This window comes from Hemibagrus wyckioides, linkage group LG12 (genome assembly GCF_019097595.1).
Source record: "Hemibagrus wyckioides isolate EC202008001 linkage group LG12, SWU_Hwy_1.0, whole genome shotgun sequence".
NCBI lineage: Eukaryota > Metazoa > Chordata > Actinopteri > Siluriformes > Bagridae > Hemibagrus > Hemibagrus wyckioides.
The window spans coordinates 9,771,426-9,913,279 of NC_080721.1; the positions used below are offsets into that span (position 1 = coordinate 9,771,426).

A 141,854-nucleotide genomic window follows, 5' to 3' on the forward strand; every position below is an offset into this window, starting at 1 on the left:
TAGCTAGCTACCTTTCTCAGAGCTTGTCCTGCTGTTTATAAGGTACTTTGTTACTGCAGTCCGACGGATCACATTCATCCTATATGAAACATCATGATGGGCGCAGTGTCTTACCGACGACTCCGCCCCCATCCGCAGGGCGCCAGGACTCGCTGAATGGTTTGTTGAGGATGAAAATGATGTAAATCTTCTGCTACAGCTGTCACACTCACTAGATCTCAACCTAATTGAACATCTGTTGGGGAATTTGGAGCAATGGGTTAGGCAGCGCGCTCCAGCACATTCATCAAAACCCCAACTGAGGAGCTAGTTTGGGGAAGAGCGGTGTTTATCGCTTCAGTACAGATCCAGAGATGTTTAGCATCATTAAAGCTGTTCTAGCGGCATGTGGAACCTAGCGAAGACACTTTGGGTTGGTTTTTAGATTTATTTTTCACCTGTGTGTATATTATATTATGATCTAATTTGTTTTTTTTTCTTTAGAAAGAAAGAAAGAAAGAAAGAAAGAAAGAAAGAAAGAAAGAAAGAAAGAAAGAAAGATGGACGGGAGGAAGGAAGGAAGGAAGGAAGGAAGGAAAGAAAGAAAGAAAGAAAGAAAGAAAGAAAGAAAGAAAGAAAGAAAGAAAGAAAGAAAGAAAGAAAGAAAGAAAGAAAGAAAGAAAGAAAGAAAGAAAGAAAGAAAGATGGACGGAAGGAAGGAACGAAGGAAGGAAGGAAGGAAGGAAGGAAGGAAGGAAGGAAGGAAAGAAAGAAAGAAAGAAAGAAAGAAAGAAAGAAAGAAAGAAAGAAAGAAAGAAAGAAAGAAAGAAAGAAAGATGGACGGAAGGAAGGAAGGAAGGAAAGAAAGAAAGAAAGAAAGAAAGATGGACGGAAAGAAAGAAAGAAAGAAAGAAAGAAAGAAAGAAAGAAAGAAAGAAAGAAAGAAAGAAAGCTAATGTAATCACCCCTACAGTTTATTTAAAGCTACACCATTGTAACCATTTTGAGACAATGCTCTTTGTTAAAAGTGCTATACAAATAAAATTGAATTGAATTGAATTGAATTTCCATTTTGGAAAGAAATAAATCTTCAGCATGTAGAAATCCACAGCTTTTCCTCAGACACATGTTGCTCAGAGTAACTCATCTCTCTGTTGTTATTTCTCATGAAACTCCGCTTCCATTTTTGTCCCATAAACAGAATTATAGCATTAATTACCCCATAAATGACACATGCAGCACTCCTCCAAACAGATGTTTAGAACACAGCTGTCCTTTAAAATAGATAGTCCGGATTTCATCTGGGAGTGACATCATCTGTGAAATACCCATTAGTGCAATATTATGTGTGTTGAATATTGCTATATACAGTATTACATAACTGATAATCCCTCAGGGCTCAGTAATGGGTCCTCTGGTGTGTCTAATCTTAGGGAAAAAAATAGTGATTAGTGCTCACAACTCCTCTCTCTGGTCTCTTCAGGGATAATCGCCATCTTTGCATCTGCCTTTTAGAAATTAATTAACTCCTACACCTTTGCATGTCCCAACAACATCCATCATTTTCAGATGATGAAATAGTGCCTTTTAGTTTAAGTGTAACTGCAGGGATTCATTTATCTGTCAATCAAACGCTCACCACCATGAAGCCTCCCATGCTAACTCTTTAGCTCTGGATTATGTATTTAATCATATTTATTTAGAATTAATCTCCGTCTTACTTCAAATGAGAAATAATTCCGTTTGAACGGTTCCAACATCTGTCCAAAAGTATGTGGACATTCGTCATCGTACCCATGATTTATTTCCTTTCACTCTTATAATAAGCCCCACTCTTCTCTTCTTAGAAGGCTGTGGGAGGGCTGTGTGATCATTCAGGTACAAGAGCATTAGTGAGTCAGACGCTGATGTAAGAGTGTGGAGGTCTGGGGTGGTATCGGTGTCATGCCAAAGGTGTTGAGGTCAATTGAGGTCAGGGGTCTGTACAGGACACTCGAGTTCTACTCCAACATTAATACACCATGTCTTTATGGAGGTTATGCTGTGATCCGGGACATTGCCTTTTAGGTCCAGTGAAGGGACAATGTAAAGATACAGCATAACATAACAAAGTCATTCTATACCTGTGGGCATAGTGGTCAGGAGTCCACATCATTTTGGCCATAGTGTTTCTCAAAGTATTAAGCAGACAGAAACCGTCCAAACAGTAGGAATAACATTACATAAATATGCACTACACAATATACTGTGACTAATTTCTAAGTCATTCATAGAGTTATGTCACTCCTACAATGTTGCTACAACAATTTTAATAGTAGTACATTAGCATACAACATCACTTTCTGTCTAACTGGGAAATTTTAAAGTCTCACTTTTTTTTTACAGTCACTATATTCTTTGACACTGCAGAGGAGTCACTTCAGCCAGTACAGGGGATTTTGTCAGATTACAGCTAGTCGCCTACAAGCTCAATAACTCACTGGTTCTTTGATGCATTTTCCCGTGTGGGTTTCCACCAGTATTTTAAAAACATGTATGTGGACTGGCTAAACTAAACCGCCCCCGTATGTGTGTGTGTGTGTGGGGGTGTGTGTGTGAGTGAGCAGAATGGCATCCCATCTAGGGTGTATTCTGGTTTTACCTCAGAAAAGACTTTTCATTCAAGATGACTGATGCAGTCTGGGCAGCATGGTGGCTTAGTGGTTAGCCTCACAGCAAGAAGGTCCTGGTTTCAAATCACAGGTTTTCTGTGTGGAGTTTGCATGTTCTCCCCGTGCCTGCGTGGGTTTCCTCCCCCAGTACAAAAACATGTACATTTGGTTGATTGGTAATTCTAAACTGCCCATAGGAGTGAGTGTGTGTGGTTGTCTGTCTATATGTGTGGCCCTGTGATGGACTGGTGACCTGTCCAGGGTGTACCCCTCCCTTTCGCCCAATGTGTGCTGGGATAGGCTCCAGCAGATCCCCATGACCCTAATTAGGAATAAAGTGGGTATAGATAATGGATGGATGGATGAATATCTAAAAGAATAAAATGTGTGTATTAAACACGCTCATTTTAACATCCTATAATTCAATCATACTAATATTTTAGACACTGAATCTTTCTAGAGAGCAGACGTGTGTGTGTGTGTGTGTGAACAGTACGGCATACCATCCAGGGTTTATTCTGAGTTTACACTAATATTTCAGACACTTAATCATCAGAAGTGTGTGTGTGTTTGTGTGTGTGTGTGTGTGTGTGTGTGTGTGAACAGAACGGCATCCCATCCAGGGTGTATTCTGGTTTAACCTCAGGAAAGTCTTTTTTATTTAGGATTTTTTATTCACTTAATCATTCTAGAGAGCAGAAGGTGTGTGTGTGTGTGTGTGTGTGTGTGTGGAAACAGGGAGGGGAAAATAAGGACAAACACAACGCTCCCGTGTGACGTCACGCCGCGCGTCACGGGAAGTCAGTGTAAACCCAGGAAGTAAAGATGGCGACTGCCTACGAGAGGTTTAACCTGTAAGTTGCGATGTATTTATTACTTCTAAAGTCCGATCGTCTGTCTAAATTGTCTGCAGTCATTCATTTCCTACTTGTTCGGTGTTATATTTCTCTACCAGAACTGTTTCGGTGTGTTTATTCCGCTTTAAAGCAGGCGCTGTGTTCCAGGTCCCTGAGCTACAGCTGAGCCATTCAAAGTCACTGGCTGTTTCTTTAACACCTCTAATATCAGGGAAATGCAGCAGTTAGAGCTTTGTGAGCCTTAATAACCACTTCATTACTCTCTGGTGATTGTTTGCGTGGCTTTTTGTTGTTCTGTAGATGAGGATCTGAATGCTGAGCTCAGATGAAATGCTGTAGTGCCTGAATGTGGATTAAAAGCTCCAGCAATCCAGTGTGAATGAGCTTTAAAAGCCTCTTCCATTTATTTCAATTATTTCTAAAACATACTTTACGTCTGTTTTTGTTATGAGAGACCGGGCGATAAGCGTCTAAATGTGCTGCAGTGTTATACATTTTAAATGAAGGGACTTGGGTGTGTCCTGTTATGATAATAAACTACAGCAGGTTCATGTGACAAACCCTGAAGTTCTTTATTTTCCAAATGTTTATTCATCTTATATGAAGATCCTGTTTGGTAAAAATGTCTGTTTTATTCTAATATAATTCAACGACGGAGCACAGGATTCACAGATGCTGTTGATAAAGATAAGATAAACCTTTATTCGTCCAACAGCTGGGAAATTTCCATGTTACAGCAGCAAGAAAAGAAGAATAATGTGCAAATATGAAGCAGAAATCTATATCAATAAGCAGGGGTGGGTTAGTGGTTAGCACTGTTGCTTCACAGCAAGAAGGTCCTGGGTTCGAACAGGCAGGGGCCTTTCTGTGTGGAGTTTGCATGCTCTCTCCATGTACATTAGGTTGATTGGTGATGTCTGTCTATATGTGTGGCCCTGTGATGGACTGGTGACCTGTACAGGGTGTACGCCCAGTGTGTGCTGGGATAGGCTCCAGCAGATCCTAATTAGGAATAAAGCGGGTATAGACAATGGATGGATATAAATACAGAAGAAAAATAAAAAAACAATAATAATAATTGCACATCTTAGTTGAAGAACATCACAAATAGTGTGTATTATGATGACAGGTTATAACACAATATAAAAATCACTATAGAAAACTATCAGTACTAACAAAGTGTATAATGGCAAATAGATATGTCTTTAGGCGTGTTTTTGTTTCACTCTGCAACAGGTTTATCAAAACTTGACATTCAGTGCATGTGTAAAAGCGTAAAGCACATGCAACTAGCAAACATCCCTGAAGGATATAAGGTTTATGCGTTTCAAAACATTTCTAGAACGTTCTGGAGACGTTTACGCAAAATTGGTTCACGTCTGTTGTCACTGCAACAGAACACAAACATTTTGCAAAAACTGTAGTGTGCCAGAAATGACTGTTACTGTCTGATACTGGAGACTCCTTCCAGAAAACAAAACATTTATACAGACTTTGTTGTGTGAGTAGTTGCTATAGAAGAACTGAGGGCATGAAGCCTATATTATCTCCACACATACATTGCAGTACAGTGGAATTCTTTTCTTCGCATATCCCAGCTGAGGAAGTTGGGGTCAGAGTGCAGGGGCAGCTATGATCCAGCACCCCTGGAGCAGAGAGGGTTAAGGGCCTTGTTCAATTGCCCAACAGTGGAGCTTGGTGGTGTTGATCCTCCGATCAACAACCCAGACCCTTAACCACTTGCACAACCTCTGCCCCATATAGAAACAATAACGTGTTGTTTTAGAATAAATGCACTGATCTAAACCAGACAGAATTCCTATCAGTTCTGCTATTCTAGAAAATAAATCAACACCTCCTGACCTGATAGGGTTCGAGAATTCGTCAGTGCTGTGAGAGAAATCACTTTATTGTTCACCTTGAGACAATGCGAGCTTCTTATTACTTCTAATCTTTATTTAGACTCAATATGGAATGCGATATTGATCTCATATCCTGTCCTTATCAGGATCTTAAATTGCGTCAGAAAATGATTTTGAGCTCTTGAACAAGACAAACAGATCAACGCGGTCAGCTGAGCGTTTTAGTCCAGATAAAGTCGTTTTTTGTGATTTAGTATACCCTATACTCGCTTTAAACCTGTTGTTATTTGCAATTTATTTGCAATGCTGAAAACAGACTAGCTCCATGTCTGAGTGGCTCAGCATGTGGCTCGAGTCCAGGCCATGAACTGAATTTCCAAAAAGCAGCAAATGATTGGCTAGGTTTTTATGTTTGTGGGCTGATGTTCCATGCTTACTCTGCTGTTTGTGCTTCGCAGCATTTTTAAGTGCACTTCAAGTGTAATGCTCAGCAGTCTTACGAGGAGGGAAGCCTTCTTTACACACTGCACCAGAAACTGCAGTAAGCTTGAAGCTGCTGAATCAGTCGACATTTATATGTAAAAGTAAATACAGAAGCTATTTTGGTATTTCGAAGAGTTAAAAAAAAAAAAAAGGTCTAAGCTCTGAGCCTCTCAGCTTCCTGCCCTCTTAAAAACTTACAATTAGCGGAAGTTGATTCTGCAAGCTGCTTCTTTTTGAGCAAAGACTGAAATTTGACTCATGCAGATATCTAGATGCAAGGAAAATGAAAAGAAATTTCAGTTCTGCAAGCGCCGAGATGAACCTCCCTGATAGAAATTAGATTTGCACTGACGTTCTGCAGAAGCACGATCCCCCAAAAAACATAACCGGCTTCTAATACAAAGGAGAAATGCTTTGCTTATTAGGTTAGAGATTTATTTTACACCTGATCCTATTCCCATTTACACTTCACAAGCCAATATCTCCTCTCCCTCTCCGTTTCTGTACAGGCACGCCACCCCGGACAAGTTCTACATCGAGGCCTGTGATGACGGCGCTAACGACGTGCTGGTCATCGACAGAGCCTCCATGGAGATGACACTCACGGGTAAGAGCTGCTGACCGCTTCACAGGAAACGAGAAGAGGGAACTGAGGAAGTGAAAAGGATCTTGCTGATCTGTTCATGCACAGAAACCTGTACTGTGTACTAAGTACAAAAACAAACAATGAGAGAGAGAGAGAGAAAAAAAGAAAAGGGAGAGAGAAGGGGAGGGAGAAAGGACTGAAAAAAGAGAGAGAGAGAGAGAGAGAAAGGGAGAGAAAGAGACATAAAGGAAAGAAGAGAGAGATAGAGTGAGAGAAAAGAAGAGAAAGAGAGAGAAAGGGAGTAAGATAGAGTGTGAGAGAGGGAGGGAGAGAAAGGGAGAGAGAGAGAGAGAGAGAGAGAAGTGTGCAGGTTTTGGTAATAAAATGCTCTGATGCTTTTCCTGTGGTAAATGAAAATCTGTCACCTTTTAAATTATAGATTTTATATTAATTAAATTAAAATGAATTAATAGTAAATGAATGTAATTGTAGAATAATGTAAATGAATTTGAATTGTCTGTAGTGCCACCATGATGAATTCTCGATTCTGATTGGTTAGAAGGTGATGATGAATTTTCTAGAGCAAATCTCAGTCGTTCGAAATTAATTCATCCAAGAAAGTTGACATTTTACTTTAAATTTAAATATTTATAAATGGATTAAATTGAACAACGTATCATTTTCTCATTCGATAAATATTGTCTTTGTTGATAACTTGCTGTGGCGTTAGAGGAATAAAACACTGTCCTGGGAAAACTAATCACCTTTCCTGCTCTAGCAGTCCTGTAACTCTGCCTGTTGTTGATTGTTTTTCTATAACAGCACAACCCCCAAATGTCTCATGTTTACTTTGTCATGTTTTTACTCCAGCAAGGACTCATGATAGACGTTATTTTAATAAAGACGTCATTTTTCTATTGTTAAAGGTGTGATGAACATCCCGCCATCAGGAGTCACCAGACCCATCTGCGGCATCATGGGAACTGTTCGCCTCGTGGCTGGTAGGTTCAGTTTTTATTAAAACAGTGGAGTTTGCGAGCGTCTCAGAGGATCTGATGCTTTGCTTGTGATGGCTAGACCAGTGGATCAGAGCATCTCCAAAACTGCAGCTCTTGTGGGGTGTTCCCACAGTTGCTTTGCATTGCTGCAGTGGTCAGAATCTATTAAAAGTGGTCCAAGGAAGGAACAGTGGTGAACCGGCGACAGGGTCATGGGCGGCCAAGGCTCATTGAGGCTGCCTTGATGACTGAGGCTGCATGATGGGTCAGGGCTGTTTTGACAGCAAAAGGGGGACCAACATAATATTAGATTAGGCAGGTGGTCATAATGTTATGCCTGGTCACTATATATATATATATATATATATATATATATATATATATATATATATATATATATATATATATATATATATATATATGTGTGTGTGTGTTACAAATACTATTTATAATATTTACTTATTAGCATTTATTAAGTGATTTAAGAGCATCTTAAGAGGTTCTATAATATTTGGAGCCTATTTGTCTGAAAGAGAGATGTAGGGTTCCACTTGTACACAAACAAAAGAACTTTTAAAGCACTGTATGAAACATATGTTCTTATTCTCAATAAAAAATAATATTAACACCTTAACACTAAGCAGTTCACATGAAATGACACCATTGTCAACCACACTGGTGACTCATAGTATCTTGTCACACACACACACACACAAACATACGTGTCTTACTCTCTGTTAAACTGTAAAGTTAAATTGTTTGTCATTTTTTTGTTCAGATAAGGATCTTTGAAATATAATAGAACACACACACACACACACTCACACACACACACTTGAATTCCTCAACAGCTGATTACATAATAGATGGTGGTGTAACTAAACCTCTCAGGGGGTGGGGGAAGTTCTACTGTGTCTCCCCTGTCAATCACGGCGACATTAGCCAATCACAGGTGTCTCTGAGCTGGTGTATGTGGAAAAGGTCTTCCTCCAGACTGGCCAAGATGCATATGTCTGTCTTCATGTGTCTGAGAGATAAAACAAGCTTTAAGCTAGATTCACACACAGAGATTACTGGGCGTTTCCACTACTGGTTGCCATAGTGATAACATTTATCAGTGGATGGTGCAACTAGTGTTCCACTTTTGACAGCAAACTAGTTTAACTGCTGCTAAAATGAAACACTCTGGAGGGAGGTCTGGGGTTTGTGTGTAAAATCCAGCAGTGTTGATCTGCATCATATCATAAGAGATGGATACATTTACGGCATTTGGCAAAACCTCTTATCTAGAGCGACTTACATTTGTCTCATTTATTATACTTCTCAGCAATTGAAGGTTAAGGGCCTTGCTCTTGCTCTTGGGGGATGTGGTAGCTTAGTGGTTAAGGTGTTGGACTGCTGGTCAGCAAGGGTCCTTAACCCTCAATTGCTCAGCTATATAAAATGAGATAGAAATATAAACGGATAAGGGCAGACAGAAATCGAAAAAGAGAATTTATGGGGGATGTGGTAGCTTAGTGGTTAAGGTTAATTGGACCACTGATTGGAAGATTGTGAGCTCAAATCCCAATTTAGTGGTTAAAGTATTAAACCACAGATTGGAAGGTTGTGAGCTCAGGAAGCTTGTGAACCCAGGTCCACCACACGTCTATGAGCAAGGCCCTTAACTCTCAATTATATGGAATGAGATCAAAAATGTAAGTCACTCTGGATATGGGCGTCTGCCAAATGCTGTAAGTGTAATGCTCAGGGGCCAAACTTTTGGTGGTCCTGGGATTCAAACCCACATCCTTCAAATCATTAGACCAACACCTCAACCACTGAGCTACTACTTGCACACACAGAAGTCTCTGCTGTCATTAAATATCTTTGTTGCTGCGTGTAGCTGTATGTGTGAATGTAGCGTTAGACTTTACTTTTAGCTTGATGGTTAAATCTGAGTTTGTGTTTGCAGGCATGTACCTCATCGTCATCACCAGGAAGAAGAAAGTAGGTGACCTGTTTGGCCATGTGGTGTGGAAGGCCATGGAGTTCGACCTCATACCCTACAAGAAGACCATTTTACACCTTACAGAAACCCAGGTGAGCAGCACTGACACCTTCACTACTGAATAATTCACATACATGACTGAGTGTCTGACTGCTTCATAATCAGTCCTACACCGTGACCCAGCTGAAAGGGCCTCCTGCACTGGTTTCTGCAGCTCGTGAGGATGAAGATGATTCTGATATCTCATTATAGCCGGTGCATTACTTATTAATCGGAATTAATTCGGGGCTTTAGAGGAGCCATATTTTCTCCATCCAAACATGTAACAGACACAAATCTCCCTGTTATCCCAGATCAGTTCAGTATTCACTCAACCCCAGACACGCTTAATAATTTAGATCAGCTCCGAGCCAGGCGCTGGGAGCCGGGTGTAGCTAAAAGGTCATGGATTTTTATACAGCCTCCAGTTTAGTTTTATGATAACTTGATGTTTAAATCATCACACGCTGGCCTTGAAGTATTTTTAGTAGCTTCGTCCTGAAGCGTGCTCTTGTAAACGTGCAACAAAAAAAAGGCGAACTCCTGTGTGTGTGTGTGTGACAAACAGATGCAGGACAACAAGACGTTCCTGTCCATGATCAACAATGTCCTGAACACCGACGGCTTCTACTTCTGCACCGACTATGACCTGACCCACACACAGCAGCGCCTCGCCAACACCAGCCCCGACTTCCAGGAGATGAGCCTGCTCGAGAGAGTAAGACACACACACAAACACACACACACACACTGATACTGAGATAATGACAGCATTTTTTCCAGTTTAATGCTCTCATTAGTCTAATATCAGGGTTTACAGTGGCGACCTCATGCTAGATGATAATCTAATAATTCCGTAGATCTGAAAAGGTTCACAGCAGCATCTCCGAGGCGTCTTGTCATTACTGTAACTCTGACATGACCTGAAAACAGTGAGAATGAGGATTAGCTTGTCTCTCATTCATAATCAAAGAGTGTCACAGGAGAAGAGGTGTAGAAACACACACACACACACACACACTTTCTGTAACCCAGGTTGATGTATCTGAAGCATCTTAATGACATCATTGATCTGGACACATTTTTCTCTTCTATTAAAATGTGTGTGCATATCTCATTATCTTAATACACACACACACACGTAGATGTATCAAATTTTTTAATCTATTCATTAATTCTGGTTTTACTGTGGAATATCAGTGCCAATGGATTTATTAGAAAACGTTTTATAATATATTATAAAAAACAGCACAGTCCTCGTAATATTTACATGGCTGGTGTGTGTTATTTGGTTGGTGTGTGTGCTGAGGTGCAGCCTGCTCTGTGGTTGATGTTATCCAGCAGAAATCTTTATGCAGCCTTGCACAAAACCTCAAACACTTCTGTCTCAACACTATCTGATTAACTTTTTTTTCCCCTCAAACACTCCGGTTTTTCTCACCATCACACAGTGTTTATTTTTTTGTTTTCAGTGTAAAAAATTAATTTTGCAATATTGACACTATTTTAAATAGATGGACGTTGTTTTTTTATATATATATATATATATATATATATATATATATATATATATATATACATATATATATATATATATATATATATATATATATACACACACACACAGTATATATACGATATACTACATATGCTACATTTATGTATTTAGAAATGCATTATTTATTATTTTTGTCATTATTGTTTTTGTACATTTTTCATTTTCTCATTATAATTTACTACAATTAAAAAATAATTAATAATATAAAAAAATATATATTATATTAATTTATTGCTCTTATTATTTAGCAAGATTTAGCTCGTATTAATAAATAAATAAACAAAAAAAACATTATTTATGAAATTATATTTCTAATTATAATTATTTTTCATTCATTTATGATGAAATAATAATTATATTAGTTATATTTGGACGCTGGGTCTCTGATGAGATCCCTGAGCTCGATTTACTCCCTGTGCAGAGTTTCACGGAGTTTTCCTGTCTTCACATGGGTCTCCCACTTAGATTAGAGTCAGATCAGCGGCACATGCTGACTCAGATGCAGATGCCGGAAAAAAACCTTTTGCATCCTCCATCCTCCATTCACCATGAAGCTATAACGGAGCTTCCATGCTGCACGCTCTCAGTTTCAGATTCAGTGACTTCATCTCAGCCGCAGGAGGTTTATACTGCTCTGAGTTTGTTGCACTGAATTATTAAAGCTGTTGTGTAGCTTTATAACACACTGATGCTGGAAATGTCATCTGTGTGTAACTGTTAAAAAATAATCTCTGGATTTTTAACAATGCAGCAGAAAAGTATTTGCCGTATGTCGAGTTCGAACCCCAACAATACTGCAGCCAGCTGTGTCCAGGGACTCTCTCTCTCTCTCGCTCTCTCTCTCAGTCTCTTTCTCTCTCTCTCTGTCTGTCTGTCTGTCTTTCTCTGTCTCTCTCGCTCACACTGTCTATCTATCTGTCTCTCTGTCTGTCTTTTTCTCTCTTTTCTTTTTTTCTCTGTCTGTCTAACCTACTCCCTTTGTCTCTCTCACTCTCACTCTGTCTGTCTCTCTATCTCTGCCTCTCTCTGTCTTTTCTCTCTCTGTCTCTCTCTCTCACACTCTGTCTGTCTCTCTCTCTCTCTCTCTCTCTCTCTCTCTCTCTCTCGCTCCCTGTGTCTCTTTCTCTCTTTTCTTTCTCTGTATGTTTATCTGTCTCTCTGTCTGTCTGTCTGTCTGTGTCTGTAGGTCTGTCTCTCTCTCTCTCTCGCTCCCTGTGTCTCTTTCTCTCTTTTCTTTCTCTGTATGTTTATCTGTCTCTCTGTCTGTCTGTCCTGCTCCCTTTGTCCCTCTTGCACTCTCTCTCTGTGTCTCTTTCTCTCTTTTCTTTCTCTGTATATTTATCTCTCTCTCTCTCTCTCTCTGTCTGTCTGTCTGTCTGTCTGTGTCTGTAGGTCTGTCTCTCTCTCTCTCTCTCTCTGTGTCTGTCTCTCTATCTCTGCCTCTCTCTGTCTTGTCTCTCTCTGTCTCTCTCTCTCACACTCTCTGTCTGTCTCTCTCTCTCTCTCTCTCTCTCGCTCCCTGTGTCTCTTTCTCTCTTTTCTTTCTCTGTATGTTTATCTGTCTCTCTCTGTCTGTCTGTCCTGCTCCCTTTGTCCCTCTCGCTCTCTCTCTCTCTGTCTCTTTCTCTCTTTTCTTTCTCTGTATATTTATCTGTCTGTCTCTGTCTGTCTGTCTGTGTCTGTAGGTCTGTCTGTCTGTCTGTGTCTGTAGGTCTGTCTGTCTGCCTCTCTCTCTCTCTCTCTCTCTCTCTCTCTTGCTATACATTGCTATAACAAAACTGTTACCCTCAGAGGGCAATAAAGTCTCTCTCTCTCTCTCTCTCTCTCTCTCTCTCTCTGCTCATGTATGAGGAAGAGGGCTGATAGCTCTTTCCTTCTGAGTATGTTATGCTGCCCAACAGACTTTTTTAAAAAAAATAATATGCATTTTTTTGGTTTCACATTCCTCACGCGAATCATGTCTTAACCTTCACCCTCATAGACTGGTAGCTGTGCTGGTGCTGGGAACCGGCTGGTTACTGAATTGTGGAGAAAGTGGAGGAAAATGAACAAATGATTAGTATCTGCATCCCATAATCCACACCTCAGTCTCAGCTTCCGCAGGATCGGCGCCGGAAAGGATGAATCTTTATTAAAAATTAGACACCAGATAATAGATACAGCTGTTAATGAATAAATAAACAAATTAGAAATAAATGGAACGATGAGTCAACGATATTATCTCTTGGTAAAAGCGAGTGAGTTTGTTTATTTTTGGATGCTACATTAGAATCTGTAGCTCTTGTCATTATACGCTGTATGACAGTGGTTCATTAGCAGGAAGAGGATGGAAGTGTGTGCGGTTATCAGGTGGTGTATTGTCTCATCGAAGTGTAGGGGTGCGTGTGTGTGTGTGTGGTTAGTTAACATTATTAGTCTTGGCACAACATCTACATAACTTTCACAATCTCTTATTCTTCCTCACTATCTACCACTATCTAGCTCTCTTTTTTTCCCCCCTTTCTCTTTCACTCTACTTCTCATTTTTATTTTACACATCCTGAGATCACACCCCAGACTTTTTCAGAGTTTCGGAGCGTTATCGGGAGTGATCCGTTACCTCTCTGTTATTACACCATGCCCAGGAAATGTCTTCACTCTTCTGTTTGTTCTTTACGCAGGCTGATCAGAGGTTTGTGTGGAACGGAAATCTGTTGAGAGACTTCGCTGCACAGCCTGAGGTACCGGGTCACAGCTCACACATTACCCAACTCTTACTGGATAATTAGGCAGGTGCTGATAGATGTAATGGATGGGTGATAGGTGTGGATGAAACATCCGGCATGTTTCTTGCGCAATGAAAATTCTAGCAAAATAATATGGGAATCCATTTAAAAAAAATCGGAAAAGGTGTGTATAATTAGTTCAAGACTCAATGATGTAATGTTTTAAATTTGTTGTCATTAAATTTATCCAAAGTTTCTGTACCAGGAATGAAGCTCTAAAAATAGTTAAATAATTCCCTTTTCATGAAATGTCCTTAACATTTGACCAGAAAACTACTGAAAACTGAAAAATCAGAGCTTGAGTAGTACTAATATTTGATGTCTATAAAAGAACAAACAATTAAACATGGAAAAAGAGGAAAAATAAACCGTTTTTTTTTTTACAAACTGTTGAAAAGTATAGTTTTATGTATGTAGTTACTAAGAGAGAAAAGTTCACAACTTTTGATTTCTGCAATATTTTCTTTTTAATTTTTATATTTAATTGTTTTGTGTAATTAACATTTTAATATCGATCGCCTGATATAATTAAACATTTTGCTTCTGTTTGTATATACACGGCTCAAAAAACTAAAAGGAACACTTTGAAAACACACCAGATCTCAATGGGGGGAAAAAATATCATGCTGGATATCTATACTGGTATGGACTGGGTAATGTGTTAGGAACGAAAGGATGCCACATGGTTTGAAGGAAATGAAAATGATTGACCTGCAGAGGGCTGAATTCAAAAGTGAAAAAGGCTAGTCCATTTTGCTGAAATTTCATTGCAGCAACTCTAAATGGTACTCAGTAATGTGTATGGCCCCCACGTGCTTGTATGCATGCCTGCATGGTGTCCAGGATTATTTCCTCCCAGACCTGGACCAGGGCATCACTGAGCTCGTGGACAGTCTGAGGTGCAACCTGGCAGCGTCGGATGGACCAAAACATAATGTCCTAGAGGTGTTCTGTTGGATTTAAGTCAGGTGAGCGTAGGGGCCATTTAATGGTATCAGTTCCTGCATCCTCCAGGAACTGCCTGTTTTCTCTCACCACATGAGGCCGGGCATTGTCGTGCACCAGGAGGAACCCAGAACCCACTGCACCAGCGTAGGGTCTGATAATGGGTCCAAAGATTTCATCCCGATGCCTAATGCCAGTCAGGGTGCCATTGTCTAGCCTGTAGAGGTCTGTGCATCCCTCCATGGATATGTCTCCCTCGACTATCACTGACCCACCACCAAACCGGTCATGCTGAATGATGTTACAGGCAACATTATGTTCTCCACGGCTTCTCCAGACCCTTTCACATCTGTCATACGTGCTCAGGGTGAACCTGCTCTCTGTGAAAAGCACAGGGCGCCAGTGGCAATTCTGGTGTTCAGTGGCAAATGCCAATCAAGCTCCACGGTGCCAGGCAGTGAGCACAGGGCCCACTAGAGGACATTGGGCCCTCAGGCCACCCTCATGAAGTCTCTTTCTGATTGTTTGGTCAGAGACATTCACACCAGTGGCCTGCTGGAGGTCATTTTGTAGGGCTCTGGCAGTGTTCCTCCTTGCACAAAGTAGCAGATACCAGTCCTGCTGATGGGTTAAGGACCTTCTACAGCCCTGTCCGGCTCTCCTAGAGTAACTGCCTGTCTCCTGGAATCTCCTCCATGCTCTTGAGACTGTGCTGGGAGACACAGCAAACCTTCTGGCAGTGGCACATATTGATGCATCCTGGAGGAGTTAGACCGCCTGAGCAACCTCTGTAGGGTCCAGGTATCGCCTCATGTTACCAGTAGTGACCCTGACCCTAGCCAAATGCAAAACTAGTGAAAAACCAACACCAAAGCAGCTTAAACTGATTAACGACCCCCTCTGCTACTTAACTGACCAGATCAATATCCCAGGAGTTTAACTGACTTGATGCTATACTCTGATTAAAAAGTGTTCCTTTAATTTTTTTGAGCAGTATATATATTTATATATATATATATACTGTATATATTGGCCAGGAGGTGTTGATCGTATTTAGACCTTTATATTACCACATTATTGTTTCTATAGCAACAACTAATTCCTGGACTTGTAAAGTAAATGCTATACAGAAACAAATCAAGTCTCGAGTATCAGCGCTTCATAACAAGGAGAGAGTTAAAGCTGTAAATTTCCATTTTCACACAGAACGGTTTCAGAAAGTACAGAGAGCTTTGCGGTTTCTCAGTCAGGTGAATTGCTGAAGGAGAGAAAAGAGATGTGGTGAGAGTTGACAGGAACTAACTTGTTTCATGGACATTCCACAACACTGATTTTAAATGTAAATGGATAAAGTGTCATGCTGCTTCACGTCCTCGATTATTTCTGTGTGATGGCACCATTCCTTCACGAAGCTTTAGTTCTACAGACCAGCATCCTTATGCTGCGTTCCATGTACATTACATTTACACTGATTCAATTAGCATCGATGCTTTTAGCCAAAAGCAGGTTACAAATGAGGAAGAGGAAGCAAAAGCGGTATATCGAGCAGAGGACAATACGAGAAGTGCTAAGATATAAAGATTTTTAATTGAATAGAGGTGTGTGGGGGTTTTTTGGGACGATTTAGGGGTTAGTTAAGTGTTCAGAGAAGAGCTGGAGCATCAGAGGTTTTTCTGAAGATAGTGACAGATTCTGCTCTCTGGTTTGAGGTCAGTCAGATTGAAGGATCTGGAAAAGGGACCTCATGCCCTCTGAGTCTGATCACATGATGAGGGAGAGAACATATTCCTCATGGAGAATACGAGCTCTTATACCTGAGCCTCAAGGCCTTGAGTTTGAGGTGCAGCTCCAAAGCCGGGGAAAGCATAGGAGCTTGGTTTGGATTATACGCGCATTCTCACCTCCTTCATACGTGGTTAAAAATAATTTAATTGACGGCTTGCAGAAGCAAAGACGAACGAGAAGTTGTTGTAAATGAACCATAAAACGTAAGCTAAACCAAAAAAACTTGTTCAAAACACAGTAGAAGGCGAGTGTGGTCAAAAAAGTGTGTTTCACTTCACTCACCATTTCCTATCAACCGCCATACGTCATATAGCCTTTACCCCCTGACCACATGCCTAACATGGTGCACATCGGGCATACAAAGACAAAAATATAATAATAATAATAATAATAATAATAATAATAATAATAATAATAATAATAATAATAAATAAAACTTCTTATAATAAAATTAATTATTATATAATTTTTTTACAAAATAAAATGTAAATATAATAATTACAATATAAATAATAACAATATAAAATGTTCATCCAAATCCATCTATCCATCACCTCTAAATACCAATTATATCTATAATTATTAATTTAATACATAATAGTAGAAATGGCTGTAACAGACAGATGTGACCATTTTTAAGAAACCACGACATGTTTACATTTAATACACAAGATTGTCAGCTTTCTAACCACTGTGATGTTGATCTGTGTTCATTTCTGTGTTTTTCTCAGCTCCACAAGTTCACCTTTCCCGTCATCCACGGCTGTATCCTTTCTTTGCCGAAACCATCATTTTTCATATCTCTAAGACTCCCGTGTGTGTGATCGTACCATGTGTAAGTCGTGTCTAGCCTTAACGCTGCTCCCCAGTTATTGTGATGAAGCCATGCTGCATTAACGGCAAGATATTCGAATGGATCCTAATCTCCCGGAGGAGCTGCTTCCGAGCCGGCGTCCGATACTACGTCCGAGGTAAGGCGGCGTTTACGAGACACAGGTTATTGTGCGTGGCTTTGATATGTGTACATCACCGTGTACTCTTCTGTTTTAGGGATCGACTCGGAAGGACACGCCGCTAACTTTGTTGAAACGGAACAGATAGTGCAGTATAATAACAGCAGAGCCTCCTTTGTGCAGGTCAGTAAAGCGGCGGTTATTAGCAGGACGTTAAACAGAGCAACATCAGTGGGGTTTTATTCAGGAGCTGTTAGTCGGACTGACCGATGAGTAAGGCGACAGCTGAGGTCCGACACGGTCAATGGATCTTAGAAAAGGTTTTTAGAAAATGAAGGATGACTGTAGCGACACGAATTTGGCTCCTAAAGATCTGTTTTAATTATTGAAACTTTAATGAGATGCCTGAGGAAACAACCAGGAATCTCTAATGAGTTCATTTGTGCTACCAAAAACTTTAATGATTTTTAAAGGCACTTCTTGAACCCTTCTAATCATCCACATGGATCTGTTGTTACGGGGAAAATATTAATGCTTAACGTTAAACCGAACGTTCTCGAATTCTCAGATCTGATTGGTCGATTCTGAAGTTGACCAGCTGCAGGACAAATCACAGGTTTCTGTTATTATGGTGTTGTCTTTAAGAGTAACTGCGTACACAGAGACCTGCATGCTGATCAACTGCTAATAAACTGATTTAATAAGTGGAGGGAGAGAGAGACAGACAGACAGAATTAGAGAGAAAGAGAATGAGAGAGAAAGAGAGTGTGTGTAAGGGCTTGAGTGAGAGTGTGAAAGAAAGAGTGTAAGCAAGTGTGTGTGAGAGAGAGAGAGACAGAGTGACAGAGTGTGTGAGTCAGAGTGTGTGAGTGTGTGTGTGTGTGTGCTGGTGTGTGTAGTGAGTGTGTGTGTAGTGAGAGTGTGTGTGAGAGAGTGTGTATGTGTGCGTGTATGTATGTGTGTGTGAAAGAGATACTTTATTGCCCTCTGAGGGTAATAGTTTAGTTATAGCACTGTAATAAACATCAGAATTTAACAGGACACACAGCACACACACTCAAGGCCCGTACAGAGAAAATGAATTAAGAATAAAACACAACAAATGTAAGTATATTAAATGTAGTGCAGGGGATGTTATTAGAAGACGTCCATGAGAAGCAGAATGTGTGTGTGTGTGTGTGTAAATCTTTTGACATCTTTTCGTCTTTCACCATCTCATGTAACAGACTCGAGGCTCCATGCCTTTCTTCTGGTCTCAGAGACCCAACCTGAAGTACAAGCCCAAGCCGCAGATCAGCAGCACCACCAATCACGTGAGGCCTCTTATTTATTTATTCATTCATTCATTCATTCATTCATTCATTCATTCATTCATTCATTCTCATTTTCACATGCCAAGAACATCTCTGTCTGTGATTTAATTGTCACATGGGCTGTAAGAGAGAGAGAGGAGAACATGCTTCCTTCTCCTTCCATGTTCCAGTGTGTTGTAGATCAGGGTTTCCCGATTTTCTCTTTCAAAAAAAATAAATACAAATTCAGGCTTAACTAAATAATTTACAAAGGAGGAAAGTGGCTCTAAAAATATAAAAGCTTTACTCACATTGTTTATTTTCCAACTAGTTAAAATAAAAAATATAAACAGTCAGTCATTTAATGAATTTTATTCAGGCCACAAAAATTCTTTCCAATATAATAAAAAAAATTAATTACTAAATTCTTCTTTCTAATTTTATTTAAAAAAAAATAAATAAATATATATATATATATATATATATATATATATATATATATATATATATATATATATATATATATATATATATATATATTTATTTATTTATTTATATATATATATATATATATATATATAAATAAATTTATTTATTTATATATATATATATATATATATATATATATATATATATATTTATTTATATATATATATATATATATATATATATATAAATAAATAAATTTATTTATATATATATATATATATATATTTATTTATTTATTTATATATATATATATATATATATATATATATATATATATATATATATATATATATATATATATATATATATATATATATATATATATATATATATATATATTATAATTAAAAATTCTAACTAAATCTTATTTGGGCCACAAACATTATTACCAATTTTAGTTAATTCCGTATTTATTTATTTGTTTATTTAAATTGGAAAAACATATAGTGGCCTAAGTAAGCTTCTGATTTAAATAAGATCTTTGGTTGTTCCTTGATGGTGTCGAACCTTGCATCCTGCACTAAGATCATGTTAAAACTGTAATGAATTCAGAAATCATGCTGATGCTCAGACCCGGTCACACAGTTGCACTTGTACACAGGTAAAGAAAGGAAATGATTTCTAATCTCACTCTCCGGTGTCCCCCAGAGGAGGATGAGGTTCATCACAAGGTTTCTTCCTCATATCATCTCAGGAGGGTTTTTTTTTCACTACTATCATTTTAAGCTTGCTCTCGGAGCTGCACTTTTCTGTGTGTTGCACAAACCAGCACAATCTTAGTTCCGGTTCTAAGCCCAGATCAAAAAATAGGAGTCGGGAAGAGCATCTGGATTAAAACCTGTCTCATATCTAATACACTATATTGCCAAAAGTTTAGGGACACTGCTCCAAATCATTGAATTCAGGTGTTGTTTTTCAGGGGTTGAGCTTGGACCCTTAGTTCCAGTGAAATGAACTCTTAATGCTTCAGCTTCATACCAAGACATTTTGGATAATTTCATGCTCCCAACTTTGTGGGAACAGTTTGGGGATGACCCCTTCCTGTTCCAACATGACTGCACACCAGTGAAACACAAAGCAAGGTCCATAAAGACATGGATGAGTGAGTTTGGTGTGGAGGAACTTGACAGAGTCCTGACCTCAACCCGATAGAACACCTTTGGGATGAATTAGAGCGGAGACTGCGACTGTCCAACATCAGTGCCTGACCTCCCAAATGCACTTCTAGAGGAATGGTCAAAAATTCCCATAAACACACTCCTAAACCTTGTGGAAAGCCTTCCCAGAAGAATTGAAGCTGTTATAGCTGCAAAGGGCAGGACAACGCCATATTACATTCATGTGCATGTAAAGGCAGACGTCCCGAAACTTTTTTTTATGTCAATATAGTGTATGTGGTTTGCTGTAACAGGAGCAGAAGAAAGAAGAACAACAATAAATTAACACTGGAATTCGAACTCGAATGTGAATTTGAAGAATGAAGAATTGATTAATTTTTTTCTCTGTGAAATTTCCTGTGCTTAATTTTTGCTTTCTTTTTAATTAAGTCAGTGTTAATGGAGCGACTGTTAATGATTCAAGTTAACAGCCCATTTGGACTCGAATGAACTTTATTCATTACCAGTCGCTCCATTAACACTGACTGGATTTCTTTAAATCATAATTAAGCACAGGAAGTTCAAGAATAAACAGCTGAGTGTATAAATATCAGGTAAATAGCATGAAGATGAAGTGTCAGTGGTTCAGTGGCTAGGTTTCCCCTCGTTGCTCTATTTTAAGCTCAAACAGTGGCTGTTTCACTGACATAATTTATCAGGAAAACCAACAACTATTCTTTAAAATCTGTCTACGTCACCCATCTACGCCCTCAGGTTCTCATGGTGTTTTTATTTCCTGACCTAACCTTCCTCATTTCGGCTCTTATCACTTCATGACCTCATGTTGTTCCCTGAACCTCTTTATTCAGCTGCAAAATGTTTATTTATACTTTAGTTTACCGAAGTTGTGGATTTGGCTTTTAGTAGTGACTGAAAAGTTCCCAGGATGCATCCTACTAAAGATTAACTCGAGTGGAGAGGATTTACTACAGAGCAACATGACGAAAATAAACCATCGTAATGAAATATTCTATTTTATCCCTCGGCTCTCGTTCTGATTGGTCGATTAGTTGTCGGTAACGGCACAGCCTGATGTTGTGTAAATGTAAATGACAAAGGTGTGTGTGTGCCATAACTTTATTATTACATGAGTTAATGCACATCAGACTGAAACAATATAGTGATATGATGCTTGTTGTCGTAAAACTCCGTACACAGAAAAGAGGAAAATTTACTTCTGCTTTCTCAGTAACTTGACCAACTGTAGGATTTTTTTTTTTGTCTTATTAACTAAAAAAACAGGGAAAAAAAACCTGAGGGAACAACTTCTTTACTTAGAGTTGCTATAACAATTAAAAACAGGAATGAGTTTGGTTTTATGAATATCCCACAACATTAAACACGACTATAAATAAATCAAATATTAATATTCAATTATTTATTTTAAAAAAATCTTTAAATTAAAATGAACAATTTTATTTATTTATGTAAAATATTTATTTATTTATAGTTTATTTAATTAATTATTTAATTGAATATTTTTATTTTATTATTTATTTATTTATTTGCTGTGGTTTAAGAGCACTAAAACACTTCATGATGGAAAATAATCATCTTCACTGTAGTAAAAATAATTCTGCATCATCATCATCATCATCATCATCATCATCACACCAAACCCGTTGATTCAATTTTATTTTTTAAATCCTCTAAACTATTTCTCATGTCCAGATGGATGAATAAATTTCATTAAGATACCACAAACACGTCACGGAGCTCACACGTTACTAAAAGCTGACTCGTGATGTGTGTACTGGTCAGAGGAATGCTTTAAACCTGAGCTCAGATCCACAGCGCCATCTGCTGGATGTGAAGTTACTCACGCTGCTCTAGATCACGTCTTTATCTGTGAACCTGTCTCAGCTAAGAAACACTCTTTAACAGATAGTTTTATCTCCTGCAGCTCGATGGATTCCAGAGACATTTTGACTCTCAGGTTCTCATTTACGGGAAGCAAGTGATTCTGAATCTGGTAATTTTTTTTATAGCATTTATTTAACAGCAAATAGTTGTTTGTTTAAGGTTTAACAGATCTTATTATTATTATTATTATTATTATTATTATTATTATTATTATTATTCTCTAGGTCAATCAGAAGGGTTCAGAGCTGCCTCTTGAGCAGGCGTTTGCCAAATTGGCGAATAACATGGATAATGGGACCATTAAGTAAGAATACAGCTCTCTCTCTCTCTCTCTCTCTCTCTCTCTCTCTCTCTCTCTTAATCCCCCAATTCCAAGTCTGTCTGTCTGTCTGTCTGTCTGTCTCTCTCCTCTCTACCCCCCTCACTCCCTCTAACTGCCTGTCTCTTTCTCTCTTTCACTCTCTTTCGCTCAATTAACTCTCTCTCTCTCTATCCCCCCAATCCCCCCACACCCTCTCTCTCTCTATCCCCCAATCCTCTCACTCTCTCTCTTCTTCTATCCCCAATCCCCCCCTCTCACTCCCTCTATTTGTCTCTCTATCTATCTATCTATCTATCTATCTATCTATCTATCTATCTATCTATCTATCTATCTATCTATCTATCTATCTGTCTGTCTGTCTGTCTGTCTCTCTCTCTGTAATAACTCTGCTAGTGTTATTACTCTGCAGTCTGTAATAATTCTGCTAGTGTCAATCGCTCTGGATTGATTATCTTTCCCTCACTGAAGGTACATAGCCTTTGATTTCCATAAGGAGTGCAGTAAGATGAGATGGCATCGCCTGCAGATCTTGGTGGACGCCGTGGCTGAGATGCAGGATGAATTCGGGTAGATTTCTGATCTCTGTTTTATTCACATCATGTCTCGTTTTAATCTGTGCATTAAAGCAGTTTAACGGAAGCCTCGCCTCTGCAGGTACTTCATGCTGAACTCGGACGGGAAGGTGGTGGTGGAGCAGAGTGGAACATTCCGCAGTAACTGCATGGACTGCCTGGATCGTACCAACGTGATTCAGAGTCTTTTGGCCCGGCGTTCCCTGCAGAGCCAGCTTCAGGTCAGAGAAGTGCCGTGTTACAGTGCAGTTGGGCGTGACTAAAATATTCATATACACACATATCTACATATACGTACACACACACACAAAATACATTTATATTTTTAAAATTAAATAAGTGATGGTTGTAATGTAAACATGAATAATAAAATGACTGCATTAGATACTCCTGTTATTAGATTCTGATGAATTTATTTTGTTTTAGAGGATGGGAGTCCTTAATGCCGGCCAGAAGATTGAAGAGCAAGCTAACTTTGAGAAGACCTACAAGAATGGTGTTTACACATTTCTTCCTTCTTTTCCTGTTTTAATAATCCAATAATGTTGCAAGTAAATCAGTGACGTTCTTCATAATAATATAATCTGTTGTCTAATCCACACCGTGTGCCGGACAAGGCCGTATTATACCTGATTTTAATTCATCTGTGCTGTTGTTCTTTGTCTTTTAGCCTGGGCTGATAACGCTAACGCATGTGCTAAACAGTACGCTGGCACTGGAGCGCTAAAGACCGACTTCACCAGGTGTGTATAGGGGCTCTGTCAGGAAGAAACCACTTAGGGTTGTGCTTTTTTAGGAGAATAATCAGTGAGAAGGTGGTTCGATGCTGGCTGACGTGAAGTAGAGTTACTGTTGCCACCCTGAAGTTGATGATTTTCTAATAACAGCATTCCTGAGGCGTTTTATTCCTCTTATACAACACAGATGAAACGTTTGTGCTTATTAAAAGACAACATGTCATGCCAGGCAACAGAAATATGAAATATAAAGTATAAATAAATATGTAAATATTTCATATAGATAGAAATATGTTGTTGCACAATATCGGACATAGGATTTGCATATATTGAGAGGGTAAACATTTAAATGTAAACATGTCAAATAATATAGAATATAAAGTGCAGCAGATTGTAAACATACTGAGTAATACACTGATCAGGCATAACATTATGACCACTGAGAGATTTTGTCCTCAAAGTTGATGTGTTAGAAGCAGTTAAAATGGGCAAGCGTAAGGATTTCAGCGAGTTTGACAAGGGCCAAATTGTGATGGCTAGACCACTGGATCAGAACATCTCCAAAACTGCAGCTCTTGTGGGGTGTTCCCGGTCTGCAGTGGTCAGTATCTATCAAAAGTGGTCCAAGGAAGGAACAGTGGTGAACCGGCGACAGGGTCATGGACGGCCAAGGCTCATTGATGCACGTGGGGTGTGAAGGCTGGCCCGTGTGATCCGATCCAACAGACGAGCTACTGTTGCTCAGATTGCTGAAGAAGTTAATGCTGGTTCTGATAGAAAGGTGTCAGAATACACTGTGCAGGACGGGTCAGGGCTGTTTTGGCAGCAAAAGGAGGACCAACACAATATTAGGCAGGTGGTCATAATGTTATGCCTGGTCTGTGTATATGAATAGACACATACTGAGGTGTACAGAAAATGTAATTTTTTAAGTTTTGTGTATAAAAATGCTGGATCAGATTGTTACAATCCTATGCATTTAGTTCCTATATGGTGCTGCAGTAGAAGCTGTTCTTAAATCTATTCTTTCGTGAAGTGATGGACCTGAATCGTTTGCTAGACGGCAGCTGTTTAAATAAGTGATGTCCAGGGTGAGAAGGGTCCTTTAGGATGTTTGCTGGCCTTTTAATATGCACTGAAAACTAAAAATGTGCTGAAACTGGACAAAACAACATGCTAAATCCATTACTTTTAATCATCATATGTCTTTATTAGTATTGAGTGATAAAATCTTTTGAATCTGTTTACTATTATGTAGGACATCGGCTGAACAAGTCGCTGTAAATACCATAATCAGTTCTTTAGCATTATAATGTAATCAATGATGATCATGGTCGCAGTCGTAATCATGGTCACTTTCTGACCAATCAGACTGAAGAATTCAGAATAAGTGAGAGAAACGTACACTTCTTCTCTTTATTAATTTTTCACTCTATTTATTTTTTGTCTCAGGACCGGGAAAAGGACTCACTGGGGTTTGCTGATGGATGGCTGGAATTCTATGATTCGTTATTACAAGAACAACTTCTCAGACGGCTTCAGACAGGTAAAGCGCGACTGATTTGTCTTTCAGTGCCGTGTTGTTTCATGATGAGGATGAGGATGAGGAATGGGTTGAATGCATGGTGTTAATCCTGTGATGTGTTTGTGCTCCATGTTAGGACTCCATCGACCTCTTCCTCGGCAACTATTCAGTGGATGAATCGGAGAGTCTGACACCACTCCAAGTGCAGAAAGACTGGAAATTCCTCACGGTCATTATTTTTATTCCATGTTACATTGACATTATGGAAACCTCGTGCGTTTCCGAATAAAATGCCGGTGCAGATGTTGAATTTAAGTGCATTAAAGCTGTGATTATGACCGAGGGCTTATTTTTCTCGCTCCTATAGTTACCCGTCATCATGCTGGTGGCCTTCTCCATGTGCATCCTGTGCCTGTTTATGGCTGGTAAGAAAAAAATAGCGCTTAAATTTTTTATTTACTTCAGTCAAGGATGCTTGAGAATGTGGAAGGATGTCTGACATTATCACGTCTCTCGCTCTCAGGTGAAGCCTGGACAGAGACCATTGCCTACGTGGTGTTCTGGGGCACAGCCTGCGCTCTCACAGCTGCGGTCATCCTCTTTAACGGGAAGGACTTTGTCGACGCACCCAAGCTGGTCCAGAAAGAAAAGATGGACTGAACATAGCCCTGTTCACCTTTTCTCCCCCTCCGTCTTCTTCTTCTTCTTCTTCTTCTTCTTCTTCTTCTTCTTCTTCTTCTTCTTCTTCTTCTTCTTCTTCTTCTTCTTCTTCTTCTTCTTCTTCTTCTTCTTCTTCTTCTTCTTCTTCTTCTTCTTCTTCTTCTTCTCCTTCTTCTTCTTCTTCTTCTTCCTCATCATCATTCTGGAGTCTGTACTGATCTGCTCTTGTCCTGTATGTGCAGTCTGTCTCTTTTTATTACAGATGTAACCTCATGAAACACTTGGGACAGGGTCCAATGATATATTTACACTCGATGCTTCAGGTGCAGTTGCGTTAAAGGTCCAAAAAAAATCTCCCGAGTCCACTGACGTCAAATTTGTGACACCTTTTACGTGTCTGTGTTACTATTTCAACTAAATCATCAAATCATATCGAAATTAAATCAAATATGAATTTGAAAAATGCGCCAAATTGTATGTGAACCGGATTTATTTCTTTAGAACAGTATAGAACCGTAATTTCTAGTAATATACACCATGTCCCATGAGTCCAGCACCATAGAATAAAATTAAATAAATTAATAAATACTTAATATGTCCGTCATTTTCTTAGTTCACAGATTCCTATGAGTATGAATTATCTGGATGTCTGTTCTCTTGAACAGCTACGTCAAGGTCTATGTCTAAAAATATAAACCTCTATATGAACCCTATGGTGCTGAACTAATGGGAGAGCCTGTATATTGAAAAATAATATCAACACAGTCGGTATTATTCTGATATAAATCCAGTGGACTCGGATGTTTTACACAGCACAAGATCTTCGGTGGACCGTTTTGTTGTAGCTCACACATTTACTGAGCAATATCGTTGTTACCAAAGTTGCGTTGGTTCTTTCTAGACGTGTAAAGTTGTCAAACATCCATTCCAACTAGATGCACTGTGCAATCGAGGAAGGTCTAGTACATACGCTGTCTGAAACAAAGGAACTAGAGTGACGCCATCGAGGATGCACTCAACAGCCACTTTATTTAGAACAGCTGTATCCCCTGCTCATTATGTGCCAGATGTGTAGGCTCAGATTTCTGTTCATAGCTCTTCCTCATGTCACCTTCTGCTGCTGTAGCTCATCCTCCTTAATGTTTTGCCGTGCTTGAGTTGCTTTTCAGCTCACCACGGTTGTGATGATTTGAGTTGCTGTAACCTTCCAGTCAGCTCAGACCAGACTGAATATCTCTCTCTCCTTATTAAGACGTTTCTACCTGCTGCTGCTCACTGGAGTGTTTTTTTTTCCCCCCCATCATCGGGACCAAGCTGTATAAACTCTAAAGACTACTGTGTGCAGCAGATTCTGATGAACTCTGGCAAGTTATTCTAATCTTTGACATGAACCATTTTGTTTTGTTCTGCCACCTCGTGAACGAGCAGAGATAGTAGGGTTCCTAATAAAGTGGCCAGTGAGAGTATGCTTCGAGGAGACGTATAACAACGAGAGTACCTTTATTTCTGAAAGCCGATGCTAACGATGTACAATACTCCATAACGCTCATCACTTACACATCTGTCCCCTTTCACCTCCCACCCCCCCTTTTTCCCTCTCCTGACCTCTCCTTAACATCTTATTCAGTGCTTTGTTTATAGTTTATCCTTTTTGTTCAGGGCATAAGAGTACAAAAGGTAGATACAAAATGTTGAGTTAGTTAGGTTAAGTCGAGTAAGCTTGTCGGGTCCTCTCAGCACTTTACCGATGATTTCCGTTCCTGGAACACAACACTAAGAGATTTATGAAGCGTGAGCACGTTCCCTAATAACGGCTGCAGTGTTATTCTTCGATTTTATAGGCAGAGTAGCGAGGGTGATGGTGATATTTTATAACGTTCCAATTCTTTTCTGCTTTATTTCACTTCCTATTTAATGATTTGGGGAAATTTTGCGGCTCGTCTCGAATCGTTTTATTTTTTCTTTTCTTTTCGTAAGGGCACTGAAAACGAATGTATGCGTGTTCTGTGAAGTCTAGATTGTTTAGGATTATCAAATTTAACGTGGCGTAATTGATGAAAGGATTTCAGACTCACTGATTGGTTATATTGCAAAGCACACACACACACATGCACAAGTAGTACTTCGGTTTTCAGTGCATTTCAACACTCGATATTCCCGGCTAGAAAAACCTTTCAGCACAAGCTCGTGAGTAATCCTGATCGTTTCGTTTGATCTGTAATTTGTAAATTGTACATTGGTATAATGAAGACATCAGTTATAAATAGGACATTGTAATTATATGCTGTAATGTATGGTTTACAGTTATAGAATTAGCATCGAATCACTCAGAACCGATCGCACACTGTTACAAATGACTCTGTAGTTTTATCCTGGACTCCGCGACACGGATACGACATTCCCGCTCTGATGATTAGGGATGTACTGTAACACGATGTTGTTGTTTTTTTTTGTTCTGAAAATGTACTCTTGATTCATTCCGAGAGGTTACATATGCCTCACTTATTAACTTTGTAATAAAATGTCTGATTGCTGTGTGAGTGCAGAGATGCTCGTTGTCATGATTCCCACATAAACATTCCCATTTAGCGCATTACCCTGAGCTTTAGAATGATTTGCTGGCTTCAACACGTTGACAGAGTCTTTTAAACGAGGAGTGTTTTGTCATAAAATGGACACTGCATGTGTGTATATTTACTGACCACTTTATTCGGTACACCTGATCGGTCATACGGTTATCCGATCAGCCAGTCGTGTGACCGGCGACTCGGATTCCTGTTCTTCCCGACAGGAGCGAAATCCGATCTAGCTCATCCGCCTCAAGGTTTGACTTAAAGGCAGCTACTGAGAAAGTCTTTAAAATTTTGATGCTGTTACCGTGTCTCATTCCTCTCATTCCAAATGAAAACAAAAGTAGGGGTTTTGTAGGAGGGGGTGAATACTTGTGCAATTAGAACTTTTACACTTTTAATTTGGAAATAAATTTGCAAACAATAATGATTTCTTCCACTACAATATTACAAGCCATTTTGAGTAGATTTGCAATTTTGAGTGGATTTTATTTTATTATTATTTTATTTTTTTATTTATTATAAAGAAAATTGTTTTATATTATTTATATTTTTAAAAATAAAATTGGCTATTTAGAGTAGATGTTAGTTATTTATTTATTTATTTATTTATTTATTATTTTTTCTTCGTATCAAGACCAGGTGACATTTTCCCTGTCTAGTTTGGATGCCTACTGTCCCCTCAGACTACTTGCTGTAGTTTTTGAGTTGCTTTTCTGCTGACTACGGTTGTAAACAGTGATTATTTGAGTTACTATAACCTTTCTGTCAGCTCAGACCAGTTTGGTCGTTCTACTCCGATCTCTTTCACCACCAAGGTGCTTCTGTCTGCGCCTCTGCTGCTCAAAATCAGAGGAGATGAACAGTCTCTGAAATACTCAAAGCAGCCCATCAGACACCAACAAACATTTAGTGGTCAAATTCACTGAGATCAGATTTTCATCAGATCTCATTCTAATCATTTAAGTAAATCTTTACTGAAGCTCCCGAGCTGTTTCTGCATGAGTTTATTTATGGTGCTGCTGCCACCTGATTGGCTGAAGGCATAATTGCATGAGCGAATAGATATATACTTGATCCTAATAAAGTGACCAGTGAATGCATAATTTATATATAGAATAAAAGACTTAGGGTTATGTGCCTGTAGGAAAATAATGGTGTGATCGGTTATCACATTGGAATTTCCAGTGATTATAATCCAAAAACGTATTTTCCAGCACATTGTAATGTGTTTTATTCCTCTTACACCACAGCAATTGAGCTTTTGGTCATTATTTATTTAATGACCGCTGATGTATACAGTTATAATTACTATGTACTAGAGTTCACTAAGTAACTGTGAGAGATTTTCCCCAAACATTTCAAGATTGCACACACAATCTGCTGTTCCACTGAAATATAGACCCAGCTGCTGCACAGATGGTCCATCTGTAATCCATTACCATTGACGTCAGACCTAACGCAGTGTCCGTACAGTATATCGATATTAAAACACATAAACATTACTCATTTCTGACACCGAATCAATTTCTCTCCAAATGAATTTCTTAATATTGTCTGTGACCGAGTTGCATGCAGAAACCTCTGTGAAAAAGCCTGGGAAGCCCAACTGTGTGGGGGATTAGTCTTCACCCAACCAAAGCCAATATATCAGATGGAGAGACAAAATTCTGATGAAGCAAATTCCACGTAAACAACAAGCAGCAATTTTGAGCCTCATTAAGCAAATGTGCATTTAATCAAACCTGACTAAAAATCGGAGCGGGACAATTTTCCACCCAATTTCCAGATTTATCACCATAGTCACACTGAAGAGATAATTGAAAGTTGAGCAGTTTATTTGTTCCTGAGACAAGAGCTGAATGCAGAATGTGGATTTTTGTTGCCGACTAGGTTTGTGGATGCTTTAATTATCTCTTATGGAAAAAATATATGAAAATATATGAAATCTTGAGTTATATGTTCATAGAATGTATAAACAAAATCGTATGACCAACATGCAAAATATATATATATATAAATATATATATATATATATATATATATATATATATATATATATATAATTTGTACATATAAATTTTACGATATTATATATATATATATATATATATATATATATATATATATATATATATATATATATATATATGTATGTATATATATATATATAAATTCCAATATATATACACTATATTGCCAAAATAATCCAAATCATGCCCATCCAAATAATCAGAATCAGGTGTTCCAATCACTTCCATGGCCACAGGTGTATAAAATCAAGCACCTAGGCATGCAGACTGTTTTTACAAACATTTGTGAAAGAATGGGTCGCTCTCAGGAGCTCAGTGAATTCCAGCGTGGAACTGTGATAGGATGCCACCTGTGCAACAAATCCAGTCGTGAAATTTCCTCGCTCCTAAATATTCCACAGTCAACTGTCAGCTGTATTATAAGAACGTGGAAGTGTTTGGGAACGACAGCAACTCAGCCACGAAGTGGTAGGCCACGTAAACTGACGGAGCGGGGTCAGTGGATGCTGAGGCGCATAGTGCGAAGAGGTCGCCAACTTTCTGCAGAGTCAATCGCTACAGACCTCCAAACTTCATGTGGCCTTCAGATTAGCTCAAGAACAGTGCGCAGAGAGCTTCATGGAATGGGTTTCCATGGCCGAGCAGCTGCATCCAAGCCATACATCACCAAGTGCAATGCAAAGCGTCGGATGCAGTGGTGTAAAGCACGCCGCCACTGGACTCTAGAACAGTGGAGACGCGTTCTCTGGAGTGACGAATCGCGCTTCTCCATCTGGCAATCTGATGGACGAGTCTGGGTTTGGCGGTTGCCAGGAGAACGGTACTTGTCTGACTGCATTGTGCCAAGTGTAAAGTTTGGTGGAGGGGGGATTATGGTGTGGGGTTGTTTTTCAGGAGCTGGGCTTGGCCCCTTAGTTCCAGTGAAAGGAACTCTGAATGCTTCAGCATACCAAGACATTTTGGACAATTCCATGCTCCCAACTTTGTGGGAACAGTTTGGAGCTGGCCCCTTCCTCTTCCAACATGACTGTGCACCAGTGACCAAAGCAAGGTCCATAAAGACATGGATGACAGAGTCTGGTGTGGATGAACTTGACTGGCCTGCACAGAGTCCTGACCTCAACCCGATAGAACACCTTTGGGATGAATTAGAGCGGAGACTGAGAGCCAGGCCTTCTCGTCCAACATCAGTGTGTGACCTCACAAATGCGCTTCTGGAAGAATGGTCAAAAATTCCCATAAACACACTCCTAAACCTTGTGGACAGCCTTCCCAGAAGAGTTGAAGCTGTTATAGCTGCAAAGGGTGGACCGACGTCATATTGAACCCTATGGATTAGGAATGGGATGTCACTTAAGTTCATATGCGAGTCAAGGCAGGTGAGCGAATACTTTTGGCAATATAGTGTATATATATCGTAAAATTTATATGTAAAAATTTTAAAAGGTGAAATTTGTGTCATGTGAAAAGGTGCACAGAAAAACACAAAAACAATTAAAATATGAAAATATTACAAATAATATTTATTTATTTAATTACAATTAATTAATTCATTATAAATGTGAAAATAAAACCATGTAAATAAAATGTAGTTGTTTAAAGCTATCTAAAAAAAATCAGGAGAAATAATAAACAAAAAATGCTGATGGTGATATCAAAAATTGAAACCACCTGTAAAAATTAAAATCCAAATAAATAAAGCCATTTGGAAAAATATTTACAATGTTAAATAAATACAAGAAAATAAATCACATATGGAAAAAACGAAAACAAGAAGATAAAGCCTGCATGTGAGAAAATCTGGAGACATGTACTACATTACACGTCGTACTACAATAGGTCGCAAAAATTGGGTGGAATGTAATATGAGAGGGTGTAAAAATTGTGTGCTTCTTCATGTGTGATGTTTATGAGTCTTTTCCAATCTTCTGACGGGAAGGAGCTTAAGCATGTGGCGGTCAGGGCGTGAGGGTGAGAGCGATAGTTCCTGGATCTGGTGTTGAACTGGTTCTATCACAAGGCTTCCAGATGTGAGTTTCACCAGCCTGACTTGCAGCCTCAAACCAGTCAGATCTGCAATCACTGAAAACCAAGCTTAGGTTGACAAAAAGGGGCCTAGAACATTCTCAATAGGCCTTTTGGAACAATTACAGAAAGATTTATTAGAAGGTATTTAGTTTTTCATTCAAAAAGCCAGTATAGTCATTGCATATGTATCTGGGCTCTGTTATCTTAAACCTCAAAATGCTTCACAAAAAGCAGATGAAAGGCCAGAATTTGCCACATGGGATTAATTGTTGAATATGTCTTCCACAAGAACACTGTGTGCCACTATAAAAACCCTTTGCTGCTCTGAGTTCTCTGGGTAATAGTTTAATCTATTGTATCCGTGCGGGTTGCTATACATTACACCAAGCGTTCAGAACACAAAGTATTTCCTGTTTCAACATTTGATTTACTGATTACAGGAAAACCGTTATGGCTCTCTTTTGATGAATGATAGTTTCAGATATCTGTACATGTGGATCTGCAATGAAGTGATGGAACTGAAAGATAAAGTGAACAAAACACATGCTCATAAATATAGCAATTATCCAACCAGCCAATCATGTAGCAGCAGCACAATGCATACAGTCATGTACTGTAGATATGAGTCAAGAGTTTCAGTTAATGTTCATATCAAACATCAGAATGGAGGAAAAAATCAGTCTGGAAGGTTTGAGGGTGCAAGAAGGGTTGGTTTGAAGATTTCAGAAAGTGAGTTTAGACAGAATGGTGCCAAAAAAAAAACATCCAGCAAACAGCAAACAGCAGTTCTGGATTCAGAAACAGATTGTTGAGAGAATAGCCAGAATGAACTCCTGAATTCATTTAACTGAGTCAAGTTCAAAACATTTATCGAGCTAGTCCTGGTCTACAGGCTTTATCTTGGACAACCCTGTCATAAAGAAATTTTAGACAGTAGATAAACTTTATCTTTAGTCTCTAAAGATTATAGTCTCTCTCAGGATTTCAGAGACACTCTCTTTTGTATTTAAGTCTCTTTCAGGATTTCAGAGACACTCTGTTTTTATTTTAGCTTATTTCAGGATTTCAGAGACACTCTCTTTTTATTTTAGTCTCTTTCAGGATTTCAGAGACACTCTCTTTTTATTTTAGTCTCTTTCAGGATTTCAGAGACACTCTGTTTTTATTTTAGCTTATTTCAGGATTTCAGAGACACTCTCTTTTGTATTTAAGTCTCTTTCAGGATTTCAGAGACACTCTGTTTTTATTTTAGCTTATTTCAGGATTTCAGAGACACTCTCTTTTTATTTTAGTCTCTTTCAGGATTTCAGAGACACTCTCTTTTTATTTTAGTCTCTTTCAGGATTTCAGAGACACTCTCTTTTTTATTTTAGTCTCTTTCAGGATTTCAGAGACACTCTCTTTTTATTTTAGTCTCTTTCAGGATTTCAGAGACACTCTTTTTATTTTAGTCTCTTTCAGGATTTCAGAGACACTGTTTTTATTTTAGACTCTTTCAGGAAAACACAGGGTATGAAGGGTCTGAAGGATTGGTGAGGATGAAAATAATATACTAAAAGTTATATCTCAGTTCAACAGAACATGTATTGGAGATTAGTGACCATCATTACACCACTAACTGAATGAATATCTTTAGGAAGTACAGTGTTTGTCCCTGCAGTACAGCTCTGGATCACATTGACACTGTTTCAGTGGCTCAACACCTTACTGAGACACTTCATGTTGTTTTTTCCCCTCTAATTAATTTATCTGTAATTCTTGTGACCAAGATTCAAAATTAGTTGTCGCCTTTCATAGATTATTTCTTGCATTCTTGTTTCTTTTCTATAGCCTCTGCCCCCTACCGTGCCTCTTAATCCCTGTACTCAAGGCCAGTCCCTGCATAAGTAACTAAGGCAGCTGCCTGGAGCACCACTTGAGTGTGGCAGGATTTTATTCAGCTTTCGGTGGTATGTTGAATTAAAATGTAGTCAGAGCCTGAGCGGTGATATAAAGTGCCACTTTAAAGCTTCCTACACAAGAAGACATGAGAGGTGGCTTTGTCTTGGAATATGTTGTCAAAAACAATATTTTCCCTTTTATTCTACTAAGATTTAGGCATTTTCCAAATTAAATATTTATTATTATTATTATTATTATTATTATTATTATTATTATTATTATTATTATACCATCATCATTATCATCATCATCATCATGATCATCATCATTATTATTATTATCATCATCATGGTATTATTATTATTATTATTATTATTATTATTATAATACCATCATCATCATCATGGTATTATTATTATTATTATTATTATTATTATTATTATTATTATTATTATTATTATTATTTAGCACATCCTCGGAGTTTACAGATTTTTGGGGGGCGTGGCTATGGTGACTGGTGTAGAATTTAGCTTGGAATGTATTTAATATGTAATTTATTTTATTTAGATAAACAACTTATTCAAACAACCATATACAAAAACAATTTATAGTTCAAAACTTTAACTAATACTGAACTAGCAACTAACCCCCCACCCCCCCTCCTCATCCAAAACTTCGCGCGAGCCAGCGCACCTGTATTTTCACTGGCTCGGATTTTCCAAACGCGTTTTCCACTTTCACACACACAAAAAGCGGTAGACGCCGGAAGTCACTTCCCGGCCACCGTAGTATAGGTTACGCTTCTTAAAAAGTAAACACTAGCCCTAAAGACTTGAAGCCACTTGGCGACACGCCTGTTTCTGTTATGTGTGATTTCGTGCCTGCTCTCCCGGGACAGAAATACATTTAAAACGGTGAGTTTTGTCATTTATTCGCCTCAGAAAAACTGAGCGGATAAGAGGTGCATACTTGTGATTTTTTAATGCCTCGTGAACGCAGCTAACGTTAGCTGGCTAGCTGCACGAGACAAAAGGTAACTAGGCTACAGTTTAGCAGTGCGCGAGATGCCGAGTGTTTCTGTTTAAGAATAAAAAAAACATGTTTTAATAATAACTTTAGACGTGCATTAGTTTCTGGAGGGCCTTACATGTCTATAATTAGCTGTAGCTAATGTCAGCTAGCTGCGTTTGCGTTAAATCTTAGTGTTTATCTGAGTGTGTAATAGTTTGGTGCTTTAACCTTACAGCTTTATGAGTAGTTACTTATGCACTAAATGAATGAAAGTGACCGGATTGATAGTAAAACACATATTTTTCTTTCTCTAAAATGATTGTAACTGCTTAGGGAAAACAACCTGATGCATCGTGTGGTCAAATTGTTGCACAGTTTCTTACAGGTGTAATATGTTCTCATTATAGAGGTGGAAAAGAGAGTTAAAGGTGCATTAGTGGGTTATTTGTGTTTATTGCTTATAAGAATAACCTGGAAGATATGCAGAACAAGCAAAAAACAAACAAACAATGCATTTAGTATGAATTAGTTGAGAAAATCTGTTTGGAAAACTGCTCTCCTGAATGTGTGTTTGTGTTTGGATGAGCCACCTGTCAATCATTTTATAAACAGTCCAATCAGCGCTGTAGATCCTGGAGGCGGGACTTACTTAAAGGTTAGAGACTTAATCATAGAAGAGTAAAAGCTACCTTTAAAAAAAAGATATATAATGAGGAATCTTTACATTTTTATTTTTCAAAATGCATTCTTTCGCTTCACCCTCAGCCCTTTTTCAGACACAAACGTTTCACGGATACTCTTAAACTCTTCGTTCTGATTGATCAGAAAGTGTTGATTGATTTGCTTTAACTCATCCAGCACAAGTCACAGGATTATAGTCATTTGCTGATGCGCTGAAGTGTCACGTGTCTTGATATGAAGTATCTGAAGAACAAGTATGACGCTGAAGGAAGGAGTCTCCAGTGCCAGTGCTTTGTGGCAGTCAGGACAATACGTGTGTTTTGCTTCTCCAAATAATTTTCACGGAGCAACTGTTTATCGCTGCTAGGAATGATAACAGAGTAACTATAAACAGTTAAAAAGTACGATGTGGCATTTGTTAATATACAGTGCCTTGCAAAAGTGTTCAGCTTTTCCACATTTTGTCACATGACAACCACAAACATAAATGTATTTTACTGGGATTTTATGTGATAGGCCAACACAAAGTGGCACATAATTCTTAAGTGGAAGGAAGATGATAAATGCTTTGTCACTGTATAATACAGATTGATCATCTATAAATTGCTCTGATTTGAAAGGAAAGAATATGGCAGGGTTTTGACAGCGGCGGACCTTCCTGCTACTGTTTATTTTCCCATTACAGCACAACGGGTCATGTTTTTGTTCCTTGTTAATGTTCAGTTCATTAACAAGGAAATGTTCAGCAAACTCATTCCAGACAAAGATCATTCTAGACAAACCGGAATAAAATGAATTTGTACGAGCTGGTGTGTTCGACTGAAGCTGTGATTGTGATCAGGTTGTTTTTGGATGATGTATGGTACCAAATGGTGGTGTTCTTTTCTTGTTGGTTTATGTCTCATCACCATTCTTTCTCTGTCTTGTTGACTCGTAAAGGTATTGAGATATTAAGAGATTGAGAGATGCTGGTGTGAGATATCCTATATCTTTTGGTACATAGCTACCCAATCTTGCAGAACAGTTAAGGTCCAAGGAGAAGCTTTACGAGGTCTGTCAGGTTCCTCCACTTTCCTTCCTTCCTTCCACATGTAAGCCCACAGTGAGTGTTTGCTCTTGGTGTGTCGATGAACATTATAGTCTCAGGAATAACTGCAGTTTGGTCTTTTCTCTCCATGCAGATGGACATGGTGTGTTTCCGCCTGCCTGGCCACAGCGACGCTGCGCTGAGGAACATGAACTCCTTGCGGGAGCAGCGCCACTTCTGCGACATCACCATCGTGGCCGGCGGCAGGCAGATGTTCCGCGGTCACAAAGTGGTGCTGGCCGCCGGTTCGGCCTTTCTCAGGGACCAGTTTTTACTGAACCCCTCTGCAGAGCTACAGGTATGACCCTATGTTTTCAGATTTCAAAGGATTAATGATGTAGCTTCAGACTGAAGTATCAAACACTCTTAATGCTTCAGCATACCAAGACATTCTGGACAATTTCATGCTCCCAAATTTGGGGATGACCCCTTCCTTTTCCAACATGACTGCACACCAGTGCACAAAGCAAGGTCCATAAAGACATGGATGAGTGAGTTTGGTGTGGAGGAACTTGACTGGCCTGCACAGAGTCCTGACCTCAACCTGATAGAAGACCTTTGGGATGAATTAGAGCGGAGACTATGAGCCAGACCTTCTCATGCAACATCAGTGCCTGACCTCACAAATGCACTTATAGAGGAATGGTCAAAAATTCCCATAAATGCACTTCTAAACCTTGTGGACCAACAAGGGTGGGCAAACTCCATATTACATTTATGTGCATGTGAAGGCAGACGTCCCAGTTTTGGTCTGGCTCGCAGTCTCCACTCAGATCTATCCTAAAGGTGTTCTGTCAGGTTGAGATCAGTACTCTGTGCATGCCAGTCAAGTTCCTCCACACTAAACTCAGTCATCCCATGTCTTTATGGACCTTGCTTAGCCTTAACCACTTGAGCTACCACTGCCCCAATATTTATAACTATTTCATTTTAAAGCTGTTTTAGAAAGCACATGAAGGTGTTGACAGTTTCTCCAGCTCATAAATGAACTCTAACTTAACTATAGCCAGGGATTAAAGGTGTTGTGTGATTTTGTGGGATCAGCCCCCTCCTGAGGAATTTCAGTACTCCTTCAGTACTTGAGTACTCGCTCCTTCAGTGAAGTGCTTAAGCCGAACCTGTCTAGTTTGTTAATTCCATGTCTTTTCTGTTTTACTTGAAGTTTATTGTGATGTGATGTCTAAAGTAACCGACAGTAGCAAAGTTCCTTCTGTTTTATTTGTTGTTGTTGTTGTTGTTTGTGTTTTGCGCAGCAGGTGTCTGTGCTGCACAGCTCCACAGTGATCCGTGAGCTGCTGCAGTCCTGCTACACAGGCATCCTGCAGTTCAGCGCCAAAGAGATCGTTAATTACCTAACGGCAGCCAGCTACCTCCAAATGGAGCACGTGGTGGAGAAGTGCCGAGTGGCTCTGAGTCAGTACCTGCAGTCTAAGAGCAGCAGCTCAGGAGTGAGTCAGATTCCATGTCTGTGTTGTAATGCTGTTTTTTTCCTCTCTGTACGTTCGACTCATTTTGGTCGTCACTTGTTCAGTCTGTAAAAACAGAAGAGTCTCAGGCCATGGCGGCGATCGTCAGCGGGAGCACTCATTCCCTGGGCGATATGTCTCCGCCGTCCGAGCGGGCATCGTCTCTGCAGCCGCACAGTTCAGAGGAGGAGCCGCAGGTCTCAGGAGTCGATCACGCCGGTGCTCAGCACAGAGACGAGGCTGATTTGTCTATAGCACGGGTAAATATCTGTTTATAGCTTCATTTGATATATGAGGGTAGATGGAGGTCAAGCCCGGGCTGAGGAGAATTTAGACAACTTTAAAACTATAAGAGTTTACTTTCAGATCTAAAATAAAATATTTCAGCATTGAATTGAAGCAGTGAATCAGTTAAATGATTCATTTAGGGTTTTTTTGCTCAATTGCTCATCCCTTTAATAAGGTTTTTTAAATAAATTGCTGCTGTTTGATTAACGTGTCACTGTTGCAGCTTAGAGCCTCAGAGCATTCCGGGGGTGTTGAGGACGAAGAGGGCAGGAACGACTTCAGTGTGTTCGAGGTGCGCATCAGAGACGAGCATCACGACCCAGAGGAGAACGCGGGAGTCCAAGAGAACGCCGGAGATGCTGTGGATATGTTAGCCATACGGCAGGGCACACATCCGCACGCAGAGGATCTCTGCAGGGATGAAGGTGGACTGCCAGGCAGCAGCCCGAGGGGTGGAGTGCGCATCTGGAGGCGGAGATTCGGTGAGCCCAGGGGTGGTCGGGGGCGGGGCTTCAAGCACAGAAAGCGCTACACATACCGTGAACGAAGGCCTTTGGGGAACTTTCAGCAGGCGTGGCGCTTTCCCACCTCAGAGGAGATCATGGGGAGTTTCGGAGCGGGGATCGGGCAAGACTACTTGGCTCTCGGAGAGGGTCAGATGCGGGTGGATTTCCAGCCGTCGGAATGCCAAGGAGACACGGCAGGTTCGGACGGTGGCCCCGGACACTTTAGCATGGACGGAGCGAGTGCCGAGGATGACGTAGGAGTCGTATCGTTGGCCGCTAACGAAGAAGACGGTGGTGAGGACTCTGTGGCTGTCGTGGGCTCCACATCCTGTGTGACGGGCTCGGTGGCGTGCGAGCAGTGCGGCCTGGCGTTTTCTTCAGTGGAAGATCTAGCAGCCCACTCACGCTCCACCCACCTGCTGTACGTCTGCCCGTGCTGCGGCAAACACTTCAGCCAGACGAGCAACCTGAACCGCCACATGGCCGTCCACCGCTCGGCCAAGCTCCACAGCTGCCCGCTCTGCCACAAGACCTTCACGCAGAAGTCCACGCTGTCCGACCACATGAACATGCACAGCGGACAGCGGCCGCACGTCTGCGCCTTCTGCCGCATCTGCTTCGCCCACAAACCCGCACTCCGGCGCCACCTGAAGGAACAGCACGGCAAGACCACAGCACAGAATTACCTGGAGATCCAGAGAGAGTGCGAGGAGCCCGCTATAGGAGGAGGGGTTTAAGGAGACTTTTCACAATGAAATCTAAAGTAGCATTATTGATCTATATAGTACTATAGATCACTATAGAGGGAGAGGTGAAGATTAACGGTCAGAGTCTGACAACGTCTTAACAATCTACAGATCCTGACTCGAACACGAACAACTCGAGCTCAGGAAAGGAAATACATCAGGCGCTGTTCGGTGAAATTTTTCATTCACACTAATTATTCTAATCAGTCAAGACATGTCTGGTGTCTGACGTTTGCTTCTTTCAGTTATCCACTGGAGCGATCAGAACGATTTACTGAACAAGTTACAGGTTCAATAGCATTTATTTTAACAATGGAACAAGTATTGCAAGTCTGTCACTCAAAATATTTCAAAATTCATCTCCATTTTAGCAATTTTTTCACACAAAAAAGAAAAGGGGAAAAAAACGAAGTAATCACTTACTCAGTATTTTTAAGTATTGACCCATGACAAGTCAGGGAGTTTGATTGAGTCATTTTAAAGTTCCAGACTTTATAATGCCCCACACACAAGAAACATCAGAACAGATTTATCCCTAAATCAGTCATAGGATGTTTTATTGGTGGGGAAAAAAACACAACTAAAAGTTTCCTCATCAGTATAAACCAAAGCAGGTGACTGTTAGCTTTTAGCATTTTATTTTCTTATTATTTATCAGTCTTATTTTCTCTATCAGTATAAATGCTCACTACGTAGAGTATTAATATAATAGGATATAATGTAGTGCACTAAATATCCAGTAGAAACTTGTATTTGAACTTGTTTCACCTGCACAGGTTTGCATTCAGTATTCAGGCTTGCAGTTTTACAAAGGTCTAAGTATGGGCACCGTCTGCTCTGCTCACTCGCAGACAAGCGTCTGTTATGGAGTGAGGAAGAGGTTCATGTGTATTACTGGTCACATTAAACTCCTAGCTCATGCAAAACTAGAAGACCAAACATTGTCTTGGCTGATTTACTCGCATTGAGGAAAGTATAAAAACACTCCTTTGAGAGTCAGAAGACAACACAGAGACGCGAGTCAGAGTCTGACCTTTAAGTCTGAAGGTCAGCCTAGTTACCTGGACACCTCACTTGCCACCTCCTGTTTTAGTTAACCAGGGCTTGGTTCTTGAGACTTGAGAACATCCGTGCCTCATTGATTAAATTAGTATCTGAACACTGTGCTGACAGACTGCATTGTGGAGAATAAAAACAAGAACAGAATCTGTGTCGGTGTAATTGTCTGTATGTGTATTCGGTGAATAGCCTGTGACTAGTCGAATTAACCAGTTAGCAAACAAGCCAGTAACGTTGTGATGGAGTGTAACCATGTTTTGTTTCCTGTTGTGTCTTCAGCTACGATGTGTTGTCATTTACAATCAATTAAAAAAACAAAACAGGGAGCTTTAATGGATTTCTTTCCCCTTCCTTTTCTGCAAAACATTATGGACTTGATAAATGACGACTTTTACACGTCTGTGTGTGTGTGTGTGTCTGTGTCTGAGTGATTTGCGTTATCTCTTGTCACCTGTTTTTAAGAGCACGAGTTGAATTCGGTCCTAAGTGAGGAATGTTTGTGTTTATGTAAATAGAGATGGAGAAAATAAAGTAGTTAGCATTCTTGCTGCAATATAAGACTTGCTGCAGTATAAGACATGCTTCAGGATGTCGCGGTAAACAAAAGGCAGCCTCGGCTGGGTTTCTTAATTTTGTGATCTCCAGAAATAACACACAAGCTCTGTAATATTTGGAGGAGTTTGTCATTTTTCTAAATGATCACAGATTTTCTGCAGATTTTGGCCAAGATGTGCCCAAAATTTGGGGGAAAATGTTGTAGCTTAGTGGTTAAGGTGTTAGACTACTGATCATCCCGGGTCCTCCAAGCTGCCATTGCTGGGCCCCTGAGCGAGGCCCTCAGTTGTATAAAATGTGAATCGCTCTGGATAAGAGCTAAAAGCCAAAGCAGCCGTCCATTCGCGTGATGTACTCCATCGTTTGATTATTTTCCTGTACCAGCATGCCCTGTGCTCACTAAAAGCTTGTCATGTTGTTAGTAATGTTTCAGTAACGTTCAGAGAGAAAGAAAAGTCACACATCTCTATTTAGAAAGCTGCAGTGAGAGTCGTGTTCAAACTTTATTGACAGCCGAAGCGGATTACTGTATGCACTATAAATACATCCTCTACACACTGTGAAGGATTTTAAACTAATATTATAAATCTTTCGCAGGAAGGAAAACAAAACATCGGGATCAGCATTAAAAAAAAGTACTGTGTGTGTGTGAGAGAGAGATGCTCAGATGAAATCTTCACCGTAGACGACTTGATTCCTCTTGTCCCTGTACGAACCCTTGGCGCTGTTATGCACAGCTATGAAAAGAAGAAAAAAGACGCGTTTACAATAACAAAACGTGTCAAAATCATCGATGTATGTATTAAACTGTCATAGATTTAAAGCATCGCTGCAAATCAGTATCTCTATCAGTCAGTAAAACCTTTCTCTCGTGATAGGTGGAGTCTCTTGTGATCCACAAAGAATGAGGGGGGTCAGTGAATGGTCAGCATAGTTGTTTTTTTTTCCCCCCTTTCATTGGTCACTGGTGAAGGCTGAGAATCTCTCGTGTCAGTGTTACTCACCCAGAGAACCCCAGACGGATTTCCCCGTAGCTGCATCCAGCATGGGCTGCTTCCTAGCGATGCTGACTTTGATGGTGACGTCACCCACTGTGGTGTTATTCAGCTAAAATCAGAGGATCATATTAGCATTGTGTAAAAAAATGTTAATAAAGCAATGTGCAGGGGTTTGACTCGGACCTCTACTACAGCCTGATCGGCCGACTCCATCTTCTCAAAAGTGACGAAGGCGCAGCTAGGAGAGGAAAACAAGACTGAGGTCAGACACACGGAACGGCTAACATTCCTGATATTTCTTTAAGAATGTCCTGCAGTAATCAGTGCACACTCATTAACATCGGGTCGTGTTGCTAAGCGTAAGTGCCGAGTTTGGTGCCTGTAAGTGAATGTGTTGCTAAGAAATGCCTTCACTTCCTGTTTGCAAAGAGGAGGTATATGGATGGAATAAATGAGGATATGAAGCTAGTGGGTGCAAGTGTTGATGATGCAGAAGATAGGGATAGGTGGAGAGAGATGATTCGCTGTGGCCACCCCTGAAGGGAAAAGCTGAAAGAAGAAGAGTCCATAGAAGTCTGTTGATGGAGCTACAAGTGCTTAAGTCTATCACTGTGCCAAATTTCATGTCCCTAGACTCCAATATACAATAATAATAATAATAATAATAATATGTTTACAGTTCCTATCAGGTGTCTACGCCCCTTCAGTGCTTGGCGCCCTAAATCTAAGAACTCTTCCATGCTCAGGCTTAATGAAGATTAAGTCTGAATCATACTTGCGTGGTGAGTCCATGGACAGGTCGATGATGGTGCCATGCTGAGAGAAAGCTGCACGCAGGCTCTCCTCCACCATGCCTGCACCGTACACGTACACCGTGTTTCCCTTCCGCATGCCTCGCCGCTCCGGGTACGAGTCCGTACCTGCATGGGTGCAAACGTGAATTTGAGCAAATCTCTGTGTAACTCAGAAGAAAACAATTACACCATACATTAATTATATTGGAATAATATGGAGTACTAATTATCCGGTATAATTTATTGCTGATTATTATGGGATTTACGTCTGAAGGGTCCGTCTCTGTCTCGCTCTCGGTCTCGTTCACGCTCTCGGTCTCTTTCCCTGTCCCGCTCTCTGTCTCGGTCTCGTTCTCGGCTCCTGTCTCTGTTCCTCTCTCTGTCTCGCTCTCGGTCTCTGTCTCGACCACGATCTCGGTCTCTGTCCCTGTCTCGTTCACGCTCTCTTTCCAGTTCTCTGTCCCGGTCGCGCTCGAACTCCCGGCTGGATGTTCCTTCACCGTCCTCGTCCTCACGCGAGCGGTCTTGCGGGCCGACGAAGCTGCAGCAGGAAGTGTGAATTTAGTACCACAAAGTGTTCAGATAACTTTCACACAGAGAGTCATTTAAGCTCACCTCTCATACAGAGCCTTTCTGTGGGTTCTTTTGGCCGACTGTAAAAGGAAAACATCGTTTAACTTACAGAAATGCATGTGTAAAATGATCTACTACTGAATTAGACAAGCTGTGTTATTGAGTCAACTTTACCTCAGAAAGCTCCTCGTCTGTTGAGACGCTTCTCTGAAACGGCAGGAATGCTAGAACTGGACCTTTCTCAGGATCCTAAGATTTAAAAATAAATAATACTAAAAATGCTTGTAGTAAAGGAGAAATATACGCCTTAAAGAACTGCGAGACATCCAGCCATATTAAATTAGACAAGTTGAAGCGGTACAGTGACGAATATTTAACAGCACACTTTGAGTTTCTTACCTTGAGTTTTCCCTCAAGTGTTCGCGATCTCTTGAACCCTGAGTTCTTGTTTTCTGACTTGATGGCACTAATGGCTCCGGATTTGATGAGCATCTTGGCTTGCTCTGTGGCCGTCGCTGTGTCCACCACCGGCTGATCTGACAAGGCTTAAGAGAAACAGCGTACAACAGGGTATTAAACAACTTCTCTCATATCAGGGCAAGGAAATGAGAGGTGATAGAACTTCCTAAATAAAAATATATACGAACAGATCATCAACTAACAGTTGCTCACGCCAACAATGACTTGCATACTGATTCATGCTCTGATTCATTTTACAGAAAAAGTGACTCACTGCGTTTCAGTCCAGCCTGACTCGTCTGATTGCTGGAGCTCTGCTTCTTAAGCACCTGCAGGGCTTTTTTCTGCCGTGAGAAACAACAAAAGTAAACAACATGACACAAAATGATGCCAAAGGATTAAAATGACATTTATTTTTATTTATTGTTTAAATAGTTCGTCTCACATTTATCTTGGATTAAAAGTTCCTTCTTTTAAAAATCCTTTGAAAATAAGAAGATTAATAAACAAGCTGCTGATGGTAAATGTACACTGTGGTACACTGTGGTGGGATGTGGTAGCTTAGTGGTTAAGGTATTGTACTGATCAGAAGGTTATGAGTTTGAATCCCAGGTCCACCAAAGCTGTATCTGCTAGGCCCCTGAGCAAGGCTCTTAAACCCTCAATTGCTTTATTGTATAAAAAAACAAGGGATAAATTGTAAGTCGCTCTGGATAAGGGCGTCTGCCAAATGGCAGAAATGTAAATGTACGCTAGTGAAGGTTACACATTTAAAATATAAATAAATATTTATTTAAATTTTTTTTTAAAAAGTATTATTTTACAAATTTGTGGATTATTCAATGCTTATTTTTGTAATTTTAATAAAATTTAAAATATTTGAAAGAAATAAATAAAATACTGCCAGACACTGATTAGTTGACACAGAATTAAAGTAAAATAATCACACAGGTTTCTCTTTCTGTAAATGTAGGCTGATTTAAAAAAAATAAAATAATAATAATAATAATCAGGCATTATTTCACACAAATGAGATTTTACATGATTCTAATTTTCTCTTATTTAATGCACACATACCCCATAAGGCTATATAGAAATAAATAATTTAGCAGTTTCTGTGTGTCTCTACAGGAATGTTGCAGAAATCCTCCAAGAACTCGTCACATGCTGTAACTTCTGAATGCATTTCTTCTTCTTCTTCTTTCGTCTTTTCCCTTCAGGGGTCTCCACAGCGAATCATCTCTCTCCACCTATCCCTATCTTCTGCATCCTCAACACTTACACCCACTAGCTTCATATCCTCATTTATTCCATCCATATACCTCCTCTTTGGCCTTCCTCTTTGTCTCCTGCCTCTCAGCTCCATGTCCAACATTCTCCTACCAATATACTCACTCTCCCTCCTCTGAACATGTCCAAACCATCTTAATCTGTCCTCCCTAACTTCGTCCAACATGAGCTGTCCCTGTGATGTACTCGTTCCTAATCCTGTCCACTCCCAAAGAGAACCTCAACATCTTCAGCTCTGCGACCTCCAGCTCTGACTCTGTCTCTAAACCATACAGCATGGCCAGTCTCACCACTGTCCTGTACACCTTCCCTTGATATTTTTCTATCACACAGAACTCCCGACACCTTTCTCCACCCATTCCAACCTGCCTGCACTCTCCATTACTCTGGACTGTTGACCCCAAGTATTTAAAGTCCTGTACCTTCTTCACCCTGTAACCTTACTGTTCCACTTCCCTCCCTTTCATTCATTCACTCACATGTACTCAGTCTTATTACCCTTGACTCTCATTCCTCTTGAATGCATCCCTACCTTTTTCTTTAATTTGGCGTATTTCTTCTGCAGCGTTTCCTCCTCCTCGGTCAGTGAGTTCGGAAACAGCGCCATGTTCCAGTCAGACTGCAGAGGATAAACATGTAGATTTCATTAAAATGTTATTAACTTAACCACAATAACTAACTGCACTGACCTACAGTTCATCATCAGGCTAAGCTAACTGAGACTAGAGGTTGTTAGCTAGCTCGTGCTACGATTTAAAAAATAGTTCGTAAACCGTTTTTTTTATTTTTATTTTAGTTGTTGATCTATGTTGTGCTGTCGGATACAAGCATTATACTGCAAAATACTAGACTAAAGAGAAATAAATGTTTGTTTCTTTACTTAAAATCTCTCCTGGATGCAGTATTTGGAAGCGCGCACTTTTTTTTATGTCACTCGACGCACGAATATGACGCCATCTGTTGTCGTTTTTATTCTAGAGGCCACGATCGGTCAGACACTGCTTACACAAGACTGTTTTTTATTAAGACAAAACTGGAGTGCATGATAGAAATTAGTATTTTTTTATGAGCTTATTTACACAGAGAATGAAAAAGGTAAAGAAGAAGATATCGTACCATTGTTTATTTTATTAGGAAAATACCATATACATAAGAACAAGACTTTTTTTTCACATTTTATAAAATGACTTTAAATTATATGTTAATCTCTTGGAACTAACCCAAAACAAAAAAGGTCTGAAAACATGTAATGCTCTGAAAGCACTGAAATATATGTAAAAGTGTTTTTTCCCCCCCTCTCCCTTTCTTATCTGGCCAATTAATGTTACTGCGATAATGTGAATATGGAAAAAATAGTTTGACACTTCTTGGTTAATTCGATTTTATCCATTTTGTTAAATATATAAAAGACTTAAAGGGAGACACAAGTGGACTCGTTGTCCACTTGGTATGCTTCAAGACATTTTGGACAATTTCATGCTCCCAACTTTGTGGGAACAGTTTGGGGATGACCGCTTCCTGTTCCAACATGACTGCACACCGGTGCACAAAGCAAGGTCCATAAAGACATGGATGAGTGAGTTTGGTGTGGAGGAACTGCACAGAATCCTGACTCACTGAATCCTGAACACCTTTGGGATGAGTTAGAGCGGAGACTGTGAACCAGACCTTCTGGTCCAACATGTGGCCTGACCTCACAAATGTGCTTCTAGAGGAATGGTCAAAAATTCCCATAAACACACTCCTAAACCTTGTGGAAAGCCTTGATTTGGATTTTATATATTTTGTTAAATATTATAACGTTAAAAAACATGTCTAGATTCCTTTTTGAAGCATCTGCGCATTAAAATGCCTTTTAATCGAAATGAACTAATACTTTAATATAAGCGAATGACGGTGGTCAGAAGTTTGTGCACTCTGGGGCCATCAAACCCATCATGTGTGGTTCTTTCACTAACTGTTGCTACAAAGTTGGAAGCATGGAATGTCTTTGTTTGTACAGGAAAACCACACTGAACAAAACCAAAAGCAAACCAAAAAGTTTTGCTTTTGTGCATGAAATTATTAAACATTTGTATCTCATGTTTTAATTCTTTATTTTACGCTATAGTGTATAAATAACTAAGTAAAGGTTTACTCGTGTTTATAATTAGTTATAAAGTGTGTTATAATTTGTATATTTGTATTTTGTTATAAATTAGTTATTATTGTGTTGTAATTTTTAAAAAGCACTGATATTTTTTAGAGCTTTAGCCAAATAATCGTGAGGTATATTATTATTATTTTTATTATTATTATTATTATCATGGTCATTATTATTATTATTATTATTATTATTATTATTATTATTCAGTCCTAAATTGCATAATCGACTTTTAAACCGAAAAGGCCACACACTTCTGGTGCGTCATTTCCTGTTCACGCGTCGCTTGTTTTCTGCAACTTCAGGCGACTGAGATAAGAGAGCAGCAGTTCGGGATGGATAAGATAAGTGAGTTAGCAAGAGATTTATTTTATCGTACAGTAGATATATTATATATTTTTCTATTTATTCGACTGATTGTGTAGTTTGGTTTTTAACAGTGGCTGCGTTTATTTAAAATTTGCTTAAATGACAGCCAGCCGGTCGTATCCCAAATGGCTTCCGAGTCCCTATGTATGGGCACTTGGTAGGGCGCGAGTGAACGGGATAACGCGCCCTATCTAGTGCACTACGTTTGTATGAGCAAGTGATTTGGGATGCGGTACACGGTTGGCTAAGTTGGCTAGCGTGAATAATTCATTCTAAGTGGTGGAGTTTGTAGAGAGTGTGTGCTTGTTTTTGTTGTTTTGCTAACATTCTGACAGATTCAGCAAGAACTTTAATGCAGGTTTTAGTTTTATCATGGCTTCCTGATGCGATATGCTTTCATTTCCTTGTAATAGTAATTTGAGATAAGATGATGTGTGTGTGTGTGTAGATTTGCCACCCCCTGGTCCTGATGATCTGCCTCTGTCCCTGCTGGAGATGGGCTGTTCAGGGAAGTTTGAGCTTGTCACACACCCACAGCCCGATCACACACCCTTCCCACCACAGAGCACGGTGAGAACACACTCCAGACCTGATGCTTTTTACATTACCTCATTATCATGTCACCTTTAATAATGAGACAGAATGGAATATAGAGCTGTTACAGGAGCACTGATGCACGCTTTCCTCTCCAAAGCAAGTCAGAGAACCACAAGCGCACTTATAGAAACATCTACCTGAAACTGTGACTTATCCTAAGTCTGTGACCTATCAAACCAGTGTTAATGTATTCACTGATAGAGACACGAAAGCCACTCTTATACGTCTTTCTGGATGAGAGCGTCTGCCAAATGACAGAAATGTAAATGTAAATTTGAGCGGTTGAGGTTTAATGAGCATCCTACCGTGTCTGCTGGTCATGGCTGGGCTCTGTTCTCATAGCCATAAGATAAAGATAAGATAAAACATGTTATTTTTCCAAGAACAGTGATATTCCTCTCCATATATCCCAGCTGGCCGAGGTGTTATAATGTCCATAATGGCCGTATCCCAGGATGGCCGAGCGGTCTAAGGTGCTACACTTAAGGGTCAAACCTTACACCTGATGTAAGGAGGATTCTGGTCTGCAAATGAAGGCGTGCTTTCAAATCCCACTTCTGACATGAAAAGTTTAAGGAATTTCCCCCAAGGATTAATAAAGTTCTTTGAATCTTATTGGGAAAGTTAGAGTAAGAGGTCAAGGTCAGCTATGTTTCAGTGTCTCAGGGGCAGATACAATTCAGTCTTGTCTCAGGGTGCTCCAATGGCAGCTCAGGCAGCGTCAGTGTTTTGATCAGTAACCCAGTGCTTTAACCACTAACCCATCACTGCTTTGTTTATTCTTCTTTCTTTCAGCTTCCTCATGGGCTTCCTCCGTTCAGTCTGGACCTGAAGCTGGAAGTAGAGAAACGTTTCCTGCAGGATCCTGCCTGGATGCCCATACACGATACAACAGACGCTTTCCAGAAGTTTCTTAAGTATGACATAAGACATCTCAGATACAGATCCACTGAAATACCAGTTGTCAACCTGTACCTAGTCCAAGTCCATTTTAGTCATTTTGTCTTATCTTGATTCATTAGATATCATTAATGGTGAAGTCACTATTAGATATATGTTCATGAGCATTAAAGTAATCTAAATGTTTTTTTTTAATTTCTCAGATTGACTAAAAGGGAGAGACAAGTGGACTCGTTGTTGCACTGTTCTCTGTCTCCTCTGCATTCGGGTCTGTCTGTAGTGAGGGATCCCACCACCGGCATGCTGCTGGATTTCAGAGAGGTAAACTCGAACGTTTCCGCTCTAATTCATCCCAAAGGTGTTCTATCAGGTTGAGGTCAGGACTCTGTGCAGGACAGTCAAGTTCCTCTACACCAAACTCACTCATCCATGTCTTTATGGACCTATATGCACTGGTGTGCAGTCATGTTGGAACAGGAAGGGGTCATCCCCAAACTGTTCCCACAAAGTTGGGAGCATGAAATTGTCCAAAATGTCTTGGTATGAAGCTGAAGCATTAAGAGTTCATTTCACTGGAACTAAGAGGCCGAGCCCAAGCCCTGAAAAACAACACCTGAATTCAATGATTTGGAAGGGTGTCCCAAAACTTTCGGAAATATAATGTACATGTATACTCCTGATATCCCTTCCTGATTAACACAATCATTTGTTCAGTCACTGGCCAGAATCATTTTCTATCTTTCTATCTGGGGGATGTAGTAGCTTAGTGGTTAAGGTGTTATGAACTAATGATCAGAAGGTTGAGTGAGTTCCATACCCCCATCTCCACCAAGGATCCACACCCTGGATAAGGCCGTCTGCCAAATGCTGTAAATGTAAATCTATTCAAAAATCATGTGCAATCACTACGTTACTAGAATAAATAGTGGTTTAATGATAATACTGATTAGCAATAGATTTTGATATTGTAAATATAGTTGTTTTGTGAGGGTATTTTTTAACATCGCTATTCATTCTAAATCAAGTGCCATAGTTCTATTTCTTCTTAAACTAAAGAGATGGATTTGTTGCTTCAAATCCATGTTGGTATTTGTAATTAGTATTGACCTGTTTTTCTCTCTCTGGTTAAGGTGTTACTGGAGCACACCGGCTTGTCAGCAAAGAACTCTTTATCAATGCAGCGACAGCCTGGACCCCCATCTGAGAGCCTGAGAGGCAGCAACACCAACTACCCCTTCCTACCAGGTTTGTCCTTCTGTGTACATGATCTACAGTTTGGTCAGAATACAGCTTGGATAAGGGTTAATGGACCTGATTATTGTTCTGTTTTCTGTCAGTTATCACATTTCCTTGTCGACAGTGATAATGGAAGTCACTGAAGTTCCTCATTTAAGCACGTAACTTATTAAAAATTAAAATTGGGATATTTCTTTATGAATATACACAAATCAGGCATAACATTATGAGCACTGAGAGGTGACGTGAATAAGACTGATGATCTCCTCATCATGGCACCTGTTAGTGGGTGGGATATATTAGGCAGCAAGTGAACATTTTGTCCTCAAAGTTGATGTTAGAAGCAGGAAAAATGGACAAGCGTAAGGATTTGAGCGAGTTTGATGAAGGGCCAAATTGTGATGGCTAGACGACTGGATCAGAGCATCTCCAAAACTGCAGCTCTTGTGGGGTGTTCTTGGTCTGCAGTGGTCAGTATCCATCAAAAGTGGTCCAAGGAAGGAACAGTGGTGAAACGGAGACGGTCATGGGTGGTCAAGGCTCACTGATGCATGTGGTGAGCGAAGACTGGCCCGTGTGATCCGATCCAACAGACAAGCTACTGTTGCTCAAACTGCTGAAGAAGTTAATGCTGGTTCTGATAGAAAGGTGTCAGAATACACAGTGCAGGACGGGTCAGTGCTGTTTTGGCAGCAAAAGGGGGACCAGCATAAATATTAGGCAGGTGGTCATAATTTTATGCCTGATTAGTGTATTTATTTTGTTTCTTTTCTCTCTCCAGTTTTAGTTTATTTAGTGTCCTATTTTCAGTATACATTTTGTGACATCATAGTATCTTGTTTAGTTGACCACTTGGTAATCTGGTAGTTACTGGAATTAGGTACTGATTATATTATTATATATTGCATATAAACACACTCATGTTACTGTAACCAGTGAGGATGATGATGATAATGATATTGATTTTGTTGCTTGTCTGGAGCTGATGTAATGCTGAGCTTCTCTTTTATCCTCAGGTGGCATGGAAGAGCTGACGTTAGAGCAGATAAAGAAAAAATCCGAGTTGGAGGAGAACATCGACTTTGAGAATGGTGACAATTTTTCTTTTTTTATTTGTCGCTATTCATATTTAGTGCCTCGCTAGATTCTTTATAAGCATTGCTTTCCAGGTAAGTGTGTATTAAAGCATTTTTTAATTTCTTTCCTTTCTTTTCTCTTTCTCCTTTCCCCTCTTGTATAGATTTACTGGCGGTTCCTCCGGGGCTGAAATCCGGCATGAACTTCAGTAACAAAGGTTTACTTCACACCTATTTTGCCCACAGGTATTACCACACCGCTCTCCTCATAGTGATGTCTCATTACTCTGTTTCTGCTCTCAAAAATACTGCAGAAGCCAAACCGACGAAAGGAGACATGAACCTGCTGTCCCTGTTGTCTACATTTGATGATGTAATTGAACCTGTGACTGAGGGGAAAGAGAAAGGATCAGGAAGTGGAGAGGAGTCCAAACTCCACAGAACTAACAGTCTCGAGGATCTGGGCATTAAGGTAAATAATATCAGTATTAGCTCTGAGTAAGGAATAAAACGATTACAGGAAATGAATCACAGTGGGTTGATTGTTTTACTATAACAGCATGTTATAGATGTGTTTTAACACTTTTTATCCGTTTACAGTTACATTTTCTTGTTCTGGGATGTCTGTGAAAAGTTGCAAAGTCAATAAGGAGTTAATAAGGCAAAAAATATTTAGACTTCTATCCTGAAGATTTCCTCAAGTCGGAAACCCAGTAACAAAGCTCTGACACTGGAGACTCCTTCCAAAAATGTCCAGTAAAATCCCTGTCTAAGTTGTGGCAATAGGAACAGCAGCAAATTCGAAGGAGTTCATTAAAATTATTAATATAACCAGTGATATACAGGTTACACCAATCAGGCATAACATTATGACCACATGGCTAATATTGTGTTGGTCCCCCTTTTCCTGCCGAAACAGCCCTGACCCATCTAGGCATGGACTCCACTACATCCCTGAAGGTGTGCTGTGGTGTCTGGCACCAAGATGTTAGCAGCAGACCCTGTAACTTGTAAGGACATAAAGGATACTTTTGATACTGACCACTGAAGACCGGGAACACCCCACAAGAGCTGCAATTTTTGAGATGCTCTGATCCAGTCGTCTAGCCATCACAATTCGTCCCTTCATCAAACTCGCTCAAATCCTTACACTTGTCCATTTTTCCTGCTTCTAACATCAACTTTGAGGACAAAATGTTCACTTGCTGCCTCTAATATATCCCACCCACTTGAACCACTGTCTGAGTATCATGACCGTGTCCTTCTGACCAATCATATTCAAGAATTCAACTGTGTTATGATATAATACTGTATATAGCAAAATACTATACAAAGTATTTCTCAAAAAATAACCAGCGCTCCAGTGTGTAACAGATTACATTAAAGCAGTCAATGATTTTCCAGGACACACAGCCATCTCCCGCTCCCGCTGGAGCGTCGTCACCTAGTAAGACTGATGGGGGAACACAGAAAAGCAAGGAGGAGAAGAAGGAAAGGAAGTGGGCGGTGCCTGTGGACATCACCGCTCCGTGTGAGGATTTCTACAAACGAATCCCAAATCCTGCTTTTAAGGTACAGATCATACCTGTGTTTATGGCAGTAACTGACTGCATCTCTACAGTACTGATATAAACCTCGTATTAACCAATATATCGATCATATCATGACATTCTGTTTAAAGGAGTAAAATAAATTACCAGGACAGAATAGGATAATAAATTGTGTGTGTATGTGTGTGTGTTTTAGTATCCGTTTGAGCTGGACGTGTTTCAGAAGCAGGCTATCCTCAGGCTTGAGGCTCATGACTCGGTCTTTGTGGCTGCTCACACCTCTGCGGGCAAAACTGTGGTGGCTGAGTACGCCATAGCGCTCTCACAAAAACACATGACCAGGTGTGTGTGTGTGTCTGTGTGTGTATTTCTGTTTGTCTTCATGATCATTTGGCAGAATTATGATGATGATGATGATGATGGTGATGTCCTTCAAAACCTCCTCCATCTTCCCTAACAGAACCATCTACACGTCCCCAATTAAAGCTTTGTCCAATCAGAAGTTCCGTGACTTTAAGAACACATTTGGTGACGTTGGGCTTCTGACCGGAGATGTTCAGCTAAACCCTGAAGCCTCCTGCCTCATCATGACCACTGAAATACTGAGGTAATGAAGCAACCATCAGCATTCATTACCATCCACTGAGACGTAAGAGGAGAATAGAGCTTCCATATCCCCCTCAACACACACTCTGTCTCTCTCTCTCTCTCTCTCTCTTTCTCTCCCTCACCAACCCCCCCTCTATCTCTCTCTCTCTTTCTCCCCCCACCAAACACTCTCTCTCTCCCTCTCTCTCTCTACCCCCGCCAACCCCCCCTCTGTATCTCTCTCTTTCTCCCCATCAACCACTCTCTCTCTCTCTTTCTCTCTCTCTCTCTCTCTCTCTCACTCTCTCTCACTCTCTCTCTCCCCCCTGCCAACCCTTCTCTCTCTTTATCTCTCTCTCGCTCTCTCTCTCTCTCTCTCTCTCTCTCTCTCTCTCACACACTCTCACCCACTCTCTCACTCACTCACTCACTGACTCTCTCTCTCCCAACCTCCCTCTCTCTCTCTTTCTCTCTCTCTCTCAGGTCTATGCTGTATAACGGGTCAGAGGTCATTCGGGACCTGGAGTGGGTTATATTCGACGAGGTTCATTACATCAACGATGCAGAGGTGAGAAATATTTTGGGTTTTGTGTTAAACTGGTTTAATCTTTGTCCTGTTAGTGTTACCTTTTGGCCACATTTTGACCATTCTGAACCTGTGCTCATGAAACGCTGCTACTGAGTCATTTCCTGCACTGATTCTCAGTTATCAGAGTGTGTGTTTTCTTTCTGTTTCAGCGTGGTGTTGTGTGGGAGGAAGTGCTCATCATGCTGCCTGAACATGTTAGTATTATATTGCTCAGTGCTACAGTGCCCAATGCTGTGGAGTTCAGCGAATGGATCGGGTATGTCATCATCATCGAGTGCTTTTCCTCTAGCACTCTTATAGACGCTGTGTGTTAGGAGAGCCTGTATTATAAAGGATGTAGCGATTGGATATCATGTAAAAACAGATACAAATTACTGCCACTCTTTATTTTTAAGTGAAGTATAATTTAATAAATTATGTATAGGAAATCTTGATCCAAATTTAATTTAATTCTAAATTATAGAACATATTTTAAATGATAAATTAATTTATTAGTCATTCTTTCTATTTTCTCTTACACTTTATAGCTTACTTTATTTTTTCTTTTTTAAATCAGTCTTTCTGATCGCTCTCACGTCTCGCTTTCTCTCCTTTTTCTCCTTCTCTCCCAGGCGAATCAAGAAGAGGCCAATCTACGTGATCAGTACAGTGAAGAGACCGGTGCCACTGGAGCACTACCTCTACACAGGAAACAGCACCAAGACTCAGAAAGAGCTCTTCCTGCTGGTGGATGCTTCTGGAAATTTCCTCACCAAAGGGTAAAGCCTAGAGATCATCAGATGGGGTGGCTTTTACAGTAGGACAAGACAGATACAGTAGTTTAGGTTTAACATTACTCTGTAACCCCCACAGCTGTGAAGGGTTTTAATTCTTAAAGATGTTCAGAGACACAGTAGCACTAATGGGATAACAACGTAGTGCCAGATACCTTGTACACGATTCAGCAGACAGATTTTTTGGAGTTGTGTAATTGATACTGAATGATTTATTATCACATGGTAAGAAGCTGGGTTTTGTGTGTGTGTGTGTGTGTGTGTGTGTGTTTAGGTACTATGCAGCCGTGGAGGCCAAAAAGGAGCGCACCAGTAAACATGCCCAGTCTTTTGGTACGAAGAAGGTGTCACAGAGCACCACACCAAATCAGGTCTGTATTCTTATTATTCTTAATCATAATCATAATAATAACAATAATAAAGTGATTTAAAGAGATATTCACTTTTACTATAGAAGATGAAACAGAGGGTCAAAGTGAATTTTAACCCTCAGTCTCTCTCACTCTCCTCACATCCTCATCCTCACTTGTGTTTCGAACATATGATATTCTCCACTAGGGGGCGCTCATGATCCAGTCCTTTTTGTATCTGGTGTCACAATGGAGGAGCTGATGAATGCACATATGTTCGCACTATATGAAGTAAAAGCATGCCTGTTTGTGTGTGTGTTTCAGGACCGGGCCGTGTGGCAGACGCTGCTCCACTTCCTGTCAGAGAGGCAGCAGACTCCGGTGGTGGCGTTCACCTTCTCACGCACACGGTGTGACGACAACGCTCGCTCGCTCACCTCTCTGGACCTGACCAGTTCGGTGGAGAAGAACGAGATCCACTCTTTCTTCCACAAGAGCCTGAGCAGACTGAGAGGAGGAGACCGGCAGCTCCCTCAGGTACAAATTAATCCATGATCATCTTGTTTCATTGCCGGATACTCGGTTGGCTCTCTTGCTACATTTTGTCTTTTCTGGAAGATGCTGTATCTGGTGGTTTGAGGCTTCTACCTGGATAAAAAAACCCATTCCTGCTGTAGTGTAACTGCTGTGACCCGAATAAAAATTGAATGCAAATCATGCGCCGGTGCTTGAAAACCAATCACATGGCCTGTGGAGGAAAAAAACGTCCGTATTATATTATAGACCCCTGTTTAAAACTAATATTATAGTATTATAGTAAGTAAATGATGTATGCTCAGTAGTTTCAGTCTCAGATGTCACACCCACTAACTGCTTGCTGAACGTCTGATGATTTCTGGCTGATGTGTGTCGAGTTTTTTATCTTTCCGCCTGGAAATAAAGCCGACATGAGTCTCTACTTTCCCTCCTGTTAAGCCGTCATGTTTACAACTGACACTCAGCGCTTATGAGGATCAGCTAAACACTGGATTTTCCAAATAATATGAAGTTCACAGACTCATTAATTTGCCCAGCTTTCTTAAATGAACGATCTATGCTTGTACACCAGTCTGCTTTTGCCCCTAAACATGACTCTAAACAAAACTGAACTGTGATTGGTTGCTTGACACGTCAGTCAAACGCCCTCCTGGATGATCCTTGGCCAAGAAAAGCTGCTATAAAGTCCAGATCTTCAGCCGTCAGTCTCAAGGTCTGGCTGCGTGAGACTATATATTCAGAGATTATCCCTGCTGAGTACTTTTTCCACTTTATGCCTCATATCCTCTTACCTTCGGATCAGTCAAGGCATGCAGAGCGCTAACTTGCTCAGAGGTGCGTGTCTGAATCCGGGTAATTAACCTTAAATGTTTTTGCAGCCAGTGCTTAGTTTAATGGACTGGAGATATGGATTACCTTAAGAGCGATAACAAAGCAGGTGGGGATAAAAAAACAGCCATGCAGTCTGGTATTAAGATGAAATACTGATTCACATATGTTTATATACAAAACACACATTAACTTCCTTCTTCAATCATTAGTTATAGGGGAAAAAGCGACAAAAATGGACCCTGATTCTATGATTTTTGTCAGAGCAGTAGATTATGATCAAGACAACTGGTCACATGTGTAACTCTTTGGTGCCCAGATCCTGGTGATGAGGGACTTGCTGAAGAGAGGCATCGCCGTGCACCACAGCGGCATCCTGCCCATCCTGAAGGAGGTCATCGAAATGCTTTTCTCTAAAGGCCTTGTAAAAGTACGTGTTCAAACATTTACTGTCTGTTGTGTGCTGTACCCAGTGTGTTTTGTACATTTGTATAACACTTTCAAGCTGTGATAGAAAAATATCGGCAAGAATCAAGGGGAAGGTGTACAGGACGGTGGTGAGATCGGCCTTGCTATATGGTTTAGAGACAGTGTCACTGAGACAGAGACAGGAGTCAGAGCTGAAGATGTTGAGGTTCGCTTTGGGAGTGATGAGGTTGGACAGGATTAGGAACGAGTACATCAGAGGGACGGCTCATGTTGGACGTTTGGGGGACAAAGTTAGGGAGGACAGATTAAGATGGTTTGGACATGTTCAGAGGAGGGAGAGTGAGTATATTGGTAGAAGAATGTTGGACAGGCAGGAGGCAAAGAGGAAAGCCAAAGAGGAGGTATATGGATGTAATAAATGAAGATATGATGCTAGTGGGTGCTAGAGGATGCAGAAGATAGGGATAGGTGGAGAGAGATGATTCACTGTGGCCACCCCTGAAGGGAAAAGCCGAAAGAAGAAGAAGAAGATAAATGGATAAAAATTATGACATGCTGTTCTTTAATTACAAAAAAACAAGCTATTGTTGGTAAATTGCTGTTATACAAAAAATAAATAAATAAAAATCCACTTCCTGGGGATATTTCGGTGACTTCACTACGTATGGGACTGCATCACACCTCAATGTCGTTGATTATTTTCCCATCAGCACTCCTCTGAGTGTTTCATTCCTGACATAATATATAAGAGTTAATGAGGTTCCAGTATGCAGGTCTTCTTACAGTCTTATTACGAGCATGGGCTGGGGGCATGGTGCAGTTTTTAATGAGACTTTTCAATGAGTTTTACTTCTCCCTGATCTCATTATTACATGGAACTTTAATATCAGCCAGTTCCACAATGCTTGTTGATTTGTGCATTATGAAACCCACTGGGGATTAGCTATAACTAGCACCGTGATAAATGGAGGATGCCAGGCTCTCCTTGTTGTTCACCCAATTTGGTAATGTAGTGCATGCAGATGATCACTGGGATGTTTCTCTCTCTCTCTCTCTCTCTCTCTCTCTCGTGCAGGTTCTTTTCGCCACTGAAACTTTTGCGATGGGGGTAAACATGCCGGCCAGGACTGTAGTGTTCGACAGCATCCGCAAACACGATGGAACTGGATTCAGAAACCTTCATCCTGGTATATGAAAAGATAGATAGATAGATAGACAGATAGACAGATGGACAGAGACATAGATGGGCAGAGACATCGATGGGCAGAGAGCTCTACAGTCAGCTCCATAATTATTGGCACCCTTGGTAAAGAGTGATTGGGAGTAGGAGGTTTGTTGTTTTTTTTTAATCAGCTTAATTTCAGATTGAAAATATAAGAGCACTCAGGGTTATTGAAGTGAATTAGTGCTACAGAAACAGACGGCACAAAATGTCATATTTTTAACACCACCACATGTCAAGATTATTTGGCATGCCTGTATTTAGTACTACTACTGAGTTTCCTATAATGCTCTATGAGAATACAGAGCGAGGAATCTGAGATCACTCATCAATCCAGATTCTTTCCAGATCCTTCACTCTTCTAGATCCTGTGAACAGTTTTTCTCAGTTTACCCCACAAATTTACGTGAAGGAACTGTTATATCCATGTCAAAGCCATGATGAATTAAGCACAAAGACATTTTATCATAAAGTTTCTTTCACCAGCAATAAGGGTGCCAATATTTCTGGAGCTGTGTGTGTTTGTGTAAGAATTCCTTGCCTGTCAGTCTGTTCCTGTTTTTTGTTACAATTTATGATGACCGTAATCAACGCAGATTGAATTGATGCTCATTAGTGTTAGTATAATAGAATAACAGACCACATTGAATGGGCAACACAATTATGTGTAAACAAGACAGATGTCTAATATAAATTCACTTCATCAAAAGCTTTATGGAATACTACCGGAGGCCTGTGATACGCCTCTGTGTTTGTAGTGAGTGGGTGTAATCGCTTTGCATAGATGAGTATAATCGCTGTGCATGTAGTGATCAGTGAGAGAGAGAACACCAGAAATGATACAGTCTTGTGCAGATTTGTGGCAGTGATAAACCAAGCATTACAGACGCCTGGCATTACATGACAATACATCTTATTAGTAGAATTATTACTAATAACAGAGACAGAGGCCACACCTCCTTCACTGTTACTGACAGAGACAGAGGCCACGCCTCCTTCACTGTTACTGACAGACACAGAGGCCACACCTCCTTCACTGTTACTGACAGAGACAGAGGCCACGCCTCCTTCACTGTTACTGACAGAGACAGAGGCCACGCCTCCTTCACTGTTACTGACAGACACAGAGGCCACACCTCCTTCACTGGGACTCAGACACAGAGGCCACGCCTCTTTCACTGGGACTGACAGAAACAGAGGCCACACCTCCTTTACTGTTACTGACTGACACAGAGGCCACACCTTCCTCACTGTTACTGACAGACACAGAGGCCACGCCTCCTTCACTGTTACTGACAGTCACAGAGGCCACACCTCCTTCACTGGGACTCACAGACACAGAGGTAACACCTCCTTCACTGGGAGTGACAGACACAGAGGCCACACCTCCTTCACTGGGACTCAGACACAGAGGTAACACCTCCTTCACTGGGAGTGACAGACACAGAGGTCACGCCTCTTTCACTGTTACTGACAGACACAGGCCACACCACCTTCACTGTTACTGACAGAGGCCACACATCCTTCACTGGGACTCAGACACAGAGGTAACACCTCCTTCACTGGGAGTGACAGACACAGGCCACACCACCTTCACTCTTACTGACACAGGCCACACATCCTTCACTGGGACTCAGACACAGAGGTAACACCTCCTTCACTGTTACTGACAGACACAGGCCACACCACCTTCACTGTTACTGACAGACACAGGCCACACCACCTTCACTGTTACTGACAGACACAGGCCACACCACCTTCACTGTTACTGACAGACACAGACCACACCTCCTTCACTGTTACTGACAGACACAGGCCACACCACCTTCACTGTTACTGACAGACACAGGCCACACCACCTTCACTGTTACTGACAGACACAGGCCACACCACCTTCACTGTTACTGACAGACACAGGCCACACCACCTTCACTGTTACTGACAGACACAGGCCACACCACCTTCACTGTTACTGACAGACACAGGCCACACCACCTTCACTGTTACTGACAGACACAGGCCACACATCCTTCACTGTTACTGACAGACACAGGCCACACATCCTTCACTGTTACTGACAGACACAGGCCACACCACCTTCACTGTTACTGACAGACACAGGCCACACCACCTTCACTGTTACTGACAGACACAGGCCACACCACCTTCACTGTTACTGACAGACACAGGCCACACATCCTTCACTGTTACTGACAGACACAGACCACACCACCTTCACTGTTACTGACAGACACAGGCCACACCACCTTCACTGTTACTGACAGACACAGACCACACCACCTTCACTGTTACTGACAGACACAGACCACACCACCTTCACTGTTACTGACAGACACAGGCCACACCACCTTCACTGTTACTGACAGACACAGGCCACACCACCTTCACTGTTACTGACAGACACAGGCCACACATCCTTCACTGTTACTGACAGACACAGGCCACACCACCTTCACTGTTACTGACAGACACAGGCCACACATCCTTCACTGTTACTGACAGACACAGGCCACACATCCTTCACTGTTACTGACAGACACAGGCCACACATCCTTCACTGTTACTGACAGACACAGGCCACACATCCTTCACTGTTACTGACAGACACAGGCCACACCACCTTCACTGTTACTGACAGAGGCCACACCACCTTCACTGTTACTGACAGACACAGAGGTCACGCCTTCTTTGTATCATTTTAGTTCTGTTTCTATCACAAACTTCGCCTGAACTAGGACATGAAGAGTAAATGCTACTGCTGTAACTGATCTAACAAGAGTGCTCTCAACTCTAAGTTAATTAACACATTCAATATGTTCTCAAAACACACTCAAAGATCGTGTGTGTGTGTGTGTGTTTGTTTCTTCAGGTGAATACATACAGATGGCAGGGAGAGCAGGCAGAAGAGGGCTGGATGCTACAGGCACGGTCATCATCCTCTGCAAGACCGGAGTTCACGAAATGGCAGACCTGCACACCATGATGCTGGTGGGTTCTGACACTGAGTGCACCTCCATTTGATAGCCGACTTTAATCTCCTCTCTAGAAAGCCGGTTTGAAGTGATAATTATTCTGGTTTGATTATTGCTGTTTAATTCCTGAGCTGTTGTGTAAGGAAGAACAAATCTGAATCAGAAACAATTCCTAGCAGCTCTCTGACTGTTTAAGTTGAATCTAGAAAGCAGCTTATCATGTTACAGAGAAAGCGTAAAATCCGGGAACACTTAAAACTTAAAAAGTGAATCATATCGGATCGACAGTGAATCGTATCACATCATTAGTGAGCTGAAGCGGATTGAATCATCTGTTTGTCATAACTGCATGGTTTTTGTATCGTATTATACACTGCATATCAATGAGATATAATGGGAATAATCAGGTTATTGATTAAAACATGAATGTATAGTGGTGTGTGTGTGTGTGGGCAGCATGGTGGCTTAGTGGTTAGCACTGTTGCCTCACAGCAAGAAGGTCTTGGGTTCGTGTGGAGTTTGCATGTTCTCCCCGTGCCTGCGTGGGTTTACTCCGGTTTCCTCCCACAGTACAAAAACATGTACATTAGGTTGATTGGTAATTCTCAACTGCCCATAGGAGTGAGTGTGTGTGTGGCTCTGTGATGGACTGGTGACCTGTCCAGGGTGTACCCCTGCCTTTCACCCAATATGTGCTGGGATAGGCTCCAGCAGATCCCCGTGACCCTAATTAGGAATAAAGCGGGTATAGAAAATGGATGGATGGATGGTGTGAGTGTGTGTGTGTGTGTGGCTTGTAATGGTTTAGCTCGGGTAGATGTAAGTAAGATGTAACCTCGTTTTTGTAGTCTGAGAGCCAATACTATAAAAATTCCAAGCTGTATATTTAAACTATCATACATTATGCTCACTAATTGTTTGCTCTGAACAGGCCTCTCCATCCCTAAGCAATATGGTTAGATCTCTAAAGTGAAATTAAAGGAGAAATGAAAAAGCTTGGCACAGCAATCAGGATTCATTCATAAAGAGTGTGTTGTGGTTTTAATTCATTTTTTTTTACAGGTGCCATTTGTATTGCATAATTGAAGAGCTTTAAAATATAAGTGGTTGTGCAATCTGTGTGTTGGGGAGGGGGGGTTCCTCTCTGGCTCTTCTCTGAATGTTAATCAGCGCTGTGTCACAGACGGTTCCAGAGGCTCGTGCCGTCCTGCTGCTCCATGGCAACGGCATCGCCGACGGACTGAAAGATGTAATTACTCACAGCGCATCGGAAAGAGAGCCGTGATCTCCATCGAAACCGTTTCACTTCACATTCCTCAAAACAATCATCAAGCTGATGCAAAACTCTGTTAATGGGTTCCGAGTTTGTTTTTGTTTTTTTTTCTTCCAGCTCTTTGGTCATAGACGTGCATCACGGCTTACGTTTTACCCGTTTGCATCTAACGCGGTTGATCGAAAGATTTTTTTTTCCTCAGGGAAAGCCGACGTTGCTGCAGTCCCAGTTCAGGCTGACGTACACCATGATCCTCAACCTGCTGCGAGTCGAGGCCCTCAGAGTCACAGACATGATGCGTAGGAGCTTCTCCGAGAACCACAGAGACACACAGGTGGATACATTTCCCAGCAGCCCCCCTGTTCATCAAAGCTCTTTTGTATGAAAGAAGTTTTAATGAAGGTTTAAATTCAGGAAAAACTATAAGGTTGTAGAGCGTTGTATAAAATTCATCATGGTCCTAGAAAGAAATATCAAAAGCTTTTAAACACTTTCAAATTTTTTTATCTTTGTGCCCAGGCAAATTGGGTTTGGCTTCAGAGGGTTTTTTCCAGATTTCCCAGAAAAAATGTAGCAGATCTCCCACCATCTCTCTCTCTCTTTCTCTCTCTCTCTCTCTCTCTAAATTTCTCTCTCTCTCTCTCTCTCTCTCTCTCTCTCTCTCTCTCTCTCTCTATCAATTTCTCTCTCTCTCCCTCTCTCTCTCTTTCTCTAAATTTCTCTCTCTCTCTCTCTCTCTCTCTCTCTCTCTCTCTCTCTATCAATTTCTCTCTCTCTCCCTCTCTCTCTCTTTCTCTCTCCCTCTGTCAATTTCTCTCTCTCTCTCCCTCTATCAATTTCTCTCTCTCTCTCTCTCTCTCTCTCTCTCTCTTTCTCTCTCTCTCTCTCTCTCTCTCTCTCTCTCTCTCAGGCCAATGAGAGGAGGATATCTGAGTTGAAATGTGAGCTTTCCTCTCTCCCACCACTTGACACAGAGGGTCAGTTATCTGATCTGTTCTCCTATTACCACACTTTGACAGAGCTACGCATTACAACAGAAGCCCTGCAGGTGCATAAACACACACACACACACCATCCCAGACCTACATCCTGTGTATAATGTACAACATCTATAACCTCATAAGCTACTACATTTATACTGCAGAACTGTCATAGTAAACACTATTTAAATGAAATATCAAAAAGAAAACGTTTGGATTTTTGTACATGAGTAAACAATGTACATGAGTGAGTTTTCAATTTCCTGTCTCTCAGCAAGCAGTGATGGAGTCAGTGAATGGAATGAAGGCCTTGTCAGTGGGGCGGGTCGTGGTGGTCAACAACACTCAGCACTTTAACGCCCTGGCTGTCCTCTTACAGGTGTGTATGTGAAGGCTTGATTTCTGCATCTCTCTCTCTCTCTCTCTCTCTCTCTCTCTCTCGATAGATAGATAGATAGACAGACAGACAGACCAATAGAGAGAGAGAGAGAGAGATTACTTTTTTGCCATAGCTTGAGAGTTCTTGACCTTGGTGGCTAAGACTGTTTAATGGAACTGCCTGCTATTCTGTTGCCCTCAGGTGTCCACTGACTCTGTGAATCGGACGTTCACTGCCCTCATTATTTGTGAGAAAGGGAACGAAGAAACAGCAGGAACCGTTCAGAACAAACTGGCGTTCACACACCTTCACAACACCAGCCTTTTCATTCCAGAGGGTCAGTGTCGCACACTGCAAAACCTCATACTAGCTAGTGTAAGAAAAAAGTTTGATGACAGTTTTTATTGTTCTCATTGCTTGCTTTGTGTGTGTGTTTAGGTCCTTGTAGTCACACAGTGCAGAAACTGAAGCCTCAGGACATCTCAGCCATCACAGTTAAGACCCTGAAGGTCATTCCAGAGAGGATAATCGATAATTATAACAAGAGGCAGCAACCCCGCTTCAGGTGGGCGAGCATCTGTTTCGCAGATCCACTCCCACTTATTTCACTTAACCAGATCATTAAAGTCAATTTTCCCTCTTTTTTTTCCCGTCAGAATGGATCCACCCGGTCAAGCCATTTCCACAGCGACTCAGGAGCTCCTGCGTTTAGCCGAGGCCAATCCGGACGGCATCGCGACCCTCGATCCCGTGAATGACCTTCACCTGAAGGGTGTGGATGTGGTGGAAGGTGTGATGAGGCAGCGAGTCCTTCAAGAAAGCCTTAAAGATTTCCACTGCACCCACTCACCCACCTTCACTGAGCAGGTGTGTCTTGCTCGCTCTGTTCCTCCCTCACCTCTGCCTGTGGTTACCTGTCTCACCTTTCACCAGTCTCACTCATTCTTGCCTGTTTACTACCAGATGAGGTTCTGGTGGAAGATAGTGTCAGGGTCATGGCACCAAATGTTTTTCTTTTTCTCCGACTTTAAATCTTTTTCAGTTCATTAAGTCTGTTATTGTCATTAATTCTTAAATTGTATGATTATTTGTACACCTGACACTGATTCATGAAAATCCATCAGTAGCATCACTAGCACTTACAGCTGCTTGTAGAAAATCCTAAGTACATTCTTTCAAGCTGCTGTACAACTTTGCGCGGTATTAAAAACCAAACCATAATCATAGCTAATCCTTCCGGCCCCAAGGCTGCCATCCCGTCAGTCTCGGTGCATAAGAAGCTAATGTCTCATAAGCTGATATTTAATGTCATCCCGGCTCCAGCGTCGGAGGAACGAGATTAATTTGAATTTACTCGGATGTCTAGTCAGAAAAGCGTCTCCGCCGAGTGTTTAGTGACCGAGCGGATCGTCTAACAGCAGCTCCTTTTTATGTCTTCAGTTTGCACGTGTGCAGGAGCGGATGAAACTGCAGGAAGAGTTGGATAAACTGCTGTTCCTCATCTCCGATCAGTCCCTGACTCTGCTCCCAGAGTACCACCAAAGGATTAAGGTCAGTGTCCATTACATGACCCCGGCTATTATTGCTATTTTCTTGTTCGCTTCCTAAAGACAAAAGTGCCACATAGTAAACCTGTTACAGAGGATAGACAGCCTCCTATTGAAAGACATTCACCTTAAAAAAAGGTGAATAACTTTGCGGAGTGCAATTACAGGACAATAATCAGTGACAGTAGTGTGATGTGCTCTGATGTGAATTCCTCGGCCAGTGCTAACACTTTGACATGTTGATGATATGTTTTATCTGTTTATTGTTGCATTTTGTGGAACGTTCACTCACCACCTTCTTTTTTTTATCCCTCTCCTGAAATTGTGTTTCTAGATCTGAAAAGCGATTTCTGAAAAATTTAAATGCACAATATGTGAAAGAATTAATTTCTGTAAAGATATAGGGGTTTTCATGGTACTTAAGTCTCTAATATGCTGGCTGATTACTTGTTGTATATTCCCAGAAAATCCAATAGCACATTATAGTATTATACATCGATCAGGCATAGCATTATGACCACATAATATTGTGCCCTAACCCGTCATGCACTGTGTATTGTGACACCTTTCTGTCAGAACCAGCATTTAACTTCTTCAGCAATTTCAGCAACAGTAGCTCAAATTGAGGACAAAATGTTCACTCGCTGCCTAATATATCCCACCCACTAACAGGTGCCATGATGAGGAGATCATCAGTCTTATTCACGTCACCTCTCACTGCTCATAATGTTATGCCTGATCGATGTGTGATGTGAATATATTTCAGGTCCTGGAGGCTTTGAACTACATCGACGGTAACGGAGCGGTGCAGCTGAAGGGTCGAGTGGCGTGTCAGATCAGTAGTCATGAGCTCCTGCTCACAGAGCTGCTGTTTGAGAACACGCTGAGTCCTCTGGCACCGGAGGAGAGCGCCGCCCTGCTGTCCTGTCTCGTCTTCACACAGAACACTCAGATAGAACCGCACATCCCCAACACAATCCAAGAGGTATTGCACAGCACCGTGTGTGTGTGTCTGTAATACTTCTAACATACCTAAATTTGCTATAAAACTATAGCGGTGACCCACGACTACATCCTTCTGGAAGATTCTGTCCCATTCATTACCTTGTTTGTAAGTTTGTAAATGAAGAGATCAACATGGCAGACTATTACCTTATCACCATTTTATTTTTAAAGAAATATGCTTTAAAGGTGTGGATCAGGACTGCGACAACAGAAACACTCACACAAGCAGGTGGTTTTTACTCATGCAGGTGGAACCAGACTGTCATTTTGATGCTCACAGGATAAAGAAAAAAGCATTTTAATTAACATAGTAGTGTTTTGGCACATCAGGTAGCTCAGACGATACAGAAACATTGGGGTAGACGAAATATTCTAAACAGATCAGAAATTGGTAAAGTTTCAAGCCATATGTGCAATTCTTTTATTGTTATTCATATATATTGGCAGTGTGCAGCGTGCCCTCTCATTATTCCTGTCATTATAGCATAAAAACTGTAGTAATGTAACCTGACAGCGATTTTAATTTATAATATGAATAGGAACGTTATTTTCTGTATAGTCGCTGGCTTCTCATGTGAAAAAGGTATAATGATTTTTGTTTCCATTGCACTGTCAGTGTGTCTAACCAGAGTGCTTACTGACTCACTGCCAGAGTGCAGTTACTGGAACAAACTGCTTCTGCTCCAAGCCTCCAGGAAGGGCAACACACCTGCTGAGCTCCTCACACACACACACACACACACACATATACACTGTTCTGTGTCAGTGTATGTTGTTAAACAGCTCTGGAACATGAACAAGATTTAAAGAGCGCCTGAAATAGTGATGAAAGCCAAGCGCTGAGAGTGTGTGAGATTTCAAGCATGCCGGAGGAGATTCCTTTAGAGATCTGGAACCTTTCTGACCTTTTTTTTTTTTTTTTTAATCAGTCGAGTGATAACATCCTGGCCGCTTGACTTGTTTCCCCTCGAACAGGCGATCGATCGGGTGCTGTGCGTGGCCCAGCGTATCGGGGATCTACAGCGCGACTGCGGCCTCGCTCAGACCGCTGAAGACTTTGTGTCCCAGTTTAAGTTTGGCCTGACTGAGGTGGTGTACTGCTGGGCCAGAGGAATGGTAAGCACTGACCCAAAAATCCTCACTGAGCCACACTGGCCTCATTTCTTTTAAGATTTTTTTACGAGCGTGGTTTATAGGAATTTAACGGCGTGATAAATAAGGAATAAAACCCTTAGCGGAGTGCTGTTAATGGGAAATAATCAGTGATCGGTTGGTGTATTGGAGCGGAGAGACTGTTAACACACCGGAGCGTCCGAGCACATCCTGAAGTGGTTTTCTTTTAACAGAAGCCACGTTAGATTTATTGTTGTGGAACAAGTCAGTTCCTGTTATCACTGAGAGTATAGCAGCTATAAATAGTCATTCTCTCTCTCGCTTAAAGTTAATAAGACAGAAAAACACGTGAGAAGTCGTAATGAGGAAAATCTTCTTTCCTGAACACTTTCACGTAGAGAAGACTCCTTAAATCTACTTAAATAAAACATACCTCTATCCTATACACATCAACCTATCACTGATTAGATTCAACATTTGCTATAAATACAAACACATTTTAATCTGTTTATTGCCAATATGATGATGTGAATTGCCAGTATCTTACCACCGAGTCGATTATTTTCCTCCAACAGTACATCATATGGCACCTTGTCTCTTATTTGTTGCTTCTAGTATATCTTCATGTGTGTACTGTTTCATATTGCATTACTTTATCACACTTATGGAGACTGGAAAATATTAACATTAAGAGTGCATAACATTACAGTGAATCAAAGTGTGTGTGTGTGTGTGTGTGTGTGACAGCCGTTTGCAGAGATCGCCCAGCTGACAGACGTACAGGAGGGAACGGTGGTGCGCTGCATTCAGAGATTGGACGAAGTCCTGAAGGAGGTTAGACAAGCGGCCCGTATCGTAGGAGATTCAGTTCTGGGCAGCAAGATGGAGAGGGCATCGCTGGCCATTCGAAGAGACATCGTGTTCACGGCATCTCTTTACACACATTGAGTGAGAGAGAGTGGGACATAAGGATGCCTGTGCTAGTGTGTAAAAATGGACGAGTAAACATTAAGTGCCAATTAACGATCGCATGAATGTGCTAATTAACTGATGTATAACAGCAAAAGCACTGAAGATCACTATGCATGGTTGTTGAAGGAGAAATGGCCGTTTTTCTTTCTGTTCTGATTAAAGGCGGCGCTACGGATCACCGAAGGCGGCTGAAGATACTAAATCCATATGATAACAGCTCTGAAGTGCGTCCAGACGTTTACATTTCTGTGTGTGTGTGTGTGTGAAAGACTATGCTTGTTTGCATGGTTAAGAAAGCGGTCGTTTCTGATGTATTGGAAATCAAAGACCAAATGTAATTTATTGTACAGTAATAAACATCCACTGTATCTAAACTAGGAAATAAGACTCCAAGTGAACATCACATTATTGTCTTGTAAAGTGAATTCAAAAGTCTTGAGAGACGTAGTGATTAAGGGTGGGAGTGTACTGATAAATTCACAGCATGATAATCCTGCAAATGATATTCACTGCCATATATAACAGTGCAGTCGAAATTGCTCTTAGCTTTCTAAAATAGCACTTTCTCAGATCATGTAGCAGATTGTCAGAGAATCTCTGGAAAGCAATGTAGCATAATGTTCTGCTTAGATTTCATGTCTGAATTCCTCCTCACAGTTTACTTTCATACCTGGTTCACCGTCACTGTCCAAATAGTGATGATATCAAGCAAGATTAACCAGCTTCTGCATGATGCCCTTACACCCAGGTCATATTCCCACTATGTTCCTTCTGGACTAAAAATGAATGAATGAGCTGGAAAATAGCTGGCAAAGATGGTCTACAGGCTTGACCAGCTTGGCCTGTGTTTTGGCAGCTGGCAGCTAGTCAGAGACCAAGCTGGTTTCTTCAGCAGAGTAATAAAACGTCTAATGAGTATAGATAGAAGACAGGTGTACTTGTTAATTCCTGCAAATTACAATATATATTTGTGTCCATTATGCACACAACTCCCACTATAGGGCTCTATTCTTCTGGGAAAGCTTTCCACTAGATGTGGCGCTGGGGATTGGTGTTCATTCGGCCACAAGAGCATTAGTGAGGTCAGACAGTCATGGGGTGCAGTTCATCTCAAAGGTGTTCAGTGGGGTTGAGTCAACGTCCTGAGTCAGTTCTTCCACTCCAACCTTAATACGCCATGTCTTCATGGACCTCACTTTGTGCACAGGAACACAGTTTGTGGTCTCTTGGTTCCAGTGAAGGGAAACTGTAATCTATAGTATATGAAAATATTCAATACCGATGTGTACTTCAAACTTTTTCTAAACAGAAGAACCACATAGAGCGTGGATGTGATGTTCAGGTGTCCACAGACATTTCTCTGTGAAATGAATGGAGATAAAAGAGAGGTGAAAATCAGCACATGAGGGTGTATCTGTATATCTTTATTTACACTATATTGCCAAAAGTTTGGGGACACGCCTCCAAATCATTGAATTCAGGTGTTGTTTTTCAGGGCTTGAGCTTAGTTCCAGTGAAAGAGCTTCAGCATACCAGGACATTTTGGACAATTTCATGCTCCCAACTTTGTGGGAACAGTTTGGGGATGACCCCTTCTTATTCCAACATGACTGCACACCAGTGCACAAAGCAAGGTCCATAAAGACATGGATGAGTGAGTTTGGTGTGGAGGAACTGCACAGAGTCCTGACCTCAACCTGATAGAACACCTTTGAATTAGAGAGGAGACTGTGAGCCAGGTCAAAACTGGGACGTCTGCCTTTACATGCACATGAATGTAATATGGAGTTGTCCTGTCCTTTGCAGCTATAATAGCTTCAGCTCTTCTGGGAAGGCTTTCCACAAGGTTTAGGAGTGTGTTTATGGGAATTTATGACCATTCCTCTAGAAGTGCATTTGGGAGGTCAGGCACTGATGTTGGACAGTCGCAGTCTCCGCTCTAATTCATCCCAAAGGTGTTCTATCGGGTTGAGGTCAGGACTCTGTGAAGTTCCTCCACACCAAACTCACTCATCCAGGTCTTTATGGACCTTGCTTTGTGCACTGGTGTGCAGTCATGTTGGAACAGGAAGCGGTCATCACCAAACCGTTCCCCACAAAGTTGGGAGCATGAAATTGTCCAAAATGTTCTGGTATGAAGCTGAAGCATTAAGAGTTCCTTTCACTGGAACTAAGGGTCAGAGCCCAACCTCTGAATTCAATGATTCATTGGCAACATCGTGTGTACAGTACAAGAGTAAGTGATTTTGATGGGTTCTTCATTTCTAGTCTGTACTTGACAGAAGATCAGTGGGGTTTTTTCTCTCTCTTTCCCAGTCTCTCCAGTCTGTCTCTTTAAGACAGCCACACCGTGTGTGTGATTAATTCAGTGTGATGCTATGCGCTGACAGGAGCCCATTTTCCTCTACACGTAGCTCACTGCTTCAGTATTGTGTATCGCGGGGGGGGAATCCAGTGAAATACACTTGGCACCCACAAAGATTTCGTATTACACCATAAAACCGGGGACTATAAAAGCGGAGTTCATTATATATTGGATGTGAAGATGCTCTGATCGCCTGAAGGACTTCGCTGCCGTTTTAACGTTTCGGTTAACGGTTTTATAAAAATTTTAAACAAAGGGCACGCGCTGCTGGCGTATTTCCAACTGAAGACTCCGTCGCCTCAGATAAATTGATCATCATGTCGTCGGCAAAACACGGTAAGGTTGATTGATTATTCTGATTCGTTTATACATGCCATTGATAATTAATGATTTTTTTTGACGCCAAAAAAATATGAAAATGGATTATAATAAGCTGTAGACTAATTCATCTTTTTCTAAAGGTAGGTAACGCTCTCTGTCTTATTTCAGCCTTATGATGTGTATAGGTCATATTTTATTTTTACTTTACCAGGCTCTAAAACGACAACGGGATTTAAAAAATGATATAAATTCGAGCTTATTCTTAAGCTATACCTAATTTAAAATAAATAACCCCAAAGTGGCTTCATTAAAAAAGAAAACAACGAAGGAATAAGCAAAATAAAATCGCCTCACTGCGGCCGTATCCCAAATTGCTATTTAATCCCTACACAGCCGCACTGCATAGTGTGCTCAATAACGCGCTCGTGCACACTACGCAGTGCACTACGTCTCGAATCTATAGCCGTTTGGAACGCGGACCATGATTGATAACGGATACCGAATGGAAAATCTGTGTTTTCTCGCTTTTGACGTTAAACCTTAATTAATTAATTTATTTATTTTGCATGTACAGTTTTAAAGAGACATCTTCAGAGTTCCCTAAGAATCTACCCACGCAGAAAAACACCCTTTTGTGTTAATTTATTATTATATAACTGATATATTTTCTGCACACCAATGAATTGGAGAAAAGCAACAAAAATGAAGAATTAAATCAAAATGGCTTTTATATGGACATACTAGTGCATTAATTAATGTTTTACATGCAATATTACATAATAATAATATTAATAATAATTATAAAAAATAATAATAATAAATCATGTTGATGAATAGATGCACAAAACAGGATAAATAAAAGGACATGGGAGCCTGATGTGATGATATCTTGCACCACATCCTCTCTATCTTTAAAGCTGTGGAGTTATCACACAGATAAAGATCTCACTTTTTTTTCCAGAAATATATTGCAGTTAAAGTGAAAAAAATAAATAATTAATCCAGGCTGTGGTGTGTTGCTTCCCATTTTGCAGCAGTGTCTGTTGTGCATCACATGATGAGGTGTCTGTTCTTCCTCATTTCCTGTTAACAGGATGAAAAGGAAGATGTTTTGGCTTTTTTTTTTTCTTTTTTCAGAGTGATGGAGAAACCTCTGACGCTTGTCTCTCTGTAAAGCCGAGATTTTTTCCAGTTCTAGCGTTTTCTCTTTGCTCAGATGGCTTAGAGATGCTCCGCTGGTTTGTTAGGACCCTCGTAACATTGCAGATCAGATCGTGTTTCTGTGTCATGATCTCAGGGTCGATGACATTTTTCTTTCTGATTAGGGATGGATGCGTCGTTAACGTTACTGTGATCATTCCCCAAGCATCCGATCCTTTAACGACACTATGTGATGTAAGTTAAAGGATTGACGTTTTTCAAGATGTAATGCTGGAAATCAAAGCAAAGGAAACTGTGAAAATACACTATATTGCCATATACACTATATTTGTGGACCAGTGCACCAACCAAGGTCCATAAAGACATGGATGAGTGAGTTTGGTGTGGAAGAACTTGACTGGCCTGCACAGAGTCCTGACCTCAACCTGATAGAACACCTTTGAGATGAATTAGAGTGGAGACCTTCTCATCCAACATCACTTCTTGACCTCTCAAATGCACGTCTAGAGGAATGGTCAAAAATTCCCATAAACACACTCCTAAACCTTGTGGAAAGCCTTCCCAGAAGAGTTGAAGCTGATAGAGCTGCAAAGGGTGGGACAACTCCATATTACATTCATGTGCATGTAAAGGCAGACGTCCCAGTTTTGACCTGGCTCACAGTCTCCTCTCTAATTCATCCCAAAGGTGTTCTATCGGGTTGAGGTCAGGACTCTGTGCAGGCCAGTCAAGTTCCTCCAAACTCACTCATCCTTGACCTTGCTTTGCACTGGTGTGCAGTCATGTTGGAACAGGAAGGGGTCATCCCCAAACTGTTCCCACAAAGTTGGGAGCATGAAATTGTCCAAAATGTCTTGGTATGAAGCTGAAGCATTAAGAGTTCCTTTCACTGGAACTAGGGGGCCGAGCCCAACCCCTGAAAAACAACAACAACTGAATTCAATGATTCGGAGGGGTGTCCCAAAACTTTTGGCAATATAGTGTATGTCACTTTATAAATCAGGGAAATATAAAAAAAAGAGCTAAATAAAATGTTCCATAATGCCTCTGACCGATTAATATTTAGAGGTCACTCATATTGGTATTGATTTTTGTGTCTAAGAATACGATTAAGATTAACAGTAATTTAGCATCACTTTGGTTAGCATTACTGAACTGATGATGATGGAGAGGGTTACAAAAGGAGAGTTAATCTCTCTCACTCTCATACACCATCTGATCACCATCAGTGTCCTACACTGTCCAGTTCAGTGTTCATAATGATTAGTAATGTTGTATGCAGCTTCCAAAGCATTTCAATCAATATCTGATGAACCGCCGGGATAAGTATGCATTAAAGCCAGTTGATTTCAGGCCAGAGTTCTGTGGTTTTACTGATCATAGTCAAACAAGCATCAGGGGAGAAACAGTGAGCTTTAAAGTCTGGTGGAAGAAAAGCAGTGTTAGGCATGCCAAGAAACATCAAGAACTGTTCATGTAAGTAATGCAACACAACCAGAGGGGGTGGCACAGAAAATCATTTCAGCTAAAGGAAAACAACACATTAAAGTGTTATTTCCATGTGCAGTGTGGCGCGCTAATGTCACAGGGGGACATTGTCATTGCTGGTGTAGTTTGGTTTAATAGGAGAGCTAATAAACTAGCTTGCTAGCCAACTTTTGTCATATTTTTAAGTCAGGTATGTAATTTATTCAGGATGTCATTTAATTTGCCTTAAATAGCTCGGTAGTGTAGAGTCGAAGCCAGATGTTCCACAAATCATCTTTTTTATCTTTCATCTTTTGCCAGTCTGATTTAATTCGTACCAGAGGTCATTTTAGCAGGTTTATTTCAGGTTTCATTCACTAGATCTATGGGGATGAACATTTACTATGGTGACTGTCTCTTTAATCAGTCTGGAAGATTGAAATTGATATAATGACTTTTAGAAGCTTCTGATTGGTCACTTGTAATAATCAGGAGTTAATTGGGAGGGGCATATTTAAGGGCCAATGTCTTTTTGGTCCTGATAGTTTTGGAATATTCATGAACCTCGGAAAAAAATATTAGTTTACATCTCCACGGATCTGATTCGTCCAAACGATCCGGATCAATTTAGACAATTCGTCTAAAAACGCTCCGCATCCACATTATCATTTACAATCGTTTCCCAAAAGTTGGTCATCCACACTGAAACGTCTGAAAATGCTTACGTCCCCGTAGTGTGCGTGAGAAAAATGTAAGACGGTTAGACCTGCGTCATTCCCGTCTGGCGTTTATTTTCTTTTTGGTTCTTTGAAACGTCGCAACAATATGTCGAGGAAATTAGCTGAATCGGGTCACATGACTGCAGCACACGTTTCGAAAGCCTCAGTTAATAAAACTGAATAAAACTGAAACTTCAGTAAATAACTATAGTTTCCACATGATCAACATCCCTTTAGAGGAGTGTTTGCTCGTCAGATGGTGATATGGAGGAAATGGGGTGTGTCTTTTAATAAGAAGAACACCATCCAGGTATGAAACATGTGGATGGCAGCATGAGAGTGTTTTGCTGGAAAAAGGGACTTCAGGGACTGATGCATTTTAGAAAATAGAAATAAGATTATCTAAAAATACAACACTTCAGTATAAGACATGAGCCAGATTCATCCTGTTTAATAGGAGTTTATAAATGTTACGGCTTAGTCCTGGTTACAAAATGGAGAATGGTTAAGAGTATAAAAATTAAACTAATATGATTACTAAGTTTATGTTACTGTTGATATTATGCTATTTAAGAAACAAATCTCAGGTTCTTAGGCTTCTGTTAGCAGATTCAAAACCACAAAAACGAGATCAGACAAAAAGTCAAACCGGGACCTTTGTTAAACCACACTGACCACAATGCTGACCTCTGTTAGAAAGAGTTTCATCACATGGAAAATGAATGACACTTCCTTCTACTTCAGAGTCTGGCCTTTACAAGACAAAGCAGTGGAATTTAACAGTCGAGATTATATCATAGCGCGCTCTTTTACACTGGCGATTTTATTTATAGAACATCCATTTGGAAAAAAAGGGTTTCATAACCAGTTATTGAAAACATTTTTTACTGAACTTACCATCCTCATCACTTCCTGTGTTCATCTAACGGCAGGTCTTGAGGAGGCAGCAGGAAGGCAGCCCATGGCTCAGCCATTGAACCAAATGGCTCCTCCACCTTACCTGCCATCACAGGACCCCAGCATGCCCCCACATCCTCCTCCGCCTGGCTGCGGCCCTCAGCCTAACTACCCTCCTCCTCCTCCTCCGCCTGGCTCTGAGGGGTATTTACAGGAGACGCAGTTCCCTCCTGGAAACCCTCCACCTCAGGCAGCCCCTAATGGCTACACGGTCCAGACGCACGGGCCCGGCGGCTCAGTACCTCATCCTCCCATGGGTTACCTGCAGCTCGGATATCCACTCCAACTGCAGCCCTGCACGGCTTACGTACCTGTGTATCCCATCGGAACAGGGGTGAGTCAGGGCCATAGAGAGTTTCCTACTGATGTAACAAAATTGTTTAGTAAGAAAGTTCATTTATAATGTATAGAGGACCATAGCAATTAGATTAATATCAGGTATTGAGTAAATTCATAGCAGTTTTTAAGATTTCATACCCCACTGTCTACATCATCTGAAACATTCATCCCTCTGTCTCTTTCTCCCAGGGACAGCCTTACATGCCTAATGGTACACCCCATGCAGGTGTTGCACCAGGGCAGGTGCCAATGCAAATGCCCCCCGGCGTCGCGCTAATGGAGCCGCGACGGCCTCCTCACGACTACCTGCCCATCGCTGTGCTCACCACCATCTGCTGCTTCTGGCCCACGGGCATCATAGCCATCATCAAAGCCGTGCAGGTGAGCCGGCCATGCGAATGTCCCGAATTAATCTGAATATTAATGACTCATCAGGCTGAACCTTTATCACACATCAAGCTGTGTGACTGTAGAGAGTTATGCATGTCGGAGCTTCCTAAAATGACAGATTGTGATTACCTGACCTTATTGCCTTAATAAATTCTTAAAAACTCTCTTGGAGGCATAACATTCAGAATTCAGTCATTTATTATCAGTTAGAGCATTCTGTCAGTGTTGAACATGTGCCATTTGTTCACTGGCTCTTAGATAAGCAGGACTCTTTACAAAACTCCTCCACAAACTGAATGCACAAGCAGATGCAGTATTCTGAAATGTTCAACGAAACCATATATTGTGCTTTGAATATCATTTTATAATATAATCGATTATTGTTCCATCATCGTAGGCAACTGACAGTTATTTAATAATGGATTAATCAGTACACTAATTAATAAATTACATTTAAGAAATTATGTAGTTGACAAATAATAAATCTCATAAATTGAAACTTTAACTCTTCAGTTTTACCTAAACATCACGTTTGTTTTCAGGAAAGCTTCAGCAGTAACTGTAGCTAAATACAGTTTAAATGTAAAGATCATCCCTGAAGATGTAACAATAAAATGTTTAAAGTGTAAATGAGCCCTGGAATAAACCGGTCACATTTCAGTAATTCATGAAGGCAATTTGAGTGTGGAGTAAAATCCTTCCTTTACCCTACAAGCCATTCAGATGACATCTAAGACACCCCTGAGGCAGGTTAACTGCTAAATTAGCCATTAATGCTAAAATCTTTATACATGGCCTACCAGATTGACCATGATTGCATTATTCTAAATCTAGAAGAAGTGCATGGTGTTAATCTCAGCGCAGTTAAACAAAATGTATAAATAATAATAAATAAAACACTGATCAGGCATAACATTATGACCACCCGCCTAATATTGTGTTGGTCCCACCTTTGCTGCCAAAACAGCCCTGACCCGTCATGCACTGTGTATTCTGACACCTTTCTATCAGAACCAGCATTAACCTCTTCAGCAATTTGAGCAACAGTAGCTCGTCTTTTGGATCGGATCACACAGGCCAGCCTTCACTCAATATTGGCTGCCCATGACCCTGTCGCCGGTTCACCACTGTTCCTTCCTTGGACCACTTTTGATAAATACTGACCACCGCAGACCGGGAACACCCCACAAGAGCTGCAGTTATGGAGATGCTCTGATCCAGTCGTCTAGCCATCACAATTTGTCCCTTTGTCAAACTCGCTCAAATCCTTACACTTGTCCATTTTTCCTGCTTTTAACACATCAACTTTGAAGACAAAATGTTCGCTTGCTGCCTAATATATCCCACCCACTAACAGGTGCCATGATGAGGAGATAACATTGTTATCGACTTTACCTCTCAGTGGTCATAATGTTATGCCTGATCATTTCTCTTCTTGTGTTTTTGTCACCTAAACAATGATGACAAGTTGAGAAGCACCTGGCGGTCTAGTAGAATAGAATTTTTGTCATCCTCTAAAGACGCTGTTTCTTCTGTCAGGTACGTACAGCTGTTGCTCGGGGCGACATGGTGTCAGCAGAGATTGCGTCACGCGAGGCACGCAACTTCTCCTTCATCAGCCTGGCGGTGGGCATTGCCTCCATCGTACTCTGCACCATCCTCACGGTGGTGGTGATCATCGCCTCACAGCACCACGACGAAGACTGGGACCCTTAGACACACCCCTCAACCCACACCACACTACGGACTGAAGGCGGTACAGCCGGTATTCTGCTCATAACGTTCCCTGATCATCACACATCGCACTCACTGCTACAGTCACCGATAAAAACCTAAAGAGAATAATCGTTGGCTGTGTTCGCTAACAGACACAGATTTACATCCTTAATTAATTAATCGCTAATGGGAGCCGGGAACAAATCACACCCATGGTTTTGCTTCTGCAGAAATGCTTAGTTTAGTAATCTACAAACAAACTCGTGTTACTTATTGGTTATGCACTGTGTTTGTGTTCAGTCCATTCTGTCATTGATTTGTGCCATTACTCTGTTTAGGTACAGTGTTGTACAATAGAAGTCAAGTATTTCCTGACACAGACGAATATGATTACGCCAAGCGATCTGCTATTATTTAATCGTATTGTAATATAAAAGTGTTAGGTAGATGAGCAGAAGCGATAATCATTCTTTACTCAGTTGAATAACAATAGGGTAGACCTTTACTACAGTGGGTGTTAAAAAAAGACGTATAAGTTTAATGAGTAGAATATTGGTCTTTGCCGACTGAGAAACACTCGGTGGAATGTTACGACGACTCAAAACATTTTCCGCGCTCAAACAAAGTGTTACTGCCTCACGGCAAACTAGGAGAGATATATAATTATTGTGTGGCAATGTTACTTTATGTTATGTATTATACATTATTTATTACTTATTTGTTTGTGCACTCATTCAAGTATTTATTATTATAATTATTATTATCATTATTCAATATTTATTATTCTATTTAGCCATAGCCGTAGTGTCGAACTGAATTATTTTTTATTGTTTGATGATTGCATATGCTCATTACAGATTGCACAACTTCATAGTGCGGCATATTTTTAGCTGAGCATGTTGCGACACGCACTTTTATGCACTGTGAGGGTGTAAATGCTGCTGCCTTCCTTCTGGTTTTGTTTGCCAGATATGAACAGTGAACAGGATTTAAGGGTAAGTTAAAAGAAAAAACAAAACAAAACAATACCCTTTCCATGTGAGAAACATTCGACACAATAGATTTTTAACAGACAAGCACTACATTGATTAAAAAAAAAAGGTCAAAATAAATTGCATCCATGTTTTCTACAGCTCTGTCAGCCCGCGTCTGAGCAGAATGCAGAGAGGGGCTTTCATCAGGATCGTTGTTCTGTTTTGTCTCAGGCTCATCCCCTGAAAGCTTCCTCTCCTACACTCACAGCCACAAGAGATTTGTCACAGATAATTTCAGAAATGCATGAAAATGTCAAGTCCACACAGGCTCGGTGAACCGCATTACTCAACCGCTTCTGCCTAACAATCAGAAGTGACGGACTTGTAGCGATAAGATGGCGCTCTAGGGCGGGAGGGTGGTTGGTCCGGGGTTGTTGGCAATCCAGATAATTGTCAGCAACAGTACATTCTGTTTCTGAGGAATTTTGGTGCTGCTACGGAAAGCCGTACAGGCTGATGAGGATATATTTCATTGATGTGAATCAGCACTTATTGGTGTAAATTTACACCTGTGTGAGGTGATTGTGTTCTATGATCCTGGTTTGTTAGACTCCACAAATGCACATCCCATCAGCCACTCTGGCTGAACACACACTGAACAAGAACCTCTTAGATTTTTGGGGGAAAGGAGATTTAGTCTCATTAAAGGAAAAATCCACCCTGAACAACTTGCTAATTAATGTCTATAAGTAACAAGTGATCTACAGTGGTATTAGTTACCCAATAGTAATGAAATTCTAAATGGACTGAATGGGTTAATGGTTTTCTACATTACCCACAATGCACAGTGGGATTTAGTCCTTGTTTCCTCTCTGTTTAAAGAGACCAGAGCTTTAGGAGTCTTTAGTCTGTCCAGCTCTCTCAGATTAGCTTCTAAAGCTTCAGCTTTCACACTAACCTTCTGTCAAAACTATCATGCTTATCAGTGCTAGCCAACTCTACTAGCACTATCACACTCACGCCCATTCACACACTATAGATAATTGATACCAGTTAGCCTACAATGCATGTTTTTGGCCTGGGGAGGAAACCCCCAAAGGAGAACTCCACACATACAGGGCAGAGGTGGGAGCTGAACCCCCAGCCACAGAGGTTTGAGGCAAACCCCTGTACCCTCTACTTATAAATATTCCAGTATAAACAAATATAATGGGCTTCAGGGTGGAGTTTCCTTTCATTTTTCTATGAGCAGGTGTGTTGATATGAGCTGACAGGCTGGTTCATGGGATTGTAGTTATTAATCTGAAAATTGGTAGAAATCTTGAGCCTGTGACACTTTGGTCCACTATTTTAATGACACTCATGTTTCTCTTAAGTATTTCGATTATTTTTGGCCAACTGTATATCACGTGATCTTTTCTGCTCTCGTTTTCTTAAATATGTCCATTTTTAGATAAAGAGCTTTAATGTAAATGCACAGTGACCACAGATGTATCGCTGTAACTATTTTATTCTACTATGAAAAAAAAAAGAAGAAAGAAAATCTGTGGGAACAATCCTAATATTTTTTGGGTGTGTATAAGATCACCCACTAGTGATTCTCTGATTCTAAATGCATTAAAGAGAAGATCTGTTTGTATTATAATTATTTAAGTATCTGCTGCCGTATTGGTGTTGTGGGTTCTCAGTACCTAGATAGAACTCCAGCAAAAAAAAAAAGCTTTTACTGCATTAATCTAATAGAAATCTGGTCCTGTATTGTTACAGATAACATTGCTTTAAGAAAAGAAAAAGAGAAAGAAAGAAAAAAAAAGTATGGTTCCCCATAGTTACTGCACTCTTAAGATGCCGGTTTTCTCTGAGCTTGTAAATGTGGCAGGTGGCTTGTTGAAAGAGCCTGCCCGATGACTTGTGTACCTGTGCTTTTAAGGTTTATTCTGTTGAATGATGCTTTACATGCCTTTATTGTGTATGAATCCTGTTTAAATTAAAAAAAGCCACTGCAGGAATGGATTGTGGTTCAGGTCTCTGTCTCGCCTCCTCTCTCTCTCTTTCTCTTTCTCCTTGTGGCATTTCTCTCTGTCGTCTCACATGTGCTTGCTATTTATAGATGACCTGTTTTTTTCCTTCAGTCTTTTTTTTTTTTTTTTAAGAGTTTGTCTCACTTCTTCGTCACCATGTTCAATACTATATGCTTTCGAGCTATTCTTATGTATTCTACTGTGTAGTAAGGGCTACATATTCCCGCTTAATCGTCAGGGACATATCACTTCACTCATACGATTTTTGATACCAGATGAGTATTCAGAGCTGAGAAGAAGAGTCAGAGAGCACTGGGAGAGCCACCAAACTGGAATTATACTTATATCGGACAATCTAGGCTGGCCAGACTGTCTGCCAGATCACAGATGGTCGTTTAGCCCCCCAATGAGACGCAGCATCTTTGTGATCGTTTAAGCAGGCCTCACGCTGCCTCCTCCATCACATGCTTCTGTCTTTCCAGCTCACATTTTTGCCACTTCTTTCACCATGACCGTTTTCTCACTGAGCAGTCACTCCCCGAACTTCATCAATGTGAATTAATGCCTGAAGCTTTGGCTGTTTTTATTCTTGTGCTCTGTTTCACTGCGTTCTGCTGCACATTATACAGAGTTACCTTCCTACCTTCCTCTGTGTTGTATTACAGTACACTGTGTTGTGTTACATTACACTGTGCTGCCTTCTTCCCTGTGCTGTGTTACATTACACTGTTGTGTGTTACATTACACTGTGCTGTGTTACATTACACTGTGCTGTGTTACATTACACTGTGCTGTCCTCTTACACCCCCTTGTTCTCTATTAAGCTGTGTTGTCATATGCTCTGCTGAATTAGAATGAGCTTTTTCCACCACATGCAGTTCTGTACAGATTTAATGACTCATTTTCTGATTCATACTGATAGCCTGACCATAATCTCTGGAATGCATCACTGTAATCTCTGAATTCACATTACACTGTGCTGTATTACATTACACTGTCCTGCCTTCTTCCCTGTGCTGTGTTCCATTACACTGTGCTGTATTCCATTACACTGTGCTGTTTTCCATTACACTATGCTGTATTCCATTACACTGTCCTGCCTTCTTCCCTGTGCTGTGTTCCATTACACTGTGCTGTTTTCCATTACACTGTCCTGCCTTCTTCCCTGTGCTGTGTTCCATTACACTGTGCTGTGTTCCATTACACTGTGCTGTTTTCCATTACACTGTCCTGCCTTCTTCCCTGTGCTGTGTTCCATTACACTGTGCTGTTTTCCATTACACTGTGCTGTTTTCCATTACACTATGCTGTGTTCCATTACACTGTTCTGCCTTCTTCCCTGTGCTGTGTTCCATTACACTGTGCTGTTTTCCATTACACTGTGCTGTTTTCCATTACACTGTCCTGCCTTCTTCCCTGTGCTGTGTTCCATTACACTGTGCTGTGTTCCATTACACTGTGCTGTTTTCCATTACACTATGCTGTATTCCATTACACTGTGCTGTTTTCCATTACACTATGCTGTATTCCATTACACTGTCCTGCCTTCTTCCCTGTGCTGTGTTCCATTACACTGTGCTGTTTTCCATTACACTGTCCTGCCTTCTTCCCTGTGCTGTGTTCCATTACACTGTGCTGTGTTCCATTACACTGTGCTGTTTTCCATTACACTGTCCTGCCTTCTTCCCTGTGCTGTGTTCCATTACACTGTGCTGTTTTCCATTACACTGTGCTGTTTTCCATTACACTGTGCTGTTTTCCATTACACTATGCTGTGTTCCATTACACTGTTCTGCCTTCTTCCCTGTGCTGTGTTCCATTACACTGTGCTGTTTTCCATTACACTGTGCTGTTTTCCATTACACTATGCTGTGTTCCATTACACTGTTCTGCCTTCTTCCCTGTGCTGTGTTCCATTACACTGTTCTGCCTTCTTCCCTGTGCTGTGTTCCATTACACTGTGCTGTGTTCCATTACACTGTGCTGTTTTCCATTACACTGTGCTGTTTTCCATTACACTATGCTGTGTTCCATTACACTGTTCTGCCTTCTTCCCTGTGCTGTGTTCCATTACACTGTGCTGTGTTCCATTACACTGTGCTGTTTTCCATTACACTATGCTGTGTTCCATTACACTGTTCTGCCTTCTTCCTTGTGCTTCACTGTGCGGTTTTCCTCCATGTGCTGCAATACCGTTCACTATACTGCCTTTCTCCCTATTCGATTGCATTACCCTGTGTGTCCTGTATTATCTTTAACTCTAGTGTCTTCCTCCCTGTCCTATACTACCTTTCACTGTAGTGTCTTCCTGTATTACCTTTCACTGTAGTGTCTTCCTCCCTGTCCTGTTTTCACACTGTACTGTGCTTTCATCCTTTCTGTGCTTTCACATTTTATTGCATTATTCACTGAAACACATTGCACATTGCAATCCTTGTGTCCATGTACTGTTACATTACATTACTGGTATCTTTTTCCCTGCATTATGTAACATTTCACTATGCTGGTTTCCTTTTTGCCCTCTTACACCCCCTTGTTCTCTATTAAGCTGTGTTGTCATATGCTCTGCTGAATTAGAATGAGCTTTTTCCACCACATGCAGTTCTGTACAGATTTAATGACTCGTTTTCTGATTCCTACTGACAGCCTGAGCATAATCTCTGAAATGCATCACTGACTCTCTCTCTCTCTCGCTCCCTCTTTCTGTTTCTCCCTCTTTCTGTTTCTCTCTCTTTGTTTCTCTCTCTGTTTCTCTCTCTCTCTGTTTCTCTCTCTCTCTCTCTCTCTCTGTTTCTCTCGCTCTCTCTCTCTCTCTCTCTCTCTCTCTCTCTCTCTCTCATGCTCTCCTCTTACACAACCTTTATGTAATAACCAGACTATAACATCAAAACTCGCCACTTAAAATGAGGAAATATATCTGTATTTTACAAAGCAGCACAAAAATAAAAAATAATTTAAAGAACATTTATAGAACAGCAAGGCTCAGGTTTGTGCACGTTGAGCATTTCTACAGAAATGCATTGTGGGCAGTCTTTCGCAGCTTGAGTCTCTCTACTGCAGAAGTTTGTAATGTACATACTGACAAAGACACAGTGACGCAATAGTGCAGTGATTCCTCTCTGAATCTAGAGAATGAAATGAGGAGCTTGGAAGCCTCTCTGACACCAGCAGCTTCACATAGACAGCACTGTAGATCATCAAAAGGTGGTTTGCAATGTCCTGGGAGCACACACACACACACACACACAAACAAATAACTCAACAATGTGTACAAGTCATGTATTATTCATTCATATTGAGTAAACACTGGGCTGTGGATCCAAAGCCATTATACACATTGGCCCAGTTTTTCACACCTAGGGGCAATTTGGACCATTTATTTGAGGAGGTGAGAAGAAAACTGTAGAACCCAGAGGAAACTCAGGGTGATACTGAGAGAACATGTGAAACACCGTAACCCAAGCTCAAACCAGGGACCCTCGAGCTGTGAGGCAGCAACGTTACCTATTGAGACAACGGTGCTATTATGCGGTATAATTTGCTTCTTTCTTATTCACATCAATATAGAAGTCATTCTTATTTATAGAATAGCTAAGTACAGCTTAGCAGCAGCTGGGTACTGTCTCACATTCACCTACACACTGGTTCAATTCAGCGATTTCTGCTTGCTATGACAACGGTGTTATTTATAATCGAGATTGAAGCAAAAAGAAAAGCTGAATTACTCTCTGTGTCTCTGTACCTGATATGACAGGGTGAAGTCTGGTAACAGACTAAATGTTTGGGTCAGTATAATTTCTTCACTTTTCTTGGGTCGAGTACGATTCTTGCTGCCCCCTCCCAGCAAGAGCTGTTCTTCACCAGGCTCCTCGTCAATCTCTGAAGCATCCGGCTCAGGAGGCGGGATCTCAGCCACGACAGTGAGGTGGGACATTCTCTTCTTCAGTTTGTTCTAGAGAGTAAAACGGGTTCATATTCAGATGTTTATATTCAATATTGGGATTTAATTCTGACGGTGTCCGACGCTAAACTTAGAACAGGACATGTTGGGATTAAAGGTACAAACCTTTATCTCATCATTGCTCCTGTCCAGTTCCTGTAAAGTTTCAGTCAAGGATTGCAGACAGGGACCCAAATCCCAGAACACACAACAAAGCTGAGAGAGAGAGAGAGAGAGAGACTGTTGAGCAATACTCTCATGCTGTGGTGGAAACATATTGTTATCAGTTAGAACAGGAAATTAACCCAATTATGTATATAAATACAGATGTTTAGACCAGAAACCTAACAAACAATTTCAGCAGACTCAACCGAATTCTCGAAAAACTGCTATAACAGAACTGTCCGGAGTTCAGAGATGAGCTACAGGGCATGAGAGATTGCCATATCTGCAATTTCTGAAACAAAACCCATCCCATCAAGCACATAGATGAAACACGGTCTCCTCTTGTGGATGACCGTTACCTGCATTTTCCCAGTGCACTTTTCAATCCAGTCCGCTACCCCCAGGAGCAGACCGTGTCCAATGAGCCGCTCGTTCACTCGCACCAGACGCAGATCGGTATTCACATTGATCTGTGCCAAGAAACACAACAGCGGTCTTAAATCAGTTATGCAAGTTATACAAGATGCACCTGACTTTATCTATTCAATCAGGTGATCTGTAAGCAAAGGAGTGTTGCAATATAGGAAGAGAGGCACTCTTAAACATTATAAAATCATATATAATTGTTACTAGGTTTGTACTGTCCCAAAATTATGGCTTTGTAACCAAAAAAGAGTAAATTTTTAGTCAGAAAAATTGATATTCAATCGATATTGCTTTTTGTATTTAACCTAAATTCTAGTGTTTGGTGCAGTTATAAGGTGAATTTTGTATGCAGGACTACACAATGCTCATGACTGGAATGGTAAACCTGATTCATTGGTTGATTCATATAATTATTCAGCATGTGTAAAAATGAAAGCAAGTAATTTAGCTCAATTAGTTAGGAGTGAGCATTCTTTCTAGGAACAGGAATTTGATTGTTCATGCCTCTTTGTTGTTGTAGTGGAAGACGAGGACGATGGCGAACGTGACGACGACGACGACGACGCTCACACACAGACACAGAAGCCAGAGAGTCATGACGCTCTCATTGAGGTAACGGTGCAGGCTGGAGTACATGGCACACCACAGCACCAGGTAGACGATCTGCCAAGAGAAAGCATTCACGTCACGCAAACGTGACCTTCCCGGAAGACGAACGTCTCCGGCTTCGGCAAATTCCACTAAACTGCAACAAGCTCCAGAGCAGACATGAATGAATTATGAGTCATATGAATGAACCGTAACTCATTTAAATAAATCACTATTGAATCATGTCATAGCAGTGCAGCCGGTTGCGTAACCATGGATATTATCCAGTTCTTTAACTCAGTCTGCTGAGAACAAGCCTAGACATCTTTTAGTCTCATTGTTAAAGGTAAAATAATCTAATCTAAAAATCAAATTCACCTCAAGACATGTTCAGTGTACGATAAATTTTGCTCTGGAGATTCGAGGCTAATGTGATGCAAATCTGAAACGATTTCCCACAAGTAGCTCTCTCCAAACACACACACACACACGCAGAGTTCTTCAGTAATGTTGCACAGACTCCCCGATGGGTTTTTTGAAACACAGTGTGAATTTCAGGAATCTATAAAAAGAACAAAAACTCAGTGTAGCTGAACACTGCCATGTTTCAAAGGCAGCCATCTTGGATAAGCAGAATGACTTTGTCTTTCTTGTTTTTTTCCTTACATTTGTAAATACAGTAAAATATTTAACAAAATATATTATAAAAATGGTTATATGAAGATTTGTGCCTTTATCTATGGATAAGTATAGAAAATTTACCAGTGTAAAAAAAAAAAGAAAAGAAACAAACTTAAGACATCATTAATCATGTCTTAACTACATTTGATTAATTTATTTATTTATTTATTTATTTATTTATTTATTTATTTATTTATTTATTTATTTATTATGATTATTATTATTATTTTATTTATTTATTTAATTATTATTATTATTAGTAGTAGTAGTATATTTATTTATTTTTATTTATTTATTTTTTGGTAAATGGTTTCAGTGAGTTGCACATTTGTTCTTACTGGGGCCATGATGAAATGAAACAGAGACGAGTTGAAGAACAAGTATCTCTTGATGGAAGATGACTCCAGTGCTGTCCTTAAAGGAGTCTCAAAGTCCTCCACAGGGATCTGTGTTAGATCAGACAAAATAGTGTCACTGTAATACACAGTGTAATTTACAGTGTAGTATTGCATATGAGAAAAAATTCTTTCCCAGAAGTCCTAGAACTGGAGTGGCCTATATATTTGGAAGTTATATAATAATCCTAAGAATTCCTGACCGAACGGATTGCCATGCTTTAGTGGTTTCCAGCTATTTGAAAATCTCCCCTTCTGCCTGATTCATTTGTAGCTGTAGCTTAAAAGAAATGGGTTAACAGAGTAAACTGTGGTAACACAGTCTGAATCTGGAAAAAGAAAAAAAAGAAAAATTGCCACGTGGTAGCCACCAATCAGACTTTTTAATCTAAAAACCACAAGCAACATTTGGGCCTGTGACCAGACTTAGGTTAAACTAAACTCTGTTCCGGATTGAGGTTGTTAGCTTAAGAACATAAAGAATAGAGGGTTAGAAAGTACTAACATGGAAGCCTTCTTCCTCCAGCTGTGTCCTGCAGAGCTCCAGGTCGAAGCTTGGTGTTAATATAGAGGGTGTGGGTACGGCCACTACACACTGACCTGATAAACACACACACACACATAGTCACACTGAAATGGACATTCAGTTTAAGCAGAAAATTCATTTCAACTTTGACCAAAATCCTTTTAAGCTTTAAGTGTCATATAAAACTCCACTATATGTGTAAAGTATAAAATGTAAATATATATATAAGGCAGCAAGTGAACATTTTGTCCTCAAAGTTGATGTGTTAGAAGCAGGAAAAATGGTCAAGTGTAAGGATTTGAGCGAGTTTGACGAAGGACCAACTTGTGATGGCTAGATGACTGGATCAGAGCATCTCCAAAACTGCAGCTCTTGTGGGGTGTTCCCAGTCTGCAGTAGTCAGTATCTATCAAAAGTGGTCCAAGGAAGGAACAGTGATGAACCGGAGACAGAAGCATGGGTGGCCAACTCGATATTAGGCAAGTGGTCATAATTTTATGCCTGAACCGTGTAAATGTCAGTAATCATATCAGCACAGAACACTTCACCATATCAGCACTTATGAGGCTTCTTTTGTCATGTCCATGCTCCACCTTACAAGTCCTTGTGAATGTGTTGTTACTATAGTAACGATGTTGTATTAGAGCGAGCACACTAATACATAGAGTACTCTATAGAAAATAAATCAACCTTCTGACTGATGGGATTCCAGCTTCAACAGTTACATGGTACATAAAAAAAATTATACGCAACAATAGATAATACCAGTATAACGGTTAAAGTATTCTGCGTGCATGATTGTGTGAACAGCTAGCATTGTGGTGCTTTCTAAACAAAACCACAGCTTTATAAATAGAAACATAACTCAATAACATAACACTATGCTTCTCTTCACAATCAGTGTTATTATAGTTTCAGTTTCAAGTTCATTGTTGTTTTAAACTGATTTTTTCGGGGCTGTTTTATTATCTGGGAGGAATGTACATTATGTTGTATTGCTGGAATTGCAAAACACTTTAAAGTTGATGTTAATTGTTTTTAATTAATACTTCACTCCATTGTTTAGCTGAATGTGAAACCCTCAATGTGTACTTTATCCCAGTCAACTAACTCTGTGTTTTCTTTAACAAAACTATGAGTCTGCAAATAACCAGGAAATGATTTTGAGAACATAAGTGGATATTATATTTCTGGAAAGTACAGGTCTATGAAACATTGTGCTTTTATCAGTCCACTCTTTTCTTTGTAAACAACTTAATTCATAATATTTTTCCATTCAGTTAAGAAACAGCTGGGTGTTATAAAATTATTCACAAAGGCCATGACCATTTAAAACATTTAAAATAGCCACTACTAGGGTCACCACGTGATTTTCGCTACATTATACCATTATTTTCTTTAACAGGATATGTTTTCTACAATATTATTTATCCTTGCCCTTGTGTTTGTACCTCATAGCATTGAGCTCTCAAAGACCATGTCTTACCTGGACATGAGAAGACTTTTAAATCTCTAAATCATTTTGTTCCATAAGTATAAAGTGAATGTGAGTGAAGCTGTTGAAAATCATGAAGTTAAACACTAGTTTCTACAGCCGTTGCATCCCAGAGCTGGAAACTCCCAGCGCAGGACGTGTCATGTCAGTGCAACATACCATTAGTCCATGTGGACCTTCTGTGCACTCGGGTGTTTTCCGTTAAGATCCCCGATTCAGGATCACACCGGTCTCTGTTCCGCTGGCCGTCCGTGTCCGCCATGCTGAGAAAAATACATAAATAACCTGTCTGATTTAATAGAAATCAGATATATATTCCAAAATATTTCTAGAGTTTGATTGTACAAAACCGAATCAAATCAAATGGGGAAAAGAAACATGATCATGAGTCACTTTCTTTCATCACAATCCAGCTGAATCACACATGCATCATATGAACATCAGCAACTGTTCAGCTGATATTTACTCCTTCCAGCCAGACAAAGATCTCCCTTCTTCATCTTGTACACATCTTTCACACTTTAGCTGGAGATTCCACAACAGCTCTATAATGAACTCTGAGCCCCAGTGACAGCCTGAATCGTTTAAAGGTCCAAGCTCTTTTATTCTGCATCCAGGAACCCAGATTTCCAGACATCATGGTTTCCTAAGGGCTTTTATTTTTGCTGCAGATTTGCTAAAGGTAACGTGTTCAGAGCTAAGCAAAACAGAACAGGAAATATTAGCCTGGAACACTTCTTCTTTTACAGTTTCGTGAAAGGTTTCTCATCACAAAGAAAGATTCCTCAGTCTATTTTCTGGACTTCCTCCTTCAGATTTAACCTGAATGAATGGATCATAACCATTGTTGGAATAATCTTCACTTGCACAGATACTACCTGGGGATTGAGCACTGACGAGGCATAGGCTTCTTGCTCTGAAGTATAGAGCTCTGTTCCCCCATGCAATGATCTGAATAAGGTTCTGACTTACTGCACTGCAGATGAAGCAGTCAGCACAGCACCATATGCCCACCGCTCGCTGATCTCTAACACCTCCCGATCTGTGAATGAGAAACATAGCACCAGAAAGAGAACAAGAAGAAAGATCATTGAATAAAATGCAGCATCGCACCATTTCTCTCTCTCACACACACACACACACTCTCCTTCCCCCTCTCTTTATGCCTCGCACTCACTTACCGTTGCTAGCTGTCAGGAGAGGAAACACACATTATAACTATGATTGGGTGATGTAGTCTAGTCCATCTTTTCTATCACTGTTGCATTTTGCTTTCTGTCTTTCTTCTTCTTCTTCTTCTTCACATTCCCTTACTGTAACTTCCTGTGTTTTTTTTTTTTTTTTTTTTTTATCTTTGCCAGCTCCACCTACTCATCTGTCAGGTTCTTAACTTCTTCACCACCGACTTGCCATCTTGATTTTCTTCATTCTTCCTTCTGTGCTCTATAAATTCTGCTCTCTGCCACCCTCTTTCTCTCTGGGCTTGGCATCACTTCCTGCTTTGTTTGTCTACGACACCTTAGCAGTAGCAGCAGCAGCCCTCCCCCCCTTTTTTTTTTCTGTTCTCAATATATCATCTGTTTTTCTTTCCTCTTTCTCTTTCACGCCACAGCATGTGACTCGGCTCCACATGACCTGAGGAAGTGAGAGCACCTCTCAGCGTGATGTACGACTGAGAACCTTCATTATCCATAAAAAAACGCTGCATCACCGAGTCTTGGGAATGTCTCGGGTTGAAATGTGACAGTGTACCAAGCCGTTCTCGAATCAAATTCTGTCCATCGTCTGTACACGTCATCACCTTAGGGTGCTGATGATCATGTGTGTCCGAGTCGTTGTCAAAATTCGCAAAGATTCAAATCTTTTTGAGGGGATTTCCACTGAACGCTGTGTGATTCAACCCAAAGGAAGTTGTTTGTCTATTTCCGCTTTATAGTGGTAGACCCCCTAATATAGTACATCAACATGTTTATCAGTTGTCCTCTGTCCAGTCATCGATGGAATAGGACCACCACAGTACTTTTGTAATACCTGGGGGTCATTTGCACTGATAGATAGTGGACCTTGTCGCAGCAAATGAGCTACAGTAACTCTTCCTTTTTTTAACAGACATTATGGCCAATAGGTATAGCTACAACGACATGAAGTGGACATTTGCATGCTGTTTAATGATGAATACGTCTCTCTGCTGCCATCGTGGGGTACAGATCACTAAACACCAGCAGATTAATGAAGTTCTAGGTAGATCATTCATAAATATTCTGTATACGTTTTATAAATTGTGTAAGTGTGTGCTGATATCTGATGAAAATATATCCCCTGCTAATCAACAAACACAATATCACCTCATATAGAAGCCTAAAAATATCAAGGGTTTAAGGTTCCAGCATTTTCATGTGAAATGGAGAAAATCGTATTAAACATTTTCACTCTCATTCAACTGAAAGTTAACACAGTGCCTTGCTCTACATACTCAAACTTCTGTACATTTCGATTGTGCTTTAAATTTTAAAGAGCTTCACATTGGGATGTTAGTTTCGATTAGCAGCATAATCCACATCGGTTCACTCACAGAATTGAATCACGAGCCTCGTCCTCGCCTCGTCTCTTCACGCCGTTTATCTCTGTTTACTTTAATATCAGTGCTGAAATACAGTAATCACTCGTTGTTCTGCTTACTGAAAAGTTTTCCCACACTCAGACAAATATCTGTGGTGGACTTTATACCTGTGATGTACTCTGTGTTTGGCTTCTTTTATTGGGATCTTCGCCATGTACCATGTTTTGACTGATTAAAGGTGTACATGATCTACCATGCTGTGGAAAATACATTTAAAGTGTTGTACAGAATTGCTGATCTTCATCATTGTCCTTTATGTCTGCAGTCCAGCAGTACGGACAAACACACAGGTTCTCAGCAGTGGTCCTAGAGTAAGCCCTGTCCTTTATATTTGAATGTCTTTTTCCTGCCCTAATATATCTATTTCGATATAGGATGAGCTGTCATGTACACTATATATGGACCGTCAAATCTGTGGTCTTCTCAAAACTGTTGCAACTAAGTTGGATGCACAGAATTTCTCTATAGAATTTCCCTTCACTGGAACTAAGAACGCCATTAGAAACCAGCAGGTTCAGGGCCATTTTTTTCTCCACAACCAATAAATCTACTGAACTCTACACTACACCGCTAGGACACTTGTGTCTCACTGCCTGTGATCACCTTGCAGTTCCGCTCCACCCTGTACATTCTGCAACATCTTCTCCGTATAGAATTATAAATGAACGTGAATGTTTATTCATAGATTACCCCTAGTTTATATATGTATAAATGTATACATCGATCAGGCATAACATTATGACCACCTGCCTAATATTGTGTTGGTTCCCCTTTTGTTGCCAAAACAGCCCTGACCCGTTGAGGCATGGACTCCACTAGATCCCTGAAGGTGTGCTGTAGTATCTGGCACCAAGATATTAGCAGCAGATCCATTAAGTAGACTTAAAGGATACGTACAGGACTTAAAGGATACTTCCGATAGATACTGACCACTGCAGACCGGGAACACCCCACAAGAACTGCAGTTTTGGAGATGCTCTGATCCAGTCGTCTAGCCATCACAAATTGGACCTTCGTCAAACTCGCTCAAATCCTTACGCTTTTCTTTTCTTTTTCTTACGTTTTTCCTGCTTCTAACACATCAACTTTGAGGACAAAATGTTCACTTGCTGCCTCTAATATATCCCACCCACTAACAGGTGCCATGATGAGGAGATCATCAGTCTTATTCCCGGCACCTCTCAGTGGTCATAATGTTATGCCTGATCGGTGTATGTGTATATACATTGTATATTATCTCCATCACTGTTACTGTTGTATATAAAATGTACATAATGCACACATATTGCATGAATACATATTATATGTTTCCTTACACATTATGTGCTGTGAATATCTCTATGCACAAACTAACTGACATAGCCTTATTTATTGATGCATATTTTTACATATTTATCTGCACATGTGTATTTGCACAATTTATACTATTACAATTACTACTTCTGGTATAGGCTAAAAGGTTGCTATGTAAATGTACTTTGCAATGACAATAAAGTTCTAACTGTCTGTCTGTCTGTGTCTGTCTGTCTGTCTATCTATCTATCTATCTATCTATCTATCTATCTGTCTGTCTGTCTGTCTGTCTGTCTGTCTGTCTGTCTATCTATCTATCTATCTATCTATCTATCTATCTATCTATCTGTCTGTCTGTCTGTGTCTGTCTGTCTGTGTCTATCTATCTATCTATCTATCTAAGAACCACATTGTTCCAGTTCCCCTGTACACAAAGCCCCTGAGCTCCATGAAGACATGGTGTAGAGGTGAAGGTTGATGAAGGTGGAAGAACGGGAGTGTCCTGCACAGAGCCCTGACTCTGACTCATCCCCACTGGGATGAACTGGAACTGGCCTCATCAACATCCCAACATCAGAGTCTGATCTCACTAAAATTCTTGTAGCTGAATGAACACAGATGATTTTATGTGTAACGTGTACATGTGGGTGTGATGGTCAGGTGTCCACAAACCTTTGGACATATAGTGTACATCTGAGAACGGAACTCTCTAAATGGTGCATGTATATTGTGTCACTACAGATGAATGTCCATGATACTTTCTAATTTAAAATAATATATAATATTAGAATCAGAAAAAAAAGGGAAATGGAGGGGGGAAATAAATATTCTGCGCATTGTTTGCGCATCCGGGACACTACTCAACGCTCCACGAAAGCTGCAGGATGAGCAGGTCACGTGGCCGAGCAGGTCACGTGGCCGCCCACGTCAGAGACGTCATATGACAGGAGGTGAACACACGACGGTCTTCCTTCCTTAAACTATTTTAATATAAATAAACACAAAGAAAGACGAGGGTGTGTTTGTGATCTTTCAGTACAGGAAGAAGTACCGAGGGGTCAAGGAGACAGGAGGGATGGGTTTATTTCGGTGTCTGAATATATTCTGTATGTTCCTGCTGGCTTCTGCACTACACTCACAGGTAACAAAAACAGAAATAAATAATGAGCAATAAAACATTGTGAGCTGTGAGTTTCACTAAACGGGCAGATAATAAGTATAAATAAGTCTTAAAGAAGATAATGTAACGTATTTTTTGTACTGCATAAAGTTTGTATTCTGTATCCGCTAATATTAACTGTTCCACATAGGTCACGTTACCGGTAACAGGTGAATTCGGCTTTTTTCGTGGATTTTCCGGAAATACCCGAGTGTATACAAACTTCATTGATTGATTGGAGACTCAATAATGTATCTATTTACTGAGTTGTGGTTTATTATTCTGATTATTCTGCTAGATCCTTTGGAACCATAATGCCCTCACCACCAAGTGGGAGAGGCATTAATATAAAGATTGTTCTGCAGAAAATACCCTTAGCCAACTACTGTGTAATTTTGGCAGAGGATCGGTGATGCTGTGGGGCTGTTTTGCCTCCAGAGGATCATGGAACTTTGTTAGGACATCATGGACCCCGAAAACTACCAGAATATTGTGCATGAAAATCTGTCCACATCTGCCAAAAGTTGCGTCTAGGGTTGTGTTTCTAGCAGGACAATGATCCAAATATTTCAGTGAGCATAGATGATGGGGCTTATTATACCATGTATATAATCAAGTTCCCACATTCATGCTCCTTTAAAGGCATTTTCCCCCTTCAGTGAGTGTACAGACTTTTGCACTGCATGTTTTTGTGAAACCTGGTCACCTTTCATGACATGAATCAGTTTAATGATTTTTCAGGATTGTTGTTTACATAAGCATAATAAGAGCGTAATGACAGTCATGAGTCGTTTATTGAATTTCAGTCACGTGATGCTCTTTATTGTATTATTTATTGTCACAGATGCAGATCAAGCCACTGATTTATGATGAGCAGTTGCTGTGGGTGAGCGAAGGAGCGGGCGAGGTGAACACGTATCGCATCCCTCTGCTGACGTTTACTTCTCAAGGCAGCCTGCTGGCTTTTGCCGAGGCCAGGAAAAACTCGTCAAGTGACATCGGAGCAAAGTTCATCGCAGTGAAACGCTCCACAGACCGAGGTGTTTAAACAAGGATGCTCATTTGCACAGACGAATTGAAATTGCTATTAAATTGTCATAAAAATTCATAATATGTTCCTTTACATGTTTTTAAGTAAATCATTTCTTCATTTTTTTTTCAACCCCAAGGAGCTACCTGGTCTCCTACATCGTTCATAGTGAACGATGGCATTCTGGTCGATGGCTTGAACCTTGGTTCAGTTGTAGTGGATGAGGAAACAGGCTCAGTGATGCTGATCTACTCTCTGTGCTTCCACCAATACCAGTGCAGCACTTCCAGCATCATGTTAGTGGAGAGTCTGGATGATGGTCTGAGCTGGAGCACTCCTCGCAATCTCTCAGTCCAGCTCGGGGTGAAGAGCTTCGCCCCTGGGCCGGGATTTGGCATTCAGGTGGGACTTCTGCTCCTCATGCTGTTCTAGCTGTCATTTCCTAAGGTGAAGCATTAATCTGAAAACAAAGCATCATACATGTCCAATCACCGAAAAAATGGTGTTTCCTTTTCCTAAAAAATACACTGCACATCTCGACACATGATGAACAATATGATGTAAAACAAAGATGCCACACCTGTAAAACAACCCTTGCTATACTGGTCTTGCTGAGAGTTACTTGCATAAAAGCCACACCCTCTTCCATTTGTCTGACTGGCACAGAAGCCACGCGTCCTACACTTTGATTGACAGGCACGAAAGTCACACCCCCTTCATTTTGACTGATTGGCACAGAAGCAGGCAGCATGGTGGCTTAGTGGTTAGCACTCTTGCCTCACCGCAGGAAGGACACGGGTTTGAACAGGCGGGGGCCTGTCTGTGTGGAGTTTGCTTGTTGACCCCGTGTCTGCATTGGTGTACTCCTCCCACGGTTCAAAAACATGTACATTAGGTTGATTGGTAATTCTAAATTGGCCATAGGAGTGTGTGTGTGTTTGTGTGTGTGTCTTGTGATGGCCCTGTGATGGACTGGTGACCTGTCCAGGGTGTACCCCTTCCTTTCACGCAATGTGTGCTGGGATAGACTCCAGCAGATCCCCGTGACCCTGATTAGGAATAAAGTAGGTATAGAAAATGGATGGATGGCACAGAAGCTATACTTCCTTCACTTTAACTGACAGGCACAGAAGCCTTGCATACGTCACGTGATCATGTTTACAATGTGTTTCTGTAGAAACGTTTGAATCCAGCAGCAGGCCGTTTGGTGGTGTGTGGTCACGGCACCATCGAGGGTGACGGCGTTTTCTGTATCTTGAGCGACGATCACGGGTGCACGTGGAGGAACGGAGCCTCATTGAAGAGCATCCCTTATAACCAGCCCAAACAGAGCCAGGACTTCAACCCTGATGAGTGTCAGGTATGAAACTGGAAGGGAGAGAGCTGAGGATGTTAAATATAATATTAATAATAATCTAGGATATTAAAAATATATTATTGTCAGTCACTTAGTAATCTAAACTAAATATCAGCACATGCCAGCACTCTTCCTCGTGCTATACTGCTTAAGTGAATTGATTATAAATGCAAGAATATTAATCACTGATATTGATCTTACCGTCAGCCGGTGGAGCTGCAGGACGGCAGCATCATGATCAACGTGAGGAACCAGAACAACTACCACTGCCACTGCAGGATGGTGGTGCGGAGCCTGGACGGAGGAGAGACGCTGCCCGTGGAGGAGCTGAGGTTTGACCACACGCTGGTGGATCCCGTGGTAGCGGCTGGAGCTCTGCAAAAGGAGGATGTGCTCTACTTCAGCAACCCGGCCAACACCCAGAAGAGTGAGTGAAGAGGGAGAACCTGGGGTCAAAGTGCTGTAAAATATGCTATTCTTAATATCTACTCTCTTAGGTCAGAGATAAAAACTCTACTACGTAACCAAGGCAACAGGGTACGGGTGTGACATTTTACATTAGGGATGTTTCAATTTGCATATTCACAGGCATGATGTTTTTAATCAGGCTAATGAGGTTAATCATTACATACATATTACACAATATTTTATTCGCTGTAGATCATTTCAAAGGATTTGCAGTTACATGCTCAGGGATACTGTTATAATGTAAGGAATAAAACATGCTGTTGTAGCAGCCTGATGCAAAGCAGAAGTGAATTATATTAACTATTACCTCACATCCTGAATTTTCTTTCCTCTTATTGACCTACAGCACAGTTTGCCCATGGTTTCTCTTATTTTTTTATACGTATATAGCTATATGTTTAAAAGATATAGCTATTTTTCTGAAAGATAGTTTATAGACAATTTCCCGTTATTACTTATGTTATAGCAGCTTTAAATAATTTCCCCTTATTTTCTCTGACACTGGAGACTCCTTCTGATGATTTTAAATAAGTAGCCTTTATCTGTCACATATATTTTACTGGACAGTGAAATTCTTTCTTCGCATATCCCATCCTTGGGAGTTGGGGTCAGAGCGCAGGGTCATGATACGGAGAGCCTTAACTGAGTGAGCCAGCACTTCCCTCATAACATCAATAAATATCAAGTTACAGAAAACTTCACTATATTCATGTTATTTTCACTATATTTTTTTAAATAAGGTGACATTTTTGTTTGAATAGATTCAGATCATGTGACACAGTTAACACCTCCTGACCAATCAGAATCGAGAATTCAACAAGGCCATGGTTTTATATAGTTTATTACACCCTATATTAATGTCAATGGAGGGATCACTGTTTTCTAATGTACCTCTTTCAGGGGTGAACATGACTCTCCGCTGGTCTTTTACTAACGGGACGACGTGGGAAAACGAGGCCATGCAGATCTGGGCGGGGCCGAGCTGCTACTCCTCCATGACGTCTCTAGTCGGCGAGCATGTCGAAGATAAGAAGTACATCTACATCATCTATGAGAAGGGCCACAAAGATTGCACTGAGACCATCTCTTTTGCCAAAATCCACCTGTACGGTGGCAGGTAGAGCGAGAGCGGGGTGGGGGGGGGAACAGAAGTGACCACATTTATTAAACATCACGCTGTTTGCCACACATGACCTGGGATTGAGGGTGATGGGTGATTTGGAATAATGTCACCTTTTAAATACGACAGATAATCCAGTGCAAGATTATACACGGTACAGGAAACGGTCCTGGAAACCACTTCGTCGACTGTCTTCCAAAACTACAAACACCTGAAGTCTGAAGAGAAGATTTGGAATGGATTTAAAATCATGAACCAAATGATTACTTTTTAAGCCTTTAATGGTCTTCTTCTTATTCCAGTCTACCACAAACAAATCCCTGCACATAATAACCTGTTTATTTTTATTACACCAATACATGAGCCACCCGGTGATTAAAAAAAACATCCAAACTGCACTATCACATGACGGTCATTAGCATCTAAACTCATAAAGCTGGTGTATTGGGTCACATGTGCTTGTTGAAATGTTTACCTTAACTCTGAAGGTGTGATCAACTCAGGTGTCTTTTTGTCCTCTGGCTTTTTTCTCTTAAACCTTATAGTTTGTGTTAATGTGGTAAAGACTTTGGATTTGGAGTTATTATAACAGAATGTGAATGAAAAACATACTTAGTAGTTGGAATAAATGTACAAGCATTTATACAAAACATATTTGGCTTTGACAAGCATATATAAAGGAGTGTATGTGTGCAGGCAACAGTGCCCAATTTTTTCCATTTAAATTAGCATACATTTTATTATTTTAATTATGTTTGCATGGTGTAAACAACCCAATACCATGCAGACATGTCATCTGTGTGTTTCAAAACTGTAAGGAGTTCAGTTGTACAAACATAATGAAAATCAGAATAGATAGATGTACACTATATGGCCAAAAGTTTTGGGACGTCTGCCTTTACATGCACATGAATGTGATATGTAGTTGGCCCGCCCTTTGCAGCTTTAACTCTTCTTGGAAGGCTTTCCACAAGGTTTAGGAGACATCATTAAGGACTTGCTAACATGTTACTTAAAATGTGTTTTGAATGAATAGCTTACTTTCAATCTATAATCTGTGGTAACATGAAAATAAAGAGAAAAATTCTTAACATGTGATCTTTAATTGCGTCCAAGATTTGTTTTGATAATAAAAGTCAGGTTTGGGTTGGTCTGACAGTTTGTTTTCGCTTAATTTTTTAATTTCCGACACGGTTGTGTAATAGTGGTGAAAGTTTTATAAGCTCTTGCTTCATCTCCACATAACGAGAGAGAGATGCAGCGGCGCTTTAGTACTTTTAATCTGTCCGACTCTTTCACCTTCTCATCTCTACACTTCCCTGAAACGTTAATTACCAAAGCTTCATCTTTCATGCTGAACTATCACACTCATCATCTCCCAGATGCCTAGTTGGATTGTAGAAAGTCTCTACTACTTCAGATACCACGTGTGTCATGCAGACGTTGCAGGTAGACATTGTTATCACTGCTGCAGTTACAGTTAAGTTTAAGAGAAGAAACACGGTGAGGTTTCATAGCTAGCTCCTAAATACAAAAGCGGAAGCACTTCTTTTGTCATTTCTGGTTGGGTTTCTGTTTAATGTGATGTTAAATGTTGCAGAAAAGTAATGAGCAACTAAAGAAGCGCTTGCTCTTTTTGTTTTTTAGGAGCTAACTAGCTAGTACCAGTAATAACAATGTCCACGTGCGACATTAGCACAACACACAGACGGTAAAAAAAAATACTGAATTTATAACAGTACTAAGTATATCACAAATATTTCAGTATGGACTCATTTCATGTGTTTCAAAGTAGACTTTTATTGCATTTTAATGCTAATAATAAAAGGAGGGAAACAGCTTGTCGGTGTGGGTTGTGTTACAGCGCCCCCAGCGGCACTGAGCTGTCACTGCACCTCAGGTGTGTACTGAATGTGAAACCGGATCTCCTCTGATTTTCAGACTCGGTGTGTATCTGCGATCCTGAGGGGGTTTTGTTTCAAGGTGTTATAAATAAATGAAGTCACTTTGCTCGACTTTTCAGTCATGTGTTTTCAGATATGAAGCTATCTGTGTGTGTGTGTGTGTGTGTGTGTGTAAACATTTCTTGACAAACTTCATTTAATGTACATCATTCTCTCTCTCTCTCTCTCTCTCTCTCTTTCTTTCCTCCCTCTTTCTCTGTCTATCTCTCTCACTCTTCCTCAACATCCAAATCCCCCCCTTTCTCTCTCTCTCTCTCTCTCTCTCTCTCTCTCTCTCTTTCTGAAGACTTACTTTTCCATGGTGGAAAACCTAGAAAACTATTCACGGAAAACTTAATCATCATTTATATCAGCATATGTTTATCTTGGTGAACGACCCCATTTTTTATCTGTTTTTTATTAGCATTTGATTATATAGAGCCTCTTTATTTGCCCTTAGAGCTGCCAGAGTGTCTTTTATATGAATTAATCACTCAAATAAATATCAGCTCTACGGTATAATTGCCAAATAATGTTTTTACAGACAGCAGGAACAAGAAGGATAAAGCCAGACTTTATTTCATAATGAAAGTATCACATTAAAGAAGAGCAACCTGTTCTTTTATTTATTATTTATTTTTTACCTTGCTCTGTCATCTCCATCAGATCAAACCTGAAGAGCAGGTACTGTGGATAGGCGACAGGGCTGGGAAGATGCACATATACTGAATTCCCCTGCTGAGCTTCACCCCTTGTGGACATTTGGTGGCTTTTGCAGAGGCCAGATTTATAGCCATGTGGATCTCAAGAGACAAAGGTGTGTTAGATTTACTCAGTAACTTCTGTTACACATACTCAGTGGATATCTTCTGCTCTAGGAGCTACGTGGTCTCCCACTACCTTCATACTGGATGACGGTATTCATACAGATGGCTTGAACTTGTGGATCAGGATCTTTGTTCTTTGTGCTACCAATGCAGCCCTTCTAGCACCATGTTGGTGGGGAGTCTGGGTGATGGCGTGACCTGGAGCGATCCTCGCAATCTCTTTGTCAGACTTGAGGTCAAGAGTTTCATCCCAGGGCCAGGATTCGGCGTTCAGGTACCATCTCTAAACCCTGTCTAGTCTCTGTCTAGTTTTCGGATGGTTGTGTTGCTGTATAAACTGTAATTATTATTTTTTTTTGTATTTACACCATCAGAAGTACCATCCACCTGTGAAGGGCGGTTTGCTGGTGTGTGGTCACAGCACCATCGAGGGTGACGGGGTTTTCTGTATTCTGAGCGATGATCAAAGGCACACGTGAAGGAACAGAGGCTCACTGAAGAGTATAAACAGTCCAAACAGAACCAGGACTTCAAACCTAAAAAGACTTTCTAACTAATGATCTGGTTTTTAATTTGACTTCGCCGAAGGCTTACAGCCAACATGACATCAATAGTAGAATGAATACAAAGAGAAAAAGCACCTTTGTTAAATAGCCTTTGTGTTACTCAGAGAAATCCACCCATAAGCTGATTCTTTGTTCAGCTGAAAATATGGAAATTATATTCGTAAATGGAAGTTATCACCTCTTTATTCAGTCTCTGGTTATGTTATGATGTCTGATTAGTAGCTACACACTTACTTGACTACCATATCCTGCAAGAAATTTTAGTTTCCCCGTCTTCTCACATTACTTTTAGTTCCATTCATGTCATATACAAAGGAGTTCCTCAATTTATCTCACTTGTTCTTATCCTGTTGTAATTTCCTCTATACACTGATGACTAGAGGATGATAGGTTGCACGTTTTGATTTTTCCGTCCCCCTTAGATTTCTTCCTCATTTTCTTAGGGAGCTGCCCCTTCAGGATGATGGTGCGAAGCCTGGACAGAGGAGAGACTCTGCCACTAGAGGAGCTGAGGTTTGACCACACACTGGTTGATCCTGTGGTAGGCGCTGGAGCTCTTCAGAAGGATGAACAGCTTTACTTCAAAGCCAACGCTGAAAAGAGTGTTGAGGGTTTGAATCGTTATGGAACATAACAGTTTATATAGCAGAGGATTTACATGGTTTTGATACAGTGACAAGCTGGTTTTAGAGTGTAATAGTGAGATGTGCAGGGAAAACCTCTGGTCACGCAACGTGAAATTTTGCTCTATCTAATTTTTTTCGCTGTATCATTCGGCAAGTCTGAGAAAAGATTAGAAAGTATCGTGCAAAATAAAATGACCCTCATACCTCATTCAGCAGGGAGGAATTAGTGCTAAGTCTATAAGGAACTCAGTAACTACGCTGACCTATTAGTTCCTCAAGAGAAGAACTGTTGAAGAAAAGTCATTATCAATATTTACATTATTTACTGTCCAGTGTCACCCAAATGAGGATGAGGTTCCTTTCTGAGCCTGGTTCCTCTCAAGGTTTTCTTGCTCATATCATCTCAGGGAGTTTTCCTCACCACCATCACCTCAGGCTTGCTCATTAGGAATAAATGTTAGAAATAAATAGTAACTTTATATATTTTTTCTGTGTTTCTATACTTCTGTAAAGCTGCTTTGAAACAGTGTCCATTGTTTAAAGCGCTATACAAATTAATTGAATTGAATTGAATACCTGAAGATTAGTATTGGCTAGTTCACGTGAGTATAGGTTAAAAAAAAAATCAGTGTGGAATAGTCCTGGATTATTTGTCATTTTTTTACCATTCTAGATCAATTTATTATTAAAAAAAAAAAAAAAAAAAGGATGTTGTGACATCATAGTATGAATAACACGGTATAATGCATATAATGTATTTTGTTCACATGAAAATGTTCTACTGTTGTTTCTGTCCTTCAGGGGTGAATCTGACTCTATGCTGGTCTCTGAATGATGGTAATTCATGGGAAACAGAGATCTGGGCAAGGCAGAGTGGTTATTCCTGTTTAACATCTCTCAGGGGTGACAAGAAAGAAATCTTTATCATCACCGAACAAATCTTTTTAGCAAAAAACCTGCCTGTATCGTGGTATGTAGAAGAACTTTGTGTACAGCTCTAGAACCCGACACAACCAGCGTGCCAGTGTTGCACCGGTAAATAAAGCATTTCTGAGATATCTTAGCTCTTTATCAGGGATTTTTTCCTCTTATGGTGCACTTCACACTACTAAAGAGTCCCACAGAGTGAGACAGGAAGTCTGCTCCATTATTGCTCTGGTACTTCTTCTCTACAAACTCCTGCCAATCAACCAAAACGTTCCTGACAACTTTATTGCTTTGGGTGTTGATAATAGACAAGATTTGACATGTTGTTTTTATTATATTTAGTCATCACCTTCAGGTCAGAATAAATCCTCCACCTACCCACCCTTCCCCCAATCTCCATTATTAAGAAATGGAAACGTGATGTATCAGTGGTGAAATGTGGTGGAGTGACATAACAAGATGTTATATCAGACTACTAATCTAATCTAACATTTGTAATTGTTGGCGTTTTGCTGTGGTGTAAATGAAACTCTTGTATATAAAAAAAGAATGCATTTTCAGGAGGTAGCAGCCAACAACGCGTACTTTATCCTGCATCCCATACACCCCCATTCATTTTATATAACAGCAGTGTTTATCTAGTGTTATTCCTTACTCAATATAGCCATAGAAATGTATTTATTGTGTATTGTGTAGAGAATACAAGCTGGCCATTTTTATGATGTAAATGTCAATTACCAACATTAAGCTGTTTAACCTGTGTGTTATGTGTCCCAGGACATTACATGAATCCGGCATAACATTATGACCACCTGCCTAATATTGTCTTGGTCCCTGTTTTGCTTCCAAAACAGCCCTGACCCGTCCTGCACTGTGTATTCTGACACCTTTCTATCAGAACCAGCATTAACTTCTTCAGCAATTTGAGCAACAGTAGCTCGTCTGTTGGATCGGATCACACGGGCCAGCCTTCACTCCCCACGTGCATCAATGAGCCTTGACCACCCATGACCCTGTCGCCGGTTCACCACTGTTCCTTCCTTGGACCAATTTAGATAGATACTGACCAATGCAGAACGGGAACACCCCACAAGAGCTGCAGTTTTGGAGATGCTCTGATCCAGTCGTCTAGCCATCACAATCTGGTCCTTCGTCAAACTCGCTCAAATCCTTACGCTTGTCCATTTTTCCTGCTTCTAACATCAACTTTGAGGACAAAATGTTCACTTGCTGCCTCTAATATATCCCACCCACTAACAGGTGCCATGATGAGGAGATCATCAGTCTTATTCACCTCACCTCTCAGTGCTCATAATGTTATGCCTGATTGTTGTATACAAATACATAAAACTCCTATTCTCAAACTCATATTCTCTTTATCTCAATCCCAGAAAATATACATAACATTTCTGATTAATGTTTGCAATTACTAGATCACATATAACAATGAATGTTATATGATATAATTATAAAGAATCTAACAAAATATACAGTAATAAAGATCTTGGTGCCATAAATCTAGAAAAATAAATTGAAATGAAACAGTTATCCACGTTTATTATTTAGAACTGATTTAATAAATGCAGTTGGTGAACATGAACAAAAGCATGAGAAACAACGGATTATTACAGTCACAAAAATGCAAAAGGTAAAAATATAAAATGGCTCACTTGGACCCAAACACCAGACAAAGATTATTAAATATATTATACAGGCATCGGGGAGATTATTTAAAGCCTCTATAGATATCTTCAGATAGTTTGACTTTGCTATTCGTCGTCAGTTTAATGTCACATGTTTCTCCTTCTTGCCACAGAAACCACTACTTCATTTTCTCTGTTCCAAAAGAGCAGAGCTCAGCAAGGCTGCTCACTCCTACTGAAACACCAAGAATACATCTACACATTCGCACACCTGTTATACATCAATGCACCAGGCATGCAGACAAGAATGCCATTATTTCAGCGCATTAGCAGCGTAAAGGCTTCTTTTGTCCTGCAGTCTGTCTCTTGAGTAACTCTGTGGTTTGCGACGGGGCAAGTGCAGGCTCTGGTTCACCTCTTTGCTCTCTTGTGCACATATTTTTGTTTTATAACCCATCCACAAATCTGTTGCACATGGATTTGTTGGTGAAAGTATAATGCCTAGGGCTGCTCAAATGAATTGGAGTTTTCGGTGCAACGTGAACTCAAAAAATGCACCAGAATAAAAGGTCTTTTTAACGAATTTTATCCATAGGGTTCTGCTGTCAGGATAGTTTTATTTATAACGTATTTAACTTATATAACTATACTTTTTTTTTTAAAAATAAAAATTAAAGAAATGAAAAATTTGCTTATTTCTCTTGTTAAAGCTGTACTGAAAACATTATTTACACATACAGTGGATGTCATATGCCCTTATCCAGAGCGATGTATATTTATCTCATTTATACAGTTGAGTGTTAAGGGCCCAGAGGTGGTGGTGCTGGGTGCTGGTGGTGCTCCTAACCTGCCAATCAGTAATCCAACACCTCAACCGCTGAGCTAAAACTGCCCATACATCATGATTATAGACAAAAACGCTTGCTCACACTTACAGCATTTAGCAGACGCCCTTATCCAGAGCGACTTATCTCATTTTTTTATACACCTGAGCAATTGAGGGTTAAAATCCTTGCTCAAAAACCCAGTAGTGTCAGCTTGATGGAGATAGGATTCAAACTCACAACCTTTCAATCAGTAGTCAACCACCTTAACCACTAAGCTACCACATCCTCTAGTAAAAAAGAAAGCTTGTATTGCACTGTTGTACTATGGATGCTCAGAACGGCTCTGGTGATTTGTTGTCACGTTTTTGTTTGTTTCTGAGTCTGGACACTGAGAATTGTTTGACCGTAGCATGCCTGCACACCATGGACTTAGACTGAGAGACCTAGAAGCTACAAAATGTAGCCATCTTGTGGCATGATCATGCTAGTGATGTGTAAGTCATAGGGTTTTGGAGTTAAAAGAGTGGATTACCATTTTTAAGAGCACTATTACTATTAAAAAACTATTAAGAAGAAGAAGAGCAGTGGAGTTCAAGCTGAAAGTGTGCTTCATTGATATGAATGTTTTAGCAAAATAATATAAGCATTATATAGATAAACAGTAATAATGAATGAAGGAAAAGAAAACACTCAAAATGAATAGACATTAAGGAAACTGTGTAGTACAGAAGTTGAATTAATTTATATAAACTAGGGAATATTATAATAAGTCGTATTAGGATTGGATTAGATTAGATGAGGTTTCTTATAAAATGATGAGTGAATCTGAGCATCGTCACCAACCACACACTTCCTTCATGTTTACAGTTTCTGCTTAAAGGTTCGGGATGATAGCGGTGATGTTATTATAATATTCCTGTCTAATGGAGCAGTACTGGGGATGGAGCTGATTTCTGGCACAGAAAATTCTCGAAAAACTCGAAATTTTCCGTAGCTCAGGACCAGAGATGGCCGGTTGTGATATGAGATTGGGAAGGGTGTCACTGGTTGAGAAATGCATTATATCACAATTGTGGCATACTAAGAATAATGTAGTGCATACTTAAACATGTTGAAACAAACATATGCATCTGAACCTGTGTTTTGTGGGGTTTTTATTTTATTTGTTTCTTTGTGTTTTTACTCTTTCTAGTCTGTAATGTTCTCTTGGCTTTATGCAGTGTTTCCTCCACAACTGCTGAATCTAAAAAACATTATAGTGATGGTTACTGTCTACTGTTTTGTGTCAATCACATTTAGTCTCTCTGATGATGATCCACCACGCTCGTGTTTATTTCTGTGTTGCACATGCGTCTTCTCCAGCATCTTCTGATGACATGTTACGGATGTGTCTGATAAACATCAGCCCAGACTGACATCAAATATAGGAAGCATTTCACTCTGTGTGAATAAACTGACAGAATGTCACATGAAACTATAGTCTGAGCTAGAAGGAACTCAGCCCCAGCCCACAGAAATAAACCATGGCTTCACTTCTTGCTTCTTTATGCAAACAAATTTACTTTTCAGTTAGTTCATAATAAAGATGATTCAGGTGTCTAAATGATATTTTGTGGTCAGTTATTTAGAACAATCTTACTTTTTAATATCAAAGGATGGGTGTATACACTATCATGAATAATTTAGCAAACATCTTTTGCTTTATATGCATGCATAAATTTCTTATAGAAAAGTATAACGAGAGTCCAGATGTGGTTGCGGATATCTGGGGTCATTCACCCTTTACAGATTTCTCTTCTCAGATGTACACTATTCATCCATCCATCCATTTTATATACCCGCTTTATTCCTAATTAGGATCATGGAGATCTGCTGGAGCCTATCCCAGCACACATTGGGCGAAAGGCAGGGGTACACCCTGGACAGGTCACCAGTCCACTACAGGGCCACACATATAGACAGACAACCACACACACACACACACTCACTCCTATGGTACACTATACATTATGTCTAAAAGATTGCCAATACACCCATTTGTGCTCGTTGAACATCTCATTCCAGATTTATTCCTCCTCCACTGTTTTATTAAGGATGGTGGAGGATGGCTGTTGGGATTTGTGTTCGTTCATCTACAAGATCATTAGTGAGATCAGGCACTGATGTAAGAGAGGAAGTCTGGGGTGCAGTCAGTGTTCCAGTTCATCCCAAAGGTGTTCAGTAGGGTTGAGTCAGGGCTCTGTGCAGGACACTCGAGATCTTCCACTCCAACCTTAACACACCATGTGTCTTTCTGGAGCTCAGGGGCTTTGTGCGCAGGTGCATTGTCAGGCAGGAACAGTTCCAGTGGCCTCCAGGCACCTCTTATTTCCAGTGAAGGGGAATCAGTGTACCTCCGACTTTTTGATAAGAGCTTGATAAAGAACCACCTATAGCTGTGATGGTCATCTCCACGTACTTATTGGCTGTGTGGTGTATGGTTGCATTTCGCTGAGTGATAAACCCCGCCCCCAGGCGGATTTGAAGCATGTTATGCTAATCAGGCCACGCCCATTCCCACCTTGCTCTCCGCCCCTCTCTGCGCTACAGCTTCAGTAGCCGTTGACGGCTCTTGTAGTTGACGGATCGATTACACTTCTATAATATTTTATTTTTTCCCTTTTTTTCATTTCTTTTGTGGGGGAAAAAAAGAAAAAGGAGTACAAGTAAGCTTCACTGCACACACATCCGTCTACAGTGTTCCCAATCTGATCAATACTAAGCATTTTTTTTAAATTCATTATTGAGGCTTGTTGCTGCGCGAGCCGTGTCCGGATTTGGTTGTGTATTAGAGCTTTAGGTGATTATACCGAGGGCTGGCTATAAGACTGAGCTAGCTAGCTAACGTTAACGTTTATTCATAAACTAATCCAGCGATAACAACCTCGAGACGAGTCGGAACAAGACCAGGTCAGTAAATGTGCATTATTTTATTATTCGTCTTTATATTTCACCAGGTTACTGCTCGTTCATGGGGGTAAAGATTCTAGCTTAGAGCAGGGTAGATTCAGTTAGCTATATAGCTACGTGCCTTGAAGTTAACCCTGTTATTACTGGCATATATATATATATATATATATATATATATATATATATATATATATATATATATATATATATATATATATAAATAACGTGTGTGTGTGTATGGAGTTCTGGTTGTTTAGCTTTATACAGCTGCAGTTGTTCATCCTGAGTCGTAGCTAGCATAGCATTGGGGCAGCTTTCTCCCTAAACCTGAATGCTTAAATACTTCAAATGGCTATCTAATAGTACCCTTTGCTTCTAAAGTGCATTAAAGTAAGTTTTCCAGTTCATAAGTGTTAGATCTTGTGTATACAGTCCATCCTGCCCTGTGTTTGGTCAGCAGCATAGCAGTGTCTTCCTCTCGCGCAGTGCTAACTTCTGAAACTTAACACGTTAAGAGTCTCCTTTTTTCCTCCCCTAAGAGACCGTACATTACTCTTTATTTCACGTTTCGGCGTGTAAACAGTGTTTGTGTGTGTGTGAAGTGTGAAAACGTTTGTAAAACGCAGGAGAGAAGCGGCGTCACGTATGGTTACAGATTTCCGAAGCGGGTTAGCACGACGCTAACGGCCTTCAGCCGAGCGGCCGCCATTTTGTGTTTTTGTTCTTGTAAATGAGTGTTAGTGCACAGCTTTGATCTAGTCTTAATCTTATAAAATGATATGATACGATATTGCCCCTACTATTGCTCTTCTGTGTCTTTTTTTTTGGTTATGTGTGTGTTTTGTGCGTGTGAATTTTAACACCGCCCTGGAATACAAAAAATATATTGCGTTGGCTAACGTTTAACTAAACCCACTTGACTGATTTGAGCTTTCTCCTCAGCCACTTTTCCTTAGCGGTTTATACTGGTTATTATTTGTGGAGTTAAACTGGTGTAATTATAATCACGGTGTTATGAAACCTTTCGGTGCCTCTCCTTCCTCCCATCCTGAACCATGGAGAGGCCTAACAGCTAGCTCAGCAATGCTAACCCGTATGCTGTAACTTTATTAGACCGTTTTATTCTGTAGTTTTGTGATTGAACGCATTTGTTTGTTCACTAAAAGCGGAGTTTTCTTAAAGCAGTCCGTCTTTCGTGTATTGACGCAGTGTTGTTTCTGTTAACGCTAGCTTGTTGCTAAGCTACACGGCTTTTAGGCCTTTAGCTCGCGCGACCCCGCGGAGCTCACCGGCCAGCGCGTGACCTCATTTTTAAACATCTCACGATAAGCACGATGTTTTGGGCGATTTTTATTAATTGGAAATTGGATCACGCGTGTTTTTATCTCGTTAATGATCTGTGGTTATGTTGAAAGCAGTGGGTTTTAAATTCTCCGGTTAGTTTTTCGGTGGTGACGCTACACGGCGCTGAGGGTTTGAAACCGTGGCGCTGTGATCATGGAGGGCTGGTACGGTTCGATATTTTTCACGGTATGATCTACTAGCCGCGATATTATAAACATATCATTAAATGTGTACTACGATATAATGGTCAAACAAAAGTATTATGGAATCTGTGTGCCAAAGTCTCTTCACACATCGTTGTGTGTCTAACCAAATCCAAAACACATGTCAATTTGTTTTTGTTTCTTCGGAAGACGTCTTTGAAGACTTTAACAAGGTGGATATGAAGGCATTTTTAGTCAATGTCTGTGCGAGCGTTTAGTAATTGTTATGCATTAAAAACGAAATTGTATCCCGCTTGTGCTCCTGAACGTGTTTAAATTTACACATAAGAGGACTATAACTAATTGAGTGATATCAGAAATGAATTAATTGACATGGATTTTTACATGATTGTATATAGAATTACGTTTACAGCATTTAGTCACTCGTATCCAGAGCAATCAAGGACATCCTCGTGCAAGCTCACTAGATCAGGGGCTAAGAGTACTGCTGAGAATATTTTGTAAAAACGGATATTTTATATTATGGGCTAGTCGTTATGTTTTATAAAATAATTATTTGTACTATTAGTATAAACAGGATGAACACACACCCCAGCTGACTAAGGGTTTCACTCTCGCTTATTATTATTAGTAGTAGTAGTAGTAGTAATAGTATATATCGTTAAATATTTTTCTTGGCACAGAAGTGAGTCAAAATCATTTCCACTTCTCTGCGCTGTCTGTGTACCCATTCAGTTTTCTGGGTGTCTGCACACACACACACACACACACACACACACACACACACACACACTTGGTGCTTCTGTAGTACTCCAGCTCTGTGCTTTGGTTCAGTTTGTGTCTTGCAGGTCAGTTTAGAACAGAATAGAAAATGATTTGATTACACTGGACCAGAGCCGAGATCCCGAGGTGGTTTTGGTTTGTACAATTACTATGCTCTCGCCTGCAAAGTCAGAACGCCCGAAAGCGAAAAATACAACCAGAATAAATTACATCTGAAGGCACTCTTGGAGAGTTTCTTTGATTAGTTTCTGGTCATCTGTGATGTGATGTGTGTGTGTGTTTAATGGTTAGTTGTGTTTGATAAAGTTGCAAGTATGAGACCTGAGGTTGTGCTTCAAACTCTGCAGGTCTACTTCTACATAATATTGTGCATCAGTTTATTTATTTTAAGGAATCACAGTTGTAACGCTTACACTACAACACAAGACGCAGTGTCCATGCTGACATTACATAAACTGGGATGCTTTAGTGTACACATTGAACTAAATGTGTGTGGGATTTATTGGCCAGCAGTGAAACACACACCGTCAACCCTGGTGTTGCCATGGCTGCGGCCCCTCTCTCTCTCTCTCTCTCTCTCTCTCTCTCTCACACCCTCTCACCACACACATATACGCACACATACACAGGGACATCATTTATAACGCATCACCATGGCAACGACATCTGTCCGGCCCTTGCGAAATTCATATTCACCGTTCCTGTACTTACAGATCATACAGACTGCTAAAGGTGTGAGCTTTAATACCTGTGCTGCGGTCACCTAATCATTGTGTGTGATGTTCGGTTCGGTAATGTTTGTTTTTGTGACTTTTCACGATGTCAGGTTCTCTCCGTGGATGGGATTAATTGTGTTGATCACACAAACTGTTCAGAAACACGTTTATGTTTGAATGGAGCTTTGTGATCCTCTTCAGCGTGTCTGGACCGAAACCGTCGGTCACGTTGTTGCAGAAACATTTACACTTAAACATAGTGTCTGCGTTTGGCTCATTAAACACTTCAACGTGGCAGAAAGGGCCGTGTTTTCTATGTTCCGCTTAACAAATCCATGATATGAAATTAATCAAATTATAATCATTTCAAACAGGTTTATTCTTTTCTTTTGAGACACCTGAGGACTGAATTTGTTTGATAAAGATTAAGTTACCTGGGGGAAAGGCTAGATTCTGTCGTCAGTGTGTTAACAATAAATCTGGAGAGACCAATAAGGCACAGTTTATTTTATTGTGCTTACAGGATACGTAATCAGAAATACACTTACCTCACCCATGTTTGACTTTGCTGTTTTGATTATTAAAAATCATCACATTATGTTTGCTTATTTACCGAAAACACACACAATTTAATTTAAGCAGGTGTCGTTCACTCGGTATTTAAACACAGTAGCCCTCATACAATAGTGCTGTGTGTGGCAGAGTCACGTGCTAACACTTTAATTTAACATGTCTATCCACTTAACAGGGAGTTATGAGCTCCATCTAAGCTTGTTCAAATCGCAGGCACTTTTTCTTGATATGAAAGCATGGGAAATTTGAAAGGTGTGAAAAGCAAGAGCGTTCTGATATCGGGAGTGTGATTTTAGTAATCATGAGTGAGTCACGGTTTAAATGGAAACTCAAAACGGCAAAGGCCTGGGTCATCACAAAACACCAGGACGCACGTATCTGGAGCTGTACTAGAGCTATGAATCAGTTCAGTCCTTCAGCTGGAGTTGTGTTTAATTGGGTTGAGATCTGGTGGATGTGATGGCCATAAGCATATGATTGAAATCATTTTCATCCTCATCAAAGCATTCATTGAACTGTCAGGAAAAGGGGTGGACTCATCCTGTTAGAGACCACTTCCATCAGCATAGAAAAGTTTACTTGTAGAATAACAGTGATCAGTCAGATTTATTTGCAGTGATGCTGCAGTCTAATGGGACATGAAGAGTCAAATCACTTCAGTAAACCACAGTAGCCACACCCAGTCTTTAGGCACAAATATACTTCACTTTCTCCACGCTTATGTACGGGCCTGTGCAGCTGCTGTGGACGAGCTCCGTTTCCTTTTAAACCTTTTTTCAGGTGGCTTATATCAAAAATCCTCACTGTGCATTTAGAAATGAAAAGTAATACTGGTCACAGACCTAAAGACATTTTGTAAAATTCAAACACTAAATGTAATAGAGAAACCACTGGTGTTGCACCTCCCTAACAATCCAAATTTTTATGTAATGTATACGACACATTAGTTTGTTTTATTCAGTTGCGGTCACGTCACATGGCACTGCAATGCTACCACTATTTACGTTGGCGTCGCACCATGCAGACATGTCATGATCATTTCTGACAATGTGTCCGAGCGATGTGGCAAACCGCCGTAGGATGCATGCGGCAGCCATCTTGCCTACATGTCTGGTGTGAACGTGATCAGATCACCCTTTTTACCCCAAATCTCTGCTGAACTCTGACATGCATATTTCGTTGCAATGAACCCTATTGCCACCTCTCTTAAACAGTGTCTTCTTACTCATCACTTCACATGACATCCTGCACCTTTATTCACCAGCTTTAAATGTGCTTTTGCCATTACAGATTCTAGTGTTAATTTGCAGATGTCTCTTTAGTCACTGATTCTACTGAAGCACAGCCAGTTAAGCAGACGTTGTGACTAAAGCTCCTGTCTGCTCTGTTAAAGAGCCGTTTGTTTGTTTTTGTTTTTACAGTCATTTAGATCTTTCACTCTTATCACCTTAATCCAAAATCGAGGTCAACTAGGCCTACTCAGGATTATTCTCCATACCACAGAGCAGGACAGGAGGTTAATTGTTTAAATCTAGTCCATCTGTCAGGAAGGATCTGTAACCTCACCTGCTTATTTTTTTCCCCTCTTTAATTTTTTCACCTGTCTGAACAAGCAGCAGCAAAACGTTCAGTGAACAAGTTGTGAAAAGTACAGATGATGCATGCATTATTCTCAGAACTGTGTGTTCTGAGGTCATTTATTACGATGTACTTCCCAGATATAATTAAAAGGCCCGAATAAAATTTGTGTGCTGATTTTATGACTATAATTTTATCCCTCTCCATCTCACAAGTTCTTTCACTTTTTTTTTGTGTCTCTGCCAGTCTCAGGGCTCACCATACTCAATGAGCGTGCAGCGCAATGTCAGAGCGCTCTGGGCAAACAGCAAAGGGGAAGGATGGCAAAACCAAGTATGCGTCTCTCAACCTGTTTGATACCTACAAAGGAAAGACCCTTGAAGTACAGAAGCCTGTTGGTAAGTATTTCTAGGTTTCATTCATGTACAGTCACATCTCTAACATGCTGCGTGGTTTTCATGCCTCTGTAGTTAAGACATTGAGGCACATCACACCTCTGTGAAGTGTATTATATTTAGATATACACCAATCAGGTATAACGTTCTGAGCACTGCCAGGTTTGTGATGGCTAGATGACTGGATCAGAGCATCTCCAAAACTGCAGCTCTTGTGGGGTGTTCCCGGTCTGCGGTGGTCAGTATTTATCAAAAGTGGTCCAAGGAAGGAACAGTGGTGAACCGGCGACAGGGTCATGGGCGACCAAGGCTCATTGATGCACGTGGGGAGTAAAGGCTGGCCCGTGTGATCCGATCCAACAGACGAGCTACTGTTGCTCAAACTGCTGAAGAAGTTAATGCTGGTTCTGATAGAAAGGTGTCAGGATACACAGTGCATGACGGGTCAGGGCTGTTTTGGCAGCAAAAGGGGGACCAACATAATATTAGGCAGGTGGTCATAATGTTATGCAGGTGGTCATAATGTTATGCCTGATCAGTGTACACACTGAGTAAAATCTTTGTGAAAGCTAACTTTGCTTTTGAATGAAAGAAGCAGGAAAAAACACCACTGGCTTGTAGCCCACTTGAGCCTACTTGTCTGTCAAGGAGCTATGAATAAAAACAAATAGCCTGTGTACGTGATCATCTTGTCTCAGGCACCTGGGCTGCTGCTTTGTCCACCTCTGATCCTTCCTTCTGTTCTCATCCTACATGAGAAGAAGCCAGAATAAATTGAGTCAGGCTCATGCTCACTGCTTCTGCTCAGTTTAGGTTTCAATTTGCGTTTGCAAGTGTAAAGCGATATCTTGTTGCCAGAGGAAATTAATGTTCTCGCTAATCTTCCCTCTGCCTTTCACTCTGACCGTCTTTTGAGGATGTTTTGGTGTCAAGCCTCATGTTTGCAGTCCAAGCCAGTATACACTGTGCTAACAGTAAATGAGATTCAGCTCTTTTGGGCCCTTCCTCAGTTTCACTTTGAAGCTGTACGTAAACTACACGACTGCAGTGGACTCACTAGTGAGTCTGGTACGTGTTGTAAGAAGACGTGTTCGAGAACTGCCTCCTTTTCCCATTTGATTTTCAGTAATCCTTTCATGCATTTGCTCATGTACTAGATTGTCCCGTTTACTCCAAAGGGTTAATCAAAACTATTACAAATTGGAATCACTCTTTTTTTTTTTTTTTTTTTTTTTTTTTTTTCTTTTTTTTTAACTTCATTTAATTATATGAAAGACCTGCCAACCTTTAATTTGTCAGTATTTCTATACATTATTTCTTAAAAAATGTTAGAAAAGCCGATCTCAGGCAGTGTAGCTGGTAGTGTTGCTGCCTCACTGCTCTAGGGTCCCAGGTGCAATCCTGATCTTGGGATACTGTGTATGTGGAGTTTTCTGTGCATGTTCTCTTTGCGTGTTTTCTCTGGGTTCTCCAGGTTTCTCCAAACTCTCAAAAACATGTAGGTAGGTTGATTGGCTAAGATATATTGTCCTATATATGTCTGTGTGTATGGTTCATGGTGGTGGAGTGTGTATGCCCACCTTACATCCAGTGTTCCTGGAAAGGGCTCTGCATCCACCACAACCAGGATTAGGATACCCGGGTACGAAGTGTGAGATGAGCCAATCGACATGCAAATCTGGAATGACTGACAGTTGCGTAGGTGTTTTGAGCTCTCCAGTTATTAGCACACACCAAGGGAACCATCGTCAAAAACAAGCTAGCACAGACGTGCATCACACACCTAATAAAATATGAATCAAAATATGGCAGTTCTAAGGCAAAATCTATAGTGTGGACACATGATGCACTGCTTGCCTATGCTTGGTCTAGTGAACTTTTTAGTTAGTACTTTTCACTTAGTTTTTTTTTTTTGCCTACATTATAAAAAATAAAACCCCCCTCTCTCTCATTTTTCATCTGTGCCCCCTGATCAGACCCGTATCTCGTTTCAAAATATTGTTCCCTCGGTTTGTAATGCCAACGCCCTGTTCTCAGGTTGCAGAAATATAAATGACTGGTGTGGTGAGATGCTGAGTTTGTAAGCGCGATGCCAAAGCTCAGTTGTAGAAATAATTATTTGTGTACCAGTTCTGAGTTCCAGGTGCTTCTGTTAACATCAGCTAGCTGCTCATTCCTGAGCTATAAATGAACAAGGGGGATTTTTTACATTTACTTCCTCTTTATTCTACTTTGCGACTACATTTTTTTAAGGTCTGTGCCATCTGAAAATGTGTCTGTGCTTTCAGTTCTTCTCTTACATTTTTGTCTTTGTAGTTGCCCCTCGTCATGGCTTGCAGTCTCTCGGTAAAGTTGCCTCTGCACGGCGCATGCCCCCCCCAGCCAACCTGCCCAGTTTGAAGGCGGAGAACAAAGGCAACGACCCCAACGTCTCGCTCGTTCCCAAAGACGGCACAGGATGGGCAAGCAAGCCAGAATCAGCAGACCCAAAGAGGTGAAACTCCTGGGGTCTTTTTGTAATTAGTTGAGCTGAGAAAGAAACTGCTTTATTAAACCTGTGGTAGCGAATGATTTAGTGGAGGAGTGTGTTGGCTGTGAAGTACACCATGTAAACATCGCACATTAGTTGAAATTGCGAGTGATAATGAGAGTAACTTTTGTGGGCATTCTCAATAGATAATAATAGATCCAAGCATACTCAACATATCCAAGCATATTCATGTCGTAATTCAAAAGAATTATATAGCTAAATTGCTGTGGTAGTAACAAAATAATTGAATTCATGATGATGACAGTTAATTAGATCCCTGTTAATGCACACTACATTTTTTATAACAATTTATGAAATGCTGAAAAATGTGATCCCATGCACGGTTTTCATTGACAAGATTTCATTTTTTGAATTTTTTATTTCACTGTCTTGCCCATATCACACATGTCTGAATACTACTTATTCCTGCAGTACCGATGTATCGTCAGCACCGCAGCCGGAGTCGCAGCAGCCTGCGGCTTCGCAGATGCCTGCACCGAGCCTGCCGAGAACACCTCCAGCTCAAGAGGTGCCGCTGCGCTACATTTTCACAAAGCGCTACATGTTCTTTACCACATTAATATTCAGAATGTGCTTTATTTTCTAATCAAATGCATCCTAATTTCCTGCAGCATTTTATGTTCCAAGAATCAGCTATTATTCCCATGACACATACTGCTGAAATACAGGTTTGTTTGTTTTTTTTAAATACACATGAACTCGATCTTGTCTTTTCTAGGCCCAAACTACAGCTATAGCCGCAGGGACAAGGTCCTGGGCTCAGGCCAGTGTTACACATGGAGTACAAGGAGATGGTGAGTTCCTGTTCTCCAGATAAAATGTACTGGATTTGAGGAACAGTTTTGTCCTATACAGTTGCATTAATTATTGAAAATCCTACACAAATCCTCAGTTACAGATAAATAAAACAAACAAAAACCGTGTTGCAAATCAGTTTTTCAGTGGCATCTTTATTTATGTGATTTCTGCTGATCTAGAAACATGGCAATTTCTATGTATACGAATGTTATTAGTCACTGTTTCTTTCACCTTTGCAATATGCACCGAAAGCAACACAGCTTATGTTTTTTTAACTGAATGAGATATTTGAAGCTGTGACATGAATACGCCACTGCTATTATGGCTACTCACTCCTGGCTCTGAACAGGTGGAAAGGGATCAAACCAACCGTCGCCATTCTCTCGCGAGGAATTTCCCACCCTGCAGGCGGCGGGAGACCAGGACAAAGCTGGCAAAGAACAGGCCACTGCAGATCAGTGGTATGGGCCAGGACCAAGCCTCCGCCCCCAGAGTTAGTATATCTGGCTTTTAAAAATAAATAAATAAATATATATATATATATATATATATATATATATATATATATATATATATATATATATATATATATATATATATATATATTTTTCCCCCCATTGATGTCTTTGATCTCCCTTTTCTGTGGATGTGTAGCTGTTGTGGTCTACTACATAATACGCTGTCAGAATACAGATCACATTACTTTATTGTAAATACCTGCCTTTCTAATCCAGATGTGACGAGTTGGCGGGATGGTGGGGGCCGTGCACTGGCGCCCACCATAGCTGGGGAGGGGGTAGTGGAGGGTGGTGTTGGGGGAGTCATGGGAATGGAGGGTGCACCCGGGGCCCCTCTCCTTCAGAATCCTTCCCATGGGCCACCTAGAAACCCGCCTGCAGGCAGCCCCACCCTTCCCCTCCCTCAGCCAGTTGGCCCGCAATTCCCTCCTTACAGAGGAATCATGCCTCCCTTTGTAAGTACCAAGAATTTTACCACGTTGTATCATCCTTAGGAAAAATTGTGGTGTCAGATATGTATACACTTTTTATTGTCTGTAATGTTTTAAATGTGTGAAATTTACTAATGGCCAATTTAGATTTTACCTTTATAAGGAAGTTCGGCCCTTAATAAAAACCTCACGCCGTGGTGGTCAACGCTAATTCAGCAATTTTTTAAAGAGTGCACTCAGTCTTCGTAATGACAAAGGGACATGCTGCATTTGAAATAAAGTACTTATCTAACCTATTTTCTGTGGCCTGTTCTCTTTTAGATGTACCCGCCGTACTTGCCCTTTCCGCCTCCATATGGTCCACAAGGGCCGTACAGGTATCCACCACCCAATGAGGCCCCTAGGTAAGACATGTCCCTACCATCTCCATGTAAAACCATGCAATTTAGCAGATTTTTTTCCCCACATTCCTAATAAATGTATCAGTAATTTAACTGCACTTCCCCACTCTGTTTGTGACTCTAGCTTGTTTCACATTACTGCACAACTAATATAGATGTGCATGTCTACTTTAATATTTATGAATTTCAGGCTTTTTAAAGGCAGTTTGAACATGCTATATTTACTGAAAGAGCAGGTTGTACAGTCAGACACTGTCAACTTTGATTAAAGCAAAATCAGGTCATGTTTTTTCCATGTTTTTTTAGTGCACATTCACCTTTCCAGTGCAGCTTGCAACTCTTAACAGTCGTCTTTCCCTTCTCTGTATCTCCACAGATTCTCTCGTTCGCAGGGTGGGCCTGCGCCGGAGGGAAGGCCACCTGTCGGCCCCCATGGTGAGGCGGTTAAACGCCCCTCTATCCTAAAACAGGATGACCTCAAGGAGCTGGACGAGCTAGACCATGATGGAGATGAAGGATGGGCTGGTAGGGAGGATGCATGAGAAGGTTTGATTTCCAATTTAATTTTAGGGCATTTCTTTTTAAACAAGGATTTTATTTCATTTTTTATAATCAGGGGCACAAGAGGAGATTGACTACTCTGCCAAGTTAAAGTTCAGTGATGATGAAGGTGAAGATGAGGGGGATGAAGAGGAGACTGAAAGCAAAAACGGAATTCTGTATGTTTCTGAGAAATACTAGATTGCATGAAGGTGATTTAGATAATAAATTTATTTAGAATGTTAATGCATGTCATTTTCATCCCCCTTTAGGGAACAACGGGAGCAGCAGAAATCCCAAGACGGACCTGCCCCAAGTTCACGTTCCAGGACATCCGAGAGTGGAAGCAACTCAAGGCAGACACCTCCTGTCCCCAATGATGAAGTTAACCCAGAACCCTCCAGCAAGCCAAACTGGGCCGAGGAGGGGGGAAGCAACTGGGGTGGTCAGGCGAGCACTGGACCCTACCAGGTAAGACCCACATCACCTCTCACCCCCAAGCAGGCACTGACAGACCACCTGAGACTTTTGTTTAGGCAACAACCAGCATGTTACGAGTCACTGTGACGTCAGGAACAAGATTTGAAGGGCACGTGAAGTGCTTCCTGGATGACTCACTGCCAGGTGCTTTTGCCTGTATGCAGGGGCGTAGACTTGGACACGGTGGCCCTCGGGAGCAGCCCTCCCCCCCACCAGGTTCACTTCTTGGGCAGGGACCCTACTCCTACTACCGACAGGTACATGGGGAAGGGGTCCAAGTTACAAAAGGACATCATCTGCCTAGTGGTGGGCGGTATAAATGAGACCCTTGTAGAGATTTTCAACCAGAGTTTCAGTTACGGTTGAGCAAATCTACATTGGCTACCTCTCATGCCCATAATCTCATCCCACCCCCACCCACCCCACCCCGCATCTGGTATGAAGGCTCATAATTATGGTCACTTATTTCAACCACAAAACGGGTGTTGATGAAAGATAACAGAAAAGGAACTCTTCCCTATAAATGATAAGAAGTTACAAAAGTTTGTGTACAACATGGCGAATCATGACCAAATTAACTTTGGACTTTTGAATAGCATATTATGACCATGATATGTTTTACAGTAATCTTACCATTGAAGTGAGGAAGACATCATGAATTAAATGTTTGCCTATATCGCCCGCCCCTAATATTAGCATGTTCATGGTGTTGGAGACAGTGTATACATATGGATGAGCTTTGAGAGTCACTGCCATTTTGTCTGTCAGCAGGAAAGGTCCTCAAACCAGTCAGCACCCCAGAAGCCATCTGGTGCTCAGGTCCAGCAGCACAAGGGACCTACACCTCCTCCATCAAATGCCCTGCTTAATCAGACACAGGGTGAGGATGAAGATGAGACATGGCGCCAGCGGAGGAAGCAGTCATCATCAGAGATATCTGCAGCCGTGGAGCGTGCCCGGCGTCGGCGTGAGGAAGAGGAGCGCAGGATGGAGGAAGAGCGCCGTGCAGCATGTGCTGAAAAGTTGAAGAGGCTGGATGAGAAGCGGCAACAGCAGCAGCAGCAGCAACAGCAGCAGCAACCACAGCAGCCACCACAGCAGAAGCCAAGTGCTGCTGTTGATGTTCCTGCAAACAGCCCCACTCCTTCCCTTACTGCTTCAGTCTCTTCATCCAGCACCAGTCAGCCCCCATCACCCTGTGTGGACACAGAGGAACCGCCTCTCGCATCTGCTCAGTTGGGTGGCACTACACTGGCACTGACTGCTAATAACAGACAAAGAGCCGGCAGCAACAGTAGCTATGACTCCAACACTGGTTAGTCTTTACTCATGTTTAAGAACTGTTATATGAAATCTGTTTGATCCTTTTAACTTCAGGCTGGCATTAAAACAACTTCTGAATCATTCCCTTCTTTCTTTTTTTCAGAGTTGCAGCAGGTTGCTCAGCCTCCTGCCTCCCAGCATCAGCAGCCCCATGATGTCCCAGTACCAGGGGAAGTCAAAGAGGAGCCAGTGTCAAGCAGCACACACATTCGCAGCAACAGAAGTGGAGATGAAATAGTGAAGGTAGAGCCAGTTACAGGGGGAACCGGAAGGCAAGGGGGTGGAATGCCGGGCCAGGGCTTTTCCAAGTATCAGAAGTCCCTTCCACCTCGGTTCCAGAGGCAACAACAGGTTGGTGTCTGCTGTTAGATGTCCTGTATTCACAAATTCTCTGCTATATCTCCAGACTTTTATTACGTTTCATTTATTGCTATTTAAATCAATTGGTGATTGAAAAAACTGTTCTTGTATCTGTACAACTTTAGTAATTAGTCAAAGGCCACTATTAATCCATATTGAAAATATTTTATTCAAAAACAGTTATAAAGTTTTAATGCCGTTCATGCTGTGTATCAATATGTTGAACCACTCCTGCAGAAATGTGCAACAGATATTCAAACCTGTATTTTTTTGATACTGTGGGCTTGCAGAACCATTGTATTCCTGTAATAATGCAGGTTGGACTGTGGCAAAAAGAGTGCCATTAATGTGCCATTGACTGTATACAGGAACAGCTCCTGAAACAGCAGCAGCAGTGGCAGCAGCAGCACAGCCAGGCTGCCCAAGCCCAACTCCAGTCCCAACCACCCCAGCAGGGCCCAACTCCCGGTGCCACACCACAGCCTGGTCCTAAACAGCCTACTCTATACCCCCCTGGCTCCATGGGACGGCCTCCTCCTTTGCCTATCAACTTTGACCCTCGGTGGGTGATGATGCCCTACATGGACCCTCGCATGATGCAGGGTCGCCCCCCACCCATGGATTATTATCCAGCCAGCATGCATCCCACTGGTTTGTCCACAAACTTTTTATCATTATGTATGATGTTGACATTATATGTTCATGTTATGTATGAATGTTATGACACTTTGTCACTTTTTTTCAGGGCTGATGAGTCGGGAGCGCTCAGATTCTGGTGGCTCGGGCTCAGATCAGTTTGACAGACAGCAGCATGGAGGTCCCCCTCATCCTCATCGTGGCACACCACCGATGGATCCTAAATTGGCTTGGGGACCGGAGGTTTTCCCAGGGAGCGGAGAGAGCCGGGCTCTGAGTTCCCCCTTAAGGCAGAAACAAGCCCTGGAGGAGGAGGACATGGGCAAAGGTGCCAGGTAAATACTTGGTTAAGGTTTCAGTACTTGGGCTCTATTTTAAGTAGAAGGTATAAAGATCAGTAGTATTTCAGTAGTAGGGTGTTTTCTTCGTTATACATCTTCGTTATTCTCTTGAGATTTGGATACTTGTGACCAAAAGCCTTAAAGAAAAACTTGTGAACTATGTCAGATATTCAGTTGTTTGTTTAATAGAATGTATATTACTGTGTCTAATCTTTGGTTTTAACTACTTGTTTTATTGATTTAATCACCAACACCTAAGTTAAATTTAAATATAGATGATGAAAGTGAGACCTCAAGAGATTATTGCGATTCTCAATGAGAATATTTAAACCTAACACTAATAGTTTCGTCTTTCATATGTACCAGGAGTGACACTCCTCCAGTGCGCAGTCGAGAGGGAGGTACAGGTTCCATTCAACAACCTGTTGTGGGCCCCAACACGCCTTCTGGCTCAACTGATCAGGCGATATCCCCTGTGGGGACTCAAACTGGCCATCACCAGCCCTATCTGGGAGGGCGTGGAAATTACAGCAGCTTCCAGGATAATGGATCCAGGATGGTTTCTCACCCACAGCAGAGGGTTAATAGTGCTGGAGAACTTCGTGGTTTTGGCCATCAAGATGAAGCCTCGCAGGGTGGCCAGCAGAGTCAAATCTGGGGTGCTTCACATCCCCACTTTGACCGCAATGGCCGTGCTGATCTCAATCCCTTGGAGAACAACCCCCATTTGCAGCATCACCATGCTCATCCCTCACATTACACTCTCCATCCACACAAACACGAGAATGGTAGAGAGCGGGAGAGAGGAGTAGAGCCCAAGAAGACTGAAATATCCCCTCCACTTTCCCAGCCATGCCTTTCTTCCTCGTGCTCTTCTTCCTCCTCCTCCTCTTCAGCCAGAGAAGATGGCAGCGGAAAGCAGTCACTACATGACCCCCCACCCCAGCATGAGCATGACACTGGACCCAGGGGTGTTGGTGGACGGAAACAGGACAAACCAGGGAGTACCTACCCTCACACACAGTCCTCCCAGCATTCAGTGCAGCATCACCACCACCCCAAATCTAACTCTCGTGGTCGGGAGCAAAAGACTGAAACTCAGTGGGGCCCAAGGCCTGGAAGCAGTAGTGCAGGTGGTGTCCCTGCACATAACAGAAAGGGAGGCTCTGGAATGGGTGGAAACACCGGAGGGGAAGACTTGGCAAATCAGATTGATAAGCCTGCTGTCCAATCAGGAGGTGGTAACCCCAACAAGCGAGTGGGCCCTATTAAGCGTCCTGTGCTGAAGGAAATGAAGAGGGAGGTTGGTGAAGGTGAGGGAGGAGAGAAAAACACTGTAGCCTCGGTAAAAGATAAAGACCAAGATGCCAATCATGCATCATTCAAGCAAGTGTCCAGTTCTCAAGCTTCATCCGGACCTTCTGGTAAAGATGAAACTGTACCTCTAGGAAAGCCAAGAAACGGTGGCAAGGAACGAGGTGCTGGTGGGGGTAAAGCATCCAAAGATGGAGAAAACTCTGCCCAAGCCACTGGTTCTTTAGCTCCACATTCAAGGAGGGACAGAGAGCATTCTTATGAGACTAGTGGCAGTGCAGGGGGTGCAACATACCATGCGGGCTCTTCCCGAGGAAGTCGAACAAGCCGGGGAAGGGGCGAGTTCTATGGTCGAGGCAGAGGCTATAGGGGCAGTTACACAGGCAGTGCACGTGGTAGGGCAGGGGGCAGAAGCAGCCGAGACTACAGATCCACTGCCAGCAGTGGTTATCAGCATGGCTCTTCAAACCCAGATCATAAGAGGGAGGGGTCATCTGGTAGACATGGTCACGGAGGCTCTCAGCCAAACCCTGGACGTGCCAGAAACCACAGCGAAACCAGAAGCGAGGGCTCAGAGTATGAAGAAGTGCCGAAAAGAAGGCGGCAAAGGGGTTCTGAAACGGGCAGTGAGAGTGCTGCTAGTGACCTTGCACACTCTGACAAGGAGGATCGCAAGCCAACTGCCAAGAAAGGAACGGGGGTAGAGAATCTAGGTGGGGGCAATGCATCATCTTCAGTGCCACCCAGAAACACCCAAACCAGAGTGTTCACCCCTAGAGGAGTGCCATCTAGACGTGGTCGGGGTGGAGGTGCCACTGGTGGTGGTGTCTCTAGAAATTCGGGCAGTGGAGGAGGTATGTCTGTCGGCCACCGTTCTGGGCCTGGTTCTTCTCAAGGCGTGTCTGCTAAATCCTCTGCATCAGCCCGAAAGCAACACGCACCCCCACAGCCCTCCTTAATTAAAGAACCAAGCCATGGATCTAATGGGGAAAAGAAAGAGAAGGCAGCTGAGCAGGGTCAGACTCAGAACCTGGGTGTAAACTCTTCAGTAATCTCTGATCCTACAGTACCCCCAACTGTCCAGTTGGGCACTGAAAATGGAGGTGTGGCCCAAACCTTAAGCAGCACCAATTCCTCTGGACCCAAACCGGTTCCTTTGCCTAATGCAGATGGACGAAACATTCTGCATAGAGGATTTGAGCGCCCTCCTCGTCGCAGGCGCCATGGGCGTTCCCAACATCAGCAAGATAAGCCCCCCAGATTCCGCCGGCTTAAACAGGAACGAGAGAATGCAGCCCGTATCAATGGAAGTAGTGGAATAATTGAAGCTGTGGGTGGGCAACAACAGCGGTCTGCATCGCCATCCCAGAATTCAATCCAAGATGGAACACCTAATGTGCCCACTACCACTGGTGTTGCAAATGCAAATCACAATCTCTCTGCAACCAACAATAACAATAGCAGTTATCTTGGGGGTGGGAACCTGAATTTGAATAGTCACCACCATCACCACCACCACTACCATGGAAACTCTGGCCTTCCCCATTCTCAGCACCACCATAACCACAACCAGACTGGTGGTGCCAAATCTCCAGACGTCTCCAACCAGAACTCTGATCAGGCCAACGAGGAATGGGAAACTGCCTCTGAAAGCAGTGACTTTGCAGAGTTTCGAGAGAAGGAAGGTGGCGGAGGAGGCGGCGGAAAACCATATCCCTCCTATCACCATCACCATCCTTCAGGAAGAGGAAGTGGAGGAGGGGGCGGTGTTGACCGAGAGGTAACTACTAAAGAATCGGCCGCCAATAAGAGGAGCTTCTCCAGCCAGCGGCCTGGAATGGAAAGGCAGAATCGGAGGGTTAGCGCTGGTGGCAGTGGCGGTCGAGGTTCCAGAGGTCCACCTACCGGTGGTGGACCTGGTGGTGTATCGGGTAATGGAGGGGCCAATCGGGGTGAGAGGCGTGGCAACTGGCCATCTCCTAAGAACAGGAAGTGATTTTCCCCACCCCTTCCCCATCCCTTTTAATTTAGCAACATTTCAAATTCATCCCTCTTTTTCTCTTCCCACTCATCTATTGATTCTTGTCCCCTAACATATTACCACCTTATTATTATTATTATTATTATTATTATTATTAATATTATTATTATTGTACAAGATATAGTTATGAGGATGATGTACACACTCGTTCTAGCACCCTTGGTTCAATGCTTTGTGTCTTGTTCTTTTTATTTGTCCATGCACATCATCTTTCCTTTCACACAAGCCCCCAGTTCTACTCACATTAGATGTCGCATTACCTTAATTGACAACCCTTCAGATATAAAAAAAAAAATGTTTGCATATACAAGCACAATATGACCTCAAACTGACACACGGATACTCAACATGTGACGGCGGTGTGTAGGAGGCCTGCATTAGTAGCATGGAGTAGTGTCTGGAAGTATTTATGGAAGGCCAATGTTTGTGATGTCCCTGTGTATTTATATAATGTTGGGGGTTTAACAGTTCGGCATATTCTTCAGGTTGGAATCTGGGTTAGGTGTGCAGTTACTCTTTTTAATATGAAGATATGTTTCATAGATTTGCTTTTTCCTCCTTTTTGTGTCGTCTTTCATTTTACCTCATTGTTCAGTTTACGTTTCATAATTCCCTCCCTTCAAAAGTTAGGGTTGTAATGTTTCTTTTTCTCTGCAAAGCAGGTCATTAAAATACATTTTTAATCAACATCCTTCTTGATTTCTTTTCCCCGTGTTTCAGTTCATTGCTAATTTCTGCTTGCCCAACCTGTGAAGTACTAATGTTCACATTTACTGTCTCAAACATCACTGCTGTAGCTCTTTGTTCAGAACTTATATAGTGTGACTTTAATTCAAGGTTGTTGGATGATTGCTTCTCTGCTCCTGCGTTTATTTTCCTTTTCTGTTTTGGATTTTTTTTTTGTTATTTTTTCCTCAGCAGGTTTTCGGCTGTTTCAGCCTCTGCATAGAATATTAATTTTATTATTTACTAACAGAGGTGGGGTTTTTCTTTTCTTTTAGTTTTGGGTTTTTTTGTTTGTTTGTTTTTTTGTTTTGTTCAGGAAAAAAAAAAAAACAATTTTCCAACTGTAAGACGACTGAATTTTGTGGGCTTTGATAACTTTTCCTCGTCCTTTACCCCGTCCAGGAACATCATTTTATTTCATTATAAGGCTAGCCTTGTTCTCCTTTACCACCTAGAATACTATACTGATGATTTGAAGAACCATTTAGTTAAAAACTTGCTTTTCTTTTTAGAACGCAAGTACTCTCACACTCCTATTTTTTATTTTTATTTTTTTCCCTCTTACTCTCCATCTCTGCCATGTTTTGTTCATCTATTAAGTGTCATATTATGGTTCCTTTTAAACCAAAATAGGCAGTAAGTATTGTGCTATTGTTGGATTTTGCTCACCAGTTCTGGTAAATGTATAGAGAAAAAGGCAAGCGCTTCTGTCAGATCACCATCCGTTTAGTGTCCATTACATCTTGCATTAAAAAGTAGTAGTGTGAGGAACTCGGTCGCCGCCTCTGCTCTGCGTGGCGGCTCTGGAGTATCGGTGACGTCTCGGTAGGACTGAATAGCGGACATTTCACACGTCATCTTGTTAAAACGTTATTGTTATTATTTACCAATGAGTTTTTCACCATTTTTTTGAAAAGTATTGCAAAGGTAAACGTGCAATACACCTAAAACGTGGCATAATTAACAGCTGCATGTACCCACACTCAAAATAAACGAAATAAATAAACCCTCAAGTACACATCTGAATTAAAACAGGTGCAAGGACATGCCCTTGTGTATTCTGACCAGCATAGATATTTTACTACTGCTGTAAGTTGGGGTTTGTTTTCTGGATATGCCTGTGTTTGGAGAGAGTAGTTTGAATAACTAAATAGAGCTTATAAATGAAACGTACAAGTGTATAGGGCAACTGATGTGTGTGTGCGCGTGTGTGTGTGTGTGCTCGCATTATCTCTACTGTATGTATATTTTTTGGGGCGGGTGGGATAAAAGCTTTTTTTTTTCCCTTTGTGGGACAGTTAACTTTGTTTTTCTAACCCTATTGTGGGATGATATTAGGATGTTTAAACCGTGTTCATTATATACACTCATGGATATGCATTCAAGTGTGTGTATATTTATCCAAATGAAGTACTTGCAGTGAAAAATCATTTAACATCTCTTGTCTCTCTATGGTTTATTTCTACTTAGGGGGGTGGGGAGGGTAGGGGTCCTTCACTGACATTTTAGCATGAACACCTTCTCATTTGCATCTCCGAGAGTCGGCAGTCGTGCGTCAGGCTCCGAGTGCTATCTATCCTTTATCCTTCCTTCTAAAACACTTAGCTGTCTATCGATGTGGTCATTATGGTATGTACCCATGTTTAATGAGTAAATAATACTACCCTTTCAAGCGTATTCCTCGAATACTCAAAGATTGTACTATACTTCCGACCGCACTAAGGTACCTGGAGTGGTTACAACGTTTATAGCATTTATGGTTTATTACTGGAGCCTTGATATACACTCATGTATGTATATTGGTATGTATCTAAGTTTGTCTACCCCAACTTACATTCCCAGAAATGATTGTTGCCATTTTTAAGTTCATGGGAGCAATGTACAAGCAGAGAAGTGTCTTATTATAATAAAAAGTATACAGAGAAAAGAGTTAAATAAAAAATCTTTTTGTTTTAATGGAAACTGTGTGGTGTGGAATTCTTTTGCATGTTTGGTTGGTGGATGGAGGGAGGGAGGGAGAGTGAGGTGGATGGAGGGAGAGCGAGATGGATGGATGGATTGATAGATGGAGTGATAGATGGCGATCTTCGATGCCTCTTAGTTTCTTTTACAATGTTTATAAATTATTATAAGTGATTATAAATTTATGAAAAATTGACAATAGTCTCAGCCTAAAGTCTGTCTTATGCTGTGCTGTGGAGATACAGCAGATTCTCACATGGACTTTCTGCTGCTGTCCCCCAGTGTCCATCTGTCTTTCCTCCCACTGGTAGATGGATTGGTTATGCTTAATTACTCCCCTAGGTGTGAATGTACAGACTTCCTCCTCACTCTGTGTTCCTGGATCCACACAAACCCTGACTAGTGTAAAGCACTTCCATTGGAGAAATGAATAAATGATTTGTTCTATTCCTGATGCAGTAATACTGGAACTAAATGATCTGGCCAAAAGTTTATGGACTCATCTTATTCCACTTTAATTCCTCTTCACTGTTATAATAAGCGTCACTCTTCTGGGAAGGTTTTCCACTACATGTGTGAGTGTGACTGTGGGATTCAAGAGTATTAGTGAGATCAGACCCTGATGTAAGAGTGAGGAGGTCTGAGGTGCTGGGGTTCTAGTTCATTGAGCCTCTTAGTTCCAGGGAAGGGGAATTGTAAAGCTGTAAAATTGTGTACTTCAGACTTGGTGGAAACAGTCTGTTAAAATACAAGATGTATATACACTATATTGCCAAAAGTTTAGGGACACTCCTCCAAATCACTGAATTCAGGGGTTTGGCTTGGTCCCTTAGTTCCAGTGAAAGGAACTCTTAATGCTTCAGCTTCATACCAAGACATTTTGGACAATTTCATGCTCCCAACTTTGTGGGAACAGTTTGGGGATGACCCCTTCCTGTCCCAACATGACTGCACACCAGTGCACAAAGCAAGGTCCATAACTGAACTGTCCTGCACCTCAACCTGATAGAACACCTTTGGGATGAATTAGTGCAGAGACTGTAAGCCAGGCCTTCTCGTCCAACATCAGTGCCTGACCTCACAAATGCATGTCTAGAGGAATGGTCAAAAATTCCCATAAACACACTCCTAAACCTTGTGGAAAGCCTTCCCAGAAGAGTTGAAGCTGTTATAGCTGCAAAGTGTAGGCCAACTCCAAATTAGATTCATGTGCATGTAAAGGCAGACGTCCCAGTTTTGGCCTGAAGCATTAAGAGTTCCTTTCACTGGAACTAAGGGGCTGAGCCCAACCCCTGAAAAACAACACCTGAATTCACTGTATTGAAGGGGTGTCCCAAAACTTTTAGCAATATATAGTGTAAATAAATGTAAGGTGTGGGGCAGAGCTGCATCCCAGAATCCTGTGGCTCGCTCCTGAATCTGTAAGGCTGGCTTTGTTTTCCTCCACCCTCTTTTTTGAAAAAAAAAAAACTACATTTCCCAGATCGCCAGGAGGCGAATTGTGCGTCAGATTCTGCGTCATCACGTTGCTTAAGACGTCACACGCCAATCAGAGAGCGCTTGTATTGCTGCAGTTGAGCACGGAACCGGGAGGTGAGAGTCACCGAGAGTCACTTTTATATCTACAAACACACACACACACACACACTCTGTACATTACTGTTCTGTGTTGTGTAGGGATTGTGTATTTCGGTGTGTCCTCTGAATGAGAGTCGGTGTGGATGAAAGTGTGTATGTCAGGCCCCCGGGGGTTGTCGCTATTTTTGCGGCCTAGTGAGCGCTGTGTAGCCGGACGCCATGTTGATTTCATTTCATCAGCTACACAGAGGGACCGGAATTATTCTCTCACAATAACACTTAATGGATGTAGTCAAGGGATCGGTGTGTGGATGATTTTATACACAATAACTCTGTTTGATTATTCGGTTTATTTTAACCCGAGCTGTCTAACCCACGGGCAGAATCTGGTATTTTATATCTTTATATACGACTTGCTGTAATTAGCCTCGGTGCTAATTCACTGTTGAATGAAGCGGCGGAGAGGGTGAGGGCTAATGTAGGAATTACTCCATGTTAATTCTGTAGGATACTCTCTCTTTTTCTCTTTCTCTCTCTTTATTTTTCTCTCTCTCTCTCTCTCTCTCTCTTTATTTCTCTTTCTCTCTCTCTCTTTATTTCTCTCTCTCTGTTTAATTGCACTGTTTGGCTGCATCCCAAATGGCGTCCCCCCCCCCCAGCTTATGTAAGTGCACTATATAGGACATGAGTAACGGTTACTCCAGTCTATGTAAAGCACTACACACACACCACAGGAAGCCTTTGGAGTATTTCAGCCTCTAATAACTCTCTTTTCTCTCGTATAGTTTCCCCAAAATGAGCAGTTCAGAGGAAGTTTCGTGGATTTCTTGGTTTTGTGGTCTACGTGGGAATGAGTTCTTCTGTGAGGTTTGTGTTGCACGTCTCTCCTTTCTTTCTGTTCCTGGGTAAATCCACAAACCGCAGTGTTTTTTTAAACGAATTAACGCCTGCCTGTGTTCCCTGTGTGCTCAGGTGGATGAGGATTACATCCAGGATAAATTCAACCTCACTGGACTAAACGAGCAAGTTCCTCACTACAGACAAGCCCTGGACATGATTCTGGATCTGGAACCAGGTCAGTAGAACAGAACAGCAGTTCTGTTGAGGCCCATCTACTCTGTCTCTGTGGCTTCTTCATCGTTAGACGAGACAGATGTCATTTTTACAATATGGAATAGTCGCACCATTTTTGTGTTTTCTCAATAAATGAAAAGCTATGTATCATATTGATATGTCATATACATATGATATATAATGAGGGAATGCTGAGGGAATGGCAGATGATAGCTGATCATAGAGATCTGTATAGAGACAGACAGCTCGAGAAAGGGAGGGAGAGACAGACAGATAGAGGGAGGGAGAGGCATACAGACAGAGATAGAGGAAGGGACAGACATGGAGGGAGTGATAGACAAATAGATGGTCAGATTGATAGAGGGAGGGAGAGACAGATAAAAGAAGGGGGAGTTAGACAGGTGGATGGATGGATGGAGAGAGGGAAAGATAGACAGACAGACAGATAGATGGAGGGAGGCACAGACAGATAGAAGAAGGGGGGGTCAGATAGGCAGATAGATGGATGGAGGGAGGGACAGACACAGATGGAGGGTGAGACCGATAGAGGGAGGGAGGGAGGGACAGGCAGAAGAAGGGGGAGTCAGATTGGAAGATAGTTGGATGGAGGGAGAGGCATACAGACAGATAAAGGAAGGGACAGACATGGAGGGAGTGATAGACAAATAGATGGTCAGATTGATAGAGGGAGGGAGAGACAGATAAAAGAAGGGGGAGTTAGACAGGTGGATGGATGGAGAGAGGGAAAGATAGACAGACAGATAGATGGAGGGAGGGACAGACAGATAGAAGAAGGGGGAGTCAGATAGGCAGATAGATGGATGGAGGGAGGGACAGACACAAATAGAGGGTGAGACCGATAGAGGGAGGGAAGGAGAGACAGATAGATGGAGGGAGGGACAGACACAGATAGAGGGTGAGACCGATAGAGGGAGGGAGGGACAGACAGAAGAAGGGGGAGTCAGATTGGAAGATAGTTGGATGGAGGGAGGGAGAGACAGATAGAAGAAGGGGGAGTCAGATAGGCAGGCAGACAGATAGACAGATGGAGGGAGGGACAGACAGATAGAAGAAGGGGGAGTCAGATAGGCAGATAGATGGATGGAGGGAGGGACAGACACAGATAGAGGGTGAGACCGATAGAGGGAGGGAGGGACAGACACATAGAAGAAGGGGGAGTCAGATTGGAAGATAGTTGGATGGAGGGAGGGAGAGACAGATAGAAGAAGGGGGAGTCAGATAGGCAGGCAGACAGATAGACAGATGGAGGGAGGGACAGACAGATAGAAGAAGGGGGAGTCAGATAGGCAGATAGATGGATGGAGGGAGGGACAGACACAGATAGAGGGTGAGACCGATAGAGGGAGGGAGGGACAGACACATAGAAGAAGGGGGAGTCAGATTGGAAGATAGTTGGATGGAGGGAGGGAGAGACAGATAGAAGAAGGGGGAGTCAGATAGGCAGGCAGACAGATAGACAGATGGAGGGAGGGACAGACAGATAGAAGAAGGGGGAGTCAGATAGGCAGATGGATGGAGGGAGGGACAGACACAGATAGAGGGTGAGACCGATAGAGGGAGGGAGGGACAGACATAGAAGAAGGGGGAGTCAGATTGGAAGATAGTTGGATGGAGGGAGGGAGAGACAGATAGAGGGACAGATAGATAAATAGAAGAAGGGGGAGATGGAAAGATGGAGGTAGGGAGAGAGTGAGAGACACACAGACACTCCACAGTAAAACCAGATGGCACATGTGACAGTCAGCATCCAAACATCTCACTAAGCACTAAGAAAGCTGTTCTATGATTACGGGGCTTTGTCAGAAAGAACAGAGTCAGTGTGCCTCCCTACACTAATGTGCTCGTAGTTAGATGCAGTCTGTTGTTTGTATCGATCAAAAGTGTTTTATTTAAAGAGAAATATTGCCAGCTATAACACTAAAGGGAGCGGTGGGTTCTAATCTTTATAGCATTGCCATGTTCAGAACACTCTTTCTTGGTTTGTGGAGTTTACAGTAAATATTTTGTCTCGCTGTGTTCCTCCAGATGAGGAGCTGGAAGACAATCCGAATCAGAGCGATCTGATCGAACAGGCGGCCGAGATGCTGTACGGCCTGATTCACGCGCGCTACATCCTCACCAACCGTGGCATTGCTCAGATGGTACTGCTTTCCTTTCACACTTTTTTTAATAAACTGTTATAAGGTACTGAATGTATGAGAGATGATCATTTACATTCTGTCTTTTTTGTCCTGTTGTAGCTGGAGAAGTATCAGCAGGGGGACTTTGGATATTGCCCTCGTGTTTACTGTGAGAACCAGCCTATGCTGCCAATCGGTGAGTTCCTGAATTATCACTTGTGTTCCACAAATGAAAACGCAGAAGAACGACAGTAAGGTATTTTTATTTAGCAGTTTAACAGCTTAAGGAACGTTCAAACTGTAAGGAAGGCAGCAAGAAAATGTAAGATGTGTGATGGAAACACAGGAAGGGGAAGAAATGTTCTATAGTTGGTCATGTACACTGAAGACGTCACACAGGAAAATGGCCATGTTGATCAGTTTTGACTCAATGTTGAGAATTAACTATATGCTGAGAGTCTCGGCTAATGTGCAGGTAGTTTCTAGAGAAGATCCCTTGGCAAACAGACTGTTGTAAACACTCCCAGGTCTAAAAGTGCAGTAATCCTTTTCAGCTATTAATTTAAAGTCATCAAGGGTTAAGTTGGTGGTATTGTGCATACATTTACACACTAATGTTTTCTGAAGTTGCAGGATTCTTGTATAAATTAGTCTAGGAACATTTTCTGAATAAATCTGTTCATATCCAGTTTGTGATTTCAGTCAGTCTGATTTATGGTCACACTGTAGTGACGTTTGCATCCTTTATTATGGGAACAACTGGCCACCGCTGCTCACGTCTTATCGTTCTTTTGTGTAACGTGTACATTCCTCTGTGTCTTTAGGGCTGTCCGATATCCCAGGTGAGGCCATGGTGAAGCTCTACTGTCCTAAATGTATGGATGTGTACACACCAAAGTCGTCCCGGCACCACCACACTGATGGAGCTTATTTCGGAACCGGGTTCCCCCACATGCTCTTCATGGTGCACCCTGAGTACCGGCCAAAGAGGCCCGCTAACCAGTTTGTGCCCAGGTTCGTGTCCTTTCAAGCCTTTTTCTTTCCTTTATAAAACGGTTCAGTTTTCCTGAACTGAAAGATGGTTTTCTTTTATAATGTAAAATGTAATGTAATGATTTCATTCCAGCATCTAAAGATTGTGGTCTCTAATGATGGCTAATTTTAATTCTGTCAGTTCTGTCCACTGTTTCTCATTTAAAACTTTGAGGATTGTCATCTGTACACAGTGTGTGTGTGTGTAAGCTCAGTTCTATTTTGCTCATGTGATCATGTAATTTCTTGTGAGCATCATATTATCAAAATAGGGAAGAAAGTAACTTTGTTTTGATCAAAAATATATATATTTGTGGAGGTTATATTTTGTTGGTGCTTCTTGGCTGTTTTCTGGAATTCAGTGGGTTTTCCCAACATTTTCTATCATATCTTAATGCCAACATTTTAGTTAAGATACCATCTGCATTCAATTCAGTTTTAGTTGTATAGCACTTATCAATGGACATTGTCTCAAAGCAGCTTTACAGAACATAACATAGTACCAAAGTCCAGGATTAATGTTCAACATCCTCCCTGTAAGCAAGTGTGAGGCGACTGTGGTGAGGAAAAAACCCATTAGCTGGTAAGAAGAAGAAGAAACCCTGAGAGGAACCAGACTCAAAAGGGAACCTCATCGTCATTTATGTGACACCGGAGTGTGACTTATAAATTATTATAAATTCAAATAAATAACTGTGCATATAGTTTATTTGCAATAAATGAAAGGATGTCTATATTTAGGCATATTGTGGTTGGATAGACAGATTTATTCTCCATAGATCCCTTTAGAAAGCTCGTCACCAGAGATCCTATTATATATATACATATATACATACATACTGCTCCATCTTTCCTCCATGATCGAGCTTTACACACACACACACTTATTTATATATGTGTGTGTGTAAAGCTCGATCATGGAGGAAAGATGGAGCAGTATTTCTTCTGAGATATTTAGCTGATTGAAAACCCATGTTGTATGATGACAGTATTTTACAAAACATTTTTGCCGTCCTCGTCTACATAACCTTGTTTCGCGCTCTGTCTAATCCAGGCTCTATGGTTTCAAGATCCACCCAATGGCGTACCAGCTGCAGCTGCAGGCAGCCTCCAGCTTCAAGAGCCCTGTCAAGGCCATCCGCTAAATCGTGGAAAGAAGGGAAGGGAGCATTGGAGAGACGAGGGAGAGCATCTGTATCTGTCTTTACACCTCCTCGCTCTTCACCAAGAGACAGCTTTTGTTTTATCTTAGGTTTGTTTAAGAGAAATGTTTCAGTATCAAGAGTGGGGAATTATAGAATGCACACACTTTGGGTAAACGTTTCCTCATCTCTCTCTCTCACACACACGCGCACACACACACACGGAGCCTGGGGATGTTGCCATGCTGTCATTGGTGTATTCCTTGTAAAAACGTCCTTCCTTAAACTTAACCTATTAACAGAAGTTCTATAATTAGTGCTGGATGAATCGTGAGTGTGGTGACCGTGCAACTCGCCATTCATCCATGTTAAAAGCCTGGAATAGGTCCGCGTTTTCCTCCTTACACACCTCAGACCCACGTTTCCTCCGTACACCCCTTCCACGGCAGGCAGAGACTGTTGGAGGGGGGAACAAAAACGGGAATCAAAGATTAGTGTTGGTCTGTTTATTTTTGACACTACTTCGTTTTCCTATTGGCTTAATTCTTATAAATTCTCAAAATAAATTTCGTGTCGTCTTTGTTTTTGACGAAATGTTCGTTTGCTGCTCTTACTGAAACGGAGCTAAACAACCGCCTCTGCCTCCGTCAGTCCAGCGTCTGTGCGGTAGTCCACCTCCGTGTCCACTTCTTCCTGCCAGCGTTCCTTCTGTCATTATTTATTTAGTCGTCCACATTTTTGGAAATGTGTTTTAGTTTCCCTTCCCTGTTCTTAACTGTGCATCTCTGGTTTCATAGAATGGCATGTGACCGCAGGATCGAGATTAACTCAATGCATTGATGAAAATTATAATTATTGTTACTCTTGGTGTGGCTTTTTTTTTTTTTTTTGGGTTATTTGATTTTTTTTTTCCCCCTTTAGAACTGTTGAACCAGGGTTCAGAATTCAATAAACTTTTTTTTTCCTATACTTTGTGCTATTTTGTTTGGGTTTTTTTTTTTGTGTGCACCTATGTATGTATTAAAATGAATAACCTTTAGAACCAGTGTTAATACTTGAAGTTAAACCTCTAAAGAAAATGACACTGAGCCTCTTCAACTCCAGAAATCCACAAAGGCCATGAGTTATTTTTCTTTTGAATTTGGAAGAAAAATATTTCCCAAGCTCACAAAGCAGTAGTGCACTGATCAGGCATAGCATTATGACCACAAACAGATTGATCTCCTCTTCATCTTGGCACCTGTTAGGGGGTGGGATATTAGGCGACAAGTGTAAGCATTTGAGCAAGTTTGACGAAGGGACAAATTGTGATCAGAGCATCTCCAAAACTGCAGCTCTTGTGGGGTGGTCTAATGAAGGAACAGTGGTGAACCGCCTACAGGGTCATGGACAATCAAGGCTCATGGATGCACGTGGGGAGTGAAGACTGGTCTGTGTGATCTGAGCCAACAGACGAGCTACTGTTGCTCAGATTGCTGAAGAAGTTAGGGCTGTTCTGGCAGCAAAATGGGGACCAACCAGTCATGCACTGTGTATTTTGACACCTTTCTCAGAACCAGCATTAACAGGAGGTGGTCATAATGTTATGCCTGATTGGTGTATTATTAGCGTTCCATCATGGTGGCAATGGCACATTGTTATAAAATTGGCGTTACTGTGATTCTGCAGTAAATTACCTGAAGAGTTTGATCAGCTTTAGCTTGGAAAATGTCATGTGGCTGTAGCAAAACATGTAAGTATGAAATCATTAATAAATGATTTTGCTCATATTTCTATGAACAGTGCAACATTCACAAGGAAGATGAAACACGAGTTGTTTTTCCTGAAACAACGATATTATTAAATATAAAAACCAGGATAAAGTATACTTACTGTTTTGTTTGCTTTATAAAATAAATAAATAAAATCATTTATCACAATCATAAATCACAGTCAAAAATATCATTTAGTTTGCTTGAATGTCAGCTTAGAACCAAACAAAATGTTTCTATTTATGTTTGTATATACAGTTTATATAAATTTCCAACTTGGAATATTTCCAAAATTCCCTAAATAGCTAAATTGTTAAACTTGTCTAACAGCTAACAGTGAGACACGCTAACAGCTAGCTAAATTGTTAAACTTACCTAAAAGCTAACTAAATTGTTAAACTTGTCTAACAGCTAACAGTGAGACACGCTAACAGCTAACTAAATTGTTAAACTTGTCTAACAGTGAGACACGCTAACAGCTAGCTAAATTGTTAAACTTACCTAAAAGCTAACTAAATTGTTAAACTTGTCTAACAGTGAGACACGCTAACAGCTAGCTAAATTGTTAAACTTGTCTAACAGCTAACAGTGAGACACGCTAACAGCTAGCTAAATTGTTAAACTTACCTAAAAGCTAACTAAATTGTTAAACTTGTCTAACAGCTAACAGTGAGACACGCTAACAGCTAGCTAAATTGTTAAACTTACCTAAAAGCTAACTAAATTGTTAAACTTGTCTAACAGCTAACAGTGAGACACGCTAACAGCTAGCTAAATTGTTAAACTTGTCCAACAGCTAACAGTGAGACACGCTAACAGCTAGCTAAATTGTTAAACTTACCTAAAAGCTAACTAAATTGTTAAACTTGTCTAACAGCTAACAGTGAGACACGCTAACAGCTAGCTAAATTGTTAAACTTACCTAAAAGCTAACTAAATTGTTAAACTTGTCTAACAGCTAACAGTGAGACACGCTAACAGCTAGCTAAATTGTTAAACTTGTCCAACAGCTAACAGTGAGACACGCTAACAGCTAGCTAAATTGTTAAACTTACTTAAAAGCTAACTAAATTGTTAAACTTGTCTAACAGCTAACAGTGAGACACGCTAACAGCTAGCTAAATTGTTAAACTTGTCTAACAGTGAGACACACTAACAGCTAGCTAAATTGTTAAACTTGTCTAACAGTGAGACACGCTAACAGCTAGCTAAATTGTTAAACTTGTCTAACAGTGAGACACACTAACAGCTAGCTAAATTGTTAAACTTGTCCAACAGCTAACAGTGAGACACGCTAACAGCTAGCTAAATTGTTAAACTTGTCTAACAGTGAGACACGCTAACAGCTAGCTAAATTGTTAAACTTGTCTAACAGCTAACAGTGAGACACGCTAACAGCTAGCTAAATTGTTAAACTTACCTAAAAGCTAACTAAATTGTTAAACTTGTCCAACAGCTAACAGTGAGACACGCTAACAGCTAGCTAAATTGTTAAACTTACTTAAAAGCTAACTAAATTGTTAAACTTGTCTAACAGTGAGACACACTAACAGCTAGCTAAATTGTTAAACTTGTCCAACAGCTAACAGTGAGACACGCTAACAGCTAGCTAAATTGTTAAACTTGTCTAACAGTGAGACACACTAACAGCTAGCTAAATTGTTAAACTTACCTAAAAGCTAACTAAATTGTTAAACTTGTCTAACAGCTAACAGTGAGACACACTAACAGCTAGCTAAATTGTTAAACTTACTTAAAAGCTAACTAAATTGTTAAACTTGTCTAACAGCTAACAGTGAGACACGCTAACAGCTAGCTAAATTGTTAAACTTGTCTAACAGCTAACAGTGAGACACGCTAACAGCTAGCTAAATTGTTAAACTTACCTAAAAGCTAACTAAATTGTTAAACTTGTCTAACAGCTAACAGTGAGACACGCTAACAGCTAGCTAAATTGTTAAACTTGTCTAACAGCTAACAGTGAGACACGCTAACAGCTAGCTAAATTGTTAAACTTGTCTAACAGCTAACAGTGAGACACGCTAACAGCTAGCTAGTTTGCATGTTCTCCGCAGCCATTTCCTAATAGTTTACGATGCTCTCAGGCTCACCTGTGCTGTGTTCACTTCACCTTGGCACTTTTTCTTGTTTACTTACTTCAGTTGCCCCTAATAAATTATAATTATGCTAAAGGAAGTGAATTAGGTCAGCAAATGTAGTAATTTAATTAAATGCGTGTTTACATAAATAAAGAAAACTCAAATATATAAGTAAAGTTAAGTGAAGTGAACGCACCTTACATACCTAACTGTTTAAAGAAACTATATTATATAAACCAATCATTTCCTGCTGTACAAGCTCATTCCTAATGTAATAGTAATATTATATTAATACTAATATAATTTAGTTCTGGAGGATACATGGAGGATTGAGGAGGCTACAAACCTGCAATAAACAGACTAACATCACTGCTGATGAGTGAGGAAGATGATTACAATGATGTATGATGACAGCAGCAGAGATGAACTCGTCCTTCTTGGTGATTGACCAGTTCCACTGGAAGGAGGACAAGATGTCTGATGATGACGAGTAGTAGGCTCAGTCTGGACGCTGGGTGTCTTACTCTCCTTCAGACTGCAGTAATAGAGATTCATTTTTCTGCTAATGATATCCATTTATGCAGCTGTAATGCGAATAATCTTCAGCGCTGTAATTAAACATGATCTAGTTTGTACAAGATCGACTAAATACATCTCTTGTGTACAAGTAATCCATTAAACATTATTTATACAAGCTACTTTTGTTTGTTTTCCTTTCATTTATCTAAAAATGGCCTTGCTTGTTCTTATTCATACTGTATACAAACTACAGAGCATAATGTTTCCTATGTTCTGTAAAGCTGTTTTGAGACAATGTTCATTGTTAAAAGCACTATACACATAAAATTGAATTGAATTAAATATTTATAAAACAACTGCACTGAGAGCAAACAAAAATACCACACACACACACACGCCTCTTTTTAGTGATGGTACATAGAAGATACAGACTCTCTTTTTCCCCATTAAAATAAACCTCAGAATATTAAACCACATGACCATGACATCATCTCTTAAACCTTAATCTTAACAGCTTTAAAAATTGCCTTCATATAGCTGATTATTTATTGATCATACCTTAAGACGTACACCATATTGTCTTAGAACAAGAGGTATACGGGAAACGCACTACGATATCGGCTGTGGTGGAGAAAGGTCATTGTTGGATACGTCAAACTCTATACACTCCAGTTCATTTCCATGTGAAAACAAACTGCCGTAATTCTAAGAAAGAAATATCATTAGTAAAGAGGGACAAGGTGACAAATCGGTGTGAAATCATTTGTCTGCTAAATGCCATGAAACTAACACCCAGTGCATTTGGTAAAACAATAGAGTTAGACAAAGGTAAATAATCAAATCGGTTTAATTTAAATCAGCAGTATCACAGAGAAATACACTTTATAAAAAACAAACAAACAAATAAATAAATGTCCATTATGACCCAAACGTGCAGATTACGGGCGTGACTCTATATGTGGACGGCTACTTGTTGAGGTAAAAGAATACAGCAGGACGT

At 40.9% G+C, this 141,854-nt stretch overlaps 10 protein-coding genes and 1 pseudogene across 17 annotated transcripts in view; 8 read left to right on the forward strand and 3 right to left on the reverse strand.

The window, feature by feature from the left end:
• Nucleotides 1-3,362: 3,362 nt before the first annotated feature.
• On the forward strand, nt 3,363-28,613 carry sacm1la (SAC1 like phosphatidylinositide phosphatase a). The gene is made up of 20 exons (XM_058404921.1): nt 3,363-3,484; nt 6,342-6,439; nt 7,345-7,419; nt 9,371-9,498; nt 10,014-10,163; nt 13,664-13,723; nt 17,230-17,263; nt 17,368-17,469; nt 17,549-17,634; nt 18,678-18,764; nt 22,293-22,361; nt 22,477-22,556; nt 23,043-23,141; nt 23,229-23,367; nt 23,573-23,642; nt 23,817-23,889; nt 25,336-25,429; nt 25,545-25,637; nt 25,776-25,833; nt 25,932-28,613. The coding sequence occupies exons 1-20, from the start codon at nt 3,456-3,458 to the stop codon at nt 26,066-26,068; spliced, it is 1,761 nt and encodes a 586-aa protein (XP_058260904.1). The 5' UTR covers nt 3,363-3,455; the 3' UTR covers nt 26,069-28,613.
• Nucleotides 28,614-35,338: 6,725 nt separating this feature from the next.
• Nucleotides 35,339-41,757, forward strand: LOC131362833 (zinc finger and BTB domain-containing protein 12-like). Of its 3 annotated transcripts, XM_058405131.1 has the most exons (5): nt 35,339-35,494; nt 37,454-37,657; nt 38,613-38,807; nt 38,891-39,085; nt 39,337-41,757. In XM_058405131.1, exons 2-5 carry the CDS (start codon nt 37,454-37,456, stop codon nt 40,354-40,356), a joined length of 1,614 nt encoding a protein of 537 aa, XP_058261114.1. In that variant the 5' UTR covers nt 35,339-35,494; the 3' UTR covers nt 40,357-41,757. The 3 variants fall into 3 exon arrangements, with proteins under 3 accessions (XP_058261114.1, XP_058261112.1, XP_058261113.1); XM_058405129.1 differs by lacking the exon at nt 35,339-35,494 and having other exon boundaries at nt 37,448-37,657; XM_058405130.1 differs by lacking the exon at nt 35,339-35,494 and having other exon boundaries at nt 37,448-37,657; nt 38,616-38,807.
• A 701-nt stretch (nt 41,758-42,458) lies between these two features.
• On the reverse strand, nt 42,459-47,102 carry nelfe (negative elongation factor complex member E). The gene is made up of 11 exons (XM_058405132.1): nt 46,974-47,102; nt 46,626-46,712; nt 45,078-45,147; nt 44,744-44,889; nt 44,519-44,593; nt 44,387-44,424; nt 44,038-44,312; nt 43,753-43,897; nt 43,161-43,215; nt 42,984-43,086; nt 42,459-42,716 (listed from the first exon to the last, which is right to left on the reverse strand). The coding sequence occupies exons 2-11, from the start codon at nt 46,698-46,700 to the stop codon at nt 42,643-42,645; spliced, it is 1,056 nt and encodes a 351-aa protein (XP_058261115.1). The 5' UTR covers nt 46,701-46,712; nt 46,974-47,102; the 3' UTR covers nt 42,459-42,642.
• A 1,393-nt stretch (nt 47,103-48,495) lies between these two features.
• On the forward strand, nt 48,496-69,917 carry skic2 (SKI2 subunit of superkiller complex). The gene is made up of 29 exons (XM_058405251.1): nt 48,496-48,584; nt 49,054-49,175; nt 49,998-50,119; nt 50,306-50,423; nt 51,233-51,347; nt 52,355-52,429; nt 52,579-52,632; nt 52,729-52,886; nt 53,819-53,986; nt 54,161-54,306; nt 54,425-54,571; nt 55,036-55,120; nt 55,291-55,397; nt 55,753-55,899; nt 56,189-56,285; nt 56,589-56,801; nt 57,949-58,059; nt 59,134-59,245; nt 62,171-62,289; nt 63,749-63,880; nt 64,457-64,594; nt 64,801-64,905; nt 65,107-65,242; nt 65,344-65,470; nt 65,562-65,772; nt 66,346-66,456; nt 67,219-67,437; nt 68,433-68,573; nt 69,318-69,917. The coding sequence occupies exons 1-29, from the start codon at nt 48,572-48,574 to the stop codon at nt 69,516-69,518; spliced, it is 3,750 nt and encodes a 1,249-aa protein (XP_058261234.1). The 5' UTR covers nt 48,496-48,571; the 3' UTR covers nt 69,519-69,917.
• A 1,959-nt stretch (nt 69,918-71,876) lies between these two features.
• prrt1 (proline-rich transmembrane protein 1) lies at nt 71,877-81,964 on the forward strand. Its single transcript, XM_058405086.1, has 4 exons — nt 71,877-72,243; nt 76,508-76,866; nt 77,061-77,252; nt 78,801-81,964. The coding sequence occupies exons 1-4, from the start codon at nt 72,225-72,227 to the stop codon at nt 78,975-78,977; spliced, it is 747 nt and encodes a 248-aa protein (XP_058261069.1). The 5' UTR covers nt 71,877-72,224; the 3' UTR covers nt 78,978-81,964.
• Nucleotides 81,965-84,870: 2,906 nt separating this feature from the next.
• Nucleotides 84,871-91,970, reverse strand: LOC131362797 (transmembrane protein 268). 2 transcript variants are annotated; one of them, XM_058405085.1, is made up of 10 exons: nt 91,370-91,970; nt 91,161-91,230; nt 90,348-90,473; nt 88,673-88,767; nt 88,111-88,218; nt 87,008-87,166; nt 86,437-86,547; nt 86,039-86,128; nt 85,715-85,924; nt 84,871-85,191 (listed from the first exon to the last, which is right to left on the reverse strand). In XM_058405085.1, exons 3-10 carry the CDS (start codon nt 90,448-90,450, stop codon nt 85,024-85,026), a joined length of 1,044 nt encoding a protein of 347 aa, XP_058261068.1. In that variant the 5' UTR covers nt 90,451-90,473; nt 91,161-91,230; nt 91,370-91,970; the 3' UTR covers nt 84,871-85,023. The 2 variants fall into 2 exon arrangements, with proteins under 2 accessions (XP_058261068.1, XP_058261067.1); XM_058405084.1 differs by having other exon boundaries at nt 90,348-90,451; nt 91,370-91,962.
• Nucleotides 91,971-95,022: 3,052 nt separating this feature from the next.
• Nucleotides 95,023-99,606, forward strand: LOC131362927 (sialidase-1-like). Of its 2 annotated transcripts, XM_058405275.1 has the most exons (7): nt 95,026-95,051; nt 95,138-95,242; nt 96,105-96,300; nt 96,430-96,692; nt 97,468-97,650; nt 97,855-98,074; nt 99,016-99,606. In XM_058405275.1, the coding sequence occupies exons 2-7, from the start codon at nt 95,177-95,179 to the stop codon at nt 99,234-99,236; spliced, it is 1,149 nt and encodes a 382-aa protein (XP_058261258.1). In that variant the 5' UTR covers nt 95,026-95,051; nt 95,138-95,176; the 3' UTR covers nt 99,237-99,606. The 2 variants fall into 2 exon arrangements, with proteins under 2 accessions (XP_058261257.1, XP_058261258.1); XM_058405274.1 differs by having other exon boundaries at nt 95,023-95,242.
• Nucleotides 99,607-100,669: 1,063 nt separating this feature from the next.
• On the forward strand, nt 100,670-103,633 carry LOC131362446 (sialidase-1-like; annotated as a pseudogene).
• Nucleotides 103,634-109,162: 5,529 nt separating this feature from the next.
• prrc2a (proline-rich coiled-coil 2A) lies at nt 109,163-129,518 on the forward strand. Of its 4 annotated transcripts, none has more exons than XM_058404485.1 (17): nt 109,163-109,299; nt 114,948-115,099; nt 117,413-117,590; nt 118,059-118,155; nt 118,366-118,441; nt 118,795-118,938; nt 119,180-119,418; nt 119,716-119,798; nt 120,172-120,320; nt 120,412-120,514; nt 120,608-120,806; nt 120,980-121,072; nt 121,587-122,130; nt 122,242-122,489; nt 122,867-123,149; nt 123,244-123,469; nt 123,842-129,518. In XM_058404485.1, the coding sequence occupies exons 2-17, from the start codon at nt 114,985-114,987 to the stop codon at nt 126,783-126,785; spliced, it is 5,721 nt and encodes a 1,906-aa protein (XP_058260468.1). In that variant the 5' UTR covers nt 109,163-109,299; nt 114,948-114,984; the 3' UTR covers nt 126,786-129,518. The 4 variants fall into 4 exon arrangements, with proteins under 4 accessions (XP_058260468.1, XP_058260467.1, XP_058260469.1 ...); XM_058404484.1 differs by having other exon boundaries at nt 109,181-109,543; XM_058404486.1 differs by lacking the exon at nt 120,980-121,072 and having other exon boundaries at nt 109,181-109,543; nt 121,584-122,130.
• A 1,518-nt stretch (nt 129,519-131,036) lies between these two features.
• On the forward strand, nt 131,037-137,454 carry csnk2b (casein kinase 2, beta polypeptide). The gene is made up of 7 exons (XM_058404765.1): nt 131,037-131,111; nt 131,882-131,963; nt 132,069-132,171; nt 134,217-134,332; nt 134,432-134,507; nt 135,136-135,325; nt 136,398-137,454. The coding sequence occupies exons 2-7, from the start codon at nt 131,892-131,894 to the stop codon at nt 136,486-136,488; spliced, it is 648 nt and encodes a 215-aa protein (XP_058260748.1). The 5' UTR covers nt 131,037-131,111; nt 131,882-131,891; the 3' UTR covers nt 136,489-137,454.
• A 4,229-nt stretch (nt 137,455-141,683) lies between these two features.
• pdia8 (protein disulfide isomerase family A, member 8) overlaps nt 141,684-141,854 on the reverse strand; it is a 10,302-nt gene continuing 10,131 nt past the window's right edge. The window contains exon 13 of the mRNA XM_058404763.1: nt 141,684-141,854. This exon is cut by the window's right edge and continues 472 nt beyond it. The gene's annotated coding sequence lies outside the window, so the exon portion shown is untranslated.

Coding starts and splice junctions, on each gene's coding strand:
- sacm1la (XM_058404921.1), top strand. CDS start 3,456: ATGGCGACTGCCTACGAGAGGTTTAACCT. Junction 13,724..17,229: donor ACTTCGCTGCACAGCCTGAG/GTACCGGGTCAC, acceptor TGTTTTTCTCAG/CTCCACAAGTTCACCTTTCC. Junction 22,362..22,476: donor AGCAAGTGATTCTGAATCTG/GTAATTTTTTTT, acceptor ATTATTCTCTAG/GTCAATCAGAAGGGTTCAGA.
- LOC131362927 (XM_058405274.1), top strand. CDS start 95,177: ATGGGTTTATTTCGGTGTCTGAATATATTCTGTATGTTCCTGCTGGCT. Junction 96,693..97,467: donor GGCCGGGATTTGGCATTCAG/GTGGGACTTCTG, acceptor GTGTTTCTGTAG/AAACGTTTGAATCCAGCAGC. Junction 97,651..97,854: donor TCAACCCTGATGAGTGTCAG/GTATGAAACTGG, acceptor TCTTACCGTCAG/CCGGTGGAGCTGCAGGACGG.
- prrc2a (XM_058404485.1), top strand. CDS start 114,985: ATGTCAGAGCGCTCTGGGCAAACAGCAAAGGGGAAGGATGGCAAAACC. Junction 115,100..117,412: donor TGAAGTACAGAAGCCTGTTG/GTAAGTATTTCT, acceptor TTGTCTTTGTAG/TTGCCCCTCGTCATGGCTTG. Junction 119,419..119,715: donor GAGGAATCATGCCTCCCTTT/GTAAGTACCAAG, acceptor GTTCTCTTTTAG/ATGTACCCGCCGTACTTGCC.
- nelfe (XM_058405132.1), bottom strand. CDS start 46,700: ATGGCGCTGTTTCCGAACTCACTGACCGAGGAGGAGGAAACGCTGCAG. Junction 45,148..46,625: donor ACGCCAAATTAAAGAAAAAG/GTAGGGATGCAT, acceptor TTCTCACGGCAG/AAAAAAGCCCTGCAGGTGCT. Junction 43,216..43,752: donor TCCATGGACTCACCACGCAA/GTATGATTCAGA, acceptor TTCCTCTCCTAG/CTGCGCCTTCGTCACTTTTG.
- LOC131362797 (XM_058405085.1), bottom strand. CDS start 90,450: ATGGCGGACACGGACGGCCAGCGGAACAGAGACCGGTGTGATCCTGAA. Junction 88,219..88,672: donor TGGAGGAAGAAGGCTTCCAT/GTTAGTACTTTC, acceptor GATCTAACACAG/ATCCCTGTGGAGGACTTTGA. Junction 86,548..87,007: donor TCCACTACAACAACAAAGAG/GCATGAACAATC, acceptor TTCTTGGCACAG/ATCAATGTGAATACCGATCT.
- csnk2b (XM_058404765.1), top strand. CDS start 131,892: ATGAGCAGTTCAGAGGAAGTTTCGTGGATTTCTTGGTTTTGTGGTCTA. Junction 132,172..134,216: donor GATTCTGGATCTGGAACCAG/GTCAGTAGAACA, acceptor GTGTTCCTCCAG/ATGAGGAGCTGGAAGACAAT. Junction 134,508..135,135: donor CCAGCCTATGCTGCCAATCG/GTGAGTTCCTGA, acceptor CTGTGTCTTTAG/GGCTGTCCGATATCCCAGGT.
- prrt1 (XM_058405086.1), top strand. Junction 76,867..77,060: donor TGTATCCCATCGGAACAGGG/GTGAGTCAGGGC, acceptor TCTTTCTCCCAG/GGACAGCCTTACATGCCTAA. Junction 77,253..78,800: donor CCATCATCAAAGCCGTGCAG/GTGAGCCGGCCA, acceptor TTCTTCTGTCAG/GTACGTACAGCTGTTGCTCG.
- skic2 (XM_058405251.1), top strand. Junction 63,881..64,456: donor AGAACCACAGAGACACACAG/GTGGATACATTT, acceptor TCTCTCTCTCAG/GCCAATGAGAGGAGGATATC. Junction 64,595..64,800: donor TTACAACAGAAGCCCTGCAG/GTGCATAAACAC, acceptor CCTGTCTCTCAG/CAAGCAGTGATGGAGTCAGT.
- LOC131362833 (XM_058405129.1), top strand. CDS start 37,448: ATGCAGATGGACATGGTGTGTTTCCGCCTGCCTGGCCACAGCGACGCT. Junction 37,658..38,612: donor ACCCCTCTGCAGAGCTACAG/GTATGACCCTAT, acceptor TGTTTTGCGCAG/CAGGTGTCTGTGCTGCACAG. Junction 38,808..38,890: donor CTAAGAGCAGCAGCTCAGGA/GTGAGTCAGATT, acceptor TCACTTGTTCAG/TCTGTAAAAACAGAAGAGTC.